This window comes from Dermacentor albipictus, chromosome 6 (assembly GCF_038994185.2).
Source record: "Dermacentor albipictus isolate Rhodes 1998 colony chromosome 6, USDA_Dalb.pri_finalv2, whole genome shotgun sequence".
In the NCBI taxonomy this organism is placed as follows: Eukaryota; Metazoa; Arthropoda; class Arachnida; order Ixodida; family Ixodidae; genus Dermacentor; species Dermacentor albipictus.
Window position 1 is genome coordinate 59,049,403 of NC_091826.1, and position 144,179 is coordinate 59,193,581.

Consider the following 144,179-nt stretch of genomic DNA (forward strand, 5'->3'; position numbering starts at 1 on the left):
AACGGCGATGCGCTCGCTAATCGGTATGGGTATCGGAACCTTTTCGCCCTGCTGTGTGTAGTAGCTGATGCCCAGCGTCTCGAGGATGTGTCGTCCGGTTCTGCTTTTTGACAAACGCTCGTACTGCGCGACGTTGTGCGCTTCTATTATCTCGTCGGGGGTATTGTGTAAACCCAGTTCGAGAAATTTATCCGTGCTGGTATTGATCGGCAATCCTATGGCACGTTTGTACGCCTTGCGGATGAGGCGATCTAGTTTAGTTCGTTCGGCCACCTGCCACTTGAGGTAGGAGGCGACGTACTTTATGTGACTGGTTACGAACGCCTGTACCAGGCGGATCGTATTGCTTTCTTTCATGCCGCTATGTCTGTTCGTGATACGTATCAGTAACCGGATCGTTTCATTGACCGCACGCTCTAGTCTGCGTACGGTTTCGCCGTCGTGGCTGTTGGCCGACAGGTGCAAGCCCAGTACCCTAATTTTGTGAACATGCGGGAAGATGGCGCCGTCAGATGTGACTGCTCTAATTTCTCTGTCGGCGTGCTCGGCTGCGGAATCGGAGCTCCTGGGTTTGCGACCCCTGCGCGTGGGTCTGTAAAGCAGGAGCTCCGATTTGGCCGCGGAGCATTCGAGGCCCGTGTCACGTAGATACTCCTGCACCGCGTCGACAGCCGCCTGTAAGGTTTGCTCTACATGGCCTTCATTTCCCTCGGCAACCCAGAGCGTAATGTCAGGGCCCGATTTTTTTTATGCGAAGCATATTACTAGAGCTCCACCCAGCTCCTCAGGCGGGGCGGTGTCGCCTTGGCGACACCGCCGCGCAGTGGCGTAGAAAGCGCAGCGGTGGCGTTGAGGTAGAACACCCGCCTCGCGTGCAAGAGGTCCGTGGTTCGAATCCCGGTGCGGGTAATTTTCCACAGGATTAAAAAAAAATCCGCTTGTTGGTAAAGTTGCACAAACAGGCCTGGAGTGTGGCATGATCCCGGTGACCAGAACCGGTAACGCACTCCCTCACCAGAGCAGGATTGGCCACCCTGGTGCAGTACTTGGCCACAACATCCTGTATGAACACAAGTTGAAATCAAGAAATGGGTATGGGCAGGACATGTAATGAGGAGGGAGGATAACCGATGGCCATTAAGGGTTACGAACTGGATTCCAAGGGAAGGGAAGCGTAGCAGGGGGCGGCAGGAAGTTAGGTGGGCGGATGAGATTAAGAAGTTTGCAGGGACGGCATGGCCACAATTAGTACGTGACCGGGGTTGTTCGAGAAGTATGGGAGAGGCCTTTGCCCAGCAGTGGGCGTAACCAGGCTGATGATGATGATGACACCGTGACGTCAAGACGGAGCAGAAACGGGGCTCCAATTCGCGCCGTCACCTTCAAGGCTGAACACGTGACACCGCGACGTCACGACAGAGGAGAAACGGGGCTCCAACTCGCGCCGTCGCGCGCGGCGTCGCGGCGGTATATAAGCAGCTGCGCTTGCCTCTGCTAGACACTCACGCGGTGAGATGCGTCCTGGAGGCAGAGCTGCTCGTTGGAATGAGAAGCGAAGGTTGCGGCGTGCTACAGAGACTGTTTCTAGGTGGCTTTGCTACGGTGCAGCGACTACGCGCCCCGCATCGGACGCGGTGAGCGTCGAGCAACGCAGCGTTCGGCGCGACAACGAAATGTGCACATTAGCAAGCGCCGCACGCCTGAGCCGACGCCGACGACACCAGCTTTTCTGCGACACGAGCTCCTTAATGCTGTCGCGTAAAAATAAAAGTTAGTATGCTTCGCATCCTGGGCTTAACCTTAGCTAAGCCACAGCCAGTTTTAACGCGAGAGCGTTAAGGAGCTCGTATCGCAGAAAAGCCGGTGTCGTCGGTGTCGGCGGCGTTGGCCGTGAGCGATAAATCCCAGCAGGCACTTCATGAATAAAAACAACTTGCAAGATGGGCTGGGTGGGAATCGAACCAGGGTCTCCGGAGTGTGAGACGGAGACGCTACATCTCAGCCACGAGTTCTATGCTTCAAAGCGGTACAAAAGTGCCTCTAGTGAATGCGGTGTTGCCATAGAAACGAGCTGTTTCTACGGCTCAGGCGTGCGTCGCTTGCTCAGGCGCACATTTCGTTGCCGCGCCGAACGCTGCGTTGCTCGACGATAACCGCGTCCGATGCGGGGCGCGTAGTCGCTGCGCCGTAGCCCATTGTCTTACACCCCTTGGCGGTTCGACGTAATCACTGTCGCGTTCCACTCTTGAAGGTGAAGCTTAAGCGACCTCCAATTTTTTCTTTTACAGTCTCAAAAATTTGTTCCGGGTGGTGCTGTACATCGACAGAAGGTGAAATTAGGCTTTTTACACGCTCTAGAATTTCGGTGCGTGTGACATTGACTGAAGACAACTTGAGGTCGGACTGTTTTGAGTATAAAATACTACGAGTGGGTTCCTAATCTCCTATAGAAAAAACGTGACGTTTGAGCGATGATACGCGACATAAGTGGGAAGTATGCATCCTTATCTCAATTGCTGGACGTTGAGAAAAACGAGAACGAGGGGAAAGCAGGAGCCAACGTTTCGACAAGTGGACTTGCCTTCTGCAAGAAGACGACTCCATTTCTCAAAACTTTTGTCTCCTGCTTTCCCCTTGTTCTCGTTTTTTACTCATCGCCTTGTATTTCCATCTCCCGCTTTCCCCCTCTTTTCCCTGGATTTCAATTGGTAGATAATTTTCATAAAGGATAGCATTACATGACCCCGCTGCCCAGTTCTGCTTCATCGTGCCTGCCTGTAAAACGAGCAAACGAGCTAAAACATCTTGCGTACACTGGTACACTATACACGCTGTATGTACAGACATCGTCATTTTTAAATGCAGCGCGAAAGCACTAGGAATGGGCGTGCGTCGTTCTGAAGGGAACGGCGCAGCAGACGACGCTTGCACTGGAGAGTGCCGTCTGCGCCCTACGGGTACTTCTGCAACTATCACTGATTATGGCCGTCGTAAAGCGCTAAAATTGATTGCGGTGAATCTCCCGGTAGAAAGGAGCATATGTTGGGATGTTTCTCCCCTGTTTACTCAATACCGTTTACACGAGCATCGTCTTTGAGGCTGTCCCAATATAACAGACTCTTCCCGGAAACCTTCGAAGGGAACGAATTTCTCATTTACAGCATTATGAGGTACAAATTAGGCTAAGACACAAATAATCAATTATTCGTTAATGTAGGTATGGTAAATTCAGATGCTTCCCCTCACTAAAGCAATAAGATATCCACATTGTCATGGAAACAGCTCTCCAAAGAATATCACCGAATAAATAATCAGGGAAATGGTATTGTGATTTCCCTTTGTCTTTACTGTAAAACAAGAATAATGTTTGTTCGAAAATGCACCCATGTGATATTTAGGTAGCTTTAAGGAGGACGAATCGAATGATGAAATCTAGCTCAAGAGCAAGAAAAACTAATTTACACTACCCCAGTAAGCATTCTGTATTGTTGGTGAGCATGGAATCAAGCGCGATATGTCAAGCTGTCTACCACAGAGCGAGCATTACTTTGCTGCTGTCATGCCCCACTGGTGCCGTAGCTCGAACGAGTACTTACGTAAACTATTATCCAAGTGATCAGTGGTGTTATCCTCCAAGTTAACTGGTTCTGCGGAAAACAATGGATGATTGGACACTCTTGCTATGTGCAAAACGGTGTTACGATCTGTCATCGAAAATCTTCTAAACCATTAACCAATATAAAAACAGTTGTATGCTCAATGGATGCGAAAAAAAAAGATTTAATTATTTCTTATCGGTTTCCCAGGTGGGCAGTGTTCAGCTGCAGCAACAATAATTACGTGGCTACGATATTCAGTCGTTCTTGTGGTCGCAGCTTTGTTTGCTAGATGAAAGCGCCGTCTTACAATAAATAGGAATAAAGAAAGAACTCATTTTACGAGCTTTTACAGCCAAAGAAATCCGGGTGTCGAAAGGTATCCAAAGCCAACATTGGAAGCCTTTCTAGTAGCATTTTCGTTGTTCGGGGTGTTCCTGAGCTCTCGATCGGTAAATAATCCAAGAAGCTACACAATCAATGCGAAGGTTTTGCGAGGACCTTATACAACTATGGCAATTTGGAGGAGAATTTAAGTAACACAAATATGTATAGCAGCGAAGCTGTTAGTAGAAGTGTTAAAAAATTTATGGTAGTCTTTGCACGAGGTCACTGGCAGAATGAGATCAGTCGCCGCGTTTTATTTAGAGGGAAAATGTTTATGCTTGGACTGATGTTCGGAAACAGATTAACATATCTGAGCGAAAAAAATGTTGTTTAGAAATGCATAAATCATCGTTTTCTCCCTATTTAGAGTCACTTCTTACAAGGCTTTGTTTCAATGGTCCCATGGGAGTACCATAATTATCCACAATTTTATATATGAGCAAAATGGAGTCTGTTTTATGCGACGTGTGGGTAATGTTTAAAGAATGTAGGTTATGTACTGGCTTTAGGAAGAAGTACTAAATTATCGCTTTCATTCTTTATTGGGGAATCATGCGAACGACAATATTTCTGCGTTACCTTTCCAGAATAAAGCAATGCACCGGTAATAAATATGCATAGGTAAATGTTGACACGCTGTTGTTGATATACTGCTGTCAAACTTTAATCTGTATAGTGAATTTAAACGAGATATATAACGATTGTGAGACAAGCGTTTCTGGACTTTAGCAAAGCGTATTACGGACCGCGTAAGAAGTTCCCCCGCTCTCCAGAAAGCACCAAGTTTACCTTCCTGCTCAAGAAACCATGAACAATCATGCGTCTACTTTTTATGTCCACTGTAGGACGAACGCTTTCCCGCTGATGTCAACCCCTCACTTGTAAAACGTGAGCCCCCGCCCCTTTTCCCCTATCTTACGCCGGACGTGGTGTCGTGGTGTAGAAAAAGAGCACCGGGGATTTTTACTCATGGCAGCATGTTCAAATCACATTAGAGCCTGCCACTATTTGCAGGCTCGCAGTGGCATCTCAAGTCGGCAAAAAAAGAAAGAACGAAAAAAAAATGCCGACAGCATGTGGAGCTATACTGTCGAGCTATACTGTTCTCCTTTTCAATCCTCCCACATGTTATCAGGCATGCGACGCAGCTGGCGTAGCGAGTGGAGGGGAACGCAATGACGAGGAACGTGATGTGACGTCATGTGCCTCCTCGGAGGACGGCCACGGCGAAATCGCAAGTTGGCGGACAGTAAAACGTTTGCTTTAAAAAAGAAAACAAAAATGAAGATGGGTGTTTTATCCCGTCTTACAATCCGAGGCCCATTTGCAAGCTCAGTATTCAACGCCGTTCCCGCGGCCAGTTCGCCGTGTCTTGCGCAAAGCGTAGAAACGCGTCGCGTTTCCTTTGGAAACGTTGGGACCGCTGCTTCATCTTTGCCTTATGCGATCGCCCGGTACACAGTTAGGCATGGTGTTTTTGCTAAACTTGTGTAACCAGCCAGCCCGATTGGAAGAGACTGTTCGTCTTTGGCGGTATGGAAGCATTCTTTATTTTTTGCGCTAGATCAGAATCATTTACAGTGGAAAAAAAAATAATGGAGGAAAAAAGGGAGCGAAAGCAGGACAAATTTAGCGACATACTTTTGTTTTTGCTCTCACTTTTTTTTTCTTTGGTTTCACTAACACGTTTCGTTGATGGACTCTCCAAGCGTCCTACAGATTTTTTTTTTTTGCATAACCTGCATCTTTATGAAAGTAACTTTTAGTTTCCTCATAGTTCTGTTTTCAGGTAATATGAAAGAGTCGAATGCTGCGATGCCGTTTAACAGAATATTCAAGCGTAGATAATGACTCCAGTTCGGACATATGAGGAACGGTAAGGTATCGCGTATTTTATAAGCGACATAATAAAGCGCATCTTTACCATTATATACATAGACATGCTCCCATTGGTCTGATTGGCCCACTGGACAGCTGCGTCCTTTCGAGAAATAAAGACTAATTCGCTCGCCCGCATAAGATTCGTCACCGGGCACTTATTTGGGTGGCGAAGATGCACACGAGTACTATTTGAGATTAGCAACGAAATGAACAGAAGCCGTTTCGCTCAGAGCATTTGCAAATTATTATTTTTTCTTAATTTTGCATCATATGATCCAAATCTGTTAAAATCGAGAAGATCCTTTCTTGCATCGTGAAATTGTTAAATATAAAATCTCTGTATTTCTCGGTCAGAGCGACGTTTGGCATTTAGACCAAAAAATTTTATCTAGGATTTTTGCCGTGTGAATGATGGTGCGAGGCCTGGTGACGTCAAACGCTTCACTTTCATTCGTTTAGGTAAGTTTGAAGGCATGAGCGTTCTTCCGTACGTTTCATCGCGCATCAAATGCGTCACAAGCCAAGCCAAAAACGCATTAAAAGCCAATGAAGAGCATAGTGGGGCCACGCTGCACGAGCGATTTATGCAGTCGATGGCCAGCTTCGACAGCCGTCAATGGCTGCAGGGTGCCTTCGGTAGCACTGTGAATAAATCCACTGAGTTGGGGCACGAGGCTTACTCGTCCGGGGTCATGGTCCCGCTTATGGCTGTCCTGATAAGCTGGCTCTTCGGAAGGTTAGTGACAATGCATATTCAACGCAAACGGGACGCGTGTTAGATGTTGGATTTCAAGGCTATGCGAGCTTGTTTTCTAGCGAGAGGCCAAAAAAAGTATGTCTAGGTGATAGTGCAACAGTCAAATGCCGAGTTCGTCATGCGACAGGTATGAAACAGCAACTCTGTTTCACACGGTGCAGCTGGCGGGAATGCTCACAAATTATTGCGCAAACATTTAAGTTTACCAGTTAAACCATATTTGCTAGGAAACCAAGCATACATTCTTTGTTTATCGCATTCCTAAGTACATTTGTGTGTGGACTAGCAAATGTAGCGCGAAAAGAAAGGAAACTAAAAATTGAATGTGGGTGGCAGTGCAAGTATTCCGGCTGTAGGTTTTCCCTGCCGACACTTGGGCACCACGGAAGCCTGTCTTTAAAGAACAACCTCCACGGTCCTCGAACTATTATCAATTTATTATTGCAACAGAGAGCAAATGGACCAATATCGTAGTGATAAAAAAGAGGGCTGCAGCGCACCCTTCAACTCGAAATGTTTATTTGAAACCGCTGCGTCTAAGCCTCTCCCATTGACAGCAACCGTGAATTTAGCGTGAATTGCGTGACGTCAGGCAGTGCTGAGACACCGCTGGTCGTACGCTCTGAAACAGTACGAAACTAAACAGGATGTCTCTTCACGTTGTGGCGCCCAAACGTCGCAGCAGCAAGGTCGCAGTGTCGCGCCCCAAAGGGCGAAAACTATGTGCTCTAGTATATTGGTTTTGATAGCTCGAGCGCTGATGGGCTATACCCACGACTCAATCAATCAATCAATCAATCAATCAATCAATCAATCAATCAATCAATCAATCAATCAATCAATCAATCAATCAATCAATCAATCAATCAATCAATTCTTGTGTTTCAGAGCTGTGGCATGAGGATCATAGATGTTTCGAATGTTTTCATCCTCCAGCCGCCGTGCTATGGGTAGACATGTACGGTCTGCATGTCTACGTTTGTCTACACATTTTAAAGCACCGGAAACATCCAGAGCAGGAGTGTTTACCTGGAGGATGAAGGAAGCAAATGTCGACGACACAAACGAAAAAGGATTGCGCGGGAAAAGATTTGCTTAGCTAAAAAGTTAAATACCTTCATTAACAGAAATAGAAACGCACAAAAAATGTTTGCTTTTAACGTGTTTGTGTTACTGCCAGTGTCAATCAGTACCTACCTTTGCGCCTGTGCTGTATATTGGTTTTTACCTTTACCTGTTCGGCAAATGTTTTTGTCAATATTGTCACGTGGTGGTGACGTTGATGAACACAGTAGCAGTACTGTGAATGACATAACTAACTTTTATTGGGCGAACATGTGCCCACAAGACAGGCTACACTTATAGCACAACGATAGTGGCGAACGCGGTCGGCGATCGTCGAAAATCTGATCAACGGGTCAAGCGCGTCGGCTTTTATACAGCACTCGTCAAACGTGCCAGACTAATCGCTGGGACCCGCGTGCCTTCCACAAAGTTCTACACCATTCGGGTCAGGCGATAAAATCAGATAACATAAGGTTCGGCGACAACAGAAAGCGGTTACAAGCATCGATAACTTTCCAGAAAATTCGGATATATGCAGGCACGTCCCGCGCTGTGCGATAACATTTGTTAGGCGGCGAAACGTGGTCGCCCGATAGAAAGAGAGAGAGAGAGAGAGACATCATTTATTCGAACCATCGAGGTAGTTGCTCTTGAGGTCGAGGGGGTGGTGTCCTCATTCCAGGACTCCACTGGCCATGGCTGCTCGACGTACTTGCCTGGCGAGAGCTTCTTCTCCCGCCAGGGTATCGCCGGTCAGCTGTACCTCCCACCGCTCAGATGACGTGCTAGGCGTCTTGAAGTGTTGAGGTTTGCCCGCGCACCCCCACGAGATGTGGAAGAGTGTAGGGCGTGTGTCGCCGCACCAGGGGCAGATGCCGCGATATGTATGTGGGAACATTTTACTGTATTTGTGTAGGTTAGGAAATGTGTTTGTCTGAATAAGTCGGAGAGCTACGGCATCTTTAGTGCTGAACTTTCTGTGAGGCGGAGGATAAATCCTGCTGTTGAGTCGCTGGATCTCGAGTCGGTCGCAGTTATTAGATGACAGGAGCATGAAGGTAAATGGTGGGGATTGATGAGACGATTCGTTTTGCCCCGCTCGGTTGATTAGCACTCGAGCTAGGGCGTTCGCCCTCTCGTTCCCCTCCAGACCCACGTGGCCCGGTGTCCACGTGATTTGATGGTATTCTCGGAGCCTCGGGCCTAGAATCTGAGCCGCCAGCAGTGGTGTTGGTCCGTTGGTAAAGTTACAGCAGGCGTGTTGCGAGTCGGTAACGACATGGACTTCCCTGCCTACCCTGTCTTCTTGCTTTATTACCAGCGCCGCGGCTATGGTCTCAGCCACAGCTGGGGTCTCTGCCCTTGCGGATGCCGCGAGGGTCAAGGAGTTGTCTCTCCCGTTCACGGCGGCTATCGCGAAGAGGCCGCGAACAGGATACGCCACCACGTCCACGTACGTTACGTACGTGTCACCCTTGAATTGTCGGCGGTGTCTGTCGACGCGAGCCTTGCGTCGTCCTTCATGGAGTTCATGGCTCATGTGCTTCGGTATCGGGTTCGCCTTGATCTTGCCTCTGACCTCAGGCGGGAGTGATCGTTGCCCATCGAGGGCACGGAGCTCCGTTGCCGTTCCGGTCCTGTGGAGGATGGCTCTGCCCACCACCGTCTTCTGTAGTCTGGCCTTTTGCGAAGCCATAACCGCGTCCGACAGCTCAGCGAAGGTGTTGTGGATCCCGAGGGCCGCTAACTTCTCGTTTGAGGTGGTGACAGGGAGACCCAGGCCCATTTTGTACGCGCCTCTGATGATGGCATCGACTTGTTCTTGGTCGCGTTTGTTTAGCGAGCGATATTGATACAGCATGCAGGACAAAGGCCTCTCCCATATTTCTTCAACTATCCCGGTCATGTACTAATTGTGGCCACGCCGTCCCTGCAAACTTCTTAACCTCATCCGCCCACCTAACTTTCTGCCGCCCCCTGCTACTCTTCCCTTCCCTTGGGATCCAGTCCGTAACCCTTAATGACCATCGGTTATCTTCCCTCCTCATTACATGTCCTGCCCATGCCCATTTCTTTTTCTTGATTTCAACTAAGATGTCATTAACTCGCGTTTGTTCCCTGACCCAATCTGCTCTTTTCTTATCCCTTAAAGTTACACCTATCATTCTTCTTTCCATAGCTCGTTGCGTCGTCCTCAATTTGAGTAGAACTCTTTTCGTAAGCCTCCAGGTTTCTGCCGCGTAGGTGAGTACTGGTAAGACACAGCTATTATATACTTTTCTCTTGCAATTTGTAATTGGCTTCTTGTAATTCGTTTTATAACCCGCGAGATCTGGTTGGTGGCAGACTTTAGGGTTTGGATGGCGTGGGAGGCTTTCAGGTTGCTCTGGATGCGAAAACCCAGAATCCTAGTCTTATTGCCTTCCGTGATCTTCTGGCCTTCAAAATAGAGGTCGATAGGGCCAGGCGAGTTGTAGATTCCTCCTCCATGCACGCGAATCACCTCAGACTTTTCTGGCGCACAAAACATCCCGCTCGCTGCCGCAAATTTCTCCACGGCCATCGCGGCCTCTTGAAGGATCGCCTCTTTTCGCGCTAGGGAGCCCTTGGTGGCCCAGAGCGTGATGTCGTCGGCGTGCAGGGCATAACCTAGGTCGGGGATCTTCCGCAGCTCTTTGGTCAGCGCTAGCATCGCGACGTTGAATAGAATCAGGGAAATTCTCGCCCCTTGCGGTGTTCCTTTGTTCGGCACGTCGATCGTATCTGATCGAGTCTGGCCTATACTGATGGTTGCCGTCCGGCCCATCAAGAACGATTTAACGTAATTAAAGATGCGCTCCCCGCAGCTGATGTCGTTCAGTCCCTTGAGAATGGCCTCGTGACAGAAGTTATCGAAGGCCCCTTTTATGTCGAGTGCGAGCAGGAGATGTTCTCCTCCCTTCGGGATGCCCTTAAGAACTTCCCTTAGGATTAGGAACACATCTTGCGCAGAAAGTCCCTGCCTGAAGCCAAGCATGGTGTCCGGGAAGAGGTCACCGTCCTCTATGTAATGTTGGAGGCGGGTTTCGGTGGTCCTCTCGTACAGCTTGCCGAGGCACAAAGTCAGCGAGATGGGACGCAGGGCGTCGATCGCGGGCTTCTTGCCGGGTTTGGGAATGGTCACGATTTTCGCGTGTTTCCACTAGTTCGGTAGGTGGCCCTTGCTCCAGCGTTTCTCGTTTAGGTATTCGGTGAAGTTCTGGATGTGCATCGGGCTCAGGTTTCTAATCATGGCAATGGTGATTTTGTCAACTCCGGGAGCAGTGTCGCGCTGCGAGGCTCGGGCCGCGGCATACACCACTTTCTCCGTGATGGGAGCGTCCAGTTCTGGTCTTGGTTCTCCTTCATATTTTAGGAGGCAGGGTTGTATAGGGTCGCTACCAAGGTATCTGGTTTTTAAGGTGTCAATCAGATCCTGGTCGTTTTCGGGGAACTTCTCAGTGATTTCTAGGAGCGTCCGACTGGTTGTCCATTTCGCCTTGTCGGGCTCGATCAGGCAACGTAGGTGGCCCACGTCTGCGCCGTACTCAGGGTACCCTTGAACAAGGTGCGAAGCTGTACGCAATTTTGCTGCGTCAGCTGGTTTGCGTATTTCTGGCTTCGTCTGTTATTTTCTCGATTCATAGAGGTAGCTTCCGGTTTAACCGCGGTCGCTTCCACCGTCTGAGGAGGCCCTCACGGGCTTCCCACAGGTGTAAGAGCCGGCGGTCGGCTTCGGGCGTCTCGACCGTGCGCTGGATGGTTTGGATGTGGGCGTCCCGGAGGTGCTGCATCCATTCCGCTATGTCCGTTATACCGTTTTCGGGCGGGGGGTACTGCCTGAATGCCTCCCAGTCCGTAAGCCTAATTTCGCCATTTGTTCTCTTGAGTTTCGGCGTGGATACCGAGATGCCTAGGATGTAGTGATCGCTGCCCAATGTTTCGCCCAGGTGCGTCCATGAGTATTCCCTTACGTTTTTGACAAATGGCTGGTCTGGAAACGTGTCTCGACTTAAACCGTTACCTGCTCAGGTTGGTTGGAAGAGGTTGGTTATCAATTCGAGGGCCGTTTTGTCAACCACACTGAGGAGCGACCTCCCCTTTTGCGTGTCTTGTTGGCAGCCCCAAGTCGTGTGTCTAGCGTTCATGTCTCCCACCACTACCAGCTGGTTGCCGCCAGCGGCTCTCACGCTCTCGTAAATGATGTTGCGGAAGTCGTCTCTCTGAGTCTTCGGTTGACTGTACAAATTCAGGATGAAAGTGCTACGTCTACCCCTCTTCACGGCCGTCACCGTTTTGTGAACTAAAACCGCGACCTTCGGTTATCCCACGTGTTTACTTACGTAGTAACCCCGCAGCCTTATCGGCTGGTTCCAGGCCTCCTGAAGGCAGGTGACGTCGGGGGGGATATAGGTGATTTCGGATGAATAGTTGGAGGGAACTTGCCTTCTTGTTGAAAGAGTGACAATTCCACTGCCCGATCACGAGGTGTTCGGGCGCACTGCGTGTGGTGTTACCCATTGCTGACGTTCATGGCGCCGCCGTCGCAGTTGTCGGCGTCCCTGATGTCACCCGTGTTGTTTATGCGCCTGTACGCTTTTATGCGTGGGTTGCAGATCTCGTCGTTGACCCGCTTGCGCGAGATAAACTTAACCTTGCGTATTCTTCTTTCAAGGTCTTCACGACGCGCGTCATGACATGATGGTCTTTCGCGGTCGATAATTTAGAGAAAAAGAAATACTTGACATTTCAGTGACCTAAATTACCTTGCATGAATCTTTGTTGAAGTTAGGATTCATGTGCCACAACCACGATCTGATCGTAGGGCACGCATTTAGCCGGTGACTGCGGATAAACTTTAACCACGTGGGGTTCTTTAACTTGGTACCTGTGCACGGCACACACGCGCTTTTATTTTTTTTTAGCATTTCGCCTCCGTCGAAATGCGGCCGCCGCGGCTGGGATTCGAACCCGCGATCTCGTGTTTTGTATCGCGACGCGAAAACCGCTAAGCCACCACGGCGGGGGCCTGAATGCAAGCGCTAGTATGTAGTCTCGTTAGACCGCGCGCAATCCCAGCACCCCTCTTCGATTTAATCGCGATTCTTGCGCCCAGCCAATCGACGAGGGACCGCCGACAGATGGTTCCCACGGCGATCAGGGGCGCGATCGGAGATATTTTGTTCGATACGCGTTCTGTTCAGTTGCTGCGACGTCACAAAGTTGCAGCATGCAAAATTTGTGACAGCGGGGCGGAGAGAGCAGCCAATCAGGAAGCGGTGACCTCCCTGGAAGTTTACTTCGTCGTTTGTCGTCTGCTTGCAAACAGTATACTACAAAGCCAAATGTTTCTCGTCTTCCAATTGAATGAAATCTTTGTCTAAAAGAATGTATTTTTTCTTTTCAAGCCCAAACACGTTTTCAAATAGCAGTACGTGTGACTACTGCAATTTATAACTATTAGGTTCTTTGCGTCGTCCCTAGGTGGTGTCGCGCACAGCGAAAAGTAAAAAGAAAAAAAAAACGACGGGAAGAGTGGCGCACTTTTCAAGAGGCAGCGACAACATCCCAGTGGCTCGCTGGCACCGATGATGTTGTCGATTTCTCTGTGCAACCAATGAATTATTTGTTTCGAGAAAGAAAAACGACGCCGGAATTCACTTTCTGTCATTTCTTCAAACGCGTTTCGCAAACGTGCCAGTCTGCAGCCGAAAAGGCCGCCTGTTGGATCCAATCCAATCCACCAGACGCGCCATGCGAAGCCGTATGATCGCTCCAAACTTCTCAACTACCGTCGCGTTCGGACGAAATGCTCGGTGGGCGGATGATTGACAGGAGCGTGTCGTCATTTTGACGTCACCAAAAACGGGGCGGCGCCCCGCGGCTGGCGACGTCGGCGCGGAGTAGGCCAATCGCGCGCGCCGGTAACCGAACGAACGCGCCGAACAACCATCTCCGATCGCACCCCTGCACCGTGCAAGATTAGAATCTGCACACCGAATAAACAGTGCTCCCGACGATCGAGCAACGACGATCGAGTTTGTTGTTAAAATCCAACAACAAACGTTAATATATATATATATATATATATATATATATATATATATATATATATATATATATATATATATATATATATATATATATATATATAATGGTGGAAAGTGTATGTTGATTCCGGTATGCATAAAGGAGAAGACGTCTGGCCTTATCGTGGCGTCTTCGTCAAAAACGGAATTAAGAAATGCGAAGGCCGCGGCCTGCGCCCCTGGTACATGGCCCTCAACATAAAATACACAAAACTGAACGGATATAGATGAATATGCAGTGCAAGATTTGAATCGAAATTACGCGAATCTTGTTTGAGTTAGCGAGGTAGCGTCAGTATAGCGGAGGACACAAGGACCGCCTTGCCGCCTGTAGCTGTTAGCTGTCTGCTTCGTCATTTTATTTTTTTCTTTACGAATACCTCCCAGGCTCCACGCAGGAGTATTATGTGAGGGGGACTTCACAAGATTTCTCATTTATTTATTTATTTATTTATTTATTTATTTATTTATTTATTTATTTATTAAGTCACGATTACAAACGTGTAAACAAGAACCTGGTAAGATGCAGTGAAATAATTATATACAGAAATAATGACATACACAAGTAAGCACTCAACACAGAAATAATCGCACATTTAGGAAAATCTTGACCTTGTTCATAAAGACATAATGGCTAATGGCAGATACAATGTCCTTTGGTAGTTTATTTCAATGATATAATGCCAACAGTAATGTGAATGACGATACAGACTAGTGCGAGCAAAAAAGGGTTGCAGTTCAAATTCGTGATGAAAACGCTGAAATATACTATGAGCTGCATTGATGCAAGATTCGCTGAACAGGTATCCACTATGTCAAAACACGTGATAATGTGACAACAATGCTATTAGTCGGCGGTTTTCAAGAGAGGGCCATGAAAGTGATTGCTCGATATCCGTAACACTATAGTTTCGTGAATATTTTTTTGTGATATATCTTATTCCTTTATTTTGTATTGCTTTAAGTATTGCTTAACAAGAGCACGAAAATAAACAAAGCAAGTTACGGAACTACGGGACCTCCTTCTGTATCTACTTATATAGTAATTATCGCCATCTGTGTCATGAATGAAACTGATCGCGATTCTGAAGAGCCAGGCATTATACAATGGAGAAATGTAGTAGTATGGTGCAAGATTGTAATATATTTTCTATATCACCAGGATGAAGGCTGACCTTAATATGATTGTTCCCTGATTTCCGATAAAACAGAATTAATTTACTTGGGCAGGCGTCAACTATGGAGGTTGTGTATATCTATAAAAACATTGGTAAAACGTACTTGGATGTAAACCGAGGGAGCAGATGTCCAAAAAAGCGACAGATAGCTACAGCAATTCCATCCCATTTACTGGTCAGTGCATTTAGGTTTCACTCCATGTACTCAAAGACGCTGCCGAAACTAAACTTTGGCTCTTGTAGCGCTGGTCGAAACTACGTGCCACGTTTCCAGAAAACGTAGTTAACCAGGGACAGGGCAGAAATTGGGCTACGAGGTCGCCCTTTCTGTAACTGAAGAGAAAAGAGAGACAATTTAAAAGAAAGAAATGAAGTCGTGTTAGTAGACGATAAATGTTTCGCTTACAGACATCAGAATTAAAACGGATGAGGGTGCACGTCATGATCATGACATCGTCTTGCAGGAAAGGATCCGCATACACTTCACACGCACTCGCATACAAGTTCGAGGTGGGTTTTGCAGAAGCTGTCGTCTGTCCATATGCTGCTTGTGTCCGACCATTCAGAACGAAGCGGGACCAACGCCTTCCACCTTCTGTATTGTTCAAGTTCCATATCACTGGAATCACCAGGTCGTCCTATGCAACAAAATGTCTTCAACTGGTGCTATACATATCCACAAGCAGTCCGGCAAACAAAGACAGGAACGTGGGCGAAGTAGGAAGCATAGGGCCTTATAATAAAAAAAGAAAAACACCGGAAATGGAAGGAATAAAGATGAGCAAGAGCCCTTTCCCTATTTATACATCTCGTCATTTGACTGAATTGCACTTGACTTATGTTTTCTCGATTAAGCGCGTGCCTGAGTACTAATGGCTTTCGTCTTCGGGGTCTCTTACAGGGAACCGTGTAAGGTTCGTCGTTAGACGAAATTGTGGTAAAAAAAGTCGTAAAGAAAAGGAACGTAGACTTCAACTTCGCGAAAAACGATGAGACGCTAGTCCACAAACGGCAGACCCACTTGCAGCTCACTGCATGTCGATAATCTCGCGAATTTTCTTCAAACGGTGCTGACTTCCTCCGCATAATGGGGGCGCTAGTCCACCGGTGACGTTGAAAACAAGCCAACCGACGGTGTGACCGGTGGCCTTCAAGAGATTCAGGGCCTCGTAGGCAAGCGTCATCTGCGCATAGAGGAGATCGAACACCGTATCATTCTGCGTAGTCGATATCATTCATTCATTGGCGCTATCATTATCCGCAATTATATTGCACATTGGCTTGAATCTTTTTCAGTGGTATTTCGGAAACAATGACGTCAGATATTCACACTTCCAGAACACGGGTGATGCAGTTCTGGAACACGCGTGGAATGTGCGTAAAATACGCGCTCCTGTGTGTGCAATGCGTGTTTTCGCATAAACGATCACTTGCTAGCCAGTGCTCGCATTTTCGACATTCTCGTGCATGCGTGCAGAGGAACGTCGAAAATACAACCTATAGGTTGGCAATCTCATTCATCTATAAACCCTCTCAGACTCTGACCGACCCTAGAGTCTGAGTCTGAGGGAAGCGAGCTGAGACTTTCGGCGAGTCTGAGTTGTGCTAAGCAAGAAATATGATTCAGGCGATCAAATCCAGGCTGCGGTGGTGGCATCTAGACGAGGGCGAAATGCGAAAATGCGCGCCACTCTACTATGCAATAGGTGCATGTCACACACACACACACACACGCACACACACACACGCACACACGCACACACACATACACACACACACATACACACACACACACACACGCACACACACACGCACACGCACACGCACACACACACGCGCGCACACGCACACACACACGCGCGCACACACACACGCACACGCACACACACACGCACACACACGCGCGCACACACACACGCACACACACACACACACACACACACGCACACACACACACGCACACACACACGCGCACACAAACGCACACACACACACACACACACACACACACACACACACGCGCGCGCACACACACACACACATTACCGGGCTAGCCGAGGCTTGTACGGCGGCAGCAAAAGTGGTAGCGACATCTCGTGGTACTGTGTTCAATTACAGTACGTTCGAAATTCTTTCTTCTTTTTTTATCCCGGCAGTGTTGTTGCAGAAGCAAAATCACAAAAGCACAGCACGTTAACAATTACGTCACTACCAATGTTTTCTACCGTCAGGTAAGTAGAATATAGTAAGCAACCGCACTTTTAGCTTTGCTTGCTGCCGTGTTAAGCTTTTGCTCACAAGATGTTGCCACTGGCGTTATTTATTGCTGCCGCACGCTCTCCGGTATCGCGCTGTCCGCTATTCCTGCAAACGGGGGTCGTTTGGGCACATTGCCGGATTCGCGGGGGCGTAAATGTTAGCGGCCCGGGCGGTGCAGCCACCTGATGGCGTAGAGCTCAACTAGACCCACACTGAGCTAAAATTGCACTAACCCACTATGCCCTGCTTCACTACTGGTGCAAATTTTCGGCAGTGGCGTAATGGTTGGGACGATTACGCCGCTGTAGAAAATTTACACCAGCAGCTAAGCAGAATATAGGAATTGGCTTTGCGTTTGTGTGGTTGAGGTTTGCACCACCAGCTGGCGCCATCAATCGGGCCACTCACGTCTACGCCTCCGCTCAACCGGCAAACCACCCGCGCCCACCGGAATACCAGACGCACTGAAATTCCCTATTATTGTGCAAGCGCTAACACATTCGCGGAGCAGCTAAGGCGCTCCACTATTGGTTACATATACGACATGACATGTGTGGCATTCGCCAGCCCCTTTTGTTGTTGCGCGTGAAAGCTCTTAATGTTTCCTTTAAAAGCAGTGACTTTACCTTTTCTTCGATCGTCTCCGAAGTCTCGAAAGTGGCGACGTCCATGGGCGTGTACTGGGCGAACGCACACTCTCCTACGGCCACATTCGTAATCCGGTGAAAGGCGATTCCAGCATGCAGTTTGCCGCACTCCTGTAACGGTGTCGTGCAGACAGGCTATGTATAGGTGATTAGAAAGCGTCGCGATTAAACACTAAAAACGAATATCAGTTTAAGCCATATCACTGAATTCACCGCTGCAGTATCTATGCGGCCACTCCTTGCGTACATCGAGGCTCAGTATAACAGAAAAAAGAGTGTTCACCTACTTGTCATTGCAATGATAATAGTAATGACAACAACAAAAAAAAACGCGGAAATAAGAGAGCGCTGGATTCAACACGTTGAGGCGACGCACTATGTGCTTCAGAAACTTGTGATGACACCGTCTTTACGCGTTCAGTCAGCGTAGGGGGTTCCTTGGCTTTTATTTTCTGACGCAATTTTTTGACGCAATTCATGCTGGCCGCGTTGTTTAGTGCTTATTAACGTTTCCGGTGTGGTAATATGGAATGTGCTTGCTTTCCTTTTCTCAGGTAAGTCCATTTGATGAAGTTTTACACTTTTAAGCATAGTCGTTTGTTCGCTCCTCTGCTACAGAAGAGGGCTTGCTTATAAGGGGATAGATATACCAGTGCCCACTACAATAAGTATCATAACAATCATCGTTATCATCGTCATTATTATATGCGTCTCGCTACTTCCCATCGACCTTGTATGACAGAAACGCTAGTGCGTTTTAGTCACAATGCGTGCATAAATCTGTTGGCATAAAATTGAAAATGTATAAATGGCCGGCGCTTTGATTTAGGGACCATGCGCCGGCAAGATATTCTAGTAGAGATTCTTGTAGAAGATATATAAGTAGAGGGCCACGATTTCAGCTTCACTACTCTGGGACCGTCGTGTGTATACATGTGTTTTGCAATTTGTGTATTATGAATAAAATGTCATTCTTCAACAAAATATCTAAAGAAAGTTGAGCTAGAAGGTCTCACTTATTTGGCAGGAAAGACAACTGGCGTCTCTTTAAGTGCACAGGGTGTGTTTCATGCGAAGGAAAAAGCAATGAAGTGCAGCTTGAGAATTCAGTTGAAGTGACGACTAGAAGATAATTACAGGCATGTAGAGGTTTGTACTGATGCACTAAAATATAATAACTCTCTCAGGTACAGTGATTCCTGCAGGAATCACAACAGGACGCAAAAGTATCCAACGTGGTGAATCCAAAAAACCGAAGTTAACCCGAGAAACTAGAGTGCCAGTAGTTCTGATTGCTAGAGGCCAGTTAGTTCTCTCCGAAATTTGGGAAAACGTCCCAACTTGTGTGTAATACACTCACATTTGCGCACGCACGCAACCCCCCCCGCCCCCCCTGCGGGGGCGGCGGCTTAGCGGCTATGGTGTTGCGCTGCTATAAGCACGAGGTCGCGAGATCAAATTCGGGCCGCGGGGGCCGCATTTCGATGGGGTTTAAAGGCAAAAACGACCCTTCCCCGTGCGGTATTTCCCCTGCATTGGGGGCAGATTAACGATCCCCGGCATGGTGGTCAAAATTAATCGGGACTCCCAAATCACGGCGTTCCGCATAATCAAATCGTCGTTTGGCACGGAAAACTCCATAAATCAATTTCACGCGCACGCACACACATCTAGTGTGTTTTTTGTGTGTGTGTCTGTATTTTTTTTGTGCCACCTAGCACTTAAAATCGGTGTTAGTGATTTGCAGTCAGTTCTTCATGTCAAGCGGTTTCCTACGAACTTGAAAAAAATTATTGCTTGATGGCATACCAACATGTTCAGAACAGTATCTCCAAACGAATGGGCGACAAGGCCATTTCTCTAGTTTGCCTTGATAACAACGAATTCGTTCCTAAATTCACATACACAGGTTTAACAGCACTTGGGAGCTGGCTACTTTCACTCTTCATTCTGAATTGTCACGTCATCCCGCGGCGCTTGAAACGCACTGGCAGGTAATTTTCTTTTTGTCGTGACTGATGGTGGATCATACTCAATGTCGACATGTTCTCGAAAATTGACGGCAGCGAGATGCTTAAACGCTTTGTGCACCTCCACTGCGTCCTTCACCTAGCTTTGTGCTTGCATCGGGGCTTAATACCGGATTCTCCGTTATAATGCTGGTAATACTAAAACCCTACGTCCACGAGGAGGGACAGATGGCGGGACAAAGACGAGCGGGCACTTACGTCTACGCAGCGGAGAGAGCGATGAGCGGTGCTGGGAACAGGTTTGAGCTCCGTGGTCCCCAGACGTGTCACTCACGTCTCACATCTCTTCAAAGATGTCAAACCACAGGCTCAGCGTCAATGCGAAGGTGAACACCGGCGACCTTACTTTGGCAATGAGTTCCACAGCATCTTTCTGCGGCAGGTAATATATATATATATACATATACATATATATTTTCAGCAACCAGCGAAGGATGTCTCAAAAAGAAGCGATAGCTTCTATTTATACATGCTGATACATGCTGCTGCGCACACACATTACTTGTCTCTGTGGTAGTTAATGATTCGAGGCGTCTGGCTGCCGACACAATCCCAGCCTTAAGCATCGGCCCGTGCTTAAAAAGCCATAATAGAACGTGTGCGATAAGACATATCGGCTGATCAATTCGTTACCTATTATTACGACTTATTTTGATTAAGCCCTGGCTTTAGTTATTACTCGGCCCGACAGCCATCCACGCAAAGGGGAAAGTAGACCTCGACGAAGCTCAGCTATTAAAGGTAGGGGTGGCGAAACCAAAATGTAAACATACGAGGTGTTTTTCTTTCTCAGTCCATATAGAACTGTTAAGTCACCTGTGTCAGATAGTGGCATTTCAGTCCTTGAGCCGGATTGCTCGAAGCGGCGGACATTGCACTCACGATAATCCAAAATGCATCATCAAGTAATTAACTAAAATTACTAATAAACATCTTAAATTGTTACTTTTGGTGCCACATTGCGATTTGTGTATTGTAGCCACTGATATTTCAAGCATATTCACTTGGAGCAAATTATACGGTTCACACGGGTTTAGTGACCTGTGCAGTGAAAGTTGCGGTATTAATGAACTATTGCTGCACTTACTTTTTAAACACTCCGCCATTTTATGCAATGCAGAACAAAAGTAACCGGTACGCGTGGGTATTTCATTGCACATTTTGGGAAATAATATTTCAAAACTGTTGTCATCCTGCACGTTTGTTTCATTCTGAGACATCTTGCGAACTCACCGGTTGCACTTGGTACACTGCAATGTGCGCCGTACAGTATTTATTAAGAAATAATCTGTGAATTTTTCCTATTGAGTCGAATATGCATTTCGATTTTTCATGCAAGTGATGTCAGCCGCTTTGAGTAACGCAGCTCAATGACTAGACTTAATCTACTACAGCTGATTCTTTTTTTAAATTCAGGATGTGCTTAAAAATAACACAACGAGCCGTTTATATCACGAACTGGTTTGTACAGTTATAAAGAATCCAACTTGCTTCGGGATATTGCTGAACAATGCTGCAAGACGTATCGTCCACATTGTCTAAAGCTGCTTGCCACTCGCAATGGCGCAGGCAATAATTAAGTTTACGACAGATTGTTGAAGACAAATTTAAAGGTATTGCGGTATTTCTAATCATATGTACAATATGGAAAGTGATAAGACAGTTGGAAGCACGACCTTTTATTAAGTTTACATAAGCAGGAAAGCTGCCATAACAAGAAGCCTAAAAAACCTCAACCGGGAAATTTCAAAAGCAACTTGTTTCAAACGAAAGCCAAAACATGTTCATAAGAAACGCGTATTTGCTTACAGCAGGATATACAGATGGCCGAGCTTGTAAGGTGACGTTTTTTGTTTCCTGTCTACATGTGCATATATTCGTGATGCTGCCAAGTGTCTAATTGATTACACTGATTCACCGCCACTCCAGACAGCTATTAAATCTGCGGCTTTCGCCACCGCACTTCATTCATTTGGATCCTCGCGTAAGGGTCCCGTGAAAAGAATTACTGTAAGTGCTCCGAATTGAAGTTGATATAACTCCGCGGAAGCGCATGCTACTGCGAAATAACTGTTAAGCGTAACTGAACTGTAGAGACAGCAAGATAAAGGGAACTTGAAAGTGAACGAATACAAGACATGTCGGCCAGGTAGGAGCGGAACCAGCGCACATGTTCAACAGTTAACTTTATTAACTTCTAAGTTTCTGCCCCGTACGTGATCCGCGATAGAATGCAATAATTGTACACTTTTCACTTCAACGAAATCAGTAAGCTCAAAGTTAGAAGTTGGCAATGCCTGCAGTATGTGGTTCAGCCCCTTTTTATTCTTCCCTAAAATTTTCTTCTCACGACAATGGTCCCATGTGAGTAAATGACGTAGATGAAAGCACTCCTGCACAAACTCTAAAGGCTGACTGCATATACCAAATTCCTATTTCCTTGCCAGCTATTCAACATTACCTTTGTGTCCTGTATAGTATTCTTCTATCCTACTCTTGCACTTTCTCGGTCAAGGTCCTCAATCCTTTCTTGTATTTCATCCCTAGTGTTGCTGAACAGGACAATGTCATCAGCTAATCGAATGTTGTTGAGATTTTCGCTGTTGATCCTCGCTCCTAAATGTCCCCCAGTGTAATGGCTTCGATATTTTTTTTAACGCTCAGTGAATAGCACTGGTGATAATGTGTCTCATTGCCCGACCCCATTTCTAATAGCTATTTTTGTACTCTCTTGTGGAGAATTATGGTAGTTCTGAAGTGTTTGTATACATTTACCAAGACATTGACGTATGCCTCCTATACTTGATTATGCGGTGCCTCTGTGACTGCTTGTATCTCTATTGAACCAAATGAATTTCCATATTCTATGAAAGCCATATAGACACTTTGAGTGTACTGTACAAATTTCTCAATCTGATGCAGACTCGACCTCGCACACGCACACGCACACGCACACACACACACGCACACCACGCACACACACGCACGCACACCACGCACACACAGACACACAGACACACACACACACGCACATTATAGTGAGAGGGATGTAGACATACAGATAGATAGATAGATAGATAGATAGATAGATAGATAGATAGATGGATAGATGGATAGATGGATAGATAGATAGATAGATAGCTAGATAGATAGATAGATAGATAGATAGATAGATAGATAGATAGATAGATAGATAGATAGATAGATAGATAGATAGATAGATAGATAGATAGATAGATAGATAGATAGATAGATAGATAGATATTTCTGTAGGAGAAGTGACGAATGTCCCGGCGAGTGTGGCGGTGGAGCGGGCAAGATTAATTGTGTGACCCAAATTCGACAAGTGAGCAAACTTAAATAGTGACCCACTATTGTCGGTTCGGAGTCAGAAGCAAGGCAGTGCTTGTCCCAGGAAGAAGACGGCTGGACCAGCAGGTCTGTTTCAGTCGTGATGGTGAGGAGCATCACGAGGTGGAGGTGATCACTGTAAAACAGCATGATAGTGCATTTTTATAATTTTTTCAAAATGTCACCGCTCCTGTCTTAAAGACCAGGGGTGTAATTTGCAACTCTTTTGGCTCGCAAGGGCTGCTTACTATGAGCAAACAGTCATTACAATTGAAGCCATTGTGGTTGGCAAATATGAATACGCAGTCACAGTGATATGCAGGAAGAGGCCCCAAGGTAGCACAGACAGGCGAGCGATCGTACGAATGAATAACGATAAATAAAGAATAACATGAGCCTGCCAAGCCCTACGACCAATCTGAATATCAACTAAAACATTGTCCAGGAAAACGACCAACACGCATGCAGAAAATATCTGACAATTTATGCAAAGATGGTGAAACGAACAGGGCACATGCAAGACATATCGTTGCATGTATAGCCCTGAAAATATTGCATGGCCATGAACAATAATGAAATCGCAATGAACAGCTAAAACGGTATGTGTACAAAAAGACGACGTCAATGAAATTCTATATTAATATGCCCAGCATCACGATTAGCTAGCATGTGCTCTTAAAGGGACTTTCTACCGGTTTTAAGAGCTGTCAGGGTTGTAAAGCATGAGAAAGGCTTCCATTCGAAGTGTCTAAGTGCGCAATGATTTTCCTGGAAAGCATGTTGACATGCAGAAAGTTAGTAGCAGAAAGGTAAGCAGATGAGGAGGAATAAACGTTGTTTGGGGGCAGCATCATTGAGACCTAGGCTTCTCTACCCACAGAGTCCAAGTTAGCAGAAGCGCATAAAGTAAGATTTCAGACAGTGCAACAGTGTGTCCAAGCAATATGACTCTCACTGCGCGGCCTTCTCTTTACGGGAAGGTTCATCTATTGGTTGCACTGTTTGACCGTCGGGTGACGCCACCTACAATTTTTGCTTCACTTTCAAAGCCAAATTCAAACATAGGTATTTGTCTATGGAGTGCAAGGTGCTCGTTTCCATCAATATAATAAACAATTTTATAGTTCCCAACACAATCCAACTACGTGTTCCGCGCGGTAAACAGTTCTCTTGCGAAGTGCCCTAAATTGCGAGCATTTTTTTTTGTGAATGCGCGATGCGGGACTTTAATCTTCAGGGAATCGTGACCCACTTGAACCATTGTCAGTTGATATAAGGATGTTCATCGACATTTTTTAAAAATTTTTGTTCAGTTACATATGCTAAAACAGATTACAAGGCACAGTTGTAAACATAACATATAATTATTTTCATCACGCCATATTTCATGCTGCCAATACCACGACCATGGCTGCAGCTCACAGGGTTATTCTGATCAACAGTTATTCGCGAATGTTTTTATTTTCCCCTCAAGACATAGAAAGAAGCCCGAAAGAAAAGCAATATCACTTCTCTTGAAGCAGTTCGAGTCTGCATTAGATTTTAGTAGAGAATATAACGAGCCATGTAGGGCCATAAGTTCCCGCCATCGAAAGCTGAGCAGAACAACAATAATTACATAAACCAGACATGGAAAAGCATAACACTCACTCAGGATAACTGCACAACCACTGCACGTCGATCATCGGACAAAATACATGAAAGTGTTAAGCTGATTATCTATGTAACCCAAGAAACACAGAATAATCAAGTTATGAATGAGGCATGACAAAAGCATCGATTGCGATACCAAATTAGCGGACAGCTATACAAAGTAAGGATAGTTTATCTGATGTATAAACTTGTAAACATAGAAGGGTACTGATTTGGGCTAGTTGGAAACAATTCATGACAAATGTAATCATGAATTGCAAACATAGGCATACAACTAAATTTACAAGCGTTGCGTCGCATGTGCACAAGCAAATGTGAACACATGTGACTCGATGATCGCGGAAACACACTGCCACAACGCTGGAGTGAGGAAGCGCGGTAGCAGCAGCGATCGAATTGGCATTCGTGCTGCCTATCGCATCAACGCGAATTAAGCCGCTAAAGCACAGCACACTGTGGACCCTGTTCCTCTCGCAGATGTCTTTAAAGATACTGCGGGCAGGGCGGGCGGAGGCGGAGGCTGGGCCGTGACACTATCATGGCCATTTCATCATCGTAATCCCAGCTTCGTCATCCGATCCTCGTCATGGCGTTCTCGTCATATCTTTGTCTTTCCATCGACGTCAATCCATATTCATTTTGTCGTAACCGTGGTGTCGGCAACCAATCGTAATTAGGCCGCTCTTGCCATGCTGTCGTAGTCATTGCGTTGTCGTAAATGCCATCTCCGTTTCCATTGGTCCCATTCTGTTCCCATCGTCATGATATCAGCTTCGTTGTTCCACCAACGGCAATCCTTGTTCTTCGTTCTGTCGTAACCATGATGGCGTCAATCTTGATTATGCCGCTGTTGCCATGTAATCGTCGTCATCGGGTCGTCGTCAATCGCAGCTTCGTTATCTGACCCTCGTAATGCCGTCGTTACCATATCACCTTCGTCGATCCATTAACGTCAATCGTTCTTCGCTCAGTCTAACCCTGATCTTATCAGGCAATGGTGATTATGCCACCGTTATCCCGTAATCGTCTTCACTGCGTCGTCATCAGGCAGTCGCTATCATGCGTTCGTTGTCATATCATCGTCGTCACGCTATCGTGGTCGTGCGATTGTCATCGTCATGCAAATGTTGTCAAGGCTCGTCGTCATCACATTGTTTTCATGTCGTCGTCACGCTGACGTCATTATGCCATTCCACATTTATTCTATGCCAATGACAATCTAATGATTGTGATTTCATTGGCGTCGTGCCGTCGTCATGCTGCCATTGTCATTGCTTTGATATCATTTCGTCTTCATCCTTGCAGCGTCGTCACAGCGTCGGCCTCATACAGTCGTCATCATGTCGCCGTGCTCATGGGCGATCTGCGCAAGCGAGTGTCTTAGCGAAGGGGCAACATACTTGAGAACGTCGCATACAGCCGAAGCAACTCTTAAGCGAGCCGAAGTCTTAATATAACCGCTACAGATGTCAAATAAACTGACATCGGAATTGCTGTTCGTCGCTACTTTGTTCGAATGCTAATCATATAACCAATGGCAGTAACCATGAGATCGATTTCTGCGGCAATTTTTTCTCTCGGCATAGCATGGATATTCTATGATCCTTTCTTGCGAATGAGCTGTTCTTAGTAATAAGCTTGACTGTAATCAATCAACTGAAGCTACTTTCGTGGTCCAGGAGAAAGAGAGAGAGAGACAGAGAACGTTATTTAGTCGCCTGCAGAACGACGCCATGCCTAATGGCGCCGCGACGCGGGCCCTGACGTCTTCTCAGCGGGTAGTCTCTATTCAATTCCAGCGCGTGTTACTCCCGCGCTCGGTCGCCCTGAGGCGCAACGTTCCGCCGGTTTCGCACGGCCTTTATCTTTCGAGAGCCGCCGAGACATGCTAGACGGCGCAGGTTGGGGTTTCGTGGTCGTAGCATTCCGCCGCAGCCGTGAGTCGCGCTGGATTCGTTGTACTTATCGAAGCTTCGTCGGGAAACTTGGCGCAATACCATAGGATGTGCGTCAGGGTGGCCCTCTCCCGTTGGCACACGCGGCACACATCACTCGCATATACTTTCGGGTACAGATGAGTCATTAACACTGGGGTGGGTAAGGAACCAGTTTGTAGTTGAACAGCACCGCCTCCGCTCGGCTCCAGGAGAAACATTTCACAAAGTCGGTTGCTGACTGCTGTCAAGAAAGTTGAATTTAAACCTTGATGCAACAAAATGACTTCATGCTTCCTTAAGTGCACGTATTTTTTTCTAATATTTGAGACCAAGCTTCCGTTCTTCCGGTAGCCTCATGCACCTCTGAAAGGTCAGTTCTTATGGTGCTTTTTTTGCCAATATATGTTATCTATGGGTCTTCCCATACTCAAATGCTCGCTTATGACTGGGTCATTTTTCCGCACCATTATTAACGCCAGTGAAGCAGATTCTTTGTTACAGAAACTTAACCTTGTACAATCTTGGTGTGCCAGTAGGCTGTAGGCTACTAATATGAATTGAGGTAAACACAGTGTAATTTACCCAGTGCCGTAAACGCGTTCTATGTCCTTACAGAAAAGGCAATATTGCCATAAGATGGGTAAAATTTAGGTGTAACAATTTCTGATGATCTTACCTGAAGCACACATCTTTCTGCAAAAAAATGCACCTGAGGATCGCTGTTGGGTTGTCCCAGCGTCTGCTTCGTCGCCGTTTCATGGTAAGGCCACAGCAAGTTCGTTTGCGCGTTGTTAACGACTTATTCTTTTCGCATTTCGTTATGTCACTGTTAGCCGCATGAACGGGTGACGGTGGTCTTGCAGCTGTGAACAGCTGCTGCACCATTTGCTACGCTGACTTTCATTTCGCATTCTTCTTTTTATGCGTAGCAATGAATGGTGATACTAGCTATAACAGTGACGCGGCAACGTCCGATTAGAAAATAAAATGGTTCGTTGAAAAATGCGGCCTATGAACACATCCGTTCGGGCTGAGAGCTTTGTGTTATGCGAAGCGACAGCTGAAAAAGTATGGTGCTATACTCTTCCAAAAGAAATGTAGCTTTTTCTAAAGCGGTGCACGCGTAATATTTGCAGTATGGCAATAATGCGCTTTCTCTCAACCTCTGTAGCAGGCCATGTGCGCTCGATTGTAGTTAGCTGTTCTGCATCAGGCTGAAGATACGAGTTGTCATGTTTTTAATTGTGTATAGAGTCGCTACCGTAGAAAGTTCTTTATTTCTTAGCATTTATAACAGTGCTTCCTTAAGCAAAAAAATACGCATTGCATGAAGGAACGCAGCATCTCTATTACAAAGCTTTGCTGACTCCAGTATTGCTTATACGAAGGAACGTAATGCACGTATCATCGTATGATCAGCGATACCTAGCACTTAGCTCCACGAGGAGCCATTTGCATCACGCTTCGCATGATCTAAATCTTCTGGTGTACAAATAACTCTTCAGGCCCAAAGTTGCGTATCCGGGACCCTTATTAGAATTATCCTGCTGACGGGCTGAGCCTTTTGATGGTCGCGCTACAAGATACATTACTTTATTCCATTCTTATGAGGTGAATACGTCATTCATAAAATTTTTTATGTTTAGGCTTATGTTTCGGTTTTGTGCTAAATCATTTTAATCTGTATTAGTACAGTAGGGTGCAGTTGAGCGATTGAACGCAGCAGCATTACTGATTTCTGAAGTATGGCTTACCCGGGGATGTTGTTAAGGCCTTCCAAGAGTCCCTCATAAAAGGGCGCGATTGAGGCCAGAGTGACTGGTTTGAAAGCGAAGAAGTTGACGACTTCGCCTTTGGGAACGCCAAGCCCTCTGAGGACTTCCGTGAATAGCTGCGAAGAAGTGGAATGGATTCTTCGCTACATGTATCGCGCCACAACAAGAATAATCTGCATCGAGCAACTGGCGTAACTTTTCGTAGTTTTATTTATTTTTTTCGACCTACCAGGACTATTGATTGGTGAAAATTGGCGCCGGCAAATGCTCGCTGCATATATGATCCTGAATGCTGCATTCTGAAAAAGTTGCCTATCGAATCTGCATGGCCTAGAGGTGCGGTTAAGACACTGTTTTTCAAGAGCAAGAGTTTCCAATTTTCAGTGCCAGCGGGCTAGACCGCTCGTCACCTGTAGGCAATGGAGAAGCGGCAATGTCATGTTGGCCTCCATACTCAAATGCGGGAAGCATAATCATACGGGGTGTGTTGTTACAATTCAATGAAATCTAGTGATGCTGTCAGACCTGCAAATTGAAGAATGATAAGCTGTCGCGCACGGGAACTCGCGCGTCACGGGACTCGACAAAGCTACGATGACTGTAGGCTCTTTGATTTTCCACTTTCAGATAATGGGCTCTTTCCTTATCAGTTATGTTTCGGCAATATCTCACTAAACGACCTCGTCTGCTACGCCTGGAGTTCAATATATGACGTATAAAGCAAGGTTTTTTTTATTCAATAATACAGGTTTTTACCTAATTCTATGGTTAACCTATTCTTTTTCCCTTAACGAACAGGAAGCAGACGGCAATGTTATAAACGTTGAGCTTCATTGTCCCTGAATGGAGCAATTCTCGTCATATATGTTCACGCTTACACATGCTACATGTGCACATGCAAAAGCAGTGGCAACTTGCAAGTATGGCTGTTTTGAGAAGGTTATTTGCCTTTTGAAAATGACCAAGTACCTTTGCTTCTCAAAGATGCACTGAAGTGACCTTTCTATAACTATGGTAAAATCGAAAGCGCCCAATTCAGTGGAGTAGCAGATATCGCAAAGCTGACCGTTATGGCCCCTGAGCAGCACCGCTTTACTTTTAGTGCTTAAAAGGAATAGAAACGTGCGCTGCCTCGTTCTAATTGCACACAAAGGGGCCCGTAATTGGTACTCTAGATTCGATTTATGAGAACTACGTCGTACTGCATCGATAATTTCAATTCGACCATGTATCCAAGATTGCCAGCTGAAAACGTTGCGGTGCCAGCGTAAAAAATTCGTCGAGAGGCTGAGCCGAAGCTCAGAAAGCAGCCCACCGCGTTAGTTCAATGCTCGAACAAAACTCACCGCGTAGAAATGCTTTAGGGATAAAGCGTAGTTCGCCAGTGTGCCGCGTGAAAACGACGACGCGATCAGCTGTAGCACTCCGCCGAGGAAGCCAAAACCGTGCAGTGGTACGGTTTGCAGTATCTCTCTTCCGGTGTCCGTCAGCGTCGCTTTGTCGAAATGCGTTGAACTAGAAGAGACGAGACTATAGTTCATGATGAACATGTACTTGGACGTGCCGCCACGTCCTTCTAGGAACTCGTACCCATCGCCTGCGAAGAGTGAGCGGAAGAGCGACGAATGCTTAGCCTGTTTGTGGTTTGGAGATTTCCCGTTAAAGTGGCTACCTCTCGGACCTCTGAGCACGGCCTCCGAGAATCGGCGGCATACGCGCGCGCGCTCCGCCATATCTCAGAGGCCATGCTGTAGGACCGGACTTCTTTCACCAAATATAACTGGAGGTAATTGTACAAACTATACATATTAGCAGCGTCGTGGGTGTATAGCGGGTGCTTTTACATCGCAAGACTAACACCCCTTTATTTAAGCCTTTAGGTCGTGTGATAGATTAAATGAGCATGATTATAACGTTTCAAAAGCAGTCACCGGACACCTTGGGATACATTGCAGAGATTGCGGATGTCGGTCATTCTTTAAGAAATGCAAGATTGTGAGAAAAGATAGCAGCCAAATGACTCGAGAGATACTCGCAGCCGCTAAGACGGCGCGTTTGGGAAGTATGTGCGCGAGCATGATATCAGTATCCCTTAGTGCAAAGGCAATAGATTTCCTCATGCGCTAACCTGAAGTTTTGTATCCTGGTTCCTTTTTCGCGATGTGAAGTACAGCAAGAATAGTCACATGACAAAGCCTACTTGGCAATAATGGATGGCCGTGTTTGTAAAATTTTTGTGTCTTGTCGTTTAGTGATGATGATGATGATGATGATGATGATGATGCAGCTCAAAACGCTGGCTGGGCTATTACAAATGTGGCACTTCTGTGGTGCATGAGATGCTGCCCGGCAGAACATAACCTGTGCGAAGGCCCAAGGAGAAGATCTATAGCTTTAGCGTGACACTTACTGTCAATTCCGCTCAAACTAAACCCCTACATTGACGCGGCACCACCGCCTTTGCTAAACAGCGACAACACCTCGTGTGCGCTGCTGTGCTCTGTTTCCGGAGTAACACCAGTTCTGCTACCGCGATTTCTGTTTCCGGGGTTTTCATTTCTGGTTGTTCTGCTTTCCGTAACTCCGGTTCCTGGAATTTCGCTTGTTGCAGGTTCACTTCAGTACGCCGCAGCAGGGTGTCCTGAAGGGGACTACAACAACCACGACAGCATCAGTACAGGAGATGGCAGTGACGTCACTTTCACTCGAAAATGAGAAGGAGGGACAGCATATAGCTTACACTTGAAACCGGAAGCTGAGGGGATTAGAGAGAGAAACAGAATTGGGGAGGAAGAAAGTAGGTAGGTGGTATCAACCTGGTCTGCAGAAACGTGTTTGTGTGGAGGGGGGGGGGGGGCTTATTTCAGACCAGTGTATGCGCCACGCTATGGCATAATCGCAACGCAGATATTGCAACATGTATGCCAGCAACAGTGGAGGCCAGGATGCTGCCCTGGGTCCCACAGTGGCGTATGAGAGTAGCATGACCTCTTGTTGTCTTGTTCACCTCTTGAATGAGAGGAGCGTGACTTCGGTGCTTTTGCCGTCAAACGCGCTGTGCGTCTCTGAAGGCTTGCTAAGCAGCTCAAGCAGGACAGCGTGACGGCGGCGCTGCGATAGTGCATCGAGCGTGCCAGGGATTACTATCGGGACTTAATGACTGAATAAGATGATGAAATCACCCGCTCAGGGGTTTATTTCAGAAAAGCCATATAGATCTTGCGGCTCGCGCCCTCGGAACAATTGCGAAGTAGTTCAACCCTAAAAATCAGTTGATAGAGCAACTAGGAACCTAAAGTATCCAAAGATATATATATATATATATATATATATATATATATATATATATATATATATATATTACAGCCCTGATTGTGAACACTGCCAGATGCGTGAAACGCTGGACCACATATGAGGGATTGGCCAGCATATGTAGTGGAGTGGAGGGCGTTGGAAAGTTCCCGAGCCAACGTTGGTAGGCAACGACTGACGGAGGACGCTATCCTAGGCCCATGGCCTGACACTGCAACTTCAAAGCAGGCAACTAAAGCGCTGTTCCAGTTTCAGCAGGACACCAAGATAGACGAGTGGCTGTTGTACGACCACTGTCGAACTTACATAAGCATTTATCACTTTTCGTAGCATCGTCGCCCATCCCAGTACGTTAACTCCAGTTCCCTCCTTTCCAATGCAGAGCAGCAGACTAGAGCCCGCTAGCTCAGGTTGACCTCTGTCTTTCCTGTCAATAAATTCTATCTATCTATCTTATATCCTATAGTTTATAGCAGCGGTGGCGTAGAGGTAGAACACACGCCTTGCGTGTAAGAGGTCCGTGGTTCAAATCCCGGTGCCGGCAATTTTCCACCGGATTAAAAAAAAATACGCGTGTTGATAAATTTGCATAAACAGGCCTGGAGTGTGTCCTGATCCCGGTGACCAGAACCGGTAACGCACTCCCTCACCAGAGCAGGATTGGCCACCCTGGTGCACTACTTGGCCACAACCTCCTATATGAACACAACAATCAAACCGGCCCTCACTCCCCAGCAGCTGCGAAGCAACTGACCACGGCGGCGGTCAGACCTGCGACGCAGCAGAGGGTGCCAGGAATCCCTGGCTCCGGACAGGCCGCCATTTGAATATGAACCTGGCAACGTTTAACGCTAGAACGTTATCTAGTGAGGCGAGTGTAGCAGTGCTATTGGAGGAATTAGAGGGCAGTAAATGGATATAATAGGGCTCAGTGAAGTTAGGAGGCCAAAAGAAGCATATACAGCGCTAAAAAGTGGGCACGTCCTGTGCTACCGAGGCTTAGCGGAGAGACGAGAACTAGGAATCGGATTCCTGGTTAATAAGAATATAGCTGGTAACATAGAGGAATTCTATAGCATTAACGAGAGGGTGGCGGGTCTTGTTTTGAAACTTAATAAGAGGTACAAAATGAAGGCTGTACAAGTCTACGCCCCTGCATCCAGTCATGATGACCAGGAAATCGAAAGCTTCTATGAAGACGTGGAATCGGTGATGGATAGAGTGAAAACAAAATACACTATAATAATGGGTGACTTTAATGCCAAGGCAGGCATGAGACAAGGCGGTGGGGGAATATGGCATAGGCACTAGGAAAAGCAGGGGAGAGTCATTAGTAGAGTGTGCGTAACAGAATGATATGCGGATAATGAATACCTTCTTCCGCAAGCGGGATAGCCGAAAGTGGACGTGGATGAGCGCTAACGGCGAGACTAGAAATGAAATAGGCCTCATACTCTGCGCTAACCCTGGCATCGTACAAGATGTGGACGTACTCGGTAAGGTGCGCTGCAGTTACCACAGGATGTTAAGAACTCGAATTAGCCTAGACTGGAGGAGGGAACGGAAGAAACTGGTACATAAGAAGGCGATTAATTAGTTAGCGGTAAGAGGGAAAATAGAGGTATTGCAGATCAAGCTACAGAACAGGTATTCTTGTTTAACTCGGAAGAGGACCTTGGTGTTGAAGCCATGAACGACAATCTTGTGGGCATCATTAGGGAGTGTGCAATGGAAGTCGGTGGTAACTCCTTTAGGGAGGATACCACTAAACTATCGCAGGAGACGAAAGATCTGATCAAGAAACGCCAATGTATAAAAGCCTCTAACCCTACAGCTAGAATAGAACTGGCAGAATTTTCGAAGTTAATCAACAAGCGTAAGACAGCTGACATAAGGAAGTATAGTATGGATAGAATTGAACATGCTCTCACGAACGGAGGAAGCTAAAAAGCAGTGAAGAAGAAACTAGGAATTGGCAAGAATCAGATGTGTGCGTTAAGAGACAAAGCCGGCAATATCATTACTAATATGGATGAGATAGTTGAGAATGAGTTGAGCGATGAGAAGTGGCTGAGGAGTTCTATAGAGATTTATACAGTACCAGTGGCACCCACGACGATAATGGAAGAGAAAATAGCCTACCAGAATTCGAAATCCCACAGGTAACGCCAGAAGAAGTAAAGAAAGCCTTAGGAGCTATGCAAAGGGGGAAGGCAGCCGGGGAGGATCAGGTAACATCAGATTTGTTGAAGGATGGTGGTCAGACTGTTCTAGAGAAACTGGCCACCCTGTATACGCAATGCCTCATGACCTCGAGCGTACCGGAATCTTGGAAGAACGCTTGCATAGTCCTAATCCATAAGAAAGGGGACGCCAAAGACTTGAAAAATTATAGACCGATCAGCTTACTGTCAGTTGCCTAAAAAGTATTTACTAAGGTAATCGCAAATAGAATCAGGAACACCTTAGACTTCTGTCAACCAAAGGACCTGGCAGGATTCCGTAAAGGGTACTCAACAATAGACCATATTCACACTATCAATCAGGTGATAGAGAAATGTGCGGAATATAACCAACCCTTATATATAGCTTTCATTGATTACGAGGAAGCCTTTGATTTTGTCGAAACCTCAGCAGTCATGGAGGCATTACGAAATCAGGTTGTAGACGAGCCGTATATAAATATACTGAAAGATATCCATAGGGACTCCACAGGCACCGTAGTCCTCCATAAAGAAAGCAACAAAATCCCAATAAAGAAAGGCGTCAGGCAGGGAGATACGATCTCTCCAATGCAATTCGCAGCATGTTCACAGGAGGTATTCAGAGACCTGGATTGGGAAGAATTGGGGATGAAAGTTACTGGAGAATACCTTAGTAACTTGCGATTCGCTGATGATATTGCCTTGCATGGTAACTCAGGGGACCAATTGCAATGCATGCTCACTGACCTGGAGAGGCAAAGCAGAAGAGTGGGTCTAAATTTTAATCTGCCGAAAACTAAAGTGATGTTTAACAGCCTCGGAAGAGAACAGCACTTTACGATAGGTAGCGAGGCGCTGGAAGTTGTAAGGAAATACATTTACTTAGGGCAGGCAGTGATGGCGGATCCGGTTCATGAGACTCAGATAATCAGAAGAATAAGAATGAGCGGGGGTCGTTTGGCAGGCATTCTCAGATCATGAACAGCAGGTTGCCATTTTCCCTCAAGAGAAAAGTGTATAACAGCTGTGTTTTACCAGCATTCACCTACAGGCAGAAACCTGGAGGTTTACGAAAAGGGTTCTACTCAAATTGAGGACGACACAACGAGCAATGGAAAGAAGAATGATGGGTATAACGCTAAGGGATAAGAAAAGAGCAGATTGGGTGAGGGAACAAGCACGAGGTAATGACACCTTAGTTTAAATCAAGAAAAAGAAATGGGCATGGGCAGGACATGTAATGATTAGGGAAGATAACCGATGCATGGTCATTAAGGGTTACGGACTGGATTCCAAGGGAAGGGAAGCGTAGCAGGGGGTGGCAGAAAGTTAGGTGGGCGGATGAGATTAAGAAGTTTGCAGGAATGACATGGCCACAATTTGTATTTGACCGGGGTGGTTGGAGAAGTATGGGAGAGGCCTTTGCCCTGTAGTGGGAGTAACAAGGCTGATGACGATGATGATGATTATGATGATGATTATTATCTATCTTACGTAACCTAATATTTAGTTCAACTGGTTACGTTAACAGAAAACTCAGGCTGTTTAAGCTTACTGATTACTTTTCGCATGGGAGGGTGCGTGAAAGATCACGTATGTACACGGCTTCGATTTCTTCGATTGCTTGCCTTCACAAATGTTCATTGCAAGCAGCCAAAGAAAACAATTAAAATGACCCTAGCAATACACAATAGAGACCTAGACACCCTCTTTACGCTTCTTTTCAATTTGATTATTCTGCAGTTTCTTTCTTTTTTGCCTCGTTTTGTGGCTATCCATTAGCTGTTCCAGCTCGTCGAAATCGATCCTACGCAGCCATGAAACAAAGTATTGCACACCAGCTGCTAATTGTTGTTGCTATCTCTTTCATTCTCGAATATGAATGCGTGTCTGTGTGTGGGGGGGGGGGGCGGTGGAGGATGTTGTAGCGAGGCTTGTGTCTATTTGTTCTCCCTCTCGTGTGAGTATGTTTGCGAGTGTAGGAGTGTGAACACTGTTTTTTCACAGAATGTGCCAATGAGAACACAGCTATATAAACGTTGACTGCAAGGAGCCCTCAAGTGTAAGGACTAAAGTGGCAAGAATCAATATGCGCGTTTAACAGCTACAGCATTTCGATAACGATTGTTTCAAGTTTCTTTCATAATTACGCAGGAGGCAGCAAATAGTAGCCGCGATCACTGCGGATTAAGCGTCAGCCGCAACGTATCTGCTAGCATTTTGTTTTCTTGGTTTCAGAATTTTACCCTTCTGTACTACCCATACGTTCCGAAATTATCTCGTTTATGGTATAATCGTTGTTATTTTATTAGGAGTATAAAAATTTTAGACATAATTACGGAATGTATGGGTAGTCCAGAAGGGCAAAATGTAAATGCAGCAGATAACTGTGACCGTTGTGACCGAATGAATGAACTAGTATTTTTATGGAGCTGCAACACCAAAAGCAACAAAGTGATTATCTGAGATGCTATAAAAGAGAACTCCAGGTACAGCCTTGACCATCTTGGGTTCTTTAAAGAGACACTAAAACGGAAGTTGAGTTTTATGCAAACTTCTGCGTCTATTTTAACATAAAAGCCGCTCTTACTGCGTGAGGTGGCTAGGTGCAGCAGATAAGATCCAAAAACGCAAAACAGGTGCTGACGCCACCTTGACATTCTCACACAATCTCTTCGTGCCTTCATAAATTTCGACGGCGCTTTTCTCGAAAGTAATGATTTCTCGATTTTATATGTGTGTCAGTACTGACTCCAGGTGGCCCATGTTATATAGGGGAACGCATCCGTACACCTACACTTGCCACTGTTTTTGTTATCTGCCACTGAGAGACGCTACCAAAAGACGATCCCCCGATGGCGCAAGCTGAGTCAGTGGCACAGTTTGCGGGGCAAAGTTCACTTCTGCCAAATGGCCGAGCGTAAAAATGCCGAACATGCTGTCAGAGCCGGAGTACAACTGGCGGAAGTCACATTCTAGCGACGAACCCAAAGAACGAGCTGTAAGTGCATCTCTAGAGGAGTGATCAGTTTAAGCAATACACTCTGCTGTGTTTCCAAGCGAAAGGTCTCTTGTGTTTTCTGTCAGATCGACGATACTTTATGGAAAAGGAGCCAAGGACTGAGCTGTACCAGTTTTCAGAACTATTCCTGGGCTCTTGACTTTTACCTAATAATTTCAATAAAGTGTCTCCCTGACTTTATCTTCGAGAAATGAGGTTCTTACTGAAAAATGTCTGAAAACAGATTTTTCGAAGTATGGTTCAACAGCCTATGCAATAGTGCTGTGTTCTTCTTTGCATACTAAAAGCGCGGCGCAAAAATTGCAGCAGAAATTTTCGCTGATAGCGAGCGTAGTGCTTAAAGGGGGTACGTACTCTTGAACATCCCGTCTGGAGTCTGTGGAATATCGAGCACGATGTAGTCGCACAGGCCAGGCTCGGGCATCGCACTGTTGATAATACTTGATTTTTCCGCGGGACTCGTCACGTAGTTGGGAGACGTCATCTGGCACACCAGGGGAGGCTTCTCTGCAAGGAGATAAGAAATGCTTTGCTCTCGGAAGTACTCAGCGTATTGCTGCATCTATAGTGATACGCGCACTCATTGTTTTATGCTTTCAGTGAACGTTTTTTTTTACGAACCAATCCGTGTTGCAATGTTATGGCTCAGCGAAAGTCGCGACTTTCTTTATGCCAAGTTTCTCGAATGTTGCCGTCGGTTCTATTCATTTTCTTTTGGTACTGAGCATTGTGTTATCAGATTGTATGCGCGACACGAATTGCGTAGTGCTTTCTGAAAGGCATGTGGGCACCAGTGACTCATTTGCGAGGGACGTGCTGAAAGTTCGTCGTTCATTTCAAGTTTACAGCCAAAAGCAAACACAGCAAGGCGACACAAACTACACACGTTGCACTATTTCTTCCATATAGTCGCCATCGACATTGAGACATTTGTCCTAGCGTACTATCAGTTTGAAGAAACCACTCTGGTAACACTCAGCGCCCTGCCATGCAAAGCCTGAGACATGACCTCTTCAGCATGCACGATCTATAGGCGTTCATGGCTGGCGGATACACTGGTCCCACGTGCCCATTCATACCGGTTAAAAGTGCGGATTTCCATTGCCAACAATGTTGCCAGCACCCGTCTGTCTGCCATGGTGATTTGTACTCGAATAACCGCGGTCACGCCGGTCTGCCGATACTCTCTTCGGCACTCTGCGCATGCGTCTTTTCGCTTCCGCTTCCGCTCCTTCCGTCGTTGAACCAAGAAAGTGCGTCAATTATTAGGGCGGTTGTTTGTTTCGCCTGGTGTACCATCTTCTGTTTCGAAAAAGGTGTTATAATGTGTAATGTCATTATACAATTCACATTATAATCCGAATATTTACGTTGGTGCCCATGTAAAGAAATGGCAAACGTACCTCGAGGCCAATGTTTTAACCAAGCTGCACTGAAGCTAGATTTAATGACATTACATTTACATTTATTGACAATAATGTTGATAACATTAAAGTTACATTTATTTACATTTATGTTGATAAGTCTAAATTTCAAAGGCTGATGTTCCTGTATATTATGTTTTATTTATCTTTTTTATTGTTCTGTATTCTATTTTTTATTATTATTTCCAGCCTTTTTTGTTACTATTGATGTAACCACTCCTGCTTGGGCCCGAATAGGGCCTGCAGTATTTGTAAATAAATAAATAAATAAATATGATGTCATCAGGAGTGGAAGTCGGTTTCATGTTTCCAGACGGCCAGCATGTAATCTCGTGGCGCTACCTCGGGAAAACATTTTCGGCGCTCTCAGTGGCGTCTGAGGACTCACAGAGTCGAGAAAAAGAACTCATTCAAATTCAAATTCTTTACTTCTGCCTTGCACAAATACAGACAGCGGAGGCGGAGAAAAAGCTGTCACAAACAGCTTGACAAAGCCGCAGCCCCCTTTCGCTTGGCAGTGGCTTCACAGCAAGGCTTTTAACACAAAGGTAATTGCAGTCTAATAACGCTTATACATAATTGACAAATACAAAAGAAAACATAACAAAATTATACAATATTTAGACAATATTCACCACCAAGAAGAACAGAACCTACATGGTAACATAGATAGTACGCAAAGCACTGTTTGACGCACTGAAAAGATCAAAATGATTATGTACATAAGCATTTAAGAGGGAAGGAAGAGTGAATTGCAGGCGTTCTCTACCGCAATTTATTCGAGGGGTTGGCACTACCCAATTTTCCGCATGTCTTGTCTTGTAGGTCGCTTCTCGGGTACGTAAATCAGGAAGGTAACGTATGTGGTTTACGTTTCTCCGTGTTTCCAGTTTAAACCGAACACTTAAGCGGTATTTGTACAAGTTGTGGATCTTAAGCACACTACTTTGCAGAAAGAGATCCGCGCTCGGTGAGCCCCAGGGGACATTGTGGACATGACGAAGGAACTTCATCTGCAAAATGTAGATGCGTTGAAGACAGCTAATTGTGGCTGTGCCCCATACTAAATGGCAATAGTTTAAATAGGAGTAAGAAAGTGAATTGTAGATGAGTAATTTTACTTGCCTTGGAGTAATTTTACTATGCTTTATGCTTTCAGTAATATCAGTAATAATCACGAGACAACGCCTATACTTTGTCCCCTGTTTGCGATTAGATGAAGTGATGGCTGATTTCGCTATTTATTTTTCGCGGTCATGGCACACAATCTGCAAGATCGAACTCAGAAGTGGGCGGGCTGATTGCTGGCGTGTTATTCCGCAATTACGCTGTGCCCGGAGGACGTCACTATGCGAAATCCGGTGCGACATGTCGCTTGTCGCTCTATCTCGAAAATTGGGTGTAGTAGTTGAGCCTTAAAGCGGACGCGCTTGGCATGCAGATGAGATTAAGATGGTCGCTTCATGTAGTCCTTGCTATCGTTGAGTTTGTGTGTAAATTGTTTTGTGGGTACAAGTTCAGCTAATGAAGAGATGGTTTCTGCGACTGTAGTAGCTGTGCCACCTCTTATTCTTGAACGTCACCACAATGCGACTTCTGATGGAGGCACTGTTGCGTTGATGTGTCGGACGCCCGCGTCAAACCCAAACCGTGAAGACAACGCAACAGTCGCATCTCACCATCGAGCTAGCCGCGGACTACGAAAGCAGGCCTCGAAACGTGGTGTTTTACCCGAGTCGACCAGGAAGGTCACAGCCAGGTCAGCAACTCCTATGACCGACCTGGCATCGCCTGCAGCTATCGTACTGCAACAACCACGGGAATCACCCAACTTCCACACAGCTCCGTCCGACAACTCGGAAACCTCGCTCAAGCCTTCAACAGCTGGTACTCCAAACATAGCTACTCCGTGTGTCCGACTTGGAAGGCGTCGCGAGGGCCTAGTTCGAGATTCGGGTGTTTACATTAGCGACGCGGGACGGTTTTGAAGTTTGAAGTTTATTACAATTTTGACAATACAAGATTGTCATGGCGCCGGAGCAAAAGGCGAGACTATACACGCCTGACTAGGCACCTGGCGCCACGAGCACAGCAGACAACAGTGCAAAAAATATATACATATATACACATAATACACACATATACATACTTATATATACGAATGATACAATTATACATACAAGAAATCATTGCAACACAATAAGTATGAATAATGAAAATGAAGAAATAAAGTGCGTACAGAAAGATACAGGAAGGCCAAAAAGCCACATGGGAACAAAAAAGTCTTGCAACGCATGAAATTGCATATCAGTCGAAAAAAACAGGAAATAAATTACAAAAAAACAGGTGTCATTTGTTGGAAAAATACAGTTTTGATTTCTTTCTGAATATTGAAATGGTTGAGGGATCTTGCATGATATCAAATAAAGCGTGCTCATCATTAAGTAAATTAGGAATCTGCCATGGTAGAAGCTGATTGCCGTAGTTTGTTCTAGTTTTTACTTTAATAAAGTTCCTAGCTCTTAAGGTGTAGTTAGTTGTGTTATTAGTATATATAGAAAAATAGTTCTCACGATTACTTATGTATTCTAAAAAAGCTTTTTCGGATAACTTTTGTTTATATAGGCTAGCGAAACTCAAAATACTGTCCTGGTGAAAGTACTCAGAGGTATGTTCTTACATCGATAGGTTAATAATACGAACGCACTTCTTCTGCATTCGGAATAGAGTTTCCAAATTAGCCTTAGAAGTGACGCCCCAGATAAGTAGACAATAGTGGAGTCTAGAATGGATAGTAGAAAAGTATAACTGACGTTTAAGTTTTAAAGGTAACAGCGTGCGATGCTTATTGAGCATACCAATTAATTGTGCTATGCTACGTTTAATATAACTTACGTGATGCGTCCACCGTAGATTTTCATGGAAGAGTACACCCAAGAACTTGTACTGGGAAACCCTTTCAAGTGGTTGCGATTGAAATATTAAAGAAGATGCGAACTTAACTGGTTTGTTAATAGGAGTAAAAACAATATACTTTGTTTTTTTTAACATTTAGGCTCAACTTATTAGCCCATTGCCACACTGAAAGGGAATTTAACCGTTTGTTAATAAGAGGAATTAGAGTAGAGATGTTATCAGAGGAGAAAAAAAAAAAACGTTTGTATCGTCGGCATATAATACAATGTCGGGTGTTCCTGGTATTGCCACGATATCATTGATATAAAGAAGGAAAATCGTAGGACCTATAATAGTACCCTGCGGGACGCCGTACCTAATGTCTGCTAAATCTGATTTTATGCTGTTGATTTCCACAAATTGGGAGCGGTGTGATAGATAGCTACGCAGTAAGTCTAAAGCAATGCCTCTAATTCCATAAAAGGGTAATTTAGAAAAAAGTATGTCATGTTTAATTGAATCAAATGCTTTATTGAAGTCTAAAAATAAGCCTATTGTGTATTGTTGGTTTTCTATATTGGTAACAATTTTATCACGTATTTCAAGTAACGCAGATTCAGTGGATTTACCCCTTTGAAAGCCATACTGATTCGGGGATTTAAGGTTGTGCTTTTGCGTGTGTCCAGTTATTCTAGAATTTAAGGCGTTTTCAATAATTTTTGAAAAAAACTGGAAGTATTGATATCGGCCGGTAATTAGTGATGCAATCAGTTGCGCCACCTTTATGCAAGACGACGATCCTAGCAATTTTCATGTTATCCGGAATTGTGCCTGTAGAAAACACAATATTTGTTATGTCACAAAGAGCACTGCATAATAAATCCGTGACTGCTTTAATTGGTGCTATTTTAATACCGCCATAACCACAAGAAGAGCTGTTCTTTAAATTGCTAATAATGTGTGCTATTTCTGTAGGTGTAACAGGACGAAGATACATAGTATTTTGCAAACTGGTGTTAATATAGTCCTTAAAGTTGTTCCTAACTTCTGAGTCAAAGGAGCCAAAGCACTAGAACTGCTGATTGAATACTTCTGCGAGGGATTTACCACTTAGCACTCTATCGCCGTACGTAAGTTCCTGGGGAATGCTATTTTTTGTGTGCCGTAATAGGTCCTTTAGAGTTCGCCAAGTTTTCTTAGGATCATAAAGAATGTCCGTAAATTTGTTAGCGTAGTAATCAACACGTGACTTTTTTATGTCGGCATTTAGCCTGTTCCTGACCTTTTTATATTGCTTTAAAATTTCTGCGTCCTTATATTTCAGGAAGTTGCTGAAGAGCTTATCTCGTGCTTTCATTCTCTTGACTAAGTCGTAGGGAACCCAGGATTTCCTCGCTTTCTTGAACTTTCGAACAGTTACCAAAGGAAAAGAATGTTCGTAAATGTCAATAATTTTCTCGAGAAAACTGTTGTATAAAAGGTCTGAATCAGATTTATTTTTATCTAAAATTTTATTCCAGTTTACAGATGCAATATTTTAACGGAAGTTATCAATCGCGCGATTGGTTATCATCCGCGTAGTTTTTGTCGAGTTTTCTATGGTAACCTGTGGAAAGGTGCGCTTAGGAATGAAGCAGAACAAAGGTAAATGATCACTGGATTTGTGAAGTCACCGAGAATTCGCGGACACCTTTCTTTAAGGTGGGACTTCCATTTTTGGACTTTTACTGGCCTTTCTTGGCACAAGACCTAAGTAGGCCTACTGGCCCCGCCGGGCCGCGATGGCGGGCACGCGCATGGAAGATGAAGACGCTACCGGATTAGAAGAGAATGAGGAAGATCTTGGTTGGCAAATTGTGACAAGCTGAAAATTTCGCTCCACCACAAGGATTGCTGGCGATGGGAAAACATCGCCGCAGAGCCAGCAAGAGCAAGGCAACAGGAGCAAGAACAAGGGACCTACAACCACTATGTTCAAAAATCGGATTGTCAAGGCATCAAGGATGCCCCAATTGCCCGAGGAGCACAGCAAGATCATCATCCGTCCACGAGGAGGTCTCAACTTGAGCAAAGTGAGCACCACAGCGATAGGCGTGGCGATTATTGAAGCATCAGGCCTGACTCCGCAACAAGCCCGAGAGGATGTCGTTTGCCCTAACTTCACGCAAAACATTGTGGTGGTTAGTACACCAGACTCCAGTCATGCTGCCAGGTATGTGCGAATCAGGTCAATAGTTATAGGGGAAACCGAATATGAAGTGAACGCCTACGAGACAGCTCCGCATACCACGTGTAAAGGGGTGATTCGGAGAGTTGACCTCAGAGACAATCAGGCCACGATAACGCAGAACATTGTGCATGACTTTAACCCACTGGCATTGGCAGCCAAACGCATTAAATCCACGGGCTCGGTCATCGTTCTGTTTGATGGGCTCAAGGTGCCCAATTATGTCAGATACGGGTCGACCCTTGTAAGGTGTTACCTGTATAGGAAGCAGTTTGATGTCTGCTATGCTTGCGGAAAGATTGGACATCGGGCAGATGTATGTCCAACACCGGACGTGGTACAGTGCAGAGGATGTGGAACTCAAAACCCGGAGGACAATCACATGTGTGTGCCTAACTGCAAATTCTGTGGAGGGGACCACCCAACTGGGGACAAGACTTGCCGACAGCGGTACCAAATTCCATACGTGGTGCGAATTCGACGACGAGAACGCAACAGATCTGCATCGGGGGCGACACCACCTCAGCTGCAAAGGGATGCCCAAACGGGCACCAGGGGGCGCACGCGCTCAAGGAGCCCCACACTGTCAAGACGCCACTCGCCGTCGAAGGGCAGAAGCCGCTCCAGATCACGTGAAGTGCAGGTGCGCTTCGAAGGAGGAGGGCAGACGCCTGGCGACAAGACGACATCTGGAACAATCTGGGCCGACAAAGTGAAAGGTACTGTGAGGACCGCGGAGAGCGGTGCGGGGTGGCCGGTCGGAGATAATGATGCCAGGGTAGAACAGCTAATTAAAGAAGTAACGTATCTCAGAAAGGCAAATGAAGAACTTACTAAGCAGGTTGTAGAACTTCGCAAGAACTCGCAGACTAGCTCCACAAAAGTAGCAATAGCCAAACCGGTGAATAATGACAACAGTCAGGATGAAGAAAACACACCAGCTCCAAAGAAGCGGGCAATAAGCCCAGTAGAAACGACAGTGTGCTCGGCTTTGGAAGAGATCAAGGAGGCGATTAAACAACTTAGAGATGCCATAGACAAAACTACCTTCAAAGTTGATAAGTTATGGAAATGGAGACTGACGGCTGAAAAGAGGCTTACCAAAGTAGAAGCGCAAGGCGAGGACGACGAATACTTACCCTCAGAAGCAGAAAGCGTCAGATCACTCCCTGGCGCGTCGGCGGGTTCTACGAAGCGTACTCTAGCGGGTAGCAGTAAGGCGGGTTCTATAAGCAATGGCTAGCAGGGGGAGCTTTACCGTGTGGCAATGGAATTGCCGAGGATTTTATCACAAAAAAGCACCTCTCATGCAGTTAATAAAAAACTGTGCAGACAAACCGAAAATTATTATGCTGCAGGAAACCTTGGCGGATGACATTAGCCTCTCCGGATACAAAGCGACATGCAGGGATAAGAGCCGGGTAGGGGGCTAGCCACGCTCGTAGATAAGAAAATACCTTACATAGAACATGATTTGCACCTTGGACAAAACAAATTAGAATACTTACTTGTGGAAATAATTTTGAAAAGGAATAGAAGCAAACCGCAAAGCCTCTTTTGTCTTAATGTTTATAGCAGCCCTAGCGACATGAAACAGAGTTTCAGGGCACTTCTTAATAAGACTATGGCTATTACTAAGCACGCTCTACTCATTATTGGAGGAGATTTCAACGCCCCACATCAAACCTGGGGATATCGCTGGAATACTAAGAAAGGGGATGGACTCTGGCACCTAGCTACAGATCTTAATCTCTCCCTCATCAGAAACCCAGCTTATCCCACTAGGTGTGGTACATCTACATGCAGGGACTCCACCCCAGACCTTACTTTTGTATCAAATTTAGCGAACGCTGGCTGGAATAACTCCAATATTGACCTGGGTAGCGATCATTACATATTGCAAATACTATTGGAAACACCTGGTAATGAGATAAAGCATTTTAACTACATTGACTGGGATCTTTTTCGGAAAGCAAGGAAAAGCAGAGCTGAGACAGAGACAGGAGAAAAGAAAACACTCCAAACTTGGACCACTCAGCTCAGGGAAGATGTAAAGGCGGCAACGAAGGATATTACCACAGAGGAGGATATCGAAATCATGGACAGTAGGCTGGCGCACTTGATTGAAGCCAAACAATCTATGCTAAAAAGATGGAAAACGCAACGTCTGAACAGGAGACTCAGGAAGCGCATATCATTGTTGAATAGGGAGATTGAAGAACACTCCAGAAATTTACAGAAACAACAATGGGATGAGCTTTGCAATTCCATAGATGGTCGAATCAGACGTGGTGGAAATTGGAATTTACTTAGACATTTGCTTCATGAGAACGACACGAAATCTAATAGGAGAACAGCAGTAGCACGACTCGTCCATCGTGAGAGCCAGGACACAACGGAGGAGGCCATTCTGGATCGGCTTGCAGCTAAGTATTTACCGCTTAAGGATAGCAATGAGAGTACAGACCCGCCTGAATATACAGGGGAAGACTGTGAGCCTATGGATCAAGACTTCACAGAAAGCGAAGTTCGCGCAGCCCTGTACGACCTCAACAGTAGATCTGCTGCCGGTCCAGATGGCATTTCCAATAGGCTGTTGAAAAATTTGGACGATGAATCTATAACATATTTAACAGAGTATTTCAACGAACTCTGGAAAAATGGTGATTATCCAAAGGAATGGAGAATTGCTAACACAATTCTTATTCCCAAACCAGGCAAGCAACTAAGTCTAGATAACCTAAGACCCATATCGTTAACATCATGTCTGGGCAAAACCATGGAGCATGTCATACTCAATAGACTTACTAACTATGTAGAAAACAGAAATCTTCTTCCGCATAACCTGATCGGTTTCCGTCCTGGACTTTCGACTCAAGATGCAATGCTTTTAATCAAACATCACCTTATTCTTGCTAGCCCGCTACATACGAGAGCTCTTCTAGGCCTAGATGTAGAAAAGGCCTTTGATCGCATCAAGCACAGGGCCATATTGAATATCCTCTCGGAGATGGGATTAGGTAAACGATTGCACACTATAGTTAAAGCCTTCCTCGGTGGCCGTTCTGCTTGTCTCAGGTTATGCGAACTCCAATTGACAACTCTGGAACTTGGGAATCGCGGGACACCACAAGGGTCCGTCCTATCTCCCATGTTATTTAATTTGGCAATGTCAAAAGTGGCTCGAGGTCTCGCGCAGATTGAGGGTATCCATTTTGCTATATATGCAGATGATGTAACAATCTGGAGTGCTGAAGGTAATATGGGACAAACAGAGACCAAACTACAGGAAAGCATTTATGTCGTGGAAACAACACTTGAGGGTATGGGACTGAACTGCTCTGCTAAGAAATCTGAACTATTGGTACTACGGAGCAGTAAGCGTGGGCGCAAACCGAACGGATATATCCCAGTGGAAGAACCCCGCATTGACATATACGCGAAGAATGGAGAACCAATCAGGCAGGTGGAGGCTATCAGAGTGCTAGGACTTCTCCTGCAAGCGAATGGATCTAATTGCAGGATGATACAACACATCTCTAACAAGTCAGAAGAAGTCACTAGGCTTCTGCGTAGAGTCACCAACAGGCATAAGGGGCTAGGAGAACACAGTGCCATAAGATCGGCACATGCATTCGCCTTTTGCCACTTCTCGTACGTGGCTGGCATGCTACAGTGGACACAGGCTGACAAGAACAAGCTAAACGCTTTAATCAGACGACTTATAAAGAGTGCACTAGGACTTCCCATCAGCACGGCTAAAGATAGCTTATTGCGCCTAGGGCTGCATAACACACTAGAAGAGATAGCTGAGGCTCAGCAGGTGGCCCACCAGGAGAGACTAATGGGGACACGACCTGGGAGGGCGCTACTTGAAGAAATTGGCGTAGAAATTAACAACCACACAACGAAGGAGAATTACTAACACAATTGCAAGCGGGACTACGAGAAACAATAAAGACGACCCCGTTCCCTAGGAACATGCACCCGACACATAACCTCGAGAGACGAAAGGCAAGGGCGAAGGCACTCCTTCAAGACATAGATCAACATAAGCAGCAGGCGGTGTTTGTTGACGCTGCCTGGGTTAAAAATAAGGATGCGTATACTTCTGTTGTTGTAGACACTCAAGGTAACATACGGGATGCCATCACCGTCTATACCAAGGACCCAACAGTAGCAGAACAAGTAGCAATCGCCTTAGCCATTCGGGCTAATCGGTGGACACATATTTACAGCGACTCTAGAACAGCCATACGCAACTTTACCAACGGATATGTGACACGGACAGCCACAAAATTACTAGAGAAGGTCAACAGTGAGAGGATTGAAATCCGCTGGTTTCCTGCACATCTGGGGGTAGTGGACGGAGCTCGGAGAAACCTCAATGAGGTGGCAAATGAAGCAGCACGAGGACTTTCTAGCCGTGCTCTTCAAGACCGAGCAACTTACGCTTCACCCGGGGAACACAGGGATCGATTATTAACATATAACGAAATCACGAAGCATTATTATTTAAGCAGAAGGGAGTACCCATTGCCACACGGTAAGCTTTGCAGAGCCCAAGCGGTCACATTACGTTTGCTACAGGCAAGAACATACCCAAGTCCATATTTTATTAACAGGATCTATCCTGAGAGGGAAACTCAAATCAACTGTAATAAGTGCAATGGCATCATTACTCTTGACCACATGCTTTGGCAGTGCCCCGCGGTCTTCACAGACTGCGACAAGGAAGAAGAATGGTGGCGGCAAATGCTACATAGCGAATCACTGTCTGACCAATTACGGGCAGTCCAGAAGGCCCGCGATGTGGCTGAAGGGCTCGGCCTGACAGTCCCAACGTGGGAGCGGCCCGCGTCAGCCTATGGTTGACCTTCAGGACCAAATAAAGTTCCTCATACCATACCATACTCCCGCTTTCACGTCACTTTCATCATGATTAGACGCAAATCAATCAAGGTTTCACTGGATGCAGAGATGCGAGTAGGCAGAGCAATATTGTTTGAAAAGCCATACATTGATAACAGGTCGACAAAAATCATTCACTGATGTGTTAGCAGGTTGCAACAAATCAATGTTAAAGCCACCCAAAATTACAACAGGCATTTTCAGTGACGACAGAGAATCAAGCAATGTTTCAAACCGACGGAAAAATTCAACCAGAGACCCAGCGGGAGGCCTATAAACAACCCCAACTATGAAAGTTCTACATCTGACAAAAAGAAGTTCGTAGTTGGACAACATAGCACAGTGTTCAGCCATTATTTCATAATGAATAGCGTTTTTTTATGTATAAAGCAACCCCACCCCCTTTTTTACTACACCTGCTCAAGCATTCAAGTTTGTAACTATTGATTTCGATTGCATCTTCAGTGGTATTGTACCAAGTTTCCGTAAAGGCCAAAATATCGAACTCAAAGCCTAAGGACATTAAGAATGTGTTTAATTGGTCCTCTTTGTTCCGAAAACTCTGCGCGTTTAAATGATAAAAGGAAAAGAACTTCGAATGCTTACTCTCCTCAGAAGCAAAATCGCGAAAAGAAACGAAATCGAGATAAGACTTAGAACATGAAACCGCCATGGGAAAGAATAAAGTTTATCAAACAATGCCGGAAGCGTTAACATTAAACCATGTTCGCGAGGTCACTTTCTTGACAAATTCGAATGACACTGTCACCGCTATTATTTCGTGCAAAAACATGACCATTCTTTTGCCACACGAAGCAGTACTTCATTTCTTTTCACTTCGTTTGCGCTAGCCACAAAAGCCTTTTGTTCATCGCAGTTTGATTATCAAAAATTCGCAAGTCTGGTGCTTTCTCCCGAAGACGTGAGCGACTTTGCATCCACCGTTCCTTCAACATGACAGATCGGAAGCGAGCTATCACTACAGGTTTTTTACCAGCACGTGGATGCAGCCGATGAAGGGAATCAAGGTCAGAGTCTGATAGCTCGGGAAGCTCGAGCCTACGTGCCAGACAGTTCATCTTATCTAGACGGTTTTCAGTCTCTTCTTTTTGCATACCGTGAATCTCAATGTTTTGTCGGCGACTGTACTGCTCCAATTCATTTAACTGAGCTTTCACTTCGAAGGCATTTGGAGAAGTTTGAGACTCCAAATGTTCAACACGCTTCCTCAAGGCCGCAATTTCAGTACCCTGACTGTCAGTCTTCTTAAGTATTTCGTCATACTTGTCAGAAAGCATTTGGATAGATGCCTCAATGCCACTGATGCCTTTGACAGCCTCGGACAAGGCGTCCACTTTGGCCACAAGTGGAAGAAGTGATAATACATTTGCATTGAGTTGGTTCAGCTTACATTCAAGTCTTTGGCTTTCAGACGTATTGGATGAGGCACCGCCCCTTTTTTCATTTGTTTGACATGTTGCGCACTTCCAAGAATTTTTCAAGGAATCGCCTTTACTGCGAAAAGCAGAGCCAGTAATCCCAGAACAATAACCATCATGGTATGAATATTTACAAACTGTACACACAAGGGGTATTTCATCGGGCCGAATGTCTGCATTACATGCCAAACATTCAGTCATAATAACAGTGGACAATGATTAACTATAGGCACAGCAGCAGCAGGGAACGCCAGGAGGTTAAGAACGAGTTCGAAGCAAAATAACACCAACCTGCAACAGTGGCAAAGCAAATGCGTGAGAAGCGATGCTGCGTGCCGTCCACTGCCACTGCTGTGCCCGAAAAGCGAAGAATCGAGGATCCGCCTGTCCTTTTTACGTCCGTCGTCCTCAGGTCCGTCACGTGGTAGCAGCTGAAATCGGGGCGGTGGTCCAAATTATCGCTACAATGACGTAACAGCTGGATTGACGGCCGCACGTTGTATTTCTGCAACAGTGGCAAAGCAAATGCGTGAGAAGCGAGGCTGCGTGTGGTCCACTGCCACTGCTGTGCCCGAAAAGTCGAAGCAAATTCGTGATGACCTTCACAAAAACCGTCCACAATGAAAGGGCTAAAGCCCTGCTTGAAGTCTGTGTACAGCTAGCGAACGAGAGCATCGCCATTTTCGCGGAAGAGATAACTCGGCTGTTTTGCCAGGTCGACCCCACCATTGCGGAAGAGAAGAAAGAAAAGCCCGACAGTTCAGCTGCGTGCGTCTCAAGAACCAACAAAATATGGACAGACGACACTACAACCATCGACGACGCCACGTTGAATACCAGCCCGGCGACCATGTATGGATTGTTTCTCGATACCCCGACGCACGCTGAGTGGAAAGATTATTCGACGTTATTGCATACCGTACACGATCATTCGCCGTATTGGTGCACTGATCTATCAGGCCATGCTGGATGACAAGCCGAATGGCATACCACAGTCTTCGTGCTGTCGTCATTAAATCGCTAATATGCCGCCACAGGCATGCCGCCGCCGTCCTTGCGTCGTCGTGAGGAGGTCGCTATTCACGCTCCCGCTGTCAACGTGCTTTCGTCGTCACGGCGCCGTCTTCAAACAAGCTTCGTCCTACACTCGTCGTCATCGCTTTGTCCTCATGCCGCAGTTGTGCCATCGCAGTCTTTAAGTTGTAGTCATAGAGTCGTCGTCATGCATCCGTCCTCAAGCCGTCGTCTCGCCGTCGTAGTCGTGCCATATTCGCCATTCCCACCTCGCCATCCGGAGGCCGTCATAGCTTAGTGGTCACGCTATTTTTGTCATATAATTGTCCTCATGTCACCTTCGCCAAGCTGTCATCGTTACACATTTGTCAAAAGTTAGGAATCGTCATCTCATTGTCGTAATGCCATCATTGTCGTACCGCCTTCGTCCTTACATCATTGCTATTTCTTTTCATCGTTTCATCGAGATCTTTGCGTCAGCGTAATACAATCATCGTCATGCCACCCTGCCAGGGGCGTAGCCAGGGGGGGGGCTTATGGGGCTTGAGCCTCCCCCGAAATGTTTTCGTGCTGTCATGCGCCGCCGACCAAAACAACTCCCGGCGCCGGAAATCATGCTCGATTTTGTCTAGAATGTCCTGAATTCATGCTCGAAAAGACATTTTAGCGCGAACATAGCGAAATCGGGCTGGATTTCGCGGAAACGCCCATGCATCGGGAGTCACATACCGTAACGCAAGGAGCCCCACCAAGCACAAAATTTCAAGGGCGTTTTGATGGCGAGCGAGCTCGTCTCGGCATCTCGTGGAGGCCACGGAGTCTACCGAGCGCTTGGATTTCAATTATGAAACTTTGTGGGTATAAAGTTCTCATAACATTTTGATGCGAAAGGCGCGTTGACATTTCCAATGTCGTGCTTTAGATTTTCGATTCCGGAATTTTGTGGGTTTAATGCTGTTGTAAATATTTGACGCCAAAGGTGCATCGACCTTTTTAATGTCGTACATCGGGCCAAACAACTAGACAAGCCAAATCTACATACTATCAGACAAGTTGACAAAGCACGCAGCGAGGTCCGATGAGACAAAGCGTTGTGGTCGTTCATTTGTGCCATCAGGCCACAGAAAAGAATATGAATTTTTTTTCACCTGCGCCAAAGCATCCATGTCAAGACACTAAAGCCACCATTGTAACTAAGTTCTTATTTATTTTTCTACCTAGACTTTTATTCGCGAGGATACATTAAGCCTCTTTCTCATCTCTCTTTTTTGTTCTCGCAACCCGCGGGCTGCCAATCCAGTCAGAGCGCATGCGTTTTTCTCGTGCTGCATCGACAACCGCGCGGTGCACTTGGATGCGCGTTCGTTTTTCTCTGGCCGACTGCCTTTTCACCTGGCAGAGTTTTGGACGCTTTCTGGCTAGCAGGCGAGAAAAAGAAACAATGCATAGTCGCTCGCCGCCAGCATTGCGGGGACTCGACGGATTGCAACGCGTTCGCTTGTGTGCGTAAGGGAGAAAAGCGGGGAGGAAGCGCGCCGCCTTCTGTCGCACGCGATACATTTTGGGAGTGGAGGGAGGGGGGGTGCTGTGATCTCTGAATCTGTGGTTGCGCAAGCTGTTTATTTGCCTTGTTTGACGCATTATATATAGTGACTTTTTCTTAGGTACGTAGATTTATTGGAGACTTATACGTATATTTAAACATCTTTTTGCGAGGTTTTCTGTATATGCGCAGTGAACTTTGTTTCCAGTGCCGATTTTTGCCCTGTATCACGCTGTATCTTCACATATGTATATTCCATTGTATCTTCGCATTTCGAATGTACAAAGGCGAGTCAAATGAAAGTGAGACCACCCACCCCGCGCAATAATGGTTCGGTTCATTATTTTCGAGGCATGCGCGTAGCACATACGCATCTCATTTACAAGTGACATGCAGAGGTGAGGTTAAATGTTCTTTAATGTTCTCATACACTGGGTTGAACAGGGTTACGTGACAATGGACACTTCAAAAGTTGAACAGCTTGGTGTCGTGAGGTTTTTGACAAATGAACGTGTTTCCCAAAAAGAAATTATTCGCCATATGGCTGCCGTATGCGTTGAACATTGCGTTTCATTGGCCACTGTGAAGCATTGTAGCAAACTGTTCAAAGAAGGACATGAAAGTTACAAAGACGATCCATGGCCGGGCCAAAGCCACCGTGCAATCATCCCCAACACAATTGAAAAGGCCGTGGTTGCTCAGTGGCTATGGTGTTGGGCTGCTGAGCACGAGGTCGTGGGATCGAATCCTGGTCACGGCGGCTGCATTTCGATGGAGGCGAAATGAGAAAACACCCGCGTACTTAGATTTAAGTGCACGTCAAAGAACCCCGGATGAGGGTGACGACATTTTGTCTGCAATTGTGACCGAGGATGACTCATGGTGCCGCTACTGCTAGCCTGAAACACTACGGCAAAGCTTACAGTGGAAGCATTTGAATTCACCACTCCCAAGGAAAACAAAGGCCGTCATTTCTGTGGGAAAAGTGTTGACTTCTTTTTAGATCGTTAGGGGCCATTATTGATCGAATTTTCTAAACCTGGAGAGACTCTAAATCGTTTCAGATATTGTGAAAGGTCGGATCGGCTACGTGTCGCAATCAAGAACAAACGACGTGGAAAATTGAGCATTGGGAACATGTTGCTTCACAACATTGCCCGTTCCTACGTCGTTGATGTGGTTAATAAGAAACTGGCAAAGTTCAAGTGGGAAACGTTGCAACATTCCTCATGCAGCCCAGACCTGTTTTCTTGCGTCTTCCACATTTGGCAAAACTTGAAAAAACTGCTCAAGGGAACCAGATTCGTGTCGGAAGATGACGTGTAGTCATTTACAGACTTTTGAGGCAGCAACCCAAGGAGTTTTATGAGACGGGAATTACGCGACTCGTTAGTAGGACAAGTGTCTAAATACTCACGGTGACTACTTTTAAATAAAGTACCCCGTTTGTCATATATTCGCATTGGCTCACTTTCATTTGACTCGCCCTCGTATATTTTGCAGAACTCCTGCTTTTTTACATGTGCTCTCTGTTGCGACTATAATTTCGGAGCAATTGCTCGCAATACACGAGCGGTGACAGCTGCTCCTGCGCAATATATTCTCACAAAGGACAGCGTCATTAAGATTTTCCCCTGGTCATAGCATATGTACGAAAATGTAAACAAGGTTGTTGAATGATATGTGTATATATATATATATATATATATATATATATATCCCTCGACTCATTCTGTAAGGAGGAGGCCGACCGGCAACGTGAGCCCCCCACGAACGAAATTTCTGGCTACGCCACTGCACCCTGCTCATGGGCGACATTGGCAAACGAGGGTTAGAGCAATGAAGGGCGATACAGGCGTATTTCGGCATATGTCGGATGCAACAGAAGTCATAGAATGACCACTATATACGTTAATAGACGTGACTTCAGAAATACGGTGTGTCACTACGCTCGTATGCTAATCGCATTAGACAGTTTTAGTTTAGCGCTTGCAACCGAACGTAAAAGCATTAGGTACGTAAAGAAATAGCGTCGTCCTCACTGCGCAAGCTCGGAACGTTATTGGGTTTCTGCGGTTTACGTGCGCTATGATAACCTACGTTTTGGGCGAGTTTAGCATCCGTATTGTTTACGGATGCTAAGAAATAGCGTTGTCGAACATGGCGGCACCCATGACTCCCGCTTCTGCGTGAATTCTCGGGATGGCTGCGCTCGTACTTGCGTCGATCACCAGTAACTATTGTAGTGAGCTTTTGCTTTCTCAAAACGAACCAGAATGGTTTGTTGTGAGCGCACAGCGCGTCCATTTTCTGAGATCGTTCGGCGAATCTGGCGCTCGTAGGCCTAACGAGACGCGTCCACATAGCAACAGCAGGATGGTTGCTAATGGATCGTCTTGGCTTGGATACGTTTGGCACGAGATGCCAGCCGGTGACTTGCTTTATAACGTTTTTTGTACGTTTGTTTTTCCGTAAGGTACACTAAACGACTTGAAAGGACACGTACTGTAACATCCCGCAAAGGTGCTTACGTTCAACGTACGTAAGGTGACAAACGCTACTCTAAAGCTGTCTATTATCGTCGGCAGTGATCGTGAGATGAGTTCTACTGTTTTTTAATGGGGAGCTGTTAGAACCTGGCTGGCGTTCTCTTGACGTTCCCAGCTTCGTCGATTTGGGTGAAAGAGAGCTGAGAGAGAGTGAAAGCAGAGTATAAAAATAGCATCGCGCAGCATAGTGGCGTGACGAAGATTGGTGGAGCCTGGCGGGGGAGAAGGAGCGGCGTGGCGGGGACACATGTGGTGTGACGTCACTACTCTCTATTAAAAACTCGCGTGCTCGCTTCTGCCGATTTCAAGAACCTGTCATGTAGTACACTGCGCCTAAGCTAGCCTGCATCAGAGCTAAAGCGCGGTGGTTGCCGCCACGTCGCGTCGGTACAGCGTCTGGCACACGGCATCGACGCGTATGACGTCTCAACAAATCGCTTCTGTTGCGGCGGGTGCCTCAAATGGCGCGACGTCCCAACCGAAACCCTCCACAGAGGAAGACGGCACGGATGTTTCAGAAGCCTTAGCCTCCCACCGCTCTGCTCGTCGCTGGTATTTGCAATAGCAGAGCCACGCGTAATTTTCAAAACCTTTTTCGTTTCCTGCTGCTACACTTCCCCTTCGTATTTTCTTATTGCACTATGTAAGGAAACGCAGACAGAGGAAAACGTTGACTAACGATTGATGCGCGAAATTTGTTCTTGTTTTCCTGTATCCGTGTTTCTGCACATAGCGCAAGAAAATACGAAGCGTCATCGCCCAGCTCCTTTTATCACTTTTATGCATTTTCTAATCGAAATGTGGCTGAGAATAAGGCTTACTCGTTGGAGGACTTGGAGTACTTGGACTTGGACTTTGGCTTGGAGGACTAGACTTTGTTGTCGTAGTAGAGGTGGGCAAAGGGGTGACCGCTGGGACAGATTAGATAAAGATGCGCATTAGAATCGAGAATTGGTAAAGTCATAATAGCCGGATAAGACCGTATTGACATGTGGGACGAAAGCTTTAGCGTGAACCACTGCGATGACTGCGATGGGTGGTCCCGGTATATTATAGTAAACCATGGTTTGATTCTGTGGTTCTCAGGTATAACTTTCTCGAATCAGACAACAATCAAATTACGAGGAGCACAACTACTTTGTAATTTGGAATGTTAGCATTCCCCGTAGGTAAACGTTGTCTTATTATCACGGAGGCGACAATGCACACCAGAATAAATAAGGTATCGCGTGAAAAATACGACTGAATTATGTTGCATGTAGGCAGCATGTGCGCCCTCGTAAACGTATACGTACATACATATAGGGGCCCGTATACGTAAGTAAGCGCGCACGAATAAGGGCAACACTGAATAATGAATCGTTGATAAAAGGTATTCCTCAGAAAACTCCCCCGATGCACTTCACTAAGGCGTATTCTTTTATTCCCTTTGCTCCAAGTCGAAAATTAAAATATGACAATTTTGTATTAAATACATTAAGTTAACAAACATTCGAACAGCTCGCGTTAGGCCTGAGCGAAATGTGAAACAAAAATCGCTTTACTTACTACGTGTAGGCGCGGCTGAAAGAAAAGAGGGACAAAGATTTTATGCGCAAATGGCTCGATTGAATTGAAGAAGTTTGACAAAGACACGAAACGGTTGTCAATTCACGTACATATATGCACTATTCTACAGGCAAAAAAATGCTAGCTTCCAATTTTTTTCATGCTAAATCGTAAAGCCTAAATAATGGAACTCTAATGCAACATTGGTTGAGACTAACATCACTTGCACTTCACTCTGACGTATTCGTTCATTCCTTTTCCTCCAAGTTGAAAATTAAAATATGGTAACTTGAAAAATACGTTGGGTGAACAAACAATCCCATTGCTCGCATTTGGCCTGAACGCAATGCAAAATAAAAGTCCCTTTACTTACGTCTATGCGTGCCTGACAGAAAAAAGGGTCAAAATGTGCAAATGGCTTGATTGAAATACAAAAGTTTGACAAAGACACCAAACACTTATCACTTCACGCACACAAATACGCTACTCTACAGACATAAGCATGCTAGGTTCCAATTTTCTTCGTGCTAAATTGTAAAGCCTTAGTAATGGAGCGCAAATGCAACATCGGTTAAGGCTATGCACGTCTACATGCATGCCAAGCAGGTTGGCATGCTGCGAGACGTGCAAATATACAGAAGAGTGCTTAACTTGTGTGTATCTGTGAGAAAGGATGTGAGTGTAGATAAAGCAGAGAAAACGCGAATGGGAAATGGGAAACAGAATATGAAAAGTAGCCACTCGTGAAGGCGTGGCTAAACACTCACCTATATTTGACGTACGTACTCTTGTAAGATTCCCTTTTGTAAGTGATGAACCACCGGCTGCTGAGTGGCGCAATTCATCGTGGCGGTAGACAGCGTAGACAGGTACCGTGTGGCCAGCATTATAGCCTACTCGAACGTCAGTGCACTTTTTTGTAGCCGGAGAAACGAATACCTTTATGAGAAGTTGAGTTCCTTTAGTTTTACCTGTGTCCTTGGAAAAAGTTGCTGACAGTGAGCTGTTATTTATAACTTGACGCTGCCCACAGGCGAGAAAAGACAAGACAGTGTATGACATCCTGACATGATCGCACAAACACAACATAGTATCGCGTGAACATGGTGTGGTGCACAACATTATTGAGATGCACAGAACAACTTATCATTGTTACAGAGAAGAAAAAAAAAAGTTTTCTTTCAGAAAAAAAAACAGTCCTACAACAGTAATGCGAATGAAATTGCTTTCGAAGGCGGAAAATAAAACACTTCTACAGATTTCTCAGGTCATATCAAAACTGACTTTGAGGCATTGAGCGAATCTCGGAACGAGTTTAGCAAGTCTTTATATCATCAAAAGGAGCAGTCGCTGAATTACAATTCGAAGCTTCATGTTAAGTGTCTCGTCAGCTGCCAGCGACATTTTCCACTAAGTGTTCTGCCACGAGTCCTTGCGCATGGGCATTCGGACACTATGGCACATGGGCTATGGGTTATCGCTGAGACTACAATGTATCCGGATTAGCACAAGACTAAAACATCTTGAAATAAAATGAGCTCGGCATACGTGACGTTCGCACGCATGACTTTAAAACACGGTTAGAGATGTTTATTTGCCACTACAAAACTCAGTCTGACTGCACCGTGGGCTGACGTGTAAAAGCTTTCGACATAACGCAGGTACTTGAGCGACAGACGAAATGAAAGAGAAAAATACGTTAATGTTGGAAAGGAGGAAAGGTAAGCATGACGCACGTGCTTCGGAATCGCTACTCCGCACTATGTTGGAAGGGGAAAACGGAATACGTAAGATGAGAAGAGGCAGATGATGATATGGAGGGTAGGGGAAGAAACAAGTGCATGAAAATACAGTTTGTACAGAGCTATGACTGCTGGCTGTCGCAACAATTATCTTACTATGCGGTGGTGTGCACAGCCTTGCCTGATTGTACGGTAACGTTGACTTACCGTTGCAAGATGAACGCTAATATCCGCTAGGGTCAACACGCTTACTTGTTATTATAGCGGCTGCTCCTGCTACAGTCGCTTACGTCGCGGTTTCTGGTCGAGCGATGGTGCTCAGGAAATGCTATGACCAGCGTAGTGGACACCTGCACAAGGAGCACGTAAGAACACGATTTGTATCAGTAGTTCATAGTGCGGTGTCATTGGCCGCAGTGTCCTTAAAAATTCACCGCAATCGTTATCCAACAGTTCACAATCAAATGCTATCGTGCCAATACTGGCGACCCTTCTAGAACGGTTCAATATTGATGCAGTAGGAATTCCATATTTCCTGTATGTCACTATATTCTAACGTGTGTTTTTGTGGACTACGATGTCAGAACTGGTAGCTCAGTTGTACCACGACCAAGAAATCTTGCTTCCCGTTAGGCAGGATGCAAGTGAGCGTCACTGATGTTCCACACGTAGCAGGAAGACAGGAGGCCCTAGAGGCCACTGCGTAATACTTGGCAACGTCTGCAACAACTCCTCCCGCTGTGCGTCAAGACGAAGATGATCGCTGATAGCACGTTTCCACCATGGACCGAACAAAGCATCGGTGAAAGTGTCACCAGGAATCCTTTGCGATGTAACAAGAACGGTGCTTACCAAAAGGGTACCCACTGTACTTCTAGTGAGTGCTTATTGGTAAAATGTTCATTTACTGCTGTTGCTCCTGTTGATTACGATAGCGATATATAGGGGAAAATGACGCCTAATTCAGACACCTTGAGGGAGCACGCGAAAAGTCGTCAAGAGAGAGAGAGAGTGGGAAGTGAAAGTTTGATTGAGGAAGAGCGAGAATGGAGGCTACTAGACTCCACCATATGCAGAAGCCGACAGGTGGCCGTCTGGAGCAAGCAGGCAAGCAGTGTAGCAGGTGCTAACAAACTACCAACCTACAAACTCCAAGCTACCTTAGCTGCAGCGACCGCAGATAACACTAGACATTGGCTACGGTGCCTACTCACCTCCATGTACCCGGACCGCCGAGTGGTTAGTGGCAAGGCTCCCAAGACGCGCCCAGCAAACTCTCTCCAGGAGAGATCCTTCCACGCTCCTGTGCTTACGGACTGGCTGCACCTGGACGGCGGCTCGACTGTAGGCCAAGGGTCACCTGCCTGCAAGAAGTGAGGAGAACTGGAGGCTCTGGTTTCCTGGCGCAACAACGCTCGACAGTCATCACCACCTACAGACGCCAGTGTTTGGCAACGGCCACAAAGACTCAGTGGTATGGAATGGTGTGGTATTCCTTATGCGATGGCGCACACCCACTGTGGGGGAGTTGCCAAGATTTGGATGAAATTAGGCAGTCTTTATAAAATACTAACATTGGTAAAGCCAACTGGAGGTAATGAACAAAAATAAAATGTTTAGCAATGCGAGACAATCTCTTTGTAGCAATTATAGAATCCTCCACGCTTAGCAAATATCCCTGTCCAAGAGAGGAGGCTCGTAGAGAAAGGATATTTATAATTGAAAAGCTTTAACCAAGCTGCGTAAATCTTCATTCTAGAACATTTTTTCTTAAAGAAGTAAAACAGACGCAGAATATGAAAAAAATGATCTATTGTTTCAACTTCTCCACAGACTGGGCACAGAGGGGAGGGCACCAGACGAGCCCTGGGAGGATAGAAGATTAATTTTCGTATTCGACAACGTAACTGGGCAAAGATGACTTCAGTTTTTCTGGTGTGAAAGTAATTTTTGGGCCAAGGGAATAGGAGGTGTCGATATTCTGAAAAATTAGCTACAGCTGGGTTCAAGATGTCTTGACTAATTGTATATCTCCTGAATCTAGTAGCCGTTAGGTAAGCTATTGTAGGAGGTAATGGTAATACAGGGCCACTGAGGGCCGGTCACGCGAGACACTCAGCTATTACGTTCATGACTAATCCTTCATGTCAAGGCACAAAGCAATCTAAATAAATTGTTGTGGGCAGGCACTAGAAAATGAAATGTACGTAAAAGGTCAGTGACACCATTTGCTGTGAGCGAGGAACAAAAGGATAAAGAATCTGGTATTATTACTACTGACGATGTTGATGAACTTAGTTTGCGTAAGGCTAGAACTACAGCTAGAAGTTCCGCCAAAAGTACGGTAAAGAAGTCCGGAATCCTGATTGAAAATGACCAGTCTAGAGCGGGAGAGAAAATGCCAATTCCAGATTTTCCTTCACACTGTTAGGCGTCTGTCGCAATCACCGTACATTTAGATAAACTCAATAAGTGGTCCTGTAATAAGCCGTTTAATATAGTATACGACAGAAGTTTTGTATTATTTGGGTAGATGTCATCATATATAATTTGTAGGTTCTCTCGCACATCACAGAAACTCGGTACCTCCCAGAGACATATATTAAAGGGATTGATCAATGCTTGTACAAAGACCACCTGTGGTGTATGAAAACGATGCCAGTGTACTCCGAAGAAAAGTGTATACTAATCTTTCAATAAGGGATTCATGCAATTTTAAGATATTTTGCACCGTCAGTAAACGAAATCTACACAATATTGAGGGCAACCTGAGTTCTTGGTGTAGTATGGTATTGGCAACACATTTCGGCAATCCGCAACACAGCCGTAGGACTTCCCGCTCAAGTAGAACAAGGGGACGTAATTTATAAGCTGGAGCACCAGAAAATAAAACACATCCAAATTCTGAAATGGGCCACACATACATTTTTATATCATTAAAAGTGAATCTCTCCACATTTCAGACTGACTGTTGCACAGCTTACGTAGCATACCAACTGCTCACACTCTTTTTTTAACTATGTGGTCAATATGGGCGACCCAGCTGACGGAACCGTCTGATACAAAACCTAAATATTCACCGACTCCACTTGAGGTATAGTCTCGAGGCATTTGGATATCGATATGTTAACGGGAGTGTTAAGAGTTAAAACCAACATCGAGCATTTTCTAACGTTGAGTGAAAGGCGAATTTGGTTTAACCAGATTTCAATGGCATTGAGGTAGTTCTGTAGTCGATAATATAGAGAGTGAATATCAATGTCTGATGCGAAGAAAGCAATGTCATCCGAGTATACGTAATGTTGGTACATTTTGATGAACAGGAATGGAACACATCAGAATATTGAAGTGAGAGCTCCTTGAGGAACACCTCGTGATTGATTATATATGCTCGAGGAAACGCCTCACCTCTTAGACAGCAGTAAAATGTTTTTCCTTTTAAAAATGCACCAATCCAGTTTGAAAAATAACTTGGAATCTTCTCGATTTCGCAATATATCTAATAAAATTAAGTGTTCTACTCTGTCATAGGCTTTGCAAACGTCTTATGTCACATGAGCACCTATTTGATTCTGTCGCCGTGCTAACTGTTTTCCACTTTCTAAGTCCACGTGAGCATGCCAAATTGAACATGATGGTCGGAATCCAATTTGGCAGGGGCTAAGCAAGTCTTTGTTCTGTATAAATTTAATCCTACTGGCATACAGAATTCTTTGAATTATTTCAATCAAATCTGAAGTTTGCGCAATTGGCCTAATGTTATCGATTGCATATCCTTCCCCATGATTTTTAAGAATTGGGATGATTTTAGCAATTTTCCACGCAGACGGAATCCATGAGAACCGAATTGAGTAATTTACAATAGCTAAAAGGTCATCAGAAGGTTCCTTAAATAAAACTCTCATTTAGTAGATGTTACCCCATCCACGCCGGGAGCTGAATGTGATTTCAGCCAATTCTAACATGGAGATTTCTGTAAAATCATCTGATGCCCTTCGTAAGCGAGAACAACTTGACAAGACAGAAGAAAGTGTCATTTCTAATCCCTTCGCGATTTCTTCTTGTGATTGTTTCATTTCATCGCTACTGAAGAGTATAGAGTCAATATTAATTTGACGCGGAAGGACTTTCCTACCGAGGAGAAAACGGAACAATGCACGCTTATTTTTATTGTTAGACAAAAAATCAAAATGCTTACAGTCGAATTCATGTTTGGCCTTAGAAGCTGTATGTGTACAGACAGCTCGAAAAAAAATTTATCGTCACTCCAATTTTTTGGGACTCTGGTTATGCAATAATTTTTTTCCAAGCAACTTTTGCCTTTTCTGTAGTCTCTAGTGCATTCTTCATTCTACCATGGACTGCAAGATTTTCTTTTTATTCGATCTAATCTCAAAGTGAGCCTTTTTCGCAAGCATGCAAGAACATTTTCGCAAGCAGGTTTTCAAAAATGTTGTAATTTATGAAAGTTCAAACCTGGTCACACAAAAATGTTACAGAACGTGCAACGTCAAGTACTATTCGAAGGGGATCACTGCTTGTCGAACAATCAATAGTCAACCAAGAAGTTACGCAGCCCTTGGCCACCGAATGTAAGATCTAGTGAAGAGTAAGAGCGGCCTCTCACAAACGTACTAGATCCAGAGTTTACGCACGTTAGTCGATTGTCCAAGGACGAGTTCCACCATCGGGTGCGTCACAAATCTATTCTTACCCCTTGAGATATGGTGAGAATTGAAACCACCAGTGATTACAATGTCACGTCCACAAGAGGTAATAACACTATCAAGTGTGCTAGTGTCCTGTACGCCAGATGGAAAAATATGCATTAACTACGGCAAAGGGACAACATCCCGGGAGAACCAGCTCTATCGCTAGGATTTCATACTGTGGAGTAGAAAGTTGAAATGAAATTTTAGCCTTATGGCAAAGTTTTAGATGAGATAAAGTAATTAATCCGCCACCTCTTGTAGGACGGTCTTATCGAAATGGTCTGTAGAATTTCATTTGAAAAGATTTCTCAGGATTTCGCCACGTTTCGTGTAACATAATTAAATCAGGATTAAGTTGAGAAGTTAGACAAGTGAAATCTACTGAAGGAGAATATAAAGAGCGGCAGTTCCACTGAAGCATATTTTGTGATCCTACTTTTTGGAAAGTGCCGCAGTCGAAACTGCCTATTGTAGAATGTTTTCCTTTAGCACAACACCAGACTGACTTTTCTCAGCTTTTGAGTGAGGACCGTTGGAGGAGTCTTCATTAATAGAAGACATGGTTCTTTCTTATGCTCGAGCATTTTGTTCCACCTCTATCGTCTCGAAATTTGCATTAACCCTATTACGAGTTGTAGGGCCCGCGGATGAAGGAGTGGAAAGTTCAATATCATTGTTGCAAGGATTGGCACCTGATCTGTTATGGTTGGTTTGGTACTCAGGATCAAGTATTTGCGTTGTCACAGGAGCTGGGCAGGTAGTTTGCATCAAATGAAATAAATGATTAGAAACGGCTTGTGAGATACATTCACCAAGGCTCATTGCCAACTTTCCGTAACCTTTGTAACTGCCTTTTCCACAGCGGCCTCTACAGTAGCAGAAAGTGACAGATCCATGGTAAGATTGTCTTGCTATTATCCCCGCATAGCCAGGGGCCCTTCGTTTCACAATGTTTATGGCCTTCATCCTAGAGCAGTGTCGTCGATCAAATATTTCAATCACCTGCAATTCATGAGCCCTAAGAGAACAGTTTAAATAATTGGCTGGATGATTTCCATCACAGAGACAGTATCGCTCTTCTTGGGCACTACAATAACTTTGAGCGTGTTCTTCCCCACATGCGCACCAACGTTATCTTGATTCACATCGTACCATACTATGGCCGTATCGCCAGCAATTACGGCATTGAATCGGACGCGACGCCAGGGGTTCAACTCTGAACACAAGGGGCCACACCTGTAGTTCTGATGGGCAGGAAGTTCCGCTTATTGCCTACCACTCTATTGCATCGGTAAACAGCAATTACTCCAGTCCCAGATAATCTCTCCAGTGTTTCAGCGGGAGAAAGATCAGCACCCACACCTCTGACTATTCCCTTATTGCAAGCGAGGTGAGCAGGGATGAAGCCACTCACCAGTATTGACGCGAATGATGAGCAATTTAGCAAATCCGCGACGCAGGACTGGTCTGGCAATCGGCACACGATACCTCCTTGGCCGAACGGCCTCACTTCCGTGATGGTCTGGTATGCAGAGGTAGCAGCATGCAGAGATTTCTGGATCGCCTGGGGGTTGGTCAGACGTATCAAGCCTCCATTTGAAGGAACCAGAGCCGCCGGGATGCTGCTGAACAAATATAGAGGTACAAATATGAACAAATATAGAGGTAATTCGTCCGTTGGAATAGAGGCGGCCCATGGGAAAAAACCCCTACCGTGTTAGTTGCTGGACATCAGCATAGGATGAAGCTGGTGTTAGAATCGGTAAGAGCTGAACAAATAAGATTAGTAAAGCCTAATATCACCAAAATCCTGGCCAAGTGACAGAAGCCGCAGTGAAAGCTGTCGCTCGGCAATCCACCACGATGGGTCGGAGCAGCCTCCGGAGGAGCTGCTACGGCTGTTGTGGTTGTTGTTGTTGTTGTCCTAAGTGGCCGTGGCACATACGCACAGTGGGGGCTTGGCCAAAAATTGGGTGGTTAAATTAGGTGCATAAAAATTATAACAAGAGAGTTAACAATTTGAGCGTTGGAGTTTAAAAGTAAACTTTTTGTGTTCAGAGAAAAAAGGAAATAATCAGAAGAAAAGCGGGTATGAAATAATATAATAAAAAATATTAGATAAGAAATAAAAGAAAGCTGTGGTTGGGAGGGAGAACGACCAATCTAACATGGAAATCGACTGGCTTCAATGAGGCAATTTTGGATTGACGAGCGACCGTTTCTGTGGCTGAACCCGATAATGGAGGCTCCAAAAGGTAGGATCACAGGCACTGATAAAGCTAGAGCAATAGAGCGAAGCGGGATTTTAGGTAGTCGTTTTCTTATAAGACATCAAGAAATGGTCTATTGTCTCCGCTTCGCCACGGAATGAGCATAATGTTAAGGGGACCACACGAGACTTGTGGAGGTCGAAGTTCAATGCAGGTATACGGCAGCGCAGCTTCGTGATGGACACTTCAATTTTCCGTGTTCGGCAAAAATCTCTCTTCCAAGGGTGTAGGAGATGTCCGTAATCCACTGAGTTAGTAATTGCGGCACCTGATACTGTCTGTATGACACTCCTGCGCAATCTAGTAGCAGTAACATAAGCTGTCAAAGGGCAGCAAAAAAGAATCGGGACACTTATCGATGCCTCGGCTAGCGAGTCTGCAATTTCGTTTATGATTAGTCCTTTATGGCCAGGCACCCAAATCAAACGTATGCTTCTCAAGTCACCAGGTACCAATGAATGAAATGTCCTCACCACGCGAGAATCACTAGAAGCAGTAAGGGATGAGCACAATGATAACGAATCAGTGACTATCACGGTCTGACATAATTGATGGCCCTAATTGGGCTAAAAAGATCGGTATGAAATCTGGCAGCCGAAGAGAAAATGTCCAATCGAGAATCGGGGAAAATATTCCTGCACCTAACTTTTCTTCAAATTGTGAAGCATCTGTAGCAATTACAACGTTTGTTTGAAGGTTTTTCAGATGATCTTGTAATATACCGTCTAGAATATGGTGTGGAAGTAATTTTGCATTATTAGGAAAAATGTCATAGAATTTAATATTCGTTGCAACAGCTCTGTCAGGAATAGGAAGTACATCGCATATGCGCACGCCCAAAGAGTCAAGGAATTTTTGCACGAATATAATTTGCGGAGTATGTAGTCACGGCCAGATGACACCGAAAAACAATGCAGGTTGTGTAATTAGGATTGTTTCGTGATGACGCAGCGGTGATTCATAAATCCTTAAGAACGTCTGCACCTTCAAAAGCCGGTACCTGCACGAAAGTGGAGGAACAAGGGATTCTAGATAATGAATAGAATTTGCAATAAAGTTAGGAAGATCTAAACACAGACGTAATGCTTCTCTTTCTAAGAGGATTAAAGGACGGCACATGTAGGCTGGAGCTCCAGAGAAGAGCACGCTACCAAATTCTAATACAGGGCGAACATACATACGATATATCATTAGGAGTGTATCTCTTCTCAATCCTATTCGACGACTGCTCAGGCTACACAATATGCCAATTGCACGGGTACTTTTCCCAGTCACATGATGTATGTGTGAGCGCCAGTTGAGAGAGGCGTTATAAATAATTCTGAGGTATTTAGCAGATTCCACCTGCGGTATGTCTTGGAGGTCGTAAGACAATGAAATGTGCACAACGTCACGTATCGGAAAACGAGAACAGCACATTTGCGGGCATTGAATGTGAAGTGACTACCATCTAACCACCTCTCGTAAGCATAAAGGTAAGTTTGCAGTCGTTGGTATAGCGTGTGGATGGCGTTTGCAGATGCGAAAAACGCAATATCGTCTGCATAATAGAAGTAGTTATGTCTTGATGACAAGGTAGTGCGCTCATGAGAATATTAAAAAGCACCGGGTAAAGAACTGAGCCTTGCGGTACGCCTCTCGTTTGTTTGTGTTTAGAAGAAAAAACGCTGCGTTAGTCGCAATAGAATTCTCTTTCACCTAAGAATGACTGAATGCACGCTAGTATAATACACCCAGGAACACCACAGGAAGTGAACCGATTGATCAATAAAGGCTGCTCCACAGTGTCGTATGCTTTAGCGATATCGAGCGTCACTAAGGCAGCGTATTGCTTATGACGTCGAGAGAGTTGTATTCTGCTTTCTAAGTCGACGTGGGTAAGCCATATGGAGCAGCCGGCCCTGAAACCAATCTGACAGGGACAAATAATGGAATTATCATTCTTAAATTGCATGATACGACGGTGAAATGCCAGTCAATGAATTTTGCTATGTTCGATGTAAGCGCAATGGGCCTAATGTTCTTCAATATATACATTCCTTCTTGTTTCTTAAGCATCAATATTAATTTCGCGAGCTTCCAGTGCAAGGGAATGCAAGCATAATTAATTGAATAATTCACCAGGTGTAAAAGAACGTTAGGCAATTCCTGTAACAACAGTTTAACATTGCATGTGTGAAACCATCAGGACCAAGGGCTGAATTCGGTAAACATAGTGCAGTCTTCTTTCGTTCAGCTAAGGAAATTGGAGTGAAGCCATCTCAAGGATATAATGTAGAACGAATAGCCGGAAGCCTGGCCGGCAATAGATTTTCTAAGCCTTCGGCAATCGCTTCTTGGTAGGCCCTCAGTTCCTGCGGGGTCAAATCAATTGGGTCTAATGTTAAGGCAGTTGGTAGCACCTTATTAGCACGAAGGAATGCAAATAAATCACGCTTATGTTTTTAATTATATATATAAACGTAATGTCCATTATCGTATTCCTCTTTCGCTCGATTAACTGTACGCTTAGATACACCTGCGTGAAACTGATAATTTTTCCAATTTGTCGTGCACTGATTATGCAGAAGCATTTTCCAAGCGGGCTTTCTTCTTCTATAGTCCCGCATACACTCATTATTCCACCAAGGAGAAGCGGCGCCTTTAGCCGAAGGGATGACAAATTCAGCTTGCTTCCGGGAGTCCCGTAGAATTGAGCAAATGATTGAAGCGATTTCCTATCATTGGCATTGGCAAGTTTTGAAACGGCAGAACGCAAGAAAGTCTTAAATTTCATATGGTCCACAAATGTGCATGCCAGGTATTCTAAAGATGTTATTCGACAATTGATTTCAAATGACACAGGAAGATGATCACTGTTGCTTGCTCAGTAAATCGCTACCCACGACAAAACCTTGATGCCAGCGCTACAAAATGTCAAATCTAACACTGAACGAAAGGGTCCTCTAGCAAACGTTACTTGCCCTGTGTTCTGACATGAAATGTGACTATCAATAGTCCACTCCCAAAGCCGCTTACCACACTAATCTGTTTTTAGCGCGCACGACACGTGATGCGAATTAAAGTCCCCTACAAACAAAATTTCTTTTCTGCAGGCAGCCACAGCCCTATCAAGTTGACGTGTACTTTGCACAGCGGTGGGGAAATAAGCATTTACAATTGAAAAAAGGATGGTATCCTGGGAAACATAAATCTATGGCCAAAATTTCGCAGTCGCAGTCCACGACTTGAGAAGAAATTTTTGCCTTGTGACAAAGTTTACTAGAAACAAGTATCATTAATCCTCAACCTCGCGACTCTCGATCTAATCGGACAGACCAAAAACCTTTTAAATGAAAATTTTTCTCTGGTGAAAACCACGTTTCTTGAAGAAGTAAGATATCTGGATTGAATTAAATAGATAGGCAAGATAAATTTGTTAAAGTTGAAAATGTAGAACGACAGTTCCACTGCAGCACCCTTCAACTGTCCAATGGTGTTCAACGCAGCACAGCGGCAACTGCCGCCTTAAGAATACTTTCTGTAAGCACAAGAGTTGGTTGACTCTTTTCGATTTTCGTTTCATAGTTTCTGAAATTGGGGACCCCATGCGTTTGGGAGCTCGAGTGTAAAGATCCATATCTGTGACACTAACAGTTTCTCAATAAGAGGGCTCATCCTCGCGTGGTTGGACTAGCGATGTGGTATCTGTGGATTGTTCTGCAATTGTGGAAGGCGTCTCTACCTCGTTGCTGGGCATTCGAGGTGTGGCGTTAGATACTGGGCACTGCATTGCTGTCTTAGTGGTCTGCATTATTTGCATCATGTGACTGGAAATGATTTGCGCTAAGCAATCAGAGAGGCTGGATATCAATTTATCCATAGCTTTAGCCATCGCTTTTCCACCGCAGAGTCAATTGCTTTTGAGAGATTAAGATGCATGCTTGGAGTGTTGAGCGCTGTAACACCAGAGTATCGGAAGGCCCTGTCTTTGATAGCTAAAAATGCATCTCTTCGGGAGCAGTGACGGCGGTCGATTATTTCAAGAATTTGTATTTGTTGAGCGCGAGCTGAGCAGTTCGAATAGACTGGAGGCTATTCTCCCTCCAGGAGGCAGCACTGTTGAGATTAGGTAGAGCATTCACTTGAAGAATGACCCTCCAACAGGTGCGGCCACGCAAGCTAGACCCACATCCTCCTGCGCTGTGCCCGAATCTCCAACAATTCTTACACTGGATTGGACGTGACGCAAGAGGCTCTACACGTAACACAAGAGGCCACACGTTTATTTCAGATGGACATGATGTGCCCACAAACTTTGCAATAACAGATTCTGTCGGAACCCTCTCGTTATTTGCCAGCCGATTGCAACGGTTGGTAGCAATGACGCCAGCTGCGGATAGGTTGTCCAGGATTTCAGTAGGACTTAATCGGGAGTCTGCGCCCCGTAAAAGACCCTTGGTGCACGCAAGGTGAGGCGGAATGGAAGCACTCACCGGGGTGGAAGCGAATGAAATGCTTTTCAAGAGGTCTTCAACACAGGTCTGGAACGCTCGCACGGTCTGGAACGCTCGTCCGAACGCTCGCACATCAGTGATGGTCTGGAAGTGGTTGGACGTGGCCTTAAGTGCCTTCTGGACAGCCTGTGGATTCGTGATCCTGATGGAACCTCCATTGGTAGGCACAAGCGCCGCAGGAAGGGTGCTGACGCCACTGCAAAAAAATAAATTCATGGGCAATTGATTAGGTGGCAGGGATGGTGACCAGGCGGATCGTGCCTGGCCAGGAGAGCTGGTCGACATTAGCTCAAGTCGGCTGACGCAAGGAATGCCAAAGAACCAGGAACTAAAATAGGGTTATTGAGATTACCTGAAACTCCCGATACTCTTCCAAAATACCACAGCAGGTCAACGAAACTGTCGCTCTGTCGAGGCCAGCAGGAACCAGGGACATCTGCCGTTTGATCCACGAGTCGGCACAGCCGAGCACAGCCGAGGTTGTTGTTGTTGTTGTTGTTGTCCTTAGTGGCCGTGGCACATACCCACAGTGGGGGACTGGCGAAGAATCGGGCGGTTTAATTAGGTGCCTAAAAATAATAATGATAACAAGGGAGTTAACAATTTGGGCGTGTAAGTTTAAAAGTAAACGTTGTGTGTTTGGAGAGAAAAGGAAATAATCAGATCAAAACCGGGTATAAGATAATAATAATAATACCAATAATAATCAATAAAAGATAAGAAATAAAAAAAAGCTATGGTTGGGAGGGAGAACGATCAATCTAACATGGAAATCGATTGGTTTCAATGAGGTAATTTTGGATCGCCAAGCAAACATTTCTGTTGCTGAACCCAACAATGGAGGCTCCAAAAGACAGGATCACAGGCACTGATGAAGTTAAACCAATAGAGCTAAGCGGGATTTCGAGTAGTCGTTTTCTTATAATAGAAAAACGTCTGCAAGACAACAAGAAATGGTCGATTGTCTCCGCTTCGCCACAGAATGAGCATAATGGTGAGGGGACCAGACCAGACCTGTGGAGGTAGAAGTTCAATGCAGGTATATGGCAGCGCAGCTTCGTGATAGACACTACAATTTTCCGTGTTCGGCAAAAATCTCTGTTCCAAGGGTGCAGGAGATGTCCGTAATCCGCAGAGTTAGTAATTGCGGAGCCTGACACCGACTGTATAATGATACTCCTGCGAAATCTAGCTGCAGTAACATAAGCAGTCAAAGGGCAGCAAGGAAGAATCGGGCCACTTATCGATGCCTTGGCTAGAGAGTCTGCAGTTTCATTAATGATTACTCCTTTATGGCCAGGCACCCAAATCAAACGCACGCTTCTCAAGTAAGCAGGTACCAATGATTGAAATGTCCTCATCACGCGAGAATCATTAGAAGCAGTAAGGGATGAGCACAGTGATAAAGAATCAGTGACTATCACGGCTGACGTAATTGATGGTCCTAATTTGCGTAATGCCAGCACCACGGCCATGAATTCGGCTAAAAAAATCGGTATGAAATCTGGCAGCCGAAGAGAAAATGTCCAATCGAGGATCGGGGAAAAAATTCCTACACCTGACTTTTCTTCACATTATGAAGCATCTGTAGCAATTACAACGTTTGTTTGAAGGTTTTTCAGATGATCTTGCAATATACCGTCTAGAATATGGTGTGGAAGTAATTTTGCGTTATTAGGAAAGATGTCATCAAATTGAATATCCGTGGCAACAGCTCTGTCGGTAATAGGAAGAACATCGCATATGCGCACGCCCAAAGAGTCAAGTAATTTTTGGACAAATATAATTTGCGGATTATGTAGTCGCGGCCAGATGACACCGAAAAACAACGCAGGTTGTGAAATAAAGATTATTTGGGGATGGCGCAGTGGTGATTCGTAAATCCTTAAGAACGTCTGCACCGTCAAAAGCCGGAACCTGCACGGAAGTGGCGGAACACGGGATTCTAGATAAAGAATAGAATTTGCAACAAATTTAGGAAGACCTAAACACAGACGTAATGCTTCTCTTTCTAAGAGGATTAGAGGACGGGACATGTAGGCTGGAGCTCCAGAGAAGAGCACGCAACCAAATTCTAGTACAGGACGAACGTACATACGATATATCATTAGGAGTGTATCTCTTCTCAATCCTATTCGACGACTGCTCAGCCTACGCAATATGCCAATTGCACGGGTACCTTTCCCAGTCAAATGATCTATGTGTGAGCGCCAGTTAAGAGAGGTATTATAAATAATTCCGAGGTATTTAACAGATTCCACCTGTGGTATGTCTTGAAGGTGGTAAGACAATGAAATGTGCACTATGTCACGTATCGGAAATACGAGAACAGCACATTTGCTGGCATTGAGGGTGAAGTGACTAGTATCTAACCACCTCTCCAGATCATAAAGGTAAGTTTGCAGTCGTTGGTATAGCGTGTGGATGGCGTTTGCAGATGCAAAAAACGCAATATCGTCTGCATAAACATAAGTAGTTATTTCTTGATGACAAGGTAATGTGCTCATGAGAATATTAAAAAGTACCGGGGAAAGAACTGAGCCTTGCGGTACGCCTCTCGTTTGTTTGTGTCTAGAAAAAGAAACGCCGCTTGCGTAGCAATAGAATGCTCTTTCACCTAAGAAAGACCGAATCCACGCTACTATAAACCCAGGAACTCCACAGGAAGTTAACCGATTGATCAATATTGTGTGCTCCACAGTGTCGTATGCTTTAGCGATATCGAGCGTCACTAAGGCAGCGTATTGCCTATGAGGGCGAGCGAGTTGGATTCGGCTTTCTAAGTCGACGTGGGCATGCCAGATGGAGCAGCCGGCCCTGAAACCAATCTGACAGGGACTAAGAAGGGAATTATCATTAACAAATTTCATGATGCGACGGTGAAGGAGCCTCTCAATGAATTTTACTACGTTTGATGTAAGCGCAATGGGCCTAATGTTCTCTAATACATACCTTCCTTCTTGTTTCTTAAGCATCAATATTACCTTGGCAAGCTTTCAGTGCAACGGAATCCATGCATATTTAATTGAATAATTCACCAGGTCTAAAAGAACGCTAGGCGATTCCTGTAACAATATTTTTAACATTGCATTTGTGACGCCATCAGGGCCAGGGGCTGAATTCGGTACACATAGTGAAGTCTCATTTAGTTCAGCTAAGGAAATTGGAATAAAGTCATCCCAAGGACCTAATGTAGAATGAATAGCCGGAAGCCTGGCCGTAAATCGATTTTCTAAGCCTTCGGCAATCCCTTCTAGGGAGGCGCTCAGTTCCTGCGGGGTCAAAACAATTGAATCTAATGTTAAGGGTGTTGGTAGCACCTTTCTAGCTCGAAGGAATGAAAATAAAGCACGCTTATTTTTTGAATTAGATAGATAATCGTAATGTCTAATATCGTATTCCTCTTTGGCTCGATTAACAGTACGCTTAAATACACCAGAATAAAACTGATAATTTTTCCAATTGGTCGGGCACTGATTATGCAGAAGCGTTTTCCAAGCGGCCTTTCTTTTTCTATAGTCCCGCGTACACTCATTATTCCACCAACGACAAGCGGTGCCTTTAGCCGAAGGGATGACAAATTCAGCTTGCTTCCGGGAATCCTCTAGAATTGAGCAAATGGTTGAAGCGATTTCCTTATCATTGGCATTGGCAAGTTTCGAAACGGCAGAACGCAAGAAAGTCTTAAATTTCGTATGGTCCATAAATGTGCATGCCTTGTAATCTAAAGATGTTATTTGACAATTGATTTCAAATGACACAGGAAGATGATCGCTGTTGGTTGCTGATTCAACCGCTACCCACGACAACACCTTGATGCCAGCGCTACAAAATGTCAAATCTAACACTGAACGGAAGGGTCCTCTAACAAAAGTTACTTGTCCTGTGTTCTGACATGAAAGGTGACTATCAATAGACCACTGCCAATGTCGCTTACCACACAAATGTGTTTTTTGTCCCCGCGACACGTGATGTGAATTAAAACCCCTACAAACAAAATTTCTTTCTACATGCAGCCACAGCCCGATCAAGTTGACGCGTACATTGCACACCGATGGGGAAATAAGCATTTATAATTGAAAATGGATGGCATCCTGGGAGACATAAATCTATGGCCAAAATTTCACAGTCCCAGTCCATGATTTGAAAAGAAATTTTTGCCTTGTGACAAATTTTACTGGAAACAAGTATCATTAATCCTCCACCTCGCGAGTCTCTATCTAATCGGAAGGACCGAAAACCTTTTAAATGAAAATTTTTCTCTGGTGAAAGCCACGTTTCTTGAAGAAGTAAGATATCGGGATTGAATTGAATAGATAGGCAAGATAAATCTGTTGAAACTGAAAATATAGAACGACAGTTCCACTGCAGCACTTTCAACTGTCCAATGGTGTTGAACGCACAGCAGCGGCAACTGCCGCCTTTAGAATACTTTCTGTAAGCACAGGAGTTGGTTGACTCTTTTTCGATTTTGGTTTCATAGTTTTTGAAATTGGGGACCCCATACGTTTGGGAGCTCGAGTGTCAAGTTCCATGTCTGTGACAATGACAGTGTCTGAATAAGAGGGCTCATCCTCGCGTGTTCGTACTAGCGCAGTAGTGTCTGTGGAATATTCTTCAACTATGGAAGGCGTCTCTACCGCGTTGCTAGGCGTTCGAGGTGTGGCGTTAGATACTGGGCACTGCATTGGTGTCCTAGTTGGCTGCATTATTTGCATCATGTGACTGGAATTGATTTGCGCTAAGCAGTCAGAGAGACTGGATATCAATTTATCCATCGCTTTAGCCATTGCTTTTTCCACAGCAGAGTCAATTGCTTCTGAGAGGTTAAGATCCATGCTCGGAGCGTTGCGCGCTGTAACACCAGAGTATCCGAAGGCCCTGTCTTTGATAACTGAAATTGCATCTCTTCGGGAGCAACGACGGCGGTCGATTATTTCAAGAATTTGTATTTCTTGAGCGCGAGCTGAGCAGTTCGAATAGTCTGCTGGGTGTTCTCCCCAACAGAGGCAGCACTTTTGAGATTGAGTAGAGCATTCACTTGAAGAATGGCCATCCCCACAGGTGCGGCAACGCAAGCTAGACTTACATACTCCTGCACTGTGCCCGAATCTCCAACAATTCTTATACTGGTTTGGACGTGACGCAAGCGGCTCTACACGGAACACAAGAGGCCACACCTTTATTTCAGATGGACATGATGTGCCCACAAACGTTGCAATAACAGATTCTGTCGGAACCCTCTCGTTATTGGCCAGTCGATTGCAACGGTAGATGGCAATGACGCCTGCTGCGGATAGCTTGTCCAGGGTTTCCGTAGGACTTAATCGGGAGTCTACGCCCCGTACAAGACCCTTGGTGCACGCAAGGTGAGGCGGAATAAAAGCACTCACCGGGGTGGAAGCGGATGAAGTGCATTTCTAGAGGTCTTCTACACAGGTCTGGTCGGGTGAACGACACACTATACCTCCCCGTCCGAACGCTCGTACATCAGTGATGGTCTGGAAGTGGTTAAACGTGGCCTTGAGTGCCTTCTGTACAGCCTGAGGATTCGTGATTCTGATGGAGCCTCCATTGGTAGGCACAAGCGCCACAGGTATGGTGCTGACGCCACTGCGAAAAAATAATTCTATGGGCAATTCATTAGGTGGCAGGGATGCTGACCAGGCGGATCGCGCCTGGCCAGGAGAACTGGTCGACATCAGCTCAAGACGGCTGACGCAAGGAATGCCAATCAACCAGGAACTAAAATACGCTTATTGAGACACCTTAAACCACCCGATACTCAGCCAAAACACCACTGCAGGTCAACGAAACGGTCGCTCTGTCGAGGCAAGCAGGAACCAGGGACAACCAGGGACGTCCGAAGGTAGATGTGGAACGTCACGGCGCCATCTTCTGGCTCTTCTCACCCGAGCCGAGGTTCCTGCTTGCTCAAACGGGGTCCTCGTCGGTTACCGCGTCGCGTGCTGGCACGAGCCAGTGCTCGAGAGCTGCTGCGGCTTCTTCTTCTTCTTCTTCTTTCTTTAAATTTTGTCACGCACCCACGAGGGGGGGATTGGCCATTGTTCTCAGCGGAAACACAATATGAACGTTTTTGCTTTCTGGTAATTTATTGATTTGTACTATTCATATTTCATTAACAGTCAATATAAATTATTTTCTTTTTCCGTTTCTGCAATAGTGGTCATGGGAATTATGGCGAAGATGCTATTGTATGAAAATAACGTGATTTAGTGTTAATAATGAAGAAAATGTGCTTAACATGCGAGTCTCCCAGTCGCAATCACGCACTCGTGTGATATCTGACACACTTGCTTTGGGGCTCAGCCAAGGGTAATTGCCCCAAAAGATAAAACGCTAGTCAACTAGAAAAGGAGGCCTACACGCGATAGGAGATGTTCTAAATAGGTCTTTCTTTCGGAATTATATTTTTTTATTCTTTATCCTACATGATGCCCAAAGGGTCGATGGTGCGATCCCACAGGTACTCATGTACAGATTTAAGTGCGGTATTCGACATCCTAATAATGCAATGATAACTTCGCATTTCTGAGAGGTTCACGACCAAACATTGCAGGGGAACGTTAAATGTTCGTAATCCGGTGCAGCAAGGAGGCGCTCATTTTTTTCTACCCAGGACTTGTCACCATCAAAATATTGTTACCGCTAGCAAAGTAAGTCTGGACAAAGAGAAACTCACTGGCCCACCAAGCGCTGCCTTTGGAAAGCGGTACCATCTGTTTAAGTGCCAGTGCACAATGCACCAGGCACCCACAAAAGCAGAATTTCTTTAACACGATGGGGGATAGAAAAGTGTAGCGATCGGTGCAATAGTGAAATATTTGTACTTTAGAGCGACATAAATTGGAGTGTAATTGGGAAGATGGATAGCAAACATGCGCGATTGTGTTTGGGAGTAAATGTCTGCTGCTGATTTGTCATCTCTTAGTGAGGCGTCCATCGGCACAACGTTGTATGAGAGAAAGCCTCTTCATCTTTAGAATAAAAACAAGAATTGTGCAACACAGGACGAGTGAGTGAATAGCACAGGACCTGTGCGTTTACTGTGCGCTTTACCTGTCCTTGCCCTGTGTTCTTTACTCGCTCATCCTGTGTTGCGGTGTTCCTGTTTTTATCCCCCTATATTGTCACCCACTTTCAATTTCCTTGCTTTCACAAGTCGATATTTCAATCAACACTGCTAATTCAACCAATCTTCTCCTAGATGTCCTTGTCGCTTTCCTTCACGTGGTTGGGACTTCTGAAAACGTGCCTACTTCGTTCCCGTTCTCGTTGCTTACATAACTTTCGTAAAGACAGAAGTAGAAAGGAAAGCTATTATAAGCAATTTTATTTATAGAACAATGATGTCATACAAGATACAGTGCTGTACTAACAGCTGCATCGAGAGGCACAACTCGTGTGCCGCTGGCCTCTGGCCCTCTCGCCGGCGTGCTCTTTCACCGCAGCGCCTACTATTATGTCCCATCCTGTCGGAGAAGATGCCTATGCGGTAGATGACAAATGACTGCACAAACCAAGGCCGGTATGATTGTCATTTAAACCAAATGCTGTGAATCTGGTACAGAAAACGCGCCTCACTTCATTTTTTTACTGATTTCGCGCTGCTACAAGTAGGGATGAGCAAATTATGTTCAACTATTAGGCACAGGGCGAAACACATCATCATCATCAGCAGCCTAGTTACGCCCCCTGTAGGGTAAAGACCTCTCCCATACTTCTCCAACTACACCGGTCATGTACTAATTGTGGCCATGTTGTCCCTGCAAACGTCTTAATGTCATCCGCCCACCTAACTTTCTGCCGCCCCCTGCTACGCTTCCCTTCCCTTGGAATCCAGTCCGTAACCCTTAATGACCATCGGTTATCTTCCCTCCTCATTACATGTCCGGCCCATGCCCATTTCTTTTTCTTGATTTCAAATAAGATGTCATTTACCCGCGTTTGTTGCCTCACTCAATCTGCTCTTTTCTTATCCCTCAACGTTACACCGATCATTCTTCTTTCCATAGCTCGTTGCGTCGTCCTCAATTTCAGCAGAACCTCTTTCGTAAGCCTTCAGGTTTCTGCCCCATATGTGAGTAATGGTAACAAACAGCTGTTATACACTTTCCTTTTGAGGGATAGTGGCTACCTGCTGTTCATGATTTGAGAATGCCTGCCAAATGCACCCTAGTCCATTTTGATTCTTCTGGTTATTTCAGTCTCATGATCCGGATCCGTGGTCACTACCTGCCCTAAGTAGATGTATTCCCTTACCACTTCCAGTGCCTCGCTACCTATCGTAAACTGCTGTTCTCTTCCGATACTGTTAAGCTACCTAAATCTCACATGGATGCATTTTCCAACAAACATTATTCATGTTTTATAGTAAAGCCAAAGGAAAATCGCAGTCCCATTTCCCCGATTATTTATTCGCTGATACACTCTCAAGAGCCGTTTGCATGACAGCGTAGATATTTTATTGCTTTAGTGAGGTGAAGCATCTGAATTTACCGTACCCACATTAACGAATAGTTGATTAATTGTGTTTTAGCCTAATTTGTACCTCATAGTGCTGTAAATGAGAAATTCGTTCCCTTCGAAGGTTTCCGTGCAGAGTCTGTTTCTTTCTTTAGAATTGTGGTTATATTGGGACAGCCTGAAAGACGATGCTCGGGTAAACGGTATTGAGTGAAAAGGAGACAAACATCCCAACATGTGCTCCATTCGACATGTTTAACGATGTCACGGGAGCACTTACCGCAAGCGTCGTTGGCTGCGCCGTTCCCTTCCGAACGACGCAGGCCCATTCCTTGTGCTTTCATGCTGCATTTCAAAATGACGATGCCTGTACATGCAGCATGGACAGTGTACCAGTGCACACAAGATGTTTAAGCTCGTTTGCTCATTCTACAGACAGGCACGATGAAGTAGAACTGGGCTGCGGGGTACTGTAATGCTATCCTTTGTGAAAATTATCTAGCAGTTGAGATGCAGGGAAAAGAGGGGGAAAGCGGGAGATTGAAATGCAAGACGATGAGTAAAAAACGAGAACAAGGGGAAAGCAGAAGACAACGTTCTAAGAAGTGGACCTGTGTTCTTGCAGAAGACAAGACCACTTGTCGAAACATTGGCTCCTGCTTTCCCCTCCTTCTCGTTTTGCTCATCGTCCAGCAATGGAGATATGGACGCATACTTCCCACTTACATTCTCACGCACGAAATGCTTGTCATCGCTCAGATATCACTTTTTTTTCTATAAGAAATTAGGAACCCACTCGTAGTATTTTGTACTCAAAACAGTCCGACCTCAAATTGTCTTCAATCAACGTAACACGCGACGAAATTCTAGAGCGTGTAAAAAGCCTAATTTCATCTTGTGTCGATGTACAGCACCACCCGTGACAAATTGGCACTTTAATATCGATTGCAGATGCCAAAATGCTCGTGAAGATAGAATTTATGAGACAGTAAAAGAAAAAGAAATCGGGCATGATGTAGCGGTAAAGAAGAGGTGAATCTGTTAAGATTACAACTCCCCTGTCTGAGTTCCCTGATCAATGAGTTCCCGGTTCACCACACTGCGAAGTGATCAAGAGCTCATTCGACACAACTCTTACCTTTTCGAAGAGCAAAGTGCCACTGGTGGTCGTCCGCAACATACCACCGTCAGTTGCTTCATTGTATGCGCGCGCACTCACGCACGCACGCATGGAGGCACAAACACGCACACACGCATGCACGCACGCGCACACACATTGCTAGACTGTAGCCATGCCTACGAGAAGAATAAGCTGGCTCCTATACTCCTCTTGCATTGCAGGTGAGGGAGAGCACATTATGTAAACCCTACTATGGAACATAATTCGAGCCCTGACGAAGAGACGCCCGTAATCGGAAGATTGGTCCCAGGGCTTATGTCGGCATACTCACGAATGCATCGATTCATATTCGCTCTACAGAAATTTCATGCCAGGGAGACGGAGCTTTAATGAGCGACGAAGGGTGTGTGTGGATATGAGCCTGCACGGCGTTGAATTTTGCCGAGTGTGACTGGACGTAGGCATGCTAGTGAATAAGCCCGATTGGGTGCGAGTTATTGCGAGTGAAATTGACTACGAACACTATTGAGTACTGGTGGGCATGGATGTTCGTGATTAGATACTTAAGTCAGAGCGGACGAGTGTTAGTACACTTGGGTGTGAGCGATTACCTAGCCTTAGTAGTGTCCTTACCCTTGAGTATAAGTGAGCGCGTATCTTGTATAAGTAATAATGAGCACGTATGAGTTAGTTTATATCACCCTTATGTGCATGCCTATGTCTTGGAGACAAATATTGTCACACCACTGTTGATAATTTCGTTATGCTTCTCACAGGGAGCCTCTTCCTTGCTTGAATTTCTGCTGATTTGTGCTATACCTTAACTATGCGACAGCCACACCGCTACGACTGCCGAAATACGTTACGCGATATATGCAGGCAGCATGGAGAGAGCTCTACTGCTGGGATAGCACTACCATCTTCACTACCTTCTCGCCGCGAGCCTGAAAAAAAGTTTGGGATATCGCATGGGAGCGGCCAATTAAATGGCGCGCAACTTCCAGATACTCTTTTTTGTATCCGGTTCGCAGGTCTTTTGGGAATCTTGCCGCCCTACAATAACTCAGAGCACAGAATATTTTCTTACCATTTGTTAACGTTTCTTACCATTAACGTTTGTTAACTTTATAAAACCTGCGCAACAACGTTTTGGGCTTCTAAATTAATTGATGACCTGGGTTTCGCCCTTTTTTTTAACTTAACTACTGCGGGGACGGTAGAGTATCTGTCCCCCGTGCAAGAGGACCGTGGTTCAAATCCCGGTGCCGCGCAATTCTCCACTGGAAAATACAAAAAAACCGTGTGTTGAGAAAATTGCACAAGCAAGCCTGGAGTGCGGCCTGATCCCGGCGACCAGAACCGGTAACGCACTCTCTCACCAGAGCAGGATTGGCCACCCTGGTGCAGTACGTGGCCACAACCTCCCATATGAATACAACAATCAAACCCCGGCCCTCAGTCGCCAGCAGCCGCGAAGCAACTGACCACGGCGGTGGTCAGATCTGTGACGCTGCAGAGGGTGCTAAGAATACCTGGCTCCGGACACGCCGCCATTGGAATCTGAACCTGGCAACGTTATCAAGTGAGGCGAGTCTAGCAGTGTTATTGGAGGAATTGGAGGGTAGTAAATGGGATATAATAGGGCTCAGTGAGGTTAGGAGGACAAAAGGAGCATATACAGTGTTAAAAAGCGGGCACGTACTGTGCTACCGGGGCTTAGCGGAGAGACGAGAACTAGGAGTCGGATTCCTGATTATTAAGGAAATAGCTGGTAACATACAGGAATTCTATAGCATTAAGGAGAGGGTGGCAGGTCTTGTTGTGAACCTAATAAGAGGTACAAATTGAAGGTGGTACAAGTCCATGCCTCTACATGCAGTCATGATGACCAGGAAGTCGAAAGCTTTTATGAAGACGTGGAATCGGCGATGGGTAAAGTCAAAACAAAATACACTATACTGATGGGCGACTTCAATGCCCGAGTAGGCGAGAAGCAGGCTGGAGACAAGTCAGTGGGGGAACATGGCATAGGCTCTAGGAATAGCAGAGGAGAGTTATTAGTAGAGTTTGCAGAACAGAATAATATGCGGACAATGAATACCTTTTTCCGCAAGCGGGTTAGTCGAAAGTTGACGTGGAGGAGCCCGAATGGTGAGACTAGAAATGAAATCGACTTCATACTCTGCGCGAACCCTGGCATCATACAAGATGTAGACGTACTCGGCAAGGTACGCTGCAGTGACCACAGGATGGTAAGAACTCGAATAAGTCTACACTTGAGGAGGGAACGGAAGAAACTGGTACACAAGAAGCCAATCAATGAGTTAGCGGTAAGAGGGAAACTAGAGGAATTCCGGATCAAGCTACAGAACAGGTATTCGGCTTTAACTCAGGGAGAGGAACTCAGTGTTGAAGCAATGAACGACAATCTCATGGGCATCATTAGGGAGTGCGCCATAGAAGTCGGTGGTAACGCCGTTAGACAGGAAACCAGTAAGCTATCGCAAGAGACAAAAGATCTGGTCACGAAACGCCAATGTATGAAAGCCTCTAACCCTACAGCTAGAATAGAACTGGCAGAACTTGCTAAGTTAATCAACAAGCGTAAGACACCGGACATCAGGAACTATAATATAGATAGAATTGAACAGGCTCTCAGGAACGGAGGAAGCCTAAAAACAGTGAAGAAGAAACTAGGAATAGGCAAGAATCAGATGTGTGCGTTGAGAGACAAAGCCGGCAATATTGTTACTAATAAGGATGAGATAGTTCAAGTGGCTGAGGAGTTCTACAGAGATTTATATAGTACCAGTGGCACCCACGACGATCGTGGAAGAGAGAATAGCCTAGAGGAATTCGAAATCCCACAGGTAACGCCAGAAGAAGTGAAGAAAGTCTTAGGAGCTATGCAAAGGGGGAAGGCAGCTGGGGAGGATCAGGTAACAGCAGATTTGTTGAAGGATTGTGGTCAGATTGTTCTAGAGAAACTGGCCACCCTGTATACTCAATGCCTCATGACCTCGAGCGTACAGAAATCTTGGAAAAACGCTAACATAATCCTAATTCATAGGAAAGGAGACGTCAAAGAATAGAAAAATTATAGACCGATCAGCTTACTGTCCATTGCCTACAAAGTATTTACTAAGGTAATCACAAATAGAATCAGGAACACCTTAGACATCTGTCAACCAAAGGACCAGGCAGGATTCCGTAAAGGCTACTCAACAATAGACCATATTCACACTATCAATCAGGTGATATAAAAATGTGCGGAATATAACCAACCCTAATATATAGCTTTCATTGATTACGAGAAAGCGTTTGATTCAGTCGAAACCTCAGCAGTCATGGAGGCATTACGGAATCAGGGTGTAGATGAGCCATATGTAAAAATACTGGAAGATATCTATAGCGGCTCCACAGCCACCGTAGTCCTCCACAAAGAAAGCAACAAAATCCCAATAAAGAAAGGCGTCAGACAGGGAGATACGATCTCGATCTCTGCAATGCTATTCACAGCATGTTTGCAGGAGGTATTCAGAGACCTGGAGTGGGAAGAATGGGGGATAAAAGTTGATGGAGAACACCTTAGCAACTTGCGATTCGCTGATTATATTGCCTTGCTTAGTAACTCAGGAGACCAATTGCAATGCATGCTCACTGACCTGGAGAGGCAAAGCAGAAGGGTGGGTCTGAAAATTGATCTGCAGAAAACTAAAGTAATGTTTAACAGTCTCGGAAGAGAACAGCAGTTTACGATAGGTAGCGAGGCACTGGAAGTGGTAAGGGAATACATCTACTTAGGGCAGGTAGTGACCACGGATCCGGATCATGAGACTGAAATAACCAGAATAATAAGAATGGGCTGAGGTGCGTTTGGCAGGCATTCTCAAATCATGAACAGCAGGTTGCCACTATCCCTCAAAAGAAAGTGTATAAGTGAGTGAGTGAATAAACTTTTATTTGGTCCAGCAAAGCGCGATAAAACGCGTACCTGGCTAATCCCACGACGGGACTGACAGATCTAGTCTGCCGGCCCGATCGCGGGCGCGCTGGACGGCCAGGATTTGATCCTCAAAGACGGGACTTCGCAGGAGGGCGTCCCACTCTTCCTTGGTGAACTTCGGGCCCAGCGACCCGCACTCCCAGAACATATGAGGCAACGTAGCTACCTCACCACAGGCCACGCAAGAACAATTGGTATAAATCTCTGGATATATGCTATTAAGGGTCGCCGGATTTGGGTACGAGTTCGTTTGCAGAAGTCTTAGTGTGACCGCCTGCGGCCTGCTTAACTTGGAGTGAGGCGGGGGGAAAACCCTTCTCTCTAAGTTGAAGAATTTAGTTATTTCGTTGTGTGTGAGAGGAGCGTCTCGGTGTCCGGGGAGAGAGTCGCCCGGCCCGAGGGCAGCGCGGTCGGTAAAGCCACGCGCAGCCTCGTGGGCAGACTCGTTGAGGTTCAGAGGAACCCCCTCAATCGCCCCCACGTGTGCAGGGAACCAAAAAATCGAGTGCATGGAGGTGTTGCCGTGTTTGGCGCCTTTCAGAATTTGAACTACCTGCCGGGCTACCCGGCCTTTCTGGAATGCCCTGATGGCGGCTTTCGAATCGCTATACGCCCTGTCTCTCCGACCGTCTTGCATGGCGAGTGCAATGGCCACTTGCTCGGCCACCTCTGGGTTCGTCGTCCGGACGGAAGCACAGTTGATAACTTTACCCAGCGTGTCAACGACGGAAACCGCAAAAGCCTTGCCGTCTCGGTATGCAGCTGCGTCCACGAAGCTTGCTGCGATTTTGTCCCTGTTTACTTGCTTTAGCATATTCAATGCTCTTGCCTTGCGACGACCTGCGTTGTGAACGGGATGAACGTTGCGGGGCAAAGGGGCCACCACGATCTTCTCCCCTATTTCTCTGGGGATTTGGGTATTTTCAGCCAAGTTCTTGGTTGGTGCGAGTCCGAGCTCCTCGAGGATACGCCTGCCGGCCGGCGTGGTGGACAGCCGAGTTAGCTGGGCCCGTTCCTGAGCCTCGGCTATCTCCTCCATGGTGTTGTGTACGCCGAGCCGAAGCAGGTCCTCTGTATGCGTTCGGACGGGCAGCCCGAGGGCTCTCTTGAAGAATTTTCTAATGAGGGCATTAAGCTTTTCCCGCTCGGCTCTGAGCCAGTTGTGCATGGCCACCGTGTAGGTGAAGTGACACAGCACAAAGGCGTTGATGAGCCGAAGCAGGTTGTCCTCCTTGAGGCCACGATGTCTGTTCGTGACCCTTCGGACAAGGCGAAAAGCATTGTCGGTTTTCGCAATTATCTTGCGTAACGCAGTGCCGTTGCCGCCGCGTGATTCTATAAACATACCCAGGACTCTGATGGTGTCGACCCGGGGTATGGGGTCACCGCTCCGAGTGAACAGGTGAATGTCACTGTCCGAGACCGGTTTCCAGCCCTTGGGTCTGCGCCCTTTTTCTTTTCTATAAAGGAGAAGCTCAGATTTGGTCGGGGAGCATCTGAGTCCGGTGGGTAGCAGGTACTGCTCCGTGACGTCTACCGCCTCTTGCATGGCGCTTTCCACTTGCCCTTCGCTCCCGCCGGTGCACCAGATGGTGATGTCGTCTGCGTAGATAGTGTGTTTGATACCTTCAACTTGGGCCAGATTCCTCGAGAGGCCGATCATGCAGATGTTGAAGAGTGCAGGAGAAATGACTGAGCCCTGCGGCGTGCCCCGTGGGCCCAGGAGCAACTCGTCGGAGACAAAGTCGCCGATCCGCAGCTTCGCTTTCCTCCCCGTCAGGAACGAACGGACGTAGTTATATAGTCTGGGGCCCAGCTCGAGGTCTGCCACGGAGGCCAGAATGTATTCGTGGAGAACGTTGTCAAAGGCTTTCTCGAGGTCGAGTCCGAGCAGGGCCCTGGTGTCTCTGGTACTGCCGTCGATGATTTGATGTTTGATCATCTTCATGGCGTCCTGCGACGAGAGACCGGCACGAAAGCCAATCATGTTGTGAGTATAGATGTTGTTCTCTTCGAGATATCTGTTTAGTCTGTTGAGGACGACATGCTCCGCCACTTTCCCAACGCAGGAGGTGAGAGAGATCGGTCGGAGGTTGTCCACGTTCGGAGCCTTGCCGGGTTTGGGGATCAGGACGACGTTGGCGGTCTTCCATTGCTCTGGGACGCTGCCGTTTTTCCAGGTCTCGTTGATCTTCTCGGTGAGGTATGCGATCGAACCGTCGTCAAGATTCCGCAGCATCTTGTTGGTGATTCTGTCGGCACCTGGCGCACACTTCCCCTTGAGCGCGAAAATGGCTTGCCTAATTTCCCCCACGCTAAAGTCTTCGTCCAATTCCGGACGGCTTGGGCCGAGGTAGTCAGGAAACCGGTCTTCCTCGTTTCCACGCTTTATGGGAAGGTATTTCTCCATGAGCTTGGCAACCAGCTCGTCCCCGGAACAGGATGTGGTAGCTTCGTGCAGAGCTCTGGCGAGCGTGTGTCTCTGACTGGATCTGGTGCTGCCCTCGTCGAGGAGATGTTTAAGCATGCCCCAGGACTTGCCGTTACGCATCTGCCCGTCTATCGAGTCACAGACCTCGTCCCATTGCTGCTTGCCGAGGGTGCGACAGTGATCTTCGATGGCCTTGTTAAGCTCGGAGATCTTTTTCCTCAATCTTCGGTTAAACCTTTGTCCCTTCCATCTTAGAAGCAGCGCCTGCTTGGCCTCGTTCAGATGGGCCAGCCTACTGTCCATCTTTTCTACCTCCAGGTCGCTGACGATCTTCTTAGTGGATGACTCGGCGTCACTCTTGATTCGCTCGCACCAATCTTCCAGGTCTTTGGGGACGGGTGCGCTGTCGTTGCCGCGGAGCTTGCGAAAAAGGTCCCAGTCCGTGACAGTGAATTCCCTGGATTTACTTCGGGTGACTTCGAAGCGGGTCTCGAGCACATAATGGTCGCTGCCAAAATTTATTGCGGTGTTGCTCCACTCGGCTCCCTCGACGTTCTTCACGAACGCCAGATCGGGGGTGGTGTCCCGGCTCACCGAGTTGCCGATTCGGGTGGGGAACGCCTTGTCCGTGATGAGCGTGAGGTCCATTTAGTTGGCGTTCTGCCACAGACCCCGACCCTTGCTTGTGTCGTAGACGTACCCCCACACGCCGTACGGTGCGTTGAAATCTCCGACGACGACCAAGGGATGGGTGCCGGCCAGGTCGACGGACTTCTTGAGTATCGTTTTGAACTGCTGTTGCGAGTGCCTCGGATTGCTGTAGATGTTGAGAATAAACACGCTGTTTCTTCGCTGGTTGCGTTGTCTCGTGTTGAGCAGAACCTCCGACATGACATATTCGACCTTGCAACTCGCCAGCTTCAGGTCGTGAGACAAGTGTGTAAGCCTCCTGTCAATTAACGTGCACACTCCCCAAAGAAAGTGTATAACAGCTGTGTGTTACCAGTACTCACATATGCGGCAGAAACCTGGAGGCTTACGAAAAGGGTTCTGCTCAAATTGAGGACGACGCAACGAGCTATGGAAAGAAGAATGATAGGTGTAACGTTAAGGGATAAGAAAAGAGCAGATTGGGTGAGGCAACAAACGCGGGTAAACGACATCTTAGTTGAAATCAAGAAACAGAAATGGGCATGGGCCGGACATGTAATGAGGAGGGAAGATAACCGATGGTCACTAAGGGTTACGTACTGGATTCCAAGGGAAGGGAAGTGTAGCAGGGGGCGGCAGAAAGTAAGGTGGGCGGATGACATTAAGACGTTTGCAGGGACAACATGGCCACAATTAGTACATGACCGGGGTAGTTGGAGAGGTATGGGAGAGGCCTTTGCCCTGCAGTGGGCGTAACTAGGCTGATGATGATGATATATATATATATATATATATATATATATATATATATATATATATATATATATATGTATGTATATATATGTAATGGTGGAAAGTGTATGTTTATTCCGGAATGCATAAAGGAGACAACGCCTGGCTTCATCGTGGCGTATTCGTGAACAAAGGAATTAACCAATGCCAAGGCCATGGCCTGCACCCATGGTACACGGCCCTCTACAGAAATTACACAAAAGTAAACGGATATAGATGAATATACTGCGCCAGATTTGAATCGAAATCACGCGAAGCTTGTTTGTGTTAGCGAAGTAGCGTCAGTATAGCGGATGACACAAGGACCGCCTTGCCGCCTGTAGCTGTTAGCTGCCTGCTTCGTCATTTTATTTCTTTATTTCCTTTACAAATACCTCCCAGGCTCCATGCAGGAGTATTATGTGAGGGGGACTTGACAAGATTTCTCAATAATTTGTTTATTTATAAATCCTTAAGGTCTATTCGGGCATTACCTAAGGGGGGGGGGGCGGCAGTCACGATTACAAACGTGTAAAAAAGAACATGGTAAGATGCAGTGAAATAATTATATAAAGAAAGAATAACATACACAAGGAAGCACTCAACAAAGAAATAATCACAGATTTAGGAAAACCTGCAGTTGTTAACAAAAACAATGGTTAATGGCAGATACAATGTCCCTTGGTAGTTTATTCCAATGATATAATGCCAAAAGTAATGGTGAATGACGATACAGATTAGAGCGAGCAAAAAAGGGTAGCAGTTAAAATTGGTGATCAAAACTCTCAAAAATACTATGAGCTGCATTGATGCAAGATTCGCGGATCAGCTATCCACTATGTCAAAGCACGTGATAATGTGATAACCATGCTATTAGTCAGCGGTTTTGAAAAGAGGGTAATGAAAGTGATTCCTTGATATCCGTAACACTGTAGTTTCGTGAGTATTTCTTTGCGATATATCTTACTCCTTTATTTTGTATTGCATCAAGTACTGCTTAACAAGAACACGAAAATAAACAAAGGAAAATACTGAACTACGGTACCTCCTTCTGCATCTACTTATAATGTAATTATTGCCATCTGTGTCATGAATGAAACTGATTACGATTCTGAAGAACCAGGCATTGCACAATGCAAAAATGTAGTAGATATGTTGCAAGATTGTAATATATTTTCTGTATCACCAGGGCGAAGGCTGAGCTTAATATGATTGTTCCCTTATTTCCCATGAAATAGAATGAAGTAATTTACTTGGGCAGGCGTCAACTAGGACGTTATGTATATCTATAAAAACATTGTTAAAACGAACTTGGATGTCTACCGTGCGAGGAGTGGTTCAAAAACGCGACAGATAGCTACGGGAGTTCCGTCACATTTACTGTTTATTGCATTTACGTTTCACTCCATGTACTCAAAGATGCTGCCGAAACTAAACTTTGCTTCTTGTAGCGCTGGTCGAAACTACGTGCCATATTTCCAGAAAACATAGTTAACCGGCCGGGGACAGGCCAGAAATTGGGCTACGGGGTCGCACTTCCTGTAACTGAAGAGAAAACATGGACAATTTAAAAGAAAGAAATCAAGTCGTGTTAGTAGACGATAAATATTTCGCTGACAGACATCCGAAATCAAACGGATGAGGGTGCACTGCTGTGATCATGACATCGTGTTGCAGGAAAGGATCCGCACACACTTCACAAAAACCCAAATACAAGTTCAACGTGGGTTTTGCAGAAGCTGTCTTCTATCCATATGCTGCATGTGTCCGACCATTCAGAACGACGAGGGACCAACGCCTTCCGCCTTCAGTATTGTTCAGGTTCGATCTAACTAGAATCACCAGGTCGTCCTATGCAACAAAATGTCTTCAACTGGTGCTATACATATCCACAAGTAGTCCGGCAAACAAAGACAGGAGTGGGCGAAGCAGGAAGCATAGGGCCTCATAATAAAACAGAAAAACACAGGAAACGGAAGAAAGAAAGATAAGCAAGAGCCCTTTTCCTATCTATACATCTCGTCATTTGACTGAATCGCGCTCAACTTTTCTTGATGAGGGACTCGCCTGAGTCCTAATGGCTTTCGTCTTCGGGGTCTCTCACAGGGAACCGTATAAGGTTCGTCGTTACACAAAATTGGGGTAAAAGAAGACATCGTAAACAAAGAGAACGTAGATGGCAACTCCTCGAAAAACGACGAGACGGCAGTCCACAAACGGTAGAACGGCTTGCGGTTCAGCGCGTGTCGATAATCTCGCGTATTTTCTTCAAGCGGTGCTGCCTGCCTCCACATAACTCGGGCGCTAGTCCACGGGTGACGTTGTAAACAAGCCAACCGACGGTGTGACTGGTGGCCTTCAAGAGATCCAGGGTCTCGTAGGCAAGTCTCATCTGCACATAAAAGAGATCAAACACCATATCATTTTGCGTAGTCGATATCATTAATCCATTCGCGGTATCATTATCCGCAGTTATATTGCACATTGGCTTGAATCTTTTTCAGTGCTATTTTGCAAACAATGACGTCAGATATTCACACTTCCGGAACACGTCGATGCAGTTCTGGAACAAGAGTAGCATACGCGTAAAATACGCGCTCCTATGTATGCAAAGCGTGTTTTCGCATAAACGATCAGTTGCTAGCCAGTGCTCGCATTTGGGACATTCTTGTGAATCCGTGCACACGAATATCGAAAATACAACCTATAGGTTGGCAATCTCATTCATGTATCGACCCTCTCAGACTCTGACCGACCCTAGAGTCTGAGTCTGAGGGAAGCCAGCTGAGACTTTTGGCGAGTCTGAGTTGTGCTAAGCAAGAAATATGATTTCTGAGTGAGCCTGAGTGAACTCCATTTCTTGCACCCTATGTTCGCGCGTGTTCAATGCATCGTCGTTTCTTTGCGCCTTGTTAGGTAAATGAATGAGTAACAATAGCTCAATTAAACATATCTATAGATGCATCTATATGCTGCACACGTCACTTGCGCGTATCATGCAGGAGCAAGCTATAGAAGCAGCTGACGCAAAGGGTTTGTGTATCCGCAGCGCCTCTGCAGCCTCCCGCAAAAGCTTTTAGATGCATAGACTCTACAATAAATGTGAACCCCTGCTGTTTAAAAACCTTGCGCTTCATTTTATTTACTTACAGCGTAGATTCCAAACGCATTACAGACAATCTACGAATTTGAGCTGAGGTGCCGAGAACTTTCCAGATGTCAGGATCGTTCACAAATGTCACGTCCGGTGTACTCTCGTGGCCCGTATTGCCTTCACATCCACAGTGGTGGCTTAATAGTTATGGCTGAGCTGAGCTGAGCTGAGCCGAGCTGAGCTGAGTTCACGCGATCAAATCCAGGCTGCGGTGGTGGCATCTAGACGAGGGCGAAATGCGAAAATGCGCCCCACTACAACCGCACGCACGCACACACACACACGCACACACACACACACGCACACGCGCACGCACACACGCACACACGCACACATGCACACACACACGCACACATGTACACACACACGCACACGCACACACGCACGCACACACGCACACATGCACACACACACGCTCACATGCACACACACATGCACACACACACACACGCACGCACACACGCACGCACACACGCACACACGCATGCACACACGCACACAAGCACACATGCACACACACACACACACACAAAGACACACACACAAAAGAAAACAAGCCTGGTGCAAGATACTGTTGAAGACGTACGCCGTTCAGTCGTCAGACGCGCAGCAGTGTTCTCATAATTTTATCTTGCGTAGTGTTTTTCTTCTGGATTTTTTTTCTTTAGCCTCTTGGCCAGCATTAGCTCGAACACCTAGTTTAAAGCATTCAGTCGTCCTGGCCCCTTTTAATGTAAATGTTTCTATATTTCTGTGCCTTTCTTTAAGACGGAAATTGTATGTCATCTACCAGGCGAAAATGTGACATCATCGGTCCACTGTGGTGATAAAAGTGGAAGGGCTTGGCGAGGGGTAGTGCCAATATGAGATGTAGTTATGAGAAAACAGGCAGATAGCCAGCGCCACCTCATGTGAATTTACGTTGTTGTGCCGCCATTTAGTTGTTTTCTTGCCAAAGCGTCTGGGTCATCTATTATTGCTGCATATACCATATTCTTGTGGAGCATGTGAGAGGAGCACTATAGGCTGGTCGCGTCCACGCCTTTCGGTATCTCAAGGCTAGTTGCTGGGCAAAACGTATACAAGGCGCTTTTGTTTAGCTGCACAAAATTTTTAAGTAACGGCGTTGGTAGGAAGCCTAGTTCTACCACATGGTCGAAAAAAACCTGTTTTATTTATTTATGTATTTATTTTCAAATACTGCTGCCCTCTTCAGGGCTATTGCAGGAGTGGAGTACATCAAACGCAAGAAACAGAGAAAAAGGCAGTAGAACATAACAGACAAAAAGAAATGAGGCGGCCATTGCTTCTACGTAAACTCAAACTTTTTAATTAAATAAATAATGGCACACATTTAAATACATGAATTGTAGTTTAGTGAATATGCTAGGCATGTAGACTTAGAATGCATTCTGAGAATGACATCTGTTTCCGGGTGTGCCACGTCGAACTTGCGCTATAAGGGCACTGTTGTTGCACTTAAATTTTGGAGAAAGCGTTGTTTTACCTGGATAAGCACGATAACAATTTCAGCGCACATGCATTTCGTCGGACACTTCTAAAATAATTGTCTGGAAACTCAAACTTTTGATTGATTACATTACGGCACACGGCACACATTTCTAAGTCAATAAGCCTTGCATACTCACTAGCTAAAATTATTAAAATTTAAATATATGTCGTAAAGTAATCAATTAAAACGTTAAGTAGCGTTATTATGTTAATTATTCAAGTCAGCATTTTGATTTCTCTCAGAAGTGATGGCCGCCTCGTTGAATAATTAGATCAAGGGTTAGAATTGTGCTATCTGCCTCAGGCAAATAAAAAATAAAGCGGTGGAGCTAAAGGAAAAAGTCGGCTCGTACAGACAGGCACAAAAGTGTACCGCTTTCGATATTAGAGATATTTACCTCGTATGTAAATCCTTTGCCATTTACGGATTACTGGGCTACGGGAGCTTCGTACGGCGGCAGCAAAAGTGGTAGGGACATCTCGTGGTACTTTGTTCAATTACAGTACGTTCGAAATTCTTTCTCCTTTTTTTAACCCGTGAGTGTTGTTGCAGAATGAAAATCACAAAAGCAGAGCACGTTAACAATTACGTCACTAGCAATGTTTTCAACCATCACTTAAGTAGAATATCGCAAGCAACCGCACTTTTAGCTTTGCGTGCTGGCTGGTTAAGCTCTTCCCCACAAGATGTTGCCACTGGCGTTATTGCTGCTGCACACCTCTTCGGTATCGCGCTTTTAGAGAGCCTGTCCGCTGTTCCGGCAAACGGGGGTGGTTTGGGCGGATTGCCGGATTCGCGGGGGCGTAAATGTTAGCGGCCGGAGCGGTGCAGCCACCTGATGGCGTAGAGTTTAACCAGACAAACACAGAGCTAAAATTGCAGTAACCCACTATATCCTGCTTCGCTGCTGGTGCAAATTTTCGGCACTGGCATAATGGTGGGGACGGTTACGCCGCTGTTGAAAATTTACACAAGCAGCTAAGCAGAATATAGTAATTGGCTTTGTGTTTGTGTGGTTGAGGTTTGCACCACCAGCTGGCGCCACCAACCGAACCACTCACGTTTACGCCTCCACTCAACCGGCAAACTGCCCGCGCTTGCCGGAATACCGGACGCATCAAAATTCCCTATTATTGTGCAAGCGCTAACACGTTCGCGGACGAGCTAAGACTCTCCGGTATTGGTTACATATACGACTAGACATGTGTGGCATTCGCCAGCCCGTTTAGTTGTTGCGCGTGAAAGCTCTTAATGTTTCCTCTAAAGGCAGTCACTTCACCTTTTCTTCGACCGACTCCGAAGTCTCGAAAGTGGCGACGTCCATGGGCGTGTACTGGGCGAACGCACACTCTCCTACGGCCACATTCGTAATCCGGTGAAAGGGGATTCCAGCATGCAGCTTGATGCACTCCTGCAACGGTGTCGTGCCGACTGGCTATATAGTTGATCAGAAAGCGCCGCTATTGAACACCAAGAATGAATATCAGGTTAAGCCATATCACTGAATTCACAGCTGCAGTATCAACGCGGCCACTCCTAGCGTACAACGAGGCTCAGTATAACTGAAAAAAGAGTGTTCATATACTTGTCATGCAATGATAATAGTATTGAGAACAAATAAAAAAAAACGCGGAAGAAAGAGCGCGCTGGATTCAACAGGTCCACGCGCCGCACTATGTTCTGCAGAATCTTGCGACGACACCGTCTAAGATGACCGTCTTTACGCGTTCAGTCAGCGTAGGGGGTTCCCTGGCTAAAACTGCATGTAGCTAGAACATGTTGCACCCTTATGTACTTTTGTCACTTACGTGCTTGCCACCATACTACTAGGTATGGTCGTTTAGAGGAACGAAGCCATTATTCGATAATGCGTAGGTCCCGTTCCCAGAAGGGGTCTGTTGTCGCGCCGCGCATGGGGATATATAAGCTAAATTTAGTCTCTCGGTTCTCGCTTAGAGTGGCATAGCCGGGCAGTATACGTCTGCCGATCTGAGGGTGAGTGGTCTCGTGTGAATGAGCTCGCTCTGCGATAGTAGGTGTCAGACATTAAACACACACTTACAGGGGTGCAACTTATTTATTTTGTTTTCGGAAACTCAGCTGTTACTCGGCTATGGTACAGCCGCACTCGACACGTAGGGGACAAAATTGACGTAGAGAGACTTAGGCAGGAAGACAAAGGTCATGTCAGTTCCCGCCGCCCACCCGGTGAGCCCGCTACGAGTACGGAGCGAGACTGCAATATTAAACCGTACAATCCCCACTATATGTATAATTATAGTAAAGTACGTAAGCAGCATAATAGCCCAATGAACGTCACTCGTGCGCTTAGTCACGTCGTTTCCGTGCCTTAGTGCCCACACATCCTCAGCTGCACGCACAAGGAGTTTCATGCACCCAGCTGCGGCTGCCTCGCGTCCCCGATACAAAATACGCGATAATGTTTTGTCTCAAGCTATTAGACATACATGTAAGTGGAATAGAGAGTTGCTTCCCTTCAATTTTAACGTAGTCAAATTGAAGACTGTTTTTTCCAATGCGAAGTATTTTCGGACGCAATTCATGCTGGCCGCGTTATTTACTGCTTCTTAACCTTTCCGGTGTTGTTATATCGAATGAGCTTGCTTTCCTTTGCTCAGGTAAGTCCATTCTCTTTGATGAAGTTTTACACTTTTATGCGTAGTGAGTTCTTTGTTAACTCCTTTGCTGCGTAAGAGGGCTTGCTTCTAAGGGGATGAATATGCCAGTGCCCACCACAATCAGTATCATAACAATCATCGTTATCATCGTCATTATTATATGCGTCTCGCTCCATCCCATCGATCTTGTATGACAGAAATGCTAGTGCGTTAAACTCACAATGGGTGCATAAGTCTGTTGTTATAAAATCGAAAATGTATAAATGGCCGGCACTTTGATTTAGGGACCAAACATCAGCAAGATATCCTTGTAGAGAATTTTGTAGGAGATTTAAATAGAGGGTCACGTTTTCAGTTTCACTAGTCTGGGACCGTCGTGTGTATACATGTGTTTTGTAATTTTTGTAATATGAATACAAATGTCTTCCCCCCAAAAAATATCTAAAAAAGTTGAGCTAGAGGGTCTCGCGTATCTCGCAGAAAAGACAAGTGGCGTCCTTTTATGTGCAGAGGGTAATTTTCATGCGAATGAAAAAGCAATGAAGTGCAGCTTGAGAATTCTGTTGAGGTGACGACTAGAAGATAATTTCAGGCACGTAGAGGTTTGTACTGATGCAGTAAAATATAATCACTCTCTCAGGTACAGTTATTCTTGTAGGAGTCAGAACGGGACGCAAAAGTATTCAACGCGGTAAGTACTAAGAACCGAAATTAACCCGAGATACCAGAGTGCACGTAGTTCTAATTGTTACAGGCCATTTAGTTGTCTCCGAAATTTGGGAAAACGTCCCAACTTGTGTGTAATACACCCACAATTGCGCACGCACGCAAACCCCTCTTCCCCCTTCGGGAGCGGCGGCTTAGCGGCCATGGTGATGCGCTGCTAAGCACGAGGTCGCGAGATCAAATTCGGGCCGCGGGGGCCGCATTTCGATGGGGTTTAAATGCGAAAAACGCCCCTTCCCCGTGCGGCCTTTTCCCTGCATTGGGGGCATATTAAGGATCCCCGGCATGGTGAAAATAATCGGGACTCCTACATCACGGCGTTCCGCATAATCAAATCGTCGTTTCCACGTAAAACCGCATAATTCAATTTCACACACACGCACACACACCTTGTGCGTGTGTGTGTGTCTGTATTTTCTTTCGTGCCACCTAGCAGTTAAAATCGATGTTTAGTGCTATGTAGTGAGTTCTTCATGTCAACCGGTTTCCTACGAACTTGAAAAAAAAATTGCTTGATGGCATACCTACATGTTCAGAACATGATCTCCAAACAGATGGCCGTCAAGGCCATTTCTTTGGTTTGTTCCGATAACAACGAATTCGTTTGCCTAAACTAACAGACACAGGTTTAACATTTCTTGGCAGTTGGCTACTTTCGCTGTTGATTCAGAATTGCCACGTCATCCCGCAGCACTTGAAATGCACTGCCAGTTCAATGTCGAAATTTTCTCGAAAATTGATGGCAAGGAGATGGTTAAACGCTTTGTGTACCTACACTGCGTCCTTCACCTAGCTTTGTGCTTGCATCGGGGCTCAATACCGGATTCTCTGTTATAATGCTGGCAATACTGAAACCCTACGTCCACGAGGATGGACAGATGGCAGGACAAAGACGAGCGGGCACTCACGCTTTCGTAGCTGACAGAGCGATGATCAGTGCCGTAAGCATTATCGAGATCCGTGGTCCCCAGACTCGTCACCATTACGTCTTCAAAGATGTCAAACCGCAGGCTCAGCGTCAATGCGAAGGTGAACACCGGCGACTTTACTTTGGCAATGAGTTCCACAGCTTCTTTCTGCGGCAGTAAATAAATAAATAAATAAATAAATATATATATATATATATATATATATATATAATTTTTTTTCACCAACCACCGGAGGATGTCTCAAAAAGAAGCGACAGCTTCTATTCATACATGCTGATACATGCTGCTGCGCACACACAACGCTTGTCTCTGTGGTAGGTAATGGTTTGAGGCTTCTGGCTGCCGTGACAATCCCAGCCTCAAGCATCAGCCCGTGCTTAAAAAGCCATAACAGAACGTCGGCAATAAGACATATCGGCTGATCAGTTCGTTACCTCTAATTATGACTTATTTGGATTAAGCCCTGGATTTAGTTATTACTCGGCCCGACAGCTATCCACGCAAAGGGGAAAGTAGACCTCGAGGAAGCTCAAATATTAAAGGTATGGGTGGCGAAATCAAAATGTAAACATACGAGGTGTTTTTTTTCAGTCCATATAGAATTTTTAAGAGTCACCTGAGTCAGACAGTGGCACTTCAGTCCTTAGCCGGATGGCTCGAAGCGGCGTACATTACACCCACGATAATCCAAAATGCATCATCAAGTAATTAACTAAAATACTAACAAATATCTTAAAATATTACTTTTGGTGCCACATTGCAATTTGTATATTGTAGCCACTAATATTTAAAGCATATTCACTTGGAGCAAATTATACGGTTCACACCCGTTTAGTGACCTGTGCAGTGAAAGTTGCGGTATTAATGAACTATTGCTGCACTTACTTTTTAAACACTCCGCCATTTTATGCAATGCAGAACAAAAGTAACTGGTATGCGTGGGTATTTCATTGCATATTTTGGGAAATAATATTTCAAAACTGTTGTCATCCTGAAAGTTTGTTCTATTCTGATACATCTTGCGAACTCACCGGTTGCACTTGGTACACTGCAATGTGCGCCGTACAGTATTTATTAAGAAATAATCTGTGAATTTTTCCTATTGAGTCGAATATGCATTTCGATTTTTCATGCAAGTGATGTCAGCCGCTTTGAGTAACGCAGCTCAATGACTAGACTTAATCTACTACAGCTGATTCTTTTTTTAATTTCAGGATGTGCTTAAAAATAAAACAACGAGCCGTTTATATCACGAACTGCTTTATACAGTTATAAAGAATCCAACTTGCTTCGGGATATTGCTGAACAATGCTGCAAGACGTATCGTCCACATGGTCTAAAGCTGCTTGCCACTCGCAATGGCGCAGGCAATAATTAAGTTTACGACAGATTGTTGAAGACAAATTTAAAGGTATTGCGGTATTTCTAATCATATGTACAATATGGAAAGTGATAAGACAGGTGGAAGCACGACCTTTTATTAAGTTTACATAAGCAGGAAAGCTGCCATAACAAGAAGCCTAAAAAACCTCAACCGGGAAATTTCAGAGGCAACTTGTTTCAAACGAAAGCCAAAACATGTTCATAAGAAACGCGTATTTGCTTACAGCAGGATATACAGATGGCCGAGCTTGCAAGGTGACGTTTTTTGTTTCCTGTCTACATGTGCATATATTCGTGATGCTGCCAAGTGTCTAATTGATTACACTGATTCACAGCCACTCCAGACAGCTATTAAATCTGCGGCTTTCGCCACCGCACTTCATTCATTTGGATCCTCGAGTAACGGTCCCGTGAAAAGAATGACTGCAAGTTCTCCGAATTGAAGTTGATATAACTCCGTGGAAGTGCATAGTATTGCGAAATAACTGTTAGGTGTAACTGAACTGCAAGATAAGATAAAGCAACATAGGACTGCAAGACAACAAGATAAAGGGAACTTGAAAGTGAACGAATACGAGACATGTCGGCCAGGTAAGAGCGGAACCTGCGCACATGTTCAACAGTTAACTTTGTTAACTTTTAAGTTTCTGCCCCGTACGTGATCCCCGATAGAATGCAAAAATTGTACACTTTTCCCTTCAACGACAGGAGTAAGCTCAAAGCTTGAAGTTGGCATTGCCTTGAGTATGTGGTTCAGCCCCTTTTTATTCTTCCCTTAAATTTTCTTCTCATGACAAGAGTCCCGTGTGAGTAAATGACGTAGATGAAAGCACTCCTGCACAAACTCTGGAGACTGACTGCAGATCCCAAATTCCTATTTCCTTGCCAGCTATTCAACATTACCCTTGTCTCCTACATAGTATTCTTCTATCCCACTCTTGCACTTTCTCGGTCAAGGTCCTCAATCCTTTCTTGCAATTCATCCCTAGTGTTGCTGAACAGGACCACGTCATCTGCTAATCGAAGGTTGTTGAGATTTTCGCTGTTGATCCTTGCTCCTAAGTGTCCCCCAGTGTAATGGCTTCGATATTTTTTTTAACGCTCAGTGAATAGCACTGGCGATAGTGTGTCTCTGTGCCCGACATTATTTCTAATAGCTATTTTTGTACTTTTTTGTGGAGAATTATGGTAGTTGTGAAGCGTTTGTATACATTTACCAAGACATTCACGTATGCCTCCTATACTTGATTATGTGGTGCCTCTCTGACTGCTTCTATCTCTGTTGAAGCAAATGAATTTCTATAATCTATGAAAGCCATATAGAGACTTTGATTGTACTGTACACGTTTCTCAATCTGATACACACACACACACACAAACACACACACACGCACTTAGTGAGTGAGATGTAGACTTACAACTAGATAGATAGATAGATAGATAGATAGATAGATAGATAGATAGATAGATAGATAGATAGATAGATAGATAGATAGATAGATAGATAGATAGAGAGATAGATAGAGAGATAGATAGAGAGATAGATAGATAGATAGATAGATAGATAGATAGATAGATAGATAGATAGATAGATAGATAGATAGATAGATAGATAGATAGATAGATAGATAGATAGATAGATAGATAGATAGATAGATAGATAGATAGATAGATAGATAGATAGATAGATAGATAGATAGATAGATAGATAGATAGATAGATAGATATTTGTGTACAAGAAGTGACGAATGTCCCGGTGAGTGTGGCGGTGGAGCGGGAAATATTAACTGTGTGACCCAAATTTGAGTTGTGACCGAACTTGAATAGTGACCCACTATTGTCGGGTCGGAGTTAGAAGAAAGGCAGTGCTTGTCCCAGGAAGAAGACGGCTGGACCAGCAGGCTTGTTTCGTTCGTGATGGTGAGGAGCATCACGAGGTGGAGGTGATCACTGTAAAACAGCATGATAGTGCATTTTTATAATTTTTGGAAAATGTCACCGTTCCTGCCTTAAAGAACAGGGGTGTAACTTGCAACTCTTTTGGCTCGCAAGGGCTGCTTACTATGAGCAAACAGCCATTACAGTTCAAACAATTGTGGTTGGCAAATATGAATACGCAGTCACAGTGATATGCAGGAATAGGCCCCAAGGTAGCATAGACAGGCGAGAAATTGTACGTATGAATAACGATAAATAAAGAATAACATGAGCCTGCCAAGGCGTACGACCAATAGGAAAATCAACTAAAATATTGTGCAGGAAAATGACCAAATATGCTTGCAGAAAATATATCACAGTATATGCAAAGCTGGTGAAATGAACAGGGCACATGCAAGACATATCGTTGTATGTATAGCCCTGAAAATATTGTGTAGCCATGAACATTAATGAAATTGCAATGAACAGCTAAAACTGTATGTGTACAAATAGACGACGTCAATGTAATTCGATAATATGCCCAGCATCACGATTAGCTAGCATGTGCTCTTAAAGGGACTGTCTACCGGTTTTGAGACCTTTCAGTGCTGTAGCGCATGAGAAAAGCTTCCATTCGAAGTGTCTAAGTGCGCAGAGGCTTTCCTGGAAAGCAAGTAGAATTGCAGAAAGTTAATAGCAGAAAGGTTCGCAGAGGAGGAGGAATAAACTTTGTTTGGGGACAGCATCATTTAGACCTAGGTCTCTCTACCCACAGAGTCCAAGTTAGCAGGAGCGCATAAAATAAGATTTCAGACAGTGCAACAGGGTGTCCAAGCAATATAACTCTCACCGCGCGGCCTTCTCTTTACGTGAAGGTTCATCTTTTGGTCGCACTGTTTCACCGTCGGGCGACGCCACTTATACTTTCTGCTTCACTTTCAAAGCCAAATTCAACCGTAGTTGTTTGTCTTTGGAGTACAAGGTGCTCGTTTCGGTGAATATATTAAACAATTTTATAGTTACCATTACAATCCAAATACGTGTTCCGGGCGGTAGACAGTTCTCTTTCGAAGTGCCTTACATTGCGAGCATTTTTTTTGTGAATTCGGGATGCGGAACTTTAACCTTCAGGGAATCGTGACCCACTTAACCATTGTCAGTTGATGTAGGGGTGTTGATTGATAATATTTTTGTTATTTTTGTTCAGTTCCATATGCCAAAACAGAATATAAGGCACAGTTGTAAACATAACATATAATTATTTTCTTCACGCCATATCTGATGCTGCCGATACCACGACAGTTGCTGCAGCTCAGAGGGTCATTCTGGTCAACAGGTACTCGCGAATTTTTGTTCATTTTTCCCTCAAGACATAGAAAGAAGCCCGAAACAAAAGCAATATCACTTCTCTTGGAGCTGTTCGAGTCTGCATTAGATTTTCATAGGGAATATAAAGAGCCGTGTAGGGCCATAAATTCCCGCCATCAAAATCTGAGTAGAACAACAGTAATTACATAAAGTAGACATGAAAAAAAATAACATAACACTCACTCAGGATAACTGCACAACCACTGCACTTCGATCATGGGACAAAATACATGAAAGTGTTAGACTGATTATGTGTGCAACCCAAGAAACACAGAATAATCAATTTATGAATGAAGCATGACAAAAGCATCGATTGCGATACCAAATTAGCGGACTGTATACAAAGCAAGGACAGTTTATCTGCCGTATAAATTTGTAAACATAGAAGGGTACTGGTTTGGTCTAGTTGGTAACAATTCATGACATATGTAATCATGAATTGCAAACTTAAGAATACAGCTAAATTAACAGGCATTGCGTCACGCGCACACAAGCAGATACGAACACATGTGACTCGGTGATCGCGGAAATTCACTGTCACAACGCTGCAGTGAGGAAGCGCGGTAGCAGCAGCGATCGAATTGGCCTTCGTGCTTCCTCTCGCATCAACGCGAATCAAGCCACTAAAGCACAGCACACTGTGGACCCTGTTCCTCTCGCAGGTGGCTTTAAAGATACAGCGGCCAGGGCAGGCGGGCGTGGCTGGCCGGGCCGTGACACTATCGTAATAATTTCATCATCGTAAACCCTGCTTCGTCATCCGACCCTCACCATTGACTCGTCGTCATATCATCTTCGTCTTTCCATCGACGTGAATCCATCTTCATTTTGTCGAAACCATGGTGTCGGCAACCAATCTTGATTATGCCGCTCTTCCCGTGCTGCTGTAGTCCATGCGTTGTGGTAAATGCCATCTCCGTTTCCATTGGTCCCATTCTGTTCCGATTGTCGTGATATCAGCTTCGCTGTTCCACCAACGGCAATCCTTGTTCTTCATTTTGTCGTAACCACGATGGTGTCAATCAATCCTGATTATGCCGCTGTTGCCCTCTAATCGTTGTCATCGGGTCGTCGTCAATCGCAGCTTCGTTATCCAACCCTCGTAATGCTGTCGTTACCTTATCACCTTTGTCGATCCATAAACGTCAATCGTTCTTCGCTCTGTCGTAATCCTGGTGTTATCAATCAGTGGTGATTATGCCCCCGTTATCACGTATTCGTGTTCACTACTTCGTCATGAGACAGTCGCTATCATGCGTTCATTCTCATGTCATCGTCGTCACGATGTCATGGTCGTGCGATTGTCATCGTCATGCAAACGTTGTGAACGCTCGTCGTCATCGCATTGTTTTAATGTCATCGTCTCGCTGAAGTCATTATGCCATTCCTCATTTATTCTATGCCAATGACAATCGAATGATTGTGATTTCATTGGCGTCGTGCCGTCGTCATGCTGCCTTTGTCATTGCTTTGATATCATTTCGTATTCGTCCTTCCAGCCTCGTCACAGCGTCGGCCTCATACAGTCGTCATCATTCCGCCGTGCTCATGGGCGATCTTGGCAAGAGAGTGTCTTAGCGAAGGGGCAAGATACTTGAGAACGTCGCATACAGCCGAAGCAACAGAAGTCTTAAGAGGCCTGCTACAGATGTCAAGTAAGCTGACTTCGGAATTACTGTGCGTCGCAACTTTGTTCGAATGCTAATCATATAACCATCGGCAATAACCGCTAGATCGATTTCTGTCGCGATTTTTTTCTCTCGCCATACCATGGATTTTCTATGAGCCTTTCTTGCGAATGAGCTGTTCTTTGTCGTAGCCTTGGCAGTAACCAATCAATTGAGGCTACTTTCGTGGTCCAGGAGAGGGAGAGAACTTTAGTTAGTCGCCTGCAGCATGACACTACTAAATGGCGCCGCGACGCAGGCCTTGACGTCTTCTCAGCGGGTGGTCTTTACTCAACTCCAGCGCGTGTTACTGCCGAGGTCGTTAGTCCTGAGGGGCAACGTTCCGTCGGTTTAGCTCGGCCTTTGTGTTTCAAGAGCCGCCGAGACCTGATGGACGGCCCAGGTTTTGGTGTCGTGGTCGTAGCATTCCGACGCAGCCGCGGGTCGTGGCGGAATCGTTGTACTTATCGAAGCTTCGTCGGGAAACTTGGCGCAATACCCTAAGATGTGCGTAAGGGTGGCCCTCTCCCGCTGGCACACGCGGCACACGTCACTTGCATGTGATTTCGGGTACAGATGATTCATGAACACTGGGGTGGGTAAGCAGTTTGTAATTTAACAGTACCACCAACGCTCTGCTCCAGGAGAAACATTTGACATAGTCGGTCGCCGACTGCTGTCAAGAAAAAAATTTAAACCTTGATACAAGAAAATGACTTCATCCTTCCTGAAGTGAACGAAATTTTTTTCTAACAATTGAGAGCAGGCTTCCGTTCTTCGGATAGCCTCATGCACTGCTCAAAGGTCAGTTCTTATGGTGCTTTTTTTGCCAATATATAGTATCGATGGTCTTGCCAAATTCAAATGCTCGATTATGACGGGGTCATTTTGCCACACCATTATTAACGCCAGTGAAGCAGATGCTTTGTTAATGAACGTTAACCTTGTACAATCTTGGTGTGCCAGTATAGGCTGTAGACTCCTAATATGAATTGAGGTAAGCACAGTTTAATTTACCCACTGCCGTAAGCTCGTTCTACGTCCTTACAGAATAGGCAATATTGTCATAAAATGGGTAAAATTTAGTGCTTAGGTGTCACAATTTCCGATGATCTTACCTGAAGCACACGTCTTTCTGTAAAGAAATGCACCTGAGGATCGTTTTTGGGTCATTCTGCCAGCGTCTGCTTCGTCGCCGTTTAGTGGTAAGGCCACAGGAAGTTCTTTTTCGCGTTGTTAACGATTTATCCTTTTCGCATTTCGTTATGTCACTGTTAGCCGCATGAACGAGGGATGGTGGCCTTGCAGCTATGAACAGCTGCTGCACCATTTGCTACGCTGACTTTCATTTCGCATTCTTTTTGTTATGCGTAGCAATGAGAGGCGATGCTAGCAATAACAGTGACGCGGCAGCTCCCGATTAATAATAATATAATAATGTTTGGGGTTCTACGTGCCAAAACCACTTTCTGATTATGAGGCACGCCGTAGTGCAGGACTACGGAAATTTTGACCACCTGTGGTTCTTTAATGTGCACCTAAATCTAAGCACACGGGTGTTTTCGCATTTCGCCCCCATCGAAATGCGGCCGCCGTGGCCGGGATTCGATCCCGCGACCTCGTGCTCAGCAGCCCAACACCATAGCCACTGAGCAACCACGGCGGGTCTCCCGATTAGAAAATAATATGGTTCGTTGAGAAATGCGGCCTATGAACACATGCCGTTCGGTTGAGAGCTTTGTGTTACGCGAAGCGCCTGCTGAAAAAGTATGGTGTTCTACTCTTGCGAAAGAAACGTAGCGTTTTCTAAAGTGTTGCATGTCTATTATTTGCAGTTGGCAACTGCGCGCTTTATCGCAACCTCTGTAGCAGGCCATGTGCGCTCGATTGTAGTTAGCTGTTCTGCATCAGGCTGAAGATACGCGTTGTCAAGTTTTTAATTTTGTATAGAGTCGCTACCGTAGAAAGTTCTTTGTTTCTTAGCATTTATAACAGTCCTTCCTTAACCAAAAAAAATGCGCATTACGTGAAGGAACGCAGCATCTCCATTATAAAGCTTTGCTGGCGCTAGTATTGCTTATACGAAGGAACGTAATGCACGTATCATCGTATCATCAGTGATACGTAACACTTAGCTTCACGAGGACCCGTTTGCATCAGGCTTCGCATGATCTAAATCTTCTGGTGTACACATAACTCTTCAGGCCCAAACTTGCCTAACCGGGACCCTTATTAGAATTATCCTGCTAACGCGCTGAGCCTTTTGATGGTCGTGCTACAAGATACATTCCTTGATTCTATTCATATGACGTAAGTACATCATTAATAAAATTTTTATGTTTAGGCTCATGTTTCGCTCTTGTGCTGAATTATTCGAATATGTATTAGTGCTGTAGGGTGCAGTTGAGCAATTGAACGAAGCAGCATTACTGATTCGGGAAGTATTGCTTACCCGGGGATGGTGTTAAGGCCTTCCAAGAGTCTCTCATAAGAGGGCGCCCTCCAGGCCAGATTGAGTGGTTTGAAAGCGAAGAAGTTGATGACTTCGTCTCTGGCAATGCCAAGCCCTCTGAGGACTTCCGTGAATCGCTGCGAAGAAGTGGAATGGATTCTTCGCTACTTGTGTCGCGCCATAACAAGAATAATCTGGATCGAGCAACTGGCGTAGCTTTTCACATTTGTAATCACTTTTTTCCTCCTACCAGGCCTATTGATTGGTGAAAAGTGGCGGCGGCAAATGCTCGCTACATATACGTTCCTAAATGCTGCATGCTGAAAAAGTTGCCTATCGAACCTTCACGTCCTAGAGGTGCGGTTAAGAGACTTTGTTTTTCAAGAGCTCGCGTTTCCAATTTTCAGTGCCAGCGGGCTTGACAGCTCGTCGCCTGTAGGCAATAGAGAAGCGGCAATGTCATCTTGGTCTCCATACTCAAATGTAGGAAGCATGATCAGACGGTGTGTGTTGTCGCAATAAAATGAAATTTAGTGATGCTGTCGAACCTGCAAATTGAAGAACAATAAGGCGTCGAGCACGGGAACTCCCGCGTCACGTGACACGGCGAAGCTAGGACGACTGCAGGCTCTTTGATTTTCCACTTTCAGATAAGGGGCATTTTCCTTATCAATTATGTTTCGGCAATATCTCACTAAACGACCTCATCTGCTACGCCTGGAGTTCTTCAAGATATGACGTATACAGCATGTTTCTTGTTTTTATTCAATAATACAGATTTTTATATATTTCTATGGTTAACCTATTCTTCCCTTAACGAACAGTAAGCAGACGTCAATGCATGCTAAACCTTGAGCTTCATGGGCCCTTAATGGCGCAATTCTCGTCAAATGTGTTCACGCTTACAGATGCTACATGTACACATGCAAAAGCAGTGGCAACGTGCAAGTATGGTTGTTTCAATAATGTTATTTGCACTTTTGAAAATGACGGAAGTACCTTTTCTTCTCACAGATGCAAGAAAGTGACCTCTCTCTAACTATGGTAAAATCGAAAGCGCCCAATTCAGTGGGGTATCAGATATGGCAAACCTGACGGTTATTGCCGCTGAGCAGCACCACTTTACTTTCACTGCTTTAAAAGAATAGAAGAGTGCACTGCCTCGTTCTAATCGCACACAAAGCGGGCCGTAATTGGTACTCTAGGTTCGATGTACGAGAACTACGTCATACTGCATCGATTATTTCAATTCGACCTTGTATCGAAGATTGCCAGCTGAAAACGTCGCGGTGCCAGCGTAAAACATTCGTCGAGCGGCTGAGCCGAAGCTCAGAAAGCGGCCCACCGCGGTAGTTTAATGCTCTATCAAAACTCACCGCGTAGCAAAACTTTAGCCACCGAGTGTAGTCCGCCAGTGAACCGCGAGTGGACCCCGACGGGTTCAGCGGTGACACTTCGCCGAGGAAGCCAAAACCGCGCATTGGTAGAAGAGTTTGCAGTATCTTTCTTCCGGTGGAGCTCAGCGTCGCTTTGCCGAGAAACGTTGACCTTCTAGACAGGACTTCAGTGGAGGGGACTCTGATGCTGAACATGCACTTGGTCGTGCTGCCTTGCAGGAACTCGTACCCGCCCTCTGCGGACAGCGAGCGGAACAGCGACGAATGTGTAGCAAGTTTGTGTTTTGGAGACTTCCCGTTAATGTGCCTACATTTCGGAGCTCTGAGCACGGCCTCCGAGAATGAGCGGCACACGCGCGCGTGCTGCGCCGGATCCCGGAGGCCATGCTGTAGGACCCGACTTGTTTCAGGAAATATAACTGGAGGTAATTGTACAAACTATACATATTAGCAGCGTCGTTGGTGTAGAGCGGGTGCTTGTACATCCCGTGTATAACACCCGTATATTTAAGCCGCTAGGTCGTTTGAAAGATTAAGGGAGCATGATTTTAACGTTTCGAAAGTGGTCGCCGGACACCTTTGGATGCATTGTAGAGATTCCCGATGTCGGCCATTCTTTAGGAAATGCAAGATTGTGAGCAAAGATGGCAGCCAGATGACGCGAGAGATAATTGCAGCCGCTAAGACTGCGCGTCTGGGAAGTATGTGCGTAAGCATGGTATCAGTATCCCTTAGTGCAAAGGAAATAGATTTCCTCACGTACTAATCTGAAATTTTGTATCCTGGTTCCTTTTTTGCGATATGATGCGCAGCAAAAACGATCACATGACAAACCTACTTGGCACTGATGGATGGCATTGTTTTAAAATTTTTTTTGTATTGTCGTTTTGTCTTTACCCTCCCCCTCCCCCACCGCCCCGCCCCGAGTATCTTCCTGTATATAATCCATTGACAAGGGAATAAAACGATAGTTGCAAGTAGCGCTCTGCGGTTTGTTTCTCTCTTCTGTGTGCGTTGCCCAAATGTTTCGCAATCGAATCTCTAATATGCTACACTAGCACGCCCAGTCTACAACCTTGGCAAGTCTCGGAAGAGAACAGCAGTTTACGATGGGTAGTGAGGTGCTGGAAGTGGTAAGGAAATACATTTACTTAGGGCAGGCAGTGACAGCGGATGCGGTACATGAGACTGAGATAATCAGAAGAATAAGAATGAGCTGGGGTGTGTTTGGCAGGCATTCTCAGATTATGAACAGCAGGTTGCCATTATCCCCCAAGAGAAAAGTGTATAACAGCTCTGTCTTAGCAGTACTCACCTACAGGCAGAGCCCTGGAGGCTTACAAAAAGGGTTCTACTTTTATACTAAAAGTTAAGGACGACGCAACGAGCTATGTAAAGAAGAATGCAGGGCGTAACGTTTCGGGGATATGAAAGGAGCAGATTGGGTGTGGGAACAAACGCGAGTTAATGACATGTTAGATGAAATCAAGAAATAAAAATGGGCATGGGCAGGGCATGTAATGAGAAGGGAAGATAACCGATTGTCATTAGGGTTACGGACTGGATTCGAAGAGAAGGGAAGCGTAGCAGCGGGCGGCAGAAAGTTAGGTGGGTGGAGGAGATTAAGAAGTTTCAGGGACAACATGGGCACAATTAGCACATGACCTCGGTAGTTGGATAATAATGGGAGAGACCTTTGCCCTGCAGTGAGCGTTGCCAGGCTGGTGATGACGACGACGATGATGATGATGATAATGATAATACAGCTCAAAACGCTAGCTGCGCTATTAGAGATGTGGCGCTTCTGTGGTGCACGAGGTGCTGCCGGACAGGAAATAACCTGTGCGAAGGCCCATGGAGAAGATCTATAGATTTAGCTTGACACTTACTGTCAATTCCGCTCAAACAGACCAGTGTATGCGCTGGGGTACGGCATAATCGCACCGCAGATGTTGCAACGCGTGTGCCAACTACAGTGGAGGCCAGGATGCGGCCCTGGGTCCCACAGTGCGGTATAAAGTTCGTAAACAGGGATAAGGTGCCTCAGAAAGGCTGGCCAACGTTTCGATAGGAGTTCCCATCCTCGTCAAAGGCGGCCTCGTCATCTTCGGCGTGTTAGTTTTAAAGGGTTAGTGCAGTGATATCACCTACGGGTGTTGTCTCTGGCGGCTGGTTTTAAAGAGAGAGACTACGAGAGGAAACAAGCGCTGTCGTCCGACGTCTGTGAACTTCGTTCCCAAAACGAGGGGTCAAGAGCGTGAAAGTGGGCACGCGGGGAGAAGAGGAAGAAACGAAAGCAGAAAAAAAAACAAATAAAAAAGGGGGAGAAGCCAGGGCGGCACGAAGACAGAAAAAAAAGGGGGGGGGGAGAGAAAAAAGAACAAGAAATCGAAAAACAAAATTTTAAGAAGGTCGCGGGCTAGGGAGCTTGTATGCGAGAGGTTAGGAACCATTCAGGGTGAGACGTTGGCGGCATGTTTTTGTGGCATTAGAAGGGCCGGTCTGGCGGTCAGTGCGCGAGGAACACAAAAGCAAAAAAAAACATGAATTGAAAAAGTGACTTGAGTAGCATAGCAGCAATACGTCAAGTAATTTTGAAATAGTTAAGATGGCAACGCGGAGTCTGCGGTGCAATGTATGGGGGGACTGAAAGGCAGCGGCATGGTCTTTCAAGGGGCATTGCCCCAGTCGCTCAACGTAGGTGTCGTTACGGCGGCATCCAGAAATGGCGATACTCTGGATTGAGGCGCCGAAAAGCGCATATTGGCTTCGGAATGAGTTGATGAGAGGGTTTCAAAAAATAGATTAAAAAAAGGAACAGAAAAGAGAAGGGGAGGGGAAACTGAAGCCTGAATAACAAACAGGAGGGTGACGCGCGTAGACGCGGGTGGGGGCAAGTGTACGTGGCAGAAGGGGGTCGTACAATTGGTATAGACGTAAAAACCTGAAAGAGTAGATTAAATTGAGAAGTAGGCAGGAAAACATTTTTCGAAATGGAACAGAAGGTGAGGTTAAGAATTAAGGTTAACTGGTGGTCTAATGTGTTTTGTGTTCTGGTTGATGATGTCAGAATGTCAGATTCCAAGTTGCCACGTGCCAAATTAATTCCTGTCGGCTGTAGGCAAATAAACTTTTGTATGAGGTATGATTCCGTATACTTCCTTTCGTGAGGGGAACGGAAATTCGTTTGTAGTATATAGAGCCTTGCTTTGTCAAATATATGACCATGTTCATTAAAGTGGCTGGCTACTGCATTGGGTAAATTGTGTTTTGTGTCCGCGCGGTGACCGTTGAGTCTTGTAATAATTTGTTGTCCAGTCTCACCTATGCATTGTTCGCTACAAGCGGCACATCCTAGACAGTAGACTGGGTTGCTTGATGTGCAGGTAAAAGCCGTAGTTACCGTGTGTGCGTAATTCGACGCTGTGCTTTTTACTGTAGTAGTAGATTGAATATGTTTGCATGTAGCGCACCTGGGGTGGCCACAGGGATTGGTTCCCAACTTCCTCTGTGTCTGTAGTTTGGCGTGCACAAGGACATCTTTAAAATTGGTGTTGCGTCTGTAGGCAACTCTGGAATGGTCGGGAAAAATCTTCTTAAGTATCTGGTTGCTGGTGAGAATTGGGTAGTATTTACTTAGGATGTTATTCACGTTTGGGAGTGCGTTTGAGAATTTAGTAGTAACGAGAGGCGTTGTTGTTCTTGTGATCCTCGGGCGGGGCTTGGGGACCTCGGCTCGATCAAGTTTGGTTGCAGCGATGCAGGCTGTTTGAAGGTCACTGTTTGGGTGGTTCCTATTTGATAGGGTTTCTTTAAGGTGATCGAGTCTATCTATGTAGTCTTGGTTTTCAACGCAATTGCGGAGAAGTCGTGTGGCTTGGCCTTTAAAGATGCCTTGTTTGCAATGTCTGGGATGGTGGCTGGTATATTCTAGGTACTGTTGTTTGTCGAAAGGTTTCCTGTACAGCGTTTTCTTTAGCTCACCATTGTCAATGTATATTGTTGTGTCCAGAAAGTTGTCCAGTTGTGAATTTTATAGTTGGGTGAACAGAGTTTAGAAATGCTACATATTTATCTAGACTGTCTTGACCATGTCCCCAGATTATGAGTATGTCGTCTATATATCGTAGGTACGTGTGGGGATTGGTAGTGTTGCGCGATAGGAAACCTGTTTCTAGAATCTCCATAAATATGTTCGCCTAGGTTGGTGCAAAAGGCGTACCCATGCTTGTACCATGTATCTGTAGGTAGTAGCTCTCCTCAAATTCGAAGTAGTTATGTGTTAGAACTAATTCAAGGAGAGACAAGTAGACTTCAGTAGAGTGTTGTGCGTTGTGTTTAGACAGCGTTTGTTTTATCGAAGATAAACCATCAGGGATTGGAATGTTTGTACAGCGCCTACGTCTTGTGTTGCGAGAATAGTGTTGTTGGGTAGTGTGCCTTTAGTATTAATGTCCTCTATAATTCTCAGCAGGTGGGGTGTATCTTGTACAAATGACGGAAGTGCTTTTGGCAAGTCACCAAGGTAGTGGTTAAGGAATGTGGAAATGCTCTCTGTCGGGGTGTTGTTGTTTGATACTATCGGACGGCCTGGGATAATAGGAGTGTATAGTTCAGCGGATGGAATTTTATAAATTTTTGGAAGGAGGTAAAAACGCCCGGCAGTTTTGTTGCTTGGTTTAAGAAATGAATATTCTGAGGGTGTTATCAATTCATCAGTCAAAAGTGATTTACGCCTGTTGGTAATTGTCACTGTGTGGGACAATGTCGGATTGTTATCTAGTTTGCGGTAGTGTTCTGGGTTGTTTAGTTGTCTGTAAGCCTCGTGCTTGTATTTTTCTACTGGCCAAATAACTATACTTCCACCCTTATCTGCTTCCTTAATAGCAATGTCATTCCGGCAACTCAGATTTGAAATGGTATGACTCTCCGACGCAGATATGTTTTTAGGTCGCTTAAATGTCTTGAATTGGCTTATAATTTCTTTAGTGACAGTTTTAAGGTATATGTCAAGTTTTATGGCTTGTTCTGGTTCGGGAGTGCAAGTGGATTGGACTCTAAGTGGTGTCGTCCCGGTGTCTTTGTTTGTCTGCGAAAAAGTGTTGGATACGCATTCGTCTGGAGAATTCTGAGAGGCCCTTGTGAAGCTCGAATTCATTTATTGTGTTGTTCGTGGGGCAAAAGTGTAGGCCCTTGCTGACTACGTCTATTTCTTTTTGGCTTAATGTTTTTGAAATCTCTAAAACATTGGAGTGGTTTAGCTCTGTAGATGTTTCCTTCTGGTCTGGTTCCTCTAAACTCGAGGTCCCTCTTGTCGGCGTGTGGTGGCTAGTTGGCTGGAAGGCTGTTTTTTGATTAAATTGTGCTTTCTTCCTTTGTTTTTGAACCAATTTTCTTGACTGTTTTTCTTCGTAATTTTCAAAATCTCTCTATTCTCATCTGGTGTCAGGGTTATGTTCCGAAATCTGTGGCTAAAAGTTTCGATTTGCTCTTCGCAGTGTTCCTTGAGGATATCCTAAATTGAAAGTGACGCATTGTGCAATGTTGTTTGCCAGTATGCCTTGAGCTAGTACAGCCTTCAGTGCACAGTTCAGTACTTCTGTGTACTGGTACAGCCAACAGTGGCGGATGAGAGTAGCATGACCTCTTGTCTTGTTCACATCTTGACTGAGAGGAGCGCGACATCGGTGCTTTTGCCGTCAAACACGCTGTGCGTCTCTGAAGGCTTGCTAAGCATCTCAAGCAGGACAGCGTGACGGCGGCGCTGCGATAGTGCATCGAGCGTGCCAGGGATTATTATCAAGATTTAATGGCTGAATAATAAGATGAAATCAGTGTATAGCATTTTATTTCAGAAAAGCTATACAGATCTTGCGGCACGCGCCCTCGGAGGAGCTGCGACGCAGTTCAACCCTAAAAATTAGTTAATATAGCAACTAAGAACCTAAAGTATCCAAAGCTGTATATATATATTGACACGTGTACTTATCTTTATCGCGCAACCACGTTTCGCCGCTTAATAACTGTAATCGCAGAGCGAGGGACGCGCCTGCATGTATCCGACGTTTCTGGAAAGTTATCGACGCTTCTATCCGCGTGTCTGTTGTCGCCGAACCTTGTGTTATCAGATTTCATCGCGTGACACGAATGGTGTAGAACTTTGTGGAAGACACGCGGGTCCCATCAGTTAATCTGGAACATTCGACGACTGATCTATAAAAGCCAATGCGCTTGACCCGCTGAGCAGATTTTCGACGATCGCCGAGCATGTTCGCCGCTTTCGTTGTGCTATAAGTGTAGCCTGTTTTGTGGGCACAGGTTCGCCCAATAAAAGCTAGTTTTGTATTCCACCGTACTGCTTCTTTCTTCACCGTCACTACCACGTGACATCTGGTGGAGGTGCTTGCGCGTTCATATACCGAACGCCCCCGCAAAGCCGCGATCCAAGCCCAAAGCCCGAGGACAAAACTAACATTGCCGAAGACCAGCGTGCTAGCCGCAGACTGCAAGGACTGCCCCCAGAGCACGGACTTCTACCTGAGTCGACAAAGAAGATCGTGGTCAAAACAACCCCAATGGCTGCCCCAGCGTCCCCCGTTATCCTACAACAACCTCGGGACCCACCGACCTTCCATGGAGCAGCGACTGAAGACCCAGAATCCTGGTTGGAGACCTACGAACGAATCGCGACTTTTAACAACTGGGACTCCGACGACAAGCTGTGGCATGTATACTTTGCCTTAGAAGATGCCGCCAGAACGTGGTTTGAGAACCGGGAGTCGACCTTGACGACATGGGACCTCTTCCGTACCGGCTTCCTGCGCACCTTTACGAGCGTCGTGCGCAAGGACAGGGCCGAAGCCATGCTGGACGCCCGAGTGCAGCTACCTAACGAGAACGTCGCCATCTTCACGGAAGAAATGAAACGTCTGTTCTGCCATGCCGACCCGGATATGCCTGAGGAGAAGAAAGTCCGCCTTCTCATGCGTGGTGTGAAGGAAGAACTTTTCGGCGCAATGATACGAAGCCCACCGAAGACCGTAGAAGAGTTCCTTCGCGAGGCCACCAGCATCGAGAAGACACTCGAAATGCGGAACCGGCAATTCAACCGCCGTACAAGCTCTACCCACTACGCCGGAGTTCAGTCACTCGCCGCCGACGACCTACGCGAGACTATCCGAGCTGTCGTGCGAGAGGAGCTACAAAAGCTGTTCTCATCATCACAGCCTCAAGTGGCTTCGATTGCCGACGCCGTGCATGAGGAGCTCCAACAACAACTTGGAGTAGCCCCTGAATCGCCGCAGCGTGAGCCGCAAGCGATGACCTACGCCGCCGTCGCACGCCGTCAAGGACCCCCTCCGCGACCGCGCCAGGGCCCTGTCACGCCACAGTTTCGTCGTCCGCCGCCGCCGCCGCCAGCACGACCACCCGTCGCCCAGCGCACCTACGCGAGGAAGACGAACATCTGGCGTGCTCCTGACCACCGCCCGCTCTGCTATTACTGCGGAGAAGCGGGTCATGTCTACCGACGATGTCCGTACCGGGAGATGGGGCTGCGAGGTTTCGCCGTCAACGCGCCGCGTCCACAGCTTGGCGAGCGCCCACGTGACATCGCCGATTACCTCGCCGCTACTCAGTGGAGCCCTCGACGGCCGTCCCGTTTGCCATCACCAGGCCGCTACCTGTCGCCGCAGCGCCGACCATACACTGGCCCAGCCCGGGGCCGGTCAGCGAGCCCATACCCGGAAAACTAAAAGCAGCAACCGATGGAGGTGCGGTTGCTGTTCGTCGAACTGACGAAGATCCTCCGCCGCCGACGAAGACGACGAAGAAACCATCTCGACGACCTAATGACGACACGCTGCCGTCCCGACGAAGTCTGGAAGCCAAAACTACACCAATGAAAGACGACTTGACGACGCGACGTTCCAACTTCATTTCAACACGACGCAGCCGTGATCCAACGCCAAGACCTAACTGCAATGCCAGACAAAGAACAACCGACCTCGACGTGCTTCTCGACGGCCACGCAGTCACTGCCTTAGTCGACACAGGGGCCGATTACTCCGTAATGAGTGGACACATCGCTGCCCAGTTGAAGAAAGTGAAGACCGCATGGGAAGGCCCTCAGATTCGCACCGCTGGAGGACACCTCATCACGCCGACTGGGATCTGCACGGCAAGAATAACCATTCATGAACGGACTTACCCTGCCACCTTCGTTATCCTCCAACAGTGTTCACGAGATGTCATTCTCGGTATGGACTTCCTGGACCAACACGGCGCAATCATCAACCTCAAGTCGAAGTCAGTAACGCTGTCGGAAGATAAAGCAATGCCGCCGGAGAGCCCTCGTAGTCACCACGCCTTGAGTGTGCTTGAAGATCAAGTGAGCATCCCGCCTCGCTGCAGCATTGTTATTTCGGTCAGCACCGAAACACCCGCTGACGTAGAAGGCGTCATCGAAGGCGACCAACGTCTACTGCTAGACCGTGAAATTTGCGTCGCAAGAGGGATCGCTCGACTGCATGGAGGGAAAACTGAAGTGTTGCTGACAAACTTCAGCCAGGAGTTCAAGCACATCAACAAGGGCACGACGATCGCGTACATCGAGGAAATTCTGGAAACAAGTAATGCGTTTGTCCTATCGGATTCCGCCGCATCTACCCCGACGACCACGGTTCCCGAGCCAGACTACGACATTAATCCAAATCTCCCTATGATTAAGCAACACCAGCTGAGAAGTCTGCTCCGACGATACAAAGGCTGCTTTCGACGTCATCGAGGATTCGACAAACACCAGTCGCCAAGCATCGCATAATCACCGAGGAATGCGCTTGACCACTCCGTCAGAGCCCTTACCGAGTTTCGGCGCGAGAACGTGAAGCTATAAGAGAACAAGTCGACGAAATGCTGCGCGACGACATCATCCAGCTATAGAAAAGCCCGTGGGCATCCCCTGTTGTTCTGGTAAAGAAAAAGGACGGAACCCTACGTTTTTGCGTCGATTATCGGCGTCTGAACAAGATCACGAAGAAGGACGTATACCCCCTCCCACGGATAGACGACGCATTGGATCGGCTCTGAAACGCTAAATACTTCTCGTCCATGGATCTCAAGTCTGGCTATTGGCAAATAGAAGTCGACGAAAGAGATCGCGATAAGACCGCCTTCATCACCCCAGACGGCCTCTACGAGTTCACGGTTATGCCATTCGGACTGTGCTCGGCACCTGCAACGTTCCAGCGCGTGATGGACACGGTTTTAGCAGGATTGAAGTGGCAGACCTGTCTCGTATACTTGGATGACGTCGTCGTCTTCGCCGAAAACTTCGACGTTCACCTTAGGCGGCTGGCAACAGTACTAGAGGCCGCCAGGACATCAGGACTTACTCTGAAGCCGGAAAAGTGCCGCTTCGCTTACGAGGAGCTTCTATTTTTAGGCCACGTCATCAGCAAATCTGGAGTCCGCCCCGACCCGCAGAAGACAGCTGCCATAGCAAAGTTCCCACAGCCCATCGACAAGAAGGCAGTGCGTAGATTTCTTGGCATGTGCGCCTACTACAGGCGATTTGTCAAGAACTTTTCACGCATCGCTGAGCCGCTGACGCAGCTAACTAAATGTGACGTCGAGTTCAAGTGGGAAACGCCGCAGGCCGAGGCATTTCAAGAACTCAAACGACGCATGCAGTCGCCGCCCGTACTTGCGCACTTCGACGAGAACGCCGATACCGAAATCCACACTGACGCCAGTAGCCTAGGCCTCGGCGCCGTCCTGGTCCAGAGAAAAGATGGACATGAACACGTGATAGCTTACGCTAGCCGGTCGTTGTCAAAAGCGGAAGGCCATTATTCTACAACCGAAAAGGAGTGCCTCGCCATCGTTTGGGCTACAGCGAAATTTCGCCCTTACCTATATGGCAGGCCATTAAAAGTCGTCAGCGACCATCACGCCTTGTGCTGGCTAGCGAATTTAAAGGATCCCTCAGGACGGCTAGCACGGTGGAGCCTCAGACTACAAGAATACGACATCACTGTAACATACAAGTCCGGACGAAAACACTCAGACGCCGATTGCCTATCACGCGCCCCCATTGACCCGCCGCCGCAAGATGACGAGGATGACGACGCCTTCCTTGGTATAATAAGCGCGGAAGACTTCGCCGAACAACAACGAGCGGACCCGGAACCTAAAGGCCTCGTCGATTATTTGGAAGGGCACACCGACGTTGCCCCAGGGCATTTAAGCGCGGATTATCTTCCTTCACGCTTCAAGACAGTCTACTCGTGAAGAAGGACTTCTCACCAGTCCGCGCCAATTACCTTCTTGTTGTCCCGTCAGGACTTCGTCCAGAAGTATTGCACGCCCTACATGACGATCCGACCGCTGGACACCTCGGTTTTTCCCGGACACTATCGAGGAAAGAAAAGCATTATTGGCCGCGCCTGACCGCCGACGTCTCCCGTTATGTCAGAACATGCCGAGACTGTCAGTGACGCAAGACACCGCCGACAAGGCCAGCAGGATTACTACAGCCAATCGAGCCTCCTTGCCGACCATTCCAGCAGATCGGGATGGACTTGCTGGGACCCTTTCCGACGTCAACAACCGGAAATAAGTGGATCGTCGTGGCGACAGACTACCTCACGCGCTTCGCTGAAACTAAAGCACTGCCGAAAGGTAGCGCAGCCAAAGTGGCGAAATTCTTTGTCGAAAACATCCTGCTTCGTCATGGCGCCCCAGAAGTCCTCATCACCGACAGAGGAACGGCCTTTACAGCGGAGCTTACCCAAGCCATTCTGAATTACAGTCATACAAGGCACAGGAGGACTACGGCCTACCGCCCGCAGACGAATGGCCTTACGGAGCGGCTGAATAAGACCCTCGCCGACATGCTAGCGATGTACGTCGACGTCGAACACAAGACCTCGGATGCCGTCCTGCCGTACGTAACATTCGCTTACAACACGGCGGTGCAAGAAACAACACAGATCACGCCGTTTAAGCTGGCTTACGGCAGGAACCCGACCACGACGCTCGACGCCATGCTGCCCCACATCACTGACGAAGAGAATGTTGACGTCGCTAGCTATCTCCAGCGCGCCGAAGAAGCCCGACAGCTCGCCCGCCTACCGATCAAGACCCAGCAGCGTACCGACAGCCGACACTACAACCTCCGAAGACGCTTCGTCGAGTACCAGCCCGGCGACCGTGTTTGGGTATGGACCCCGATATGCCGGCGAGGACTCAGTGAGAAGCTGCTGCGACGCTATTTCGGACCCTACAAGGACATCCGACGTATTGGCGCACTAGACTATGAGGTCGTGCCAGACGGCATTTCGCACTCACAGCGGCGCCGCGCACGATCTGAAGTGGTCCACGTGGTGCGCCTTAAACCATTTTACGGACGCTGATGAACTTCCTTAGTTTGTTGTTTTCTTTGCTACGAGTGCTTTTCTTTGTTACGATCTGAAGTGGTCCACGTGGTGCGCCTTAAACCATTTTACGGACGCTGATGAACTTCCTCAGTTTGTTGTTTTCTTTGCTACGAGTGCTTTTCTTGGTTACTTTCGTTTGTTTGCAGCATCGGGTCGATGCTTTTTAAGAGGGGGGTAATGACACGTGTACTTATCTTTATCGCGCAACCACGTTTCGCCGCCTAATAACTGTAATCGCAGAGCGAGGGACGCGCCTGCATGTATCCGACGTTTCTGGAAAGTTATCGACGCTTCTATCCGCGTGACTGTTGTCGCCGAACCTTGTGTTATCAGATGTCATCGCGTGACACGAATGGTGTAGAACTTTGTGGAAGACACGCGGGTCCCATCAGTTAATCTGGAACATTCGACGACTGATCTATAAAAGCCGACGCGCTTGACCCGCTGAGCAGATTTTCGACGATCGCCGAGCGTGTTCGCCGCTTTCGTTGTGCTATAAATGTAGCCTGTTTTGTGGGCACAGGTTCGCCCAATAAAAGCTAGTTTTGTATTCCACCGTACTGCTTCTTTCTTCACCGTCACTACCACGTGACAATATATCAGTGGCGTAGCCACAAATTTCGCTCGGGCAGGGTAGAGGGGGGGGGGTGCTCACGTTGCAGCTTGGCTTCCTCCTTAAGAGGAAGATTCTTCTCGAATTCTCGTATCTAAATGCATGTAGAAGGGGAATTAGATTTTCTCGGCAACCACTGCACAAAATTTGATGAGGTGTGTTGCATTTCAAAGAAAAACTTAAATTCTACTGTCCTCTGGATGCGAATTTTTCATTTACGTTGTAAATGTTTATTAAATTTTGGCACAAATCTCAATTTTTCAGGAAACGAAGCTATCACGTTTAAGAATCTGTAATTCAACAATGAAAAAGAGTATGACAATTTTGTGAATCGCATCTAGTAGTAGATCTACAGTGGACAAAATTGAAATGTTACAAATCAATATCAAACAATTTAGCATTATCGAAGTACGGCTTTTTCAGTACCCTTTTGCACCACGTAACTACTTCACGTAAGATACACATTGAGATACCGAATTTAACCGTTTTGACTCCTATAAAGATGCCGTTTGAAGAACCGCGATATCCATTTATGATGAAGAGCTTCTAGTTTGTAAACGTCGTGCTTCTATATTTTTCGCACTTTCAAGGTTTTCAAAATATTTTAAACAAAATTCAGACCCTAAATCGAACTTCCGCTTCCAACAGATACTAGAAGTTCACTTTCTCAAATTCAACAAATTCCATTAAAAGTGATCCAGGGGTTATCTCAGAAAAGCGTTTCTGCATTCTACATTTGTTTGAATAGGCCGCGTCGGAGTTGGGCCCGAGCAAAAGCTTCCTCTTAAAGAATTGGTCGAGAAATCGAATACATGAATAATAACTGCGTTGCCATTGCCAAAGATGCTGCAAACTAATTCTTAAATGCTACGCTCTGTCAAAACAAGTAATATATGTATTTTTTAATACAAAAATATACTCGTATGTGCCAGAAATTGTGCTCAATATAGCTGATATCAATGCTCCCATGTTTTTGTCTATTTAACAAGTAGAGAAAATATCACGCGATCCTTAGAACTATATCAGTTCGAAACCAGCAAAGCAGTGCATGCCACTGATATGAAAAATGTAAAGGCCATGAAATGAAAAAGTAGAGGACAAATATGTTAATGAAACTTTGTCATTCAACAACCTTGTTTACATTTTACACCCTACTGCAATTTGCTTTTGCTGCTTCTTGATTTGCATTGTGCGTTTGCCTGTGTATATGCCTTATTTTGTCTGTTCTACACTGCGGCAGTGCTGCTATCTTGTATTGTTTGTCTTGAAACCACCCTGTAACGGCCTTCGGCCAACAGTATTGTTAAATAAATAAAATAAAATTTTTGTACATATGCAACGGCCAGTGAAAAATCTCAATGAAGCTGTCATTTATTCCAATGTGTTACGCAGGAGGAGCTGTCACCGGTCGTGTATCGTGAGTAATTGCACCGAAATTATTGTCCCAACAGAGAGCACCTTCATAAAGCCGTTCTGCAAAATATACGAGGATGAGTCATATGAAAGTGAGCCAATGAAAATATATGACAAACGGGCTACCTAATTTAAAGGTAGTCTCTATGAGCATTTAGACATTTATCCCATTGACTAAAAAGTCGGGTGATTCCCGTCTCATAAAACTCCTTATGTTGCTTCTTCAACAAATCTGCGGCTGACTCACGCCATCGTCCGACAGGAATCTGCTTCCCTTAAGCTGTTTTTTTCATGTGCTCCAAAATGTGAAAGTCGCAAGGCGACAGGTCTTAGCTGTATGGCGGATGTTGCAACGTTTCCCACTTGAACTTCGCCAGTTTTGTATTAGCCACATCAGCGACGTGGGGGCGGGCATTATGGAAAAATTTTAAATTGAATTATGGGGTTTTAGGTGTCAAAACCACTTTCTGATTATGAAGCACGCCATGATGGAGGACTCCGGAAATGTCGACCACCTGGGGTTCTTTAACGTGCACCTAAATCTATGACGCGGGTGTTTTCGCATTTCGCCCCCATCGATATGCGACCGCCGTGGCCGGGAAACGATACCGCGACTTCGGGCTACACAGCCCAACAACATAGCCACGTCGTGGAACAAGATGACCCCATTCGTCGCATACGTCGCTTGTTCTTGATTGCTACACGCAGCCGATCCGGCGTTTCGCAATATCGGAAACGATTGATAGACTCTCCGTCTTTAAAACATTCTATCAGCAATGGCCCCTGACGATCGAAAGAAAAAATAGTAAACAACACCTTTCCGGCGGGAATGACGCCCTATGCTTTTTTGGGGGGCGGTAAATTCGAATGTTTCCACTGTGAGCGTTGCCGTCGTGTTTCAGACTCGTAGTGGTGGCACCACGCTTCGTCCCCGATCGCAATTGCAGACAAGAAGTCGTCACCCTCATTGTGATACCGGATCAGATGAGTCAAGGCAGAGCAGAACCTTCTTCTGGCGGTGGTTCAGAATCTTGGGCATTCATTGCGCACACAAGAGCGGATGACCGATATGTGAATTATGGTGTGAACCGAACCGTGACTGATGGTCACACACTCTGCCAGTTCATCGATGTTTATCCTCCGTTCTTGTCTGATCAGCTCATCAACTTTTGCACTTGTGTTGGGGGTGATTGCACGATGACTTTGGCCCGGTCTTGGATCGTCTTTGCAACATTCACGTACTTTTTCGACCGTTTGCTCCAATGCTTCACAGTGGCGAAAGAAATGCAATATTCAACGTACAGGGCAGCCGTGCGGCGAATAATTTCCTGTTGGGAAACACCTTCAGCCGTCACAACATTCACCGCACCTTGCTGCTCAAGTTCTGAAGTGTTCATCACGTCACGCAACCATGTTCCATCCAGCGTAAGAAATCATTTCAGAACATTTACTCTCACATCAGCGTGTCATTTTGTAAATGAAAGATGCTTGTGTGCTACTCGCATGCCTCGCAGATAATGAACCGAACCCTTATTGCGCGGGGTGGGTAGGCTCACTTTCTTTTAACTCGCCCTCGTTCATTAGAAATGCGAAGATACAGTGAGATATACAAATGTTTATAAAGGGCAAACAAGTGTCACTGCACTTGTTTCACAAAAGTTCCCTGCACGTATACACAAAACCTCGCAACAAGATATTTAAATAGACGTATAGGTCTCCAATAAATCCACTTATCTAAGACAAAGTCACTGTATATAATGCGTCAAATACGGCAAATAAACGTGTAGCGTAATCACAGATTCACAGAATCATAGATCTCGCCCCCATTCCATCCGCTCCATCCTATGTATCGCGTGCGACGGAAGGCGGCACGCTTGCTCCCCGCTTTTCTCCTTTGCGCACGCGAGACTGAGCCCCCACCGTCGCTCACCCATTCCAACCCCCTTTCACTCGCACATACAGCATGCGGCGCGCGGTCAAGACGTTTTCCCTGAGACTTCATACGAAACTTGAGGGTGACGGCGACTGCTGGAATGCGCCTGGAGTCTTCATATAGTTGCTATCACAATAATATAGTAATAGCATCCAGAAACCGAAGCGTGCCATGGCCGATTACTTTCCGCAAATGAAGTAACAAACTGTCACCTTGGGATAATTCGCTGTCTCACAACAATGATTTTTTAGTTTTTGGGGGGCGGGGGCACCGAAATTAATAAAACACCAAAGAAAATATGTTGGCCACAATTGAATGCCTACTTTGCGTACCTAATGTGGCTACCCAATGAATGTCGAAAAAAATGTGAGACGCTTGGTCCACGGAGGACCATACGCATAGTGCGGGGTATTTTACACCGGCGAGACAAGGCTTTCCGGAGAGGTTGCGCTCAAGCGAACACGGTGTAATCCGTCAAGTCTTCACAGTGATGGCGGTGAGTGACCATTGTTACTTTTCCTCGTCTGCTACACAGAAGGCGTCCAAAACTCTGCCAGGCGAAAATTCACTCGGCCAGAGAAAACCACACGCGCACCGAAGTACGCCGAGCGGTGGTTTCGGGTCAACACAAGAAAAACGCATGTGCTATGGCTGGCTCTGGCAGCCCGTGGGTAGGGTAGCGAGAACTAAAAAAATTGAGAGGCTCAATGTGTCCTCACGAAAAGAAGCCAAAGTAGAAAAAATAAATAAGAACGTAGTTACTCCGTCTGGCTTTAGTGCCTTGACATGGATGCTTTGGTGTAGGTGAAAATAAATGTTGATATTTTTATGCGACATGAAGGCACAAATGAACCACCACAACGCTTCGTCTCATCGTATCACGCTGCATGTTTTGTCAACTTGTCTGATAGTGTGTTCATTTGGCTTGTCTCGATGTGTGTTCCGATCTAAGACTTTAGAAAAGTCAATGCACCTTTGGCGTCAAGTGTTTGTAACAACATTAAGCCCACAGAGCTCCCGAATTGAAAATCTAAAGCACGACTTTGGTAGTATCAATGCAACTTTCGCATCGAAAGTTTCTTAGAACTTTATAACCATAAAGTGCCAGAACTGAAATCCAAGCGCTCCCCATTCCGCAGCATCAGCGAGATGCCATGACGAGCCCGCTCGCCATTAAAACGCCCTTGAAACTTAGTGCTTGGATAGGTCTCCTTGCTTTATGTGACTCCCGTTGCATGGGCGTTGCAGCTGAATCCAGCCCGATTTCGCAATGTTCGAGCTAAAATGTTTTTTTCGAGCGTTAAAAGGACATGCTAGACAAAAGCGAGCAAGATTGCCGGCGCCGGGGATTGTTTTGACCGGCGGTGCATGGACAGCACGAAAAAATTTCAATGGGGGCTGAAGCTCCATGCCCCCACCCTGGCTACGCCCTGATATATATATATATATATATATTACGGCCCTGTTTGTGAACAATGCCAGGCGCGTGAAACGCTGGAACAAACAGACATGCGCGATTGCTCTGCATATGTAGTGGAGTGAATGGCGTTGGAAAGTTCCCTAGCCAACATTCGCAGGCAACCACTGTTGGAGGATGCTATCATCGGCCCATGGCCTGACACTGCAAATTCAATGTAGGCAACTAAAGCGCGGTTAAAGTTTCAGCAGGACACCAAGGTAGACGAGTGGCTCTGGTAGGACCACTGTCTAACCTACATAAGCATTCATCACTTTTCTTACCGTCGTCACCCATTGAAGCACTTTAACTCCAGTTCCCTCCTCTCCAATGCAGAGCAGCAGACTAGAGCGCGCTAGCTCAGGTTGACCTCTCTGTCTTTCCTGTCAATAAATTCTATCTATCTATCTTACGTAACCTAATATTTAGTTCAACAGGTTACGTTAATAGAAAACCCAGGCTGTTTCAGCTTACTGATTACTTTCCGCATGGGAAGCTGTGCGAACGATCACGTATGTACACGGCTTCGATTTCTTCGTCATAATTTTTTTTTAGATTGGCCGCTTTCCTCGTTGTTGCCTTCACACGTGTTCATGGCAAGCAGCCAAAGAAAACAATTAAAACTACCTTAACAATACACCACACAGATCTAGACACTCTCTTTATGCTTCTTTTTAATATGATCAGTCTGCAGTTCTTTCTTTTCTGCCTTGTTTTGTGGCCATCGATTAGCTGTCCCAGCTAGTCGAAATCGATCCTACGTAGCCATGAAACAAAGTATTGCAAACCAGCTACGAATTGTTGTTGTCATCTCTTTCATTCTCGAATGTGAATGCGCGCCTGTATGTTAGGGAGGGGAGCGATGGAGGATGTTGTAGCGAAGCTTGTGTCTAGTTGTTCTCCCTCTCGTGTGAGTATGCGTGCCAGTATAGGAGTGCGGACACTATTTCCACAAAATACGTCACTGAGATCACAGGTATAATAACGTTGACTGCAAAGAGCCCACAAGTATAAGGGCTGAAGTGGCAAGGAACGGTATGCGCGTTTAACACCTACAGCCTTTCGATAGCGATTGTTCCAAGTTATGCAGTAGTTTCAATCATGCAGGAGGTAGTGAAAAATAGCTTCGATCACTGTGGATTAAGCGTCAGCCGCAGCGTACGTGCCAGTGTTTTGTTTTCTTGGTTTCCGAATTTTACCCTTCTGGACTACCCATACGTTCCGAAACTGTCTCGTTTATGCTATAATCGTTGTTACTTTATTAAGAGTGTAAAAATTGAGACATAATTTCGGAATATAAATGGAAGGCAAAATGTAAATGTAGCAGGTAACTGTGACCATTGTGACTGAATAAATGAACTATTATTTTTATGGAGCTGCAACACCAAAAGCAACAACGTGACTATCTGAGATGCTATAAAAGAGGACTCCAGGTACAGCCTTGATTACCTTGGGTTCTTTAAAGAGGCAATCAAATGGAAGTTAAGTTTTATGCAAGCTTTTCCGTCTATTGTAAAAGAAAAGCCGCTTTTACTGCGTGGGGTGGCTAGGTGCAGCAGATAAGATGGAAAAGCGTAAAACAGGTGCTCACGCTACCTTGATTTTCTCGCACAATCTCGTGGTGCCCTGATAAATTTTGACTGCGCTTTTTTCGAAAATAATTATTTCTTGATTATATATGTGCGTCAGTACAGACTCCCGGTGGCCCACGTTATATATGGAAAGACATTCGTACACCTACACTTGACGCTATTTTTGGTATCTGCCACTAAGAGACGCAACCAAAAGACGATCCCCGGATGGCGCGAGCTGACTCAGGGGTGCAGTTTCCGGGGCAAAGTTGACTTTTGCCAAATGGCCGAGCCTAAAAATTCTGAAGATGCTGTCAGAGCCGAAGCACAACTGGCACAAGTCACATTCTTTCGACGAACCCGAAGAACGAGCTGTAAGTGCATCTCTAGAGTGGTGATCAGTTTAAGCAATACACTCTGCTGTCTTTCCAAGTGAACCGTCTCTTGTTTTCGCTGACAGATCGACTATATTTTAGTCAAAAGGAGCCAAGGACTGAGCTGAACCAGTTTTGAGAACTTTTTCTGGGCTCTTGACATTTACCAATTATTTCAATAAGGTGTCTCCCTGATTTTATCTTCGAGAAATGAGGTTCTTACTGCAAAATATCTGAAAACAAATTTTTCGAAGCATGCTTCAACAGCCTAAACAATAGTTTTGTGTTCCTCTTTGCAGACTAAAACCGCGCCGCAAAAATTGCAGCAGAGGCTTTTGCTGATCGCGAGCGTAGTACTTAAAGGGGGCACGTACTCTCGAACTTGCCGTCTGGAGCCTGTGGAATATCGAGCACGATGTAGTCGCACAGGCCAGGCTCGGGCCTCGTACCGATGGTAATAGCGATTTTATCCGAGCGCTCCGTCATGTGGTCGGGAGACGTCAACTGGCACACCAGGGGGGGCTTTTCTGCACGGATATAAGAAATGCTTTGTTTTCGGAAGTACTCAGCGTATTGCTGCATCTATAGTGATACGCGCACTCATTGGTTTATGCTTTCAGTGAACGTTTTTTTACGAACCAATCCGTGTTGCAATGTTATGGTTCAGCGAAAGTCGCGACTTTCTCTATGCGAAGTTTCTAGAATGTTGCCGACAGTTCTATCCACTATCTTCTGATACTGAGCACTCTGTAATCAGGTTGTGTGCACGACACGAATTGTGTAGTGCGTTCTGAAATGCATGTGGGCACAAGTGACTCATTTAGGAGGGACGTTCTGAAAGTTCGTCGTTCATGTTAACATGGAAAGTTTACAGCCAAAAGCAAACACAGTATGGCGTCATAAACTACGCACCTTGCACGATTTATTCCATATAGTCGCCATCAACATCGAGACATTTGTCGTAGTGTACTATCAGTTTGAGAAAACCACTCTGGTAACACTCAGTGCACTGCGATGCAAAGCCTGAGACATGACCTCTTCAGCATACACGACCTGTAGGCGTGCATGGCTGGCGGACACACTGGTCCCCCGGGCCCATTCATGCCGGTAAAAAGCGTACACTTTCATTGCCAACTATGTTGTCAGCGCCGGTCTGTCTGCCATCGTGATTTGTACTCGAACAACCGCGGTCACACCGGTATGCTGCTACTCTCTTCGGCAGTCTGCGCATGTGTCATTTCGCTTCCACTTGCGCTCCTTCCGTCGTTCAACTAACAAAGGACGTCAATTCTTATGGCGGTTGTTCGTTTCGCATGGTGTACCGTCTTCTGTTGCAAAAAAATGACGAAACTTGTCTTGCGAACTTCCCCCGTTTATAGCGGCAACCAAGTAACCCATGCGACATATTCAAGCGACAGCGAAAAACGACGGGACAGGCAGACCCTGTCGCGCTGTCGCGCCGCGGCGTGGCGCAACCGCATGAACGGGACATCGCGAAAGAACTTGGCGACAAATTTACATTATAATTCGAAAAATTACGTTAGGTCTCACGTAAAGAAATGGCAAACGTACCTCGAGGCCAAAGTTTTTACCAAGCTGCACTGAAGCTAGATTTCATATGCTGTCATCAAGGGTGGAAGTCCGTTTCATGTTGCCAGACTGCCAGCATGTAATGTCCTGGAACTAACTGGGGAAAACATTTTCGGTGCTCTCGGTAGCGTCTGAGGACCAACAGAGTCAAGAGAAAGAACTCATACTTTGTTCATATTCATACTCAAAGAACTCATACTCAACGCCTATACTTTGTTCCCTGTTTGCGATTAGATGAAGTGATGGCTGATTTTGCTATTTATTTTTTGCGGTCATGGCACACAATCTGCAAGATCGAACTCAGAAGTGGGCGGGCTGATTGCTGGTGCGTTATTGCGCAATTACGCTGTGACCGGTGGAAGTCACTATGCGAAACCCGGGGCGACATGTCGCTTGTCGCTCTCACTCGAAAATTGCGTATAGTAGTTGAGCCTTAAAGCCGATGCGATCTGGCTGCAGATGAGATTAAGATGGTCGCATCTTGTACTCCTTACTATCGTTTACTTTGAGCGTTAATTGTTTTGTGGGTACAAGTTCACCCAATGAATAATTGGGTTCTGCGACTATAATAGTAGTGCCACCTCCTATTCTTGAACGTCAATAGAACGCGACTTCTGATGGAGGTACTGTTGCGTTGATGTGTCGGACGCCCGCGTCAAACCCAAACTGTGAAGGCAACGCAACGTCGCATCTCACCATCGAGCTAGCCGCAGACTACGAAAGCGGGCCTCGAAACGTGTTCTTTTACGCGAGTCGACCAGGAAGGTCGCAGCCAGGTCTGCTACTCCAATGACCGACCTTGCATCGCCTGCAGCTATCGTACTGCAACAAGTAACGGAACCACCCAGCTTCCATGGAGTTCCGTCCGACAACTCGGAAACCTCGCTCAAGCCTATTGAAAGTGACTCATCCTTCGACTGCTGGTACTCCGAGTATAGCTACTCCATGTGTACGACTTGGAAGACGTCACGAGGGCCTAGTTCGAGATTCGGGCGTTTACATTATCGACGCGGGACGCTTTTCGAAGCGAATTCGAGAGGACCTTCACAAAAACCGTCCACAATGAAAGGCCTAAAGCGCTGCTGGAAGTCTGTGTACAGCTAGCGAACAAGAGCATCACCATTTTCACGGAAGAGATGACTCGGCTGTTTTGCCAGGTCAACCCCAGCATTCCGGAAGAGAAGAAGGAAAAGCCCGATAGTTCAGCTGCGTGCGTCTCAAGAACCAAGAAAGGATGGACAGACGACACTACAACCTTCGACGACGCCACGTTGAATTCCAGCCCGGCGACCATGTTTGGGTTGTGCCCCGATACCCCGACGCACTCTGAGTGTAAAGCTTTTTCGACGTTATTTCATACCATACATGATCATTCGCCGTATTGGTGCACTGGACTATCGGGTCGTGCTGAATGGCAAGCCGAATGGCATACCACAGTCTTCGTGCGGTCGTCATTCAATCGCGATTAAGCCGCCGCTGGGATGCTGCCGCCCTCCTTGCGTCTTCGTGAGGAGGTCGCTATCACGCTGCCGCTGTCAACGTGCTTTCGGCGTCACGGCGTCGTCTTCATACAAGCTTCGTCACACACTCGTCGTCACGCCATTGACGTCCTACACTCGTCGTCATCGCTTTGTCCTCATGCCGCAGTTGTGCCGTCAAAGTCTTTAGGTTGTTTTCATAGAGTCGTCGTCATGCATCCGTCCTCAAACAGTCGCCTCGCCGTCGTGGTCGTGCTATATTCGCCATTCCCAACTCGTCATCCGGAGGCCGTCATAGCTTACTGGTCACGCTATTTTGGTCATATCATTGTCCTCATGTCACCTTCGCCAAGCTGTATTCGTTGCACATTTGTCAAAAGTTAGGAATCGTCATCTCATTGTCGTAATGGCATCATTGTCGTACCGCCTTCGTCCTTACATCATTGCTATTTCTTTTCATCGTTTCATCGAGATCTTTGCGTCAGCGTAATACAATCGTCGTCATGCCACCATGCTCGTGGGCGACATTGGCAAACAAGGGCTAGAGCAATGAAGGGTGATACAGGCGTATTTCAGCATATATCGGATGCAACAGAAGTCACAGAATGACCACTATATACGTTAATAGACGTGACTTCAGAAATACGATGTGTCACTACGCTCGTATGCTAATCGCATTAGACAGTTTTAGTTTAGCGCTTGCAACCGAACGTAAAAGCATTAGGTACGTAAAGAAATAGCGTCGTCCCCACTGCGCAAGCTCGGAACGTTATTCAGTTTCTGCGGTTTACGTGCGCTATGATAACGTACGTTATTCGGTGAGTTTAACATCCGTATTGTTTACGGATGCTAAGAAATAGCGTTGTCGAACATAGCGGCACCCATGGCTACCGTTTCAGCGTGAATTCTCGGGATGGCTATGCTCTCACTTGCGTCGATCACCAGTAACAATTGTAGTGAGCGTTTGCTTTCTCAAAACTAACCAGAATGGTTTGTTATGAGCGCACAACGTGTCCATTTTCTGAGATCGTTCGGCGATTCTGGCACTCGTAGGCCTAACGAGACGCGTCCACATAGCAACAGCAGGATAGTTGCTAATGGATCGTCTTGGCTTGGATACGTTTGGCACGAGGTGCCAGAGGGTGACTTGTTAATAACGTTTTTTTTACGTTTGTTTTTCCGTAAGGTAAACTAAAAGACTTGAAAGGACACGCACTGTAACATCCCGCAAAGGTGCTTACGTTCGACGTGCGTAAGGTGACAAACGCTATTATAAAGCTGTCTGTTATCGTCGGCAGTGATCGTGAGATGAATTCTACTGTTCTCTAAAGTGGAGCTGTTAGAACGTCGCTGGGTTTCTCTTGACATTCGCAGCGTCGTCGAGCTGGGTGAAAGAGAGCTGAGAGAGAGTGAAAGCAGAGTATAAAAATAGCATCGTGCAGCATAGTGACGTGACGAAGATTGGTGGAGCGTGGTGGGGTGAAGGAGCGGCGCGGTGGGAAGACATGTGGTGTGACGTCAATACTCTCTGTTAAAGACTCGCGTGCTCGCTTCTGCAGATTTCAAGAAGCTGTCAGGTAGTACACTGCGCATAATCTAGCATGCATCAGTGCTATAGCGCGGTGGTTGCCGCCACGTCGCGTCGGTACAGCGTCTGGCACACGGCATCGACGCGTATGGCGTCTCAACAAATCGCTTCTGTTGCGGCGGGCGCCTCAAATGGCGCGACCTCCCAACCGAAACCCTCCACAGAGGAAGACGGCACGGATTTTTCAGAAGCCTTGTCCTCCCCCCGCTCTGCTCGTCGCTGGTGTTTGCGATAGCAGAGCCACGCGTAATTTTCAAATCCTTTTTCGTTTCCTGCTGCTAGACTTCCCCTTCGTATTTTCTTATTGCACTATGTAAGGAAACGCAGACAGAGGAAAACGCTGATTAGCGATTGATGCGCGAAATTTGTTCTTGTTTTCCTGTATCCGTGTTTGTGCACATAGCGCAAGAAAATACGAAGCGTCATCGCCCAGCTCCTTTTATCATATTTATGCATTTTCTAATCGAAATGTGGCTGAGAATAAGGCTTACTCGTTGTAGTACTTGGAGTGCTTGTACTTGGACTTTGGCTTGTAGGACTAGACTTCGTTGTCGTAGTAGAGGTTGGCAAAGGGGTCACCGCTGGGACTGATTGGATAAAGATGCGGATTAGAAGCGAGAATCGGTAAAGTCATAATATTAGCCGGATAAGACCATATTGACACGTGCGACGAAGGCTTTAGCATGAACCACTGCGATGACCTATAATGTTTCCCACATATCGACCGAAGTTTATGTAACGGCTTTCGGGTGGTCTCGGTAGAATATAATAAACCATGGTTTGATTCAGTGGTCCTCAGGTATAACTTTCTCGTATCAGACAACAATCAAATTACGAGGAGCACAACTCCGTTGTAATTTGGAATGTTAGCATTCCCCGTAGGTAAACGTTATATTATTATCACGGAGGCGACAATGCACACCAGAATAAATAAGGTATCGCGTGGAAAACACGACTGAATTGCGTTGCATTCAGGCAGCATGTGCGCCCTCGTAAACGCCTACGTACATACATATAGGGGCCCGTATACGTAAGCAAGCACGCACGAATAAGGGGAACACTGAATAGTGAATCGTTGATGAAAGGTATTCCTCAGAAAACTCCCCCGATGCACTTCACTACGGCTTATTCTTTTATTCCCTTTGCTCCAAGTAGAAAATTAAAGTATGGCAATTTTCATATAAAATACGTTAGCTTAACAAACACTCGAACAGCTCGCGTTAGGCCTGAGCGAAATGTGAAACAAAAATCGCTTTACTTACTACGTTTATGCACGGCTGACAGAAAACAGGGACAAGGATTTGATGCACAAATGGCTCGATTGAAATAAAGAAGTTTGACAAAGACACCAAACACTTGTCAATTCACGTACATATATGCACTATTCTACAGGCAAAAAATGCTAGCTTCCAATTTTCTTCATGCTAAATCGTAAAGCCTAAATAATTGAACGCAAATGCAACATTGGTTGAGACTAACATCGGTTGCACTTCACTCTGACGTATTCGTTCATTCCTTTTCCTCCAAGTCGGAAATTAAAATATGGTAACTTTATGTAAAATACGTTGGGTAAACAAACACTCGGATAGCTCGCATTTGGCCTGAACGCAATGCAAAATAAAAGTCCCTTTACTTACGTGTATGCGTGCCTGACAGAAAAGAGGGGCAAAGGTTTGATGCGCAAATGGCTCGTTTGAAATAAAGAAGTTTGACAAAGACACCAAGCACTTGTCACTTCACGTACACAAATACGCTATTCTACAGACATAAGCATGCTAGGTTCCAATTTTCATCGTGCTTAATTGTAAAGCCTTAGTAATGGAGCGCAAATGCAACATCGGTTAAGACTATGCACGTCTACATGCATGCCAAACAGGTTGGCATGCTGCGAGACGTGCTAATATACAGAAGAGGGCTTAACTTGTGTGTGTCTGTGAGAAAGGATGTGAGTGTAGATAAAGCAGAGAAAACGCGAATGGGAAGCAGAATATGAAAAGTAGCCACTCGTGAAGGCGTGGCTAAACACTCACCAATATTTGACGTACGTACTCTTGTAAGACTCCCTTTTGTAAGTGATGAACCACCGGCTGCTGAGTGGCGCAAATCATCGTGGCGGTAGACAGCGTGGACAGGTGCCGTGTGGCCCGCATTATAGCCTACTCGAACATCAGAGCACTTTTTTGTAACCGGAGAAACGAATACCTTTATGAGAAATTGAGTTCGTTTCATTTTACCTGTGGCCTTGGAAAAAGTTGCTGAGAGTGAGCTGTTATTTATAACTTGACGCTGCCCACATGCCAGAAAAGACAAGACAGTGTATGACATTGTAACTTGATTGCACAAACACACAATATCATGGCGTGAACACGGTGTGGTGCTCAACAATATTGAAATGCAAATAACAACTTATCATTGTTGCGGCGACAAAAAAAATGGCTTTCTTTCAGAAAGAAGGAAAGTCACACAACAGGAATGCGAATGAAATTGCTTTCGAAGGCGGAAAATAAAACACTTCTACAGATTTCCCAGCTCATAACAGAACTGATTTTGAGGCATTCATCGAATCTCGGAATGAGTTTAGCAAGTCCTTATATCATCAAACGGAGCAGTCGCTGAATTACACCTCGAAGCTTCATGTTAAGTGTCTCGTCAGCTGCCAGCAAGATTTTCCACTAAATGTTCTGCCACCAGTCCTTCCGCATCTGCATTCGGACACTAGCACATGAGCTATGTGTTATCGCTGAGAGTACAATGTATCTGGATTAGCACAAGACTAAAATATCGTGAAATAAAAGAAACGCGGCCATACGCGATGTTCGCACACGTGACTTTATAGCATGGTTTGGGATGTTTATTTGCCACTACACAACTCACCGCCGTATTCAGAACTGCATCTTAACTTGAAGGTTATGTTTGACTTGATACAAATCACGCCTGGTGCGAACGCGCCCAAGATGCTCATTGCGTTTCTTTTGGTGCGTTCGCGACAGGTGTTATGCAAGTCAATTCGAGCGTGGGCTTCATGTTAAGATGCATTTCTGAATACGGGGGTGGCTCTGACTACACCTTGCGCTGACGTGTAAATGGCTTCGACATAACGCAGCTACTTGAGCGACAGACAACATGAAAGAGAAAAATACGTTAATTTTAGAAAGGCAGAAAGGTAAGCACGACGCACGTGCTTCGGAATTGCTACTCCGCACTGTGTGGGAAGGGGAAAATGGAAAACGTAAGAGGAGAAGAGGTAGATGATGGTAAGGGGGGATGGGAAGAAACAAGTGTATGAACATACAATTTGTACAGAACTATGACTGCTGGCTGCCGCAACAATTCTCTTACTATGCGGCGGTGTGCACAGCCTTGCCTGATTGTACGGTAAAGTTGACTTACCTTTGCAAGATGAACGCTAATATCCGCTAGGGTCAACACGCTCACTTGCTATTACACTGGCTGCTCCGGCCACAATCGCTTACGTCGCGGTTTCTGGTCGAGTGATGGCGCTCAGAAAATGCCATTACCAGTGTGAACACCTGGACAAGGGGAACGTAAGAACACGATTTGTAGAAGTAGTTCTTAACGCGGGGTCATTGTCCGCGGTGTCTTTAAAAATTCACAGCCATAGTCATCCAACAGTTCACAAGCAAGTGCTATCGTGCCAATACTGGCGATGCTTATATAACGGTTCAATATCGATGCAGCAGGAATTCCATAATTCCTGCATGTCACTGTATTCTTACGTGTTTTTCTGTGGACTACGATGTCAGAACTGGTAGGTCAGTTGTACCATGACCAAAAAAACTTGCTTCCCATCATGGAGGATGCAAGCGAGCGTCACTGACGTTCCACATTTAGCCACACTTCACGTTCCACACTTATTGTTGCGGCGATGGAAAAAAGGCTTTCTTTCAGAAAGAAGGAAAGTCATACAACAGGAATGCGAATGAAACTGCTTTCGAAGGCGGAAAATAAAACACTTCTACAGATTTCCCAGGTCATAACAAAACCGATTTTGAGGCATTCAACGAATCTCGGAATGAGTTAGACAGGAGGCCCTAGAGGCCACTGCGTAACCCTTGGCAACGTCTGCAACAATTCCTCCCGCTGTGCGTCGAGACGAGGATGGTCGCTCATAGCACGTTCGGTGGTGGAAATGCCACCACGGGCCGAACAAAGCATCGTTGAAAGTGTCACCAGGAATCCTTTGTGATTTAACAAGAACGGTGGTTACCAAAAGGGTACCCACTGTATTTCTAGTGAGTGCTTCATGGTAAAATCTTCAGTTACTTCCGTTGCTCCTGTTGATTATGATAGCGATATATAGAGGGAAATGACGCCTAATTCAGCAACCCTTGAGGGAGCACCTCCTAGATGAACAACCCGATCAAACCCCGGCCCTCATTCCCCAGCAGCTGTGAAGCAACTGACCACGGCGGCAGTCAGACCTGCGATGCACCAGAGGGTGCTAAGAATCACTGGCTCCGGACAGGCCTCCATTGGAATATGAACCTGGCAACGTTTAACGCTAGAAGGTTATCTAGTGAGGCGAGTCTAGCAGTGCTATTGGAGGAATCAGAGGGCAGTAAATGGGATATCATAGGGCTCAGTGAAGTTAGGAGGCCAAAAGAAGCATATACAGTGCTAAAAAGCGGGCATGTCCTGTGCTACCGGGGCTTAGAGGAGACAATAGAACTAGGCATCGGATTCCTGAATTATAAGAATATTACTGGTAACATACAGGAATTCTATAGCATTAACGAGAGCGTGGCAGGTCTTGTTGTGAAACTTAATAAGAGGTACAAAATGAAGATTGTACAAGTCTACGCCCCTACATCCAGTCATGATTACCAGGAAGTCGAAAGCTTCTATGAAGACGTGGAATCGGCGATGGGTAGAGTGAAAACTAAATACATTACACTAATGGGTGACTTTATTGCCAAGGTATGCAAGAAGCAGGCTGGAGACAAGGCAGTGGGGGAATATGGCATAGGCACTAGGAATATCAGGGGAGAGTTATTAGTAGAGTTTGCGGAACAGAATAATATGAGGATAATGAATACCTTCTTCCGCAAGCGGGATAGCCGAAAGTGCACGTGGAGGAGCCCGAACGGCGAGACTAGAAATGAAATAGACTTCATACTCTGCGCTAACCCTGCCATCATACAAGATGTGGACGTGCTCGGCAAGGTGCGCTGCAGTGACCACAGGATGGTAAGAACTCGAAGTAGCCTAGACCTGAGAAGGGAACGGAAGAAACTGGTAAATAAGAAGCCGATCAATGAGTTAGCGGTAAGAGGGAAAATAGAGGAATTCCAGATCAAGCTACAGAACAGGTATTCGGCTTTAACTCAAGAAGAGGACCGTAGTGTTGAAGCAATGAACGACAATCTTGTGGGCATCATTAAGGAGTGTGGAATAGAAGTCGGTGGTAACTCCGTTAGGCAGGATACCAGTAAACTATCGCAGGAGACGAAAGATCTGATCAAGAAACGCCAGTGTATCAAAGCCTCAAACCCTAAAGCTAGAATAGAACTGGCAGAACTTTCGAAGGTAATCAACAAGCGTAAGACAGCTGACATAAGGAAGTATAATATGGATAGAATTGAACATGCTCGCAGGAACGGAGGAAGCCTAAAAACAGTGAAGAAGAAACTAGGAATTGGCAAGAATCAGATGTATGCGTTAAGAGACAAAGCCACCAATATCATTACTAATATGGATGAGATAGTTCAAGTGGCTGAGGTGTTCTATAGAGATTTATACAGTACCAATGGTACCCACGACGATAATGAAAGAGAAAATAGTCTAGAGGAGTTCGAAATCCCACAGGTAACGCCGGAAGAAGTAAAGAAAGCCTTGGGAGATATGCAGAGGGGGAAGGCAGCTGGGGAGGATCAGGTAACAGCAGATTTGTTGAAGCATGGTGGGCAGATTGTTCGAGAGAAACTGGCCATCCTGTATACGCAATGCCTCATAACGTCGAGCATACCGGAATCTTGGAAAAACGCTAACATAATCCTAATCCATAAGAAAGGGGACGCCAAAGACTTGAAAAATTATAGACCGATCAGTTTACTGTCTGTTGCCTACAAAGTATTTACCAAGGTAATCGCAAATAGAATCAGGAACACCTTAGACTTCTGTCAACCAAAGGACTAGGCAGGATTCCGTAAAGGCTACTCAACAATAGACCATATTCACACTATCAATCAGGTTGTAGATAAATGTGCGGAATATAACGAACGCTATATATAGCTTTCATTGATTACGAGAAAGCGTTTGATTCTGTCGAAACCTCAGCAGTCATGGAGGCATTACGGAATGAGGGTGTAGACGAGCGGTATGTAAATATACTGAAAGATATCTATAGCGGCTCCACAGCCGCCGTAGTCCTCCATAAAGAAAGCAACAAAATTCCAATAAAGAACGGCTTCAGGCAGGGAGATACGATCTCTCCAATGCTATTCACAGCGTGTTTACAGGAGGTATTCAGAGAATTGGATTGGGAAGAAATGGGGATAAAAGTTAATGGAGAATACCTATGTAACTTGCGATTCGCTGATGATATTGCCTAGCGTAGTAACTCAGGGGACCAACTGCAATGCATGCTCACTGACCTCGAGAGGCAAAGCAGAAGAGTGGGTCTAAAAATTAATCTGCAGAAAACTAAAGTAATGTTTAACAGTCTCGGAAGAGAACAGCAATTTACAATAGGCAGCGAGGCACTGGAAGTCGTAAGGGAATACATCTACTTAGGGCAGGTCGTGACTGCGGAACCGGATCATGAGACGGAAATGATCAGAAGAATAAGAATGGGTTGAGGTGCGTTTGGCAGGCATTCTCAGATCATGAACAGCAGGTTGCCATTATCCCTCAAGAGGAAAGTGTACAATAGCTGTGTCTTACCAGTACTCACCTACGGGGCAGAAACCTGGAGGCTTACGAAAAGGGTTCTGCTCAAATTGAGGACGACGCAACGAGCTATGGAAAGAAGAATGATAGGTGAAACGTTAAGGGATAAGAAAAGAGCAGATTGGGTGAGGGAACAAACGCGAGTTAATGACATCTTAGTTGAAATCAAGAAAAAGAAATGGGCATGGGCAGGACATGTATAGGGTTACGGACTGGATTCCAAGGATAAGGGTTACGGACTGGATTCCAAGGGAAGAGAAGCGTAGCAGGGGGCGGCAGAAAGTTAGGTGGGCGGATGAGATTAAGTAGTTTGCAGGGACGGCATGGCCACAATTTGTACATGACCGGTGTTGTTGGAGAATTATGGGAGAGGCCTTTGCGCTGCAGTGGGCGTAACCAGGCTGATGATGATGATGCTGCTGCTGCTGCTGCTGATGATGATGATGATGATGATGAGGGAGCACGTGAAGAATCGCCAAGAGAGAGGGAGTGGGAAGTGAAAGTGGATAGAGGAAGAGTGAGAATGGGGGCTACTAGACTCCACCATGTGCATAAGCCGACAGGTGGCCGTCTGGAGCAAGCAGGCAAGCATTGTAGCAGGCGCTCACAAACTACCTACCTACAAACTACAAGCTACCTTAGCGGCAGCGACCGCAGATAACAGTTGATATTGGCTATGGTGCCTACTCGCTACCATGTACCCGGGCCGCCGAGTGGATAGTGACAATGCTCCCCAGACGCGCCCAGCGAACGGTCTCTCAAGGAGAGATTGCTCCACGCTCCTGTGCTTACGGACTGGCTGCACCTGGACGGCGGCCCGACTGTAGGCCAAGGGTCGTGCCACGTCACCTGCCTACAAGAAGTGAGGAGAACCCGAGGCTCTGGTTTCCAGGCGCAACAACACTCCGTAGTTATCACCACCTTCAGACGCCAGGGTTTTCCAACGGCCACAATGGCTCAATGGTATGGTATGGTATGGTATTCCTTACGCGATGGCGCACAAACACTGTGGGTGATTGGCCAAGATTAGGATGAAATTAGGCGATCCTTATTAAATACTAAAATTGGTAAAGCTAACTTGTGAACCAAGCTTTGTGAATATTGATTCTAGAATATTTTTTCCTAAAGAACTAAAACGGCGGCCGAATATGAAAAAGTGATCTGTTGTTTCATCTTCTCCACAGACTGGGCACAGATGGGAGGGCACCAGACCAGCCCTGTGATGATAGAAGTTTAGTTTTGCTATTTGACAACGTAATTGGGTAAACATGACAACAGTTTTTCTGGTGTGAAAGGAAATTTTGGGCCAAGGGAACAGGAGGTTTCGATATTCTAAAAAAATTAGCCGCAGTTGGTTCAAAATGTCTTGAATTATTGAATATCTCCGGAATCTAGTAGTCGTTAAGTAAGCTATTGTAGGAAGTAATGGTAATACAGGGCCACTGAGAGCTGCTCTCGCGAGACTGTCAGCTATTTCGTTCATGACTAATCCTTCATGTCCAGGCACACAAAGCAATCTAATTAAATTGATGTGGGCAGGCACTAGAAAATGAAATGTACGTAAAAGGTCAGTGACACCGTTTGCTGTGAGCGAGGAACATAAGGATAAAGAATCTGTTATTATTACTACCGCGGATATTGACGAACTTAGTTTGCGTAAGGCTAGAACTACAGCTAGAAGTTCCGCCAAAAGTACGGTAAAGAAGTCCGGAATCCTGATTGCAAATGGCCAGTCTAGAGCGGGAGAGAAAACACCAATTGCAGATTTTCCTGCACATTGTGAGGCGTCTGTCAAAACGACCGTACTTATAAACTCAATAAGTGGTCCTGTAATAAGCCGTTTATATACGAGTGAAGTTTTGTATTATTTGGGTAGATGTGATCATATATAACTTGTAGGTTCTCTCGCACATCACAAAAAGTTGGTACCTTCCAGAGACGTACATTTAAAGGATTGATCAATGTTTGTACGAAGACCACCTGTGGTGTCTCAAAACGATGTCAGCATACTCCGAAGAAAAGTGCAGGCTGGGAAATGAATATGTAATCCAATCTTGTAATAGTGTGATTCATGCAATTTTAAGACTGTTTGCATCGTCAGTAAACCAATCTACAAAATAGTGAGGACAACCTGACTTCTTGGTGAAGTATACTATTGGCAACACATTTCGGTATTCCGCAACACAGTCAAAGGGCTTCCCGCTAAAGTAGAACAAGGGGACGTAATTTATAAGCTGGAGCACCAGAAAATAAAACACATCCAAATTCTAAAATGGGCCACACATACATTTTTTATATCATTAAAAGTGGATCTCTCCGCATTTCGGACTGACTGTTGCACAGATATCGTAGCATACCAACTGCTCTCACTCCTTTTTTAACTATCTGGTCAATATGGCCGAACCAGCTGAGGGAACCATCGTATACTGCACCTAAATATTTCACCGACTCCACTTGAGGTATAGTCTCGAGGCATTCGGATATCGATATGTTAACGAGAGTGCTAAGAGGGAAAACCAACATCGAACATTTTCTAACGCTGAGTGAAAGGCGTATTTTGTTTAAGCAGATTTCTATGGCGTTGAGGTCGTTCTGTAGTCAATAATATAGAGAGTGATTATCACTCTCTGATGCGAAGAAAGAAATGTCGTCCGCGTATACGCATGTTTGTACATTTTGATGAACAGGAATGGAACACATCAGAATATTAAATGATAATGGTGAAGTGACAGCGCCTTGAGGAACGCCTCGTGATTAATTATTTATACCCGAGGAAACGCCTCTTAGACGGCAGTAAAATGTTCTTCTATTTAAAAATTCACTAATCCAGTCTGAAAAATAATTTGGAATCTTCTAGATTTCGCAATATATCTAACAAAATTAAGTTTTCTACGCAGTCGTAGCATTTGCAAATGTCTAATGTCACAAGAGCACCTATTTGCCTCTGTCGCCGTGCTAATTTTATTATACTTTCTAAGTCCATGTGAGCATGCCAAATTGAACGTGATGGTCGGAAACCAATTTGGCTGGGGCTAAGCAAGTCTTTGTTCTGTATAAATTTAATAATAAGGACATATAGAATTCTTTCAATTAATTCAATCCAACTTGAATTTAGCGCAATTGGCCTAATGTTATCGGCTGTATATCTTTCCCCATGATATTTAAGAATAGGGATGATTTTAGCAATTTTTCACGCAGACGGAATCCATGAGAACCGAATTAAGTAATTTACAATAGCTAAAAGGTCATCAGAAGCTTCCTTAAATAAAATTCTCATCATAGTAGATGTTACCCCATCCACGCCGGGAGTTGAATCAGGAAGTCGCTCCGCGATTTCAGCCAATTCTAACATGGAGATTTCTGTAAAATCATCTGATGCGCTTCGTAAGCGGGAACAACTTGACAAGAAAGAAGAAAATCTAATTTCTAATCCCTTCGCGATTTCTTCTAGTGATTGTTTCATTTCATCGCTAGTTAAGAGTATAGAGTCAATATTAGTTTGACGCGGAAGATCTTTTCTACCACGGAGAAAACGGAAGAATGCATGCTTATTTTTATTGTTAGAGGAGAAATCAAAATTCGGGTTTAGAAATCGTATGTTTAAAGACAGCTCGAAAAAAATTTATAGTCACTCCAATTTATGGCTCTTTGGTTATGCAATACCTTTTTCCAAGCAGCTTTTCTCTTTCTGTAGTTTCGAGTGCATTATTCATTTCACCAAGGACTGTAAGAATTTCTTTTATCCAATATAATCGCAAATTGAGCCTTCTTTTTGAGAACTTTCCAAAGCGGAACAGATAATCGTGGTTTTTTATTGTGTAGGCGCATCAGACAGAGATGAAGGAACATTTCGTAAGCATTTTTTTAGATGTTGTAATTTATGAAAGTTCGAACCTGGTCACTCATAAATGTTACAGGACGTCGGGCCACAGAATGTAAGATCTAGTGAAGAGTAAGATCGGCCTCTCACAAACGTAATAGATCCGGAGTTTACACACGTTATACGATTGTCCAACGACAAGTTCCACAATCGGGTGCCGCACAAATTTGTTCTTAAACACAATGAGATATGGTGACAATTGAAATCGCCTGTGATTACAATGTCACGTCCACAAGAGTTAATAACACTATCCAGTGTGCTAGTGTCCTGTACGCCAGGTGGAAAATATGCATTACCTACGGTAAAGGGACAATATCCCGGGAGAACCAGCTCTATCGCTAGGATTTTATACTCTGGAGTAGAAAGTTGAAATGAAATTTTAGCATTATGGCGAACTTATAATGAGATAAATGTAACTAATCCGCCATCTCTTGGAGGACGGTCTAATCGAAATGATCTGTAGAATATTATTTGAAAAGATTTCTCAGGATTTAGCCACGTTTCTTGTAACATATTTAAATCAGGATTAAGTTGAGAAGTTAGAGAAGTTGAATCTACTGAAGCGAAATATAAAGAGCGGCTGTTCCACTGAAGGACATTTCGTGATCCGATTTTTTTGGAAAGTGCCGCAGTCGAAACTGCCTTCTGCAGAATGTTTTCCGTTAGCACAACACTGGACTGACTTTTCCTTACTATTGAGTGGGGACCGTTGGAGGAGTCTTCATTAATAGAAGACATGGTTCTTTTATATGCTCGAGCATTTTGTTCCACCTGTGTCATCTCCAAAATCTGTATTAATCATATTACAAGTTGTAGGGCCCGTGGAAGAGGGAGTTGAAAGTCCAATATCATTATTCCTGTTTATACTGTTTGCGTTGTTACAGGAGCTGCGCAGGTAGTTTCATCAAATGAAATAAATGAATAGAAACGGCTTGTGAGATACATTCACCAAGACTCATTGCCAACCTTTCCATAGCTTTTGTAACTGCCTTTTCCACAGCGGCGTCTATGGTTGCAGTAAGTGACAGATCCGTGGTAAGATTGTCTGCCTAGTTTCCCCGCATAGGCAGGTGCCCTTTCTTTCACAATGTTTATGGTCTTCATCCTTGAGCAGCGTCGTGGATCAATTATTTCAATCACCTGTAATTTTTGAGCCCGAAGAGAACAGTTTGAATAATTGGCTGGATGATTTCCATCACAGAGACACTATCGCTGTTCTTGGGCACTACAACCACTTTGAGCGTGTTCTTCCCCATATGCGCAACAAGGTTACCTTGATTTACATCGTACCATACTATGGCTGTATCGCCAGCAATTAGGGCATTGAATCGGACGCGACGCCAGGGGCTCAACTCAGGGCACAAGGGGCCACACCTTTAGTTCTGATGGGCACGAAGTTCCAGCAAAAGTTGCCATCACCGATTCTTTTGGGTCCCGCTTATTGCCTACCACTCGATTGCATCGGTAAACAGCAATTACTCCAGTCCCAGACAATCTCTCTAGTGTTTCAGCGGGAGAAAGATCAGCATCCACACCTCTAACTATTCCCTTATTGCAAGCGAGGTGAGCAGCGATGAAGGCACTCACCGGTATTGATGCGAATGATGAGCACTTTAGCAGATCCGCGACACAGGACTGGTCTGGCGATCGACACACGATACCTCAGCGGCCAAACGGCCTCACTTCCGTGATGGTCTCGTATGAAGAGGTAGCAGCATGCAGAGATTTCTGGATCGCCTGGGGGTTGGTCAGACGTATCAAGCTTCCATTTGAAGGAACTAAAGCCGCCGGCATGCTGCTGACACCACTGCGGATGAACAAATATAGAGTTAATTCATCCGTTGGAATAGAGACCGCACATGGGGAAATACCCCTACCGGGGGAGTTGATGGACATCAGTCTAGGATGAAGCTGGCGTTAGAATCAGTTAGAGCTCAACAAATAAGATTAGTAAAGCCTAATATCACCCAAAACCTGGCCAAGTGACAGAAGCCGCAATGAACGCTGTCGCTCGGCAATCCAAAACGACGGCTCGGAGCCGCCTCCGGACGAGCTGCTGCGGCTGTTGTTGTTGTCCTAAGTGGCCGTGGCGCATACCCACAGTGGGGGCTTGGCCAAGAATTGGGTGGTTAAATTAGGTGCATAAAAATAATAACAAGGGAGTTAACAATTTGAGCATTGGAGTTTAAAAGTAAACGTTTTGTGTTCGGAGAAAAAAGGAAATAATCAGAAGAAAACCAGGTATGAAATAATAATAATAACTAATATTATACAAGAAATAAAAGAAAGCTGTGGTTGGGAGGGAGAACGACCAATTTAACACGGAAATCGACTGGCTTCAATGAGGCAATTTTGGATTGCCGGGCGACCGTTTCTGTGGCTGAACCCAATAATGGAGGCTCCAAAAGGCAGGATCACCGGCACTGATAAAGTTAGAGCAATAGAGCGAAGCGCGATTTTAAGTAGTCCTTTTCTTATAAGACAACAAGAAATGGTCTATTGTCTCCGCTTCGCAACGGAATGAGCATAATGGTGAGGGGACCACACCAGACTTGTGGAGGTCGAAGTTCACTGCAGGTATACGGCAGCGCAGCTTCGTGATGGACACTTCAATTTTCCGTGTTCGGCAAAAATCTCTCTTCCAAGGGTGTAGGAGATGTCCGTAATCCACTGAGTTAGTAATTGCGGCACCTGATACTGTCTGTATGACACTCCTGCGAAATCTAGTAACAGTAACATAAGCAATCAAAGCGCAGCAAAGAAGAATCGGGCCACTTATCGATGCCTCGGCTAGAGAGTCTGCAATTTCGTTTATGATTAGTCCTTTATGGCCAGGCACCCAAATCAAACGCACGCTTCTCAAGTAACCAGGTACCAATGAATGAAATGTCCTCATCACGCGAGAATCACTAGAAGCAGTAAGGGATGAGCTCAATGATAACGAATCAGTGACTATCACGGCTGACATAATTGATGGTCCTAATTTGCGTAATGCCAGCACCAGGGCCATGAATTCGGCTAAAAAGATCGGTATGAAATCTGGCACCGAAGAGAAAATGTCCAATCGAGATTCGGGGAAAATATTCCTGCACCTGCCTTTTCTTCACATTGTGAAGCACCTGTAGCAATTACAATGTTTGTTTGAAGGTTTTTCAGATGATCTTGTAATATACCGTCTAGAATACGGTGTGGAAGTAGTTTTGCATTATTAGGAAAAATGTCATCGAATATAATATCCGTTGCAACAGCTCTGTCGGGAATAGGAAGTACATCGCATATGCGCACGCCCAAAGAGTCAAGGAATTTTTGCACGAATATAATTTGCGGAGTATGTAGTTGCGGCCAGATGACACCGAAAAACAATGCAGGTTGTGTAATAAAGATTGTTTCGTGA

General features: G+C 45.7%; 2 protein-coding genes across 5 annotated transcripts in view; both read right to left on the minus strand.

Annotated features, from left to right (window-relative positions):
* Positions 1–15,325: 15,325 nt before the first annotated feature.
* LOC139047025 (uncharacterized) lies at positions 15,326–70,216 on the minus strand. The gene is made up of 11 exons (XM_070520965.1): positions 69,911–70,216; positions 59,668–59,817; positions 58,744–58,803; positions 50,349–50,562; positions 37,516–37,668; positions 29,970–30,220; positions 28,603–28,739; positions 23,280–23,394; positions 20,106–20,280; positions 17,857–17,988; positions 15,326–16,155 (listed from the first exon to the last, which is right to left on the minus strand). Exons 1-9 carry the CDS (start codon positions 70,214–70,216, stop codon positions 20,185–20,187), a joined length of 1,482 nt encoding a protein of 493 aa, XP_070377066.1. The 3' UTR covers positions 15,326–16,155; positions 17,857–17,988; positions 20,106–20,184.
* An 18,747-nt stretch (positions 70,217–88,963) lies between these two features.
* Positions 88,964–144,179, minus strand: part of LOC139061090 (uncharacterized) — a 59,129-nt gene continuing 3,913 nt past the window's right edge. The window contains exons 3-12 of one of the 4 annotated variants that reach the window (XM_070540605.1): positions 142,373–142,592; positions 131,259–133,526; positions 130,488–130,583; positions 125,715–125,867; positions 106,522–106,778; positions 105,146–105,282; positions 99,577–99,691; positions 96,338–96,505; positions 93,344–93,475; positions 88,964–89,789 (exon numbers count right to left, since the gene is read on the minus strand). In XM_070540605.1, coding sequence (XP_070396706.1) covers positions 89,634–89,789; positions 93,344–93,475; positions 96,338–96,505; positions 99,577–99,691; positions 105,146–105,282; positions 106,522–106,778; positions 125,715–125,826 — 1,077 coding nt within the window. In that variant the 5' untranslated portion in view covers positions 125,827–125,867; positions 130,488–130,583; positions 131,259–133,526; positions 142,373–142,592 and the 3' untranslated portion in view covers positions 88,964–89,633. Of the gene's footprint in view, positions 89,790–93,343; positions 93,476–96,337; positions 96,506–99,576; positions 99,692–105,145; positions 105,283–106,521; positions 106,779–125,714; positions 125,868–130,487; positions 133,527–142,372; positions 142,593–144,179 lie in introns of all 4 variants that reach the window. The other 3 variants (XM_070540604.1, XM_070540602.1, XM_070540606.1) reach the window with 3 other exon arrangements.

Excerpts from the sequence above, each read along its gene's own strand:
- LOC139047025 (XM_070520965.1), bottom strand. The coding sequence starts at position 70,216 with ATGTCGACCAGCTCTCCTGGCCAGGCACGATCCGCCTGGTCACCATCC. Across the intron at positions 37,669-50,348 it reads TTGCTTTGCCACTGTTGCAG|AGAAGCCTCCCCTGGTGTGC; the intron begins GTTGGTGTTATT and ends ATCTCCTTGCAG. Across the intron at positions 23,395-28,602 it reads GGCCTTAACAACATCCCCGG|TGATCACCTCCACCTCGTGA; the intron begins GTAAGCCATACT and ends GCTGTTTTACAG.